Source organism: Beta vulgaris, chromosome 1 (assembly GCF_026745355.1).
Source record: "Beta vulgaris subsp. vulgaris cultivar EL10 chromosome 1, EL10.2, whole genome shotgun sequence".
NCBI classification, from domain to species: Eukaryota; Viridiplantae; Streptophyta; class Magnoliopsida; order Caryophyllales; family Amaranthaceae; genus Beta; species Beta vulgaris.
Window position 1 is genome coordinate 523,078 of NC_079202.1, and position 101,824 is coordinate 624,901.

Genomic DNA, 101,824 nt, shown 5'->3' on the forward strand with positions numbered 1-101,824 from the left:
AACGAATAAGTTAGTGAATAGACCGATTTCCACCAAGATACAAAGGCAGGGTAGTCCGAGCTTGGATGCTAGTACAACGACCAGGTATCAGGAAAGAGGAGTTGGTCCCAAGGAGAACACTCGTGCTGAATAGGCTAAATAAGCGATCCTGTCTGGGAAATCTTTGGATCTCCAGCTCGCCAGGCAAATCTTGGTAGAAACCAAATTGTCGACTAAACCTATGAGGGCTGTACTGCTGAATCACGAAGCAATTATCATGCCTCAAGGTTACAAAGCTAGATCTCATACTAAGGAATAGTCCAGCGGTCTGACGGGATTGCATGTTATCATCAATGAAATCTTCATCCCTGCTTCTGTTCACAAAAGTAGCAAGCCAAGAAATTGACTTGTTCGATCGGATAAGAGACCTTGCTTCTGAGCTATTGAAAGATAAGGCCGCTTCATGACCGTGAAAATTAATCATACGGGCACCAACTGAAACATGTGCGGTTGAGCGATGGCTTGGAAAGTAGCTGGCAATCCAAGCATATACAAAATGCGCAGGAAATGAACCCGGATGTTTGCCTGGTGAAGAGGAAATACAAAGCTCACCCATGCCTCTATAAATGCTCGCAAGGACAGGAATAGCTAAGGAAATTTCACGACCGCTTGCAAGGTATGATGCAGGTTTGAAAACGCCAGGACGAATATGACCCTGATTCTTTAAAGGAAGGGCAAAAGAGCAAATCCAGCATGAAAGGAAAGCGGCGAGATAGGTTTCACGACGATGAGCCTCCGGAATGTCTAGGTCAAGAAGCGCTCCATGAGTAGTGTCGCCCCATGGCTGAGGGTTCCCAAATGCTGAAAAATCTTTGGCATATACGGGGTAAATTGCCTTTTTTTTGTGTGCTTTTGGGTGGTGCTGAGTACTTGGGAGAGTCACGGAACCAAAAACGACACCATTCTTCAAAAGTGACACCTGACCTGTTAGATTTTGTTGTTAAGTGGCGAAAAGCTTTGAACAAGTATGTACAACTGTGGGGAAGACGTAGATCGTGCTCCGCTTTGGCTTCTTCAAACACTTTGGCAGGGATCACCTCGTCATAAAGAAGACCAGAGATGGGCAAACCACCAAGGACATGAATGTCCCACAAGCTGATAGACATCTCTCCCTCCGAAAGAAGTACAGTGTTCGTTAGAGGGCACCATGATTCGCAGAAGGTTTGCATAACTGAAATGTCACACTTATAAATGAACATGGATGCATAGACAGCATCGAGTAGATGGATACGGGAAAGGGCACTTCTGAAATGGCGCAAGATGTCTTCTAACCACTCCCAATAGCAGGGGATGTGCCTGAACTCGACTCCAATGTGCATATTCGGACTCCACCTAGCCTCTTTTTGTGAAATGCGTTCATGAAGTGTAGGCAGTGGTTTGATCTCAGTGCATGAATAATGATGGGAGGCGAGAAGAACTGGTTTTGAGGGTCTCTGGGCAGATGGTTTGCCTTCACAAATGTCTTTCCACCAATATTTCAGGCTGGGAGGGTAATGAAATACTACCCAATCCTTCGCAAAAGGTCCGATCATGGGGCTATATGGACGTAATTGGGCTTTAAGTTCATCGTTTGCATCGTCAATCGTCTCCATATGATCTCCAGTAGATGCCTTGACGGATTCAAATCGCACCATGTTGTTCCTGAAAAATTAAAAAGGAAGTAAAGTCAAAATTGTACATATATTTTATGTATGTATAATAAGACAAAAGTTCAAAAAAAAAAAAAAAAAAAAAAAAAATCAAAATCAAGACCTTATGGTGCGTTAATGCTAGTAGTGTGTTAACTATTTTTATTAAGAAAACAATTCAAAAAAAAAAAGAGAAAAAAAAAAGAGATGAACAAGGTTAGTGGTAAAAAAAAACATGACCCACGTTGCTTTGTGAAACAAACAAAAAAATGATAAAAAAAAAAGAAGTAAAAAAAAAAAAAAAAAAAAAAGAAAGAAAGAAAATGTGAGCTTGCATGCTTTGGTTTGGCGGGAAAAAAAGAAATAAACTCATGAAGTTTTGTTTTTATTCCTCTTTTATCTCGTCAATGGAGTTTTGATCCTTTCTCTCTCATCTGATCAATGGTGACAAGAATTCAGAAACAAAACACAAAACCCACATAAACATCAAAGGTTCTGCTTTAAATCCAAGAATGAAACCCATAAAAAATTCATAACTTTTTGAAGTCCACAACAGTGACGATTGAAGGAGAAGCACATTATGGTTTGGTCATCAACAAGCAAACAAACAGTAACGAAGCTCCGATAACCAAGAAGAAGAAAAATTTACCTTCTTGATCGTACACTAACTTCTCGGTGCAATGCTTATATGACGGGCGAGAAGGAGTTTTGTCGAGACCACGGCTCGGTAACGCAGGGCCTCGGGGCAGTGCAATGCGGGTGTGGTAGTGCTGGCGAGACCACGGCTCGGTAACACAGGGCCTCGGGGCAGTGCAATGCGGGTGTGGTAGTGCTGGCGAGACCACGGCTCGGTAACACAGGGCCTCGGGGAAGTGCAGTGGTGGCTGTGCTAGTATAGCTGCGTGCTCGGCTTTATGCTCGGCGTCGGTTTCGGGTCCTCCGCGTCGGAGAAGGTTGCTTCTTGCTTTGATGATGGAGTAAAATTGGTGGCGTCAAAGGTGTATATATATAGTGTGGAAGGAAGTTTTGAGTTGGATAAAACAAAAAATCTATAAATTTATCTATCCTAAAACGTAAAGGATTTAGATTGATTTTTAGGTTGAAAATTTTTATCTCCTTCGACTTATAGTTCAGTTAAAACTGGAAGATAAACAATTGTTCAGGGGATAAGTTTTTGAGTTGGATAAAACTCTGAAAATTTACTTATCCTAAACCACAAAAGATTTGGATTAAAATTTGAAGTAACAATTATCTCCTTCAAATTCCGAAAAATCCGGCCAAACATGGAAGACGAGCGTTTTGATGAAAGAGCAAATTATATCCTGATTTGGAAAGTCAACCGCAAAAATACTTGTGGGTTTCGGTTTTTTGTGTAAGACCAAATTCTATTATGATTTGATTACTAAAAGCAAAGTCAACCTGAAGAATATTTGATGGGCTTGACCATGACAAAAGTCATGTGGTTATATCAAGACAATATGGCCATGGGCTTGGATGTTCAAAAAAAAAAAAAAAAAAAAAAAAAAAAAAAAACTTTTCGAGACTTAATCACAATCAAAATACTCAAACTCGTGTATGTGATATAGTCTCGAGGGGGCAATTTGTAGGCATAAAATTTTTATTATATGCCACGTCACACATTAAAGTCAAATGTTGACTTTGATTAATAAATGATCTTCTAAATTAATTAATTTGGGCTCACCATTAAACGTGGTCTATATTAATTAAATCATTTATATATTATTGAGTTTTGGACTCATTAAATGAAAGTTGGACTTTTATGTTTGTGAGGCCCAAGAGGCAGGTCAAGTGGAAACCCTAGGGTTCTTCTAACTCTATAAATAGAGAGCTCCTCCTCATTTGTTAGAAAAAAACAAGAACAAAAAAAAAAAAACAAAAAAAGGAGAAGACTAAAAAAGGAGAGAGAAAGCTGCTCCAGAGTTCACAAACTCTCCTACTCCACGCATTCAAATCAAATCAAATCATCCAATTTAGAAGAAGAACAACAAGCATCAAAGCCGTTCTATTCTAAAAAACATACTTGAAGGAGATCAAGCCGGAGGCCCTCATTCAAGAAAAATCAAATCATTCGTGGAGATCGAATCAGTGGATATTTAATTTAGAGATTGTGCTCATAATTTTACATTAATAAAATTATCATTTGTTCACATATTTTGATTCCATTTTGCAGACATCTAAAATTTGTGTTTACAATGCCTAAATGAAAATTGTTCATCTGAAAAAATTGGCACAATAGCCTAGCGGTAAAAGCTAACCTTTTAAGACGTGGTAGGGGACAAGATGAAATTTTCCCTATGTGTGCCTTTCATATTGAATACCTCCATTACTGCTTCCGAGATTGCCCACGCACCAGTAACATGTGAATAAGTCATAGCATGATGACAGCATGAGTGATGATGATTTTTGAAACGATATGAAACAATTTGTATCATAATATTTTTTCTTAAATATCACTAATTTCATCTTAATAGCCTCTATTTCGTATCTCCTCGACATATTCTATATCCCCATTACTATGACCAAAAGAACAGATGTTATAATTGATAGATTCTTCTAGTCAAATAATCAAGGGAAAGGGATCGCCAAAAAGAAGTCCTTCACCTACCGCAAGGAGCAGGCGGCCTTGACGTCCGTAATTTGGGGTAATTTCAACTAGGTTATTTTCGTGAAGAAAGTGGTTAGGATATACAATCAACCCCACCTCTTCTTGGCCAGAGTTTTTCGATCAACATCTCAGGATTATAAGTTGCGCCAAAGGAAGGGGTACCAATCATGGGGATCCAGAGGATTGATTATGGTTGAAAAACTACTACACACAAATAGTGCTTGAAAAATGTGCAATGGACGTCACATTCTGGTTTCCAAGCATAAATCGGTTCAGGGTGCATCCCCGATTCTCCGAAATGAAACAACGTTAGCTCAAGCTGCTACCTTTCGGGTTTTCCACACCTAATCCAACCACACTCTCACCACTAGAATCCTTCCATTATTTATGGAAAGTGTAAGGAGCATCTTAGGGTCAGAGCTCCCAACAGAAGGGGGTAATTTAGACGCTCTCTACTAGCCTTACACTAGATCCGTCGACTTTACAACCAAATCAGCATACTATGTCCTCTTGCAGGAAAAAGAAATCAACATCATGAAAACTCCGCAGCAATGCATTCTTTGTAGTAATACCCTTGAATCTCTTTCTCACCTTTGTTTTGAATGTCCTTTCACTTTAGATGTGTCTGAATGTCTTCATGACACTGGTTTTTGGCCAAAACTTCCTCAAGAGGTCAATTTTTCTAGTCAGTTTTCTTTTCTTTATTGGATAGATAATTGTCATTCTAACCTTTCTTTAGAGGAGATCAAAAAGTTTTCTTTTGTGTGGTGGTATAGAAATAGAGTGATTTTCAATGATGAAGGTATTTCCCCTCTAGTTTCCAAATTAATAGTTTTTTTTTTTGCGCAGTGGTTTAAAGTAGACTGTGAGGTTGGTGGCTTATCCCTTGTTACATCTTCTTCTCCTTCTCTCAATAATAATCTCCCCCAACTTCTCGAGTGGGTACCAATCTCATTTACCCCCCCCCCCCTCTCAACTTTTGTAAGCTAATTTTGATGTTTCTAAACTTAGTAATGGCAATGTTTCCTTAGGCTTTGTGATTAGAAATAGTGATGGGGAAGTTCTTTTAGCTTGTGCTAAGTCTTTGGGTTCTCATATTTCTATTATTCAAGCCGAGGCTTGGGCTCTTCGTGGAGGTATTAAAGGAGCATCTTCCCTTAACATCTCTCATCTCATTATTGAAGGCAATTTAGGGGTCGTCAATTCTATGAAGAATTCTTAATTAGCGTATTCCGTGGGAGATTTCTAACATTATTAAAGATGCAGGTGTGGAGGCTCTTCGGTTCCAGGTACGCGAGTTTCGTCACTGCTTTTGCGAAGCTAAGAAGGTTGTTGATTTCATGGCTAGGAAGGCGCATGACTTCCCTGTTATATTGGTTTCCTCCGTATTGTATGGATTTCTCCCTTATCATCCCAAAGGATGTTTTAGGCTGGCCCCTCGGACTAGGGTGTTAGTCTAAGCTTGTTCTCCTTATTAAAAAAAAAAAGAAAAAGAAAATGTAATAATAAGTGCAACCAAGCGCAAGATAGAAAGTTTTTTTTTCTTTTTATTTACATAATTGTTATTACTTAATTCTCCCAACAACTCAATTGATTGATCATCCACCAACCTAAACAACAATAATTAATCAACCCACCTAACCTCCCTTTCTCAACCCACTCACCCCTCTTTCTCCTTAACTCAACCCATTCAAACCCCGTCTCTCTTCGGCGTTCGCTTCCACAACCAGCCAAACACCTCTCTCATCTCAACCAACAGACACCACCACCATCCCGACACCACCACACATACACCTCTCTAATGGGTGGTCCGAATTGTGGGTGGCTGGTGGGTTAATGGGTTGTTGGTGGATGAATTGTGTAAGCTATCTCTTTTATTTTAATTAAATTGTTGTTTTATCTCCATTATATAAGGGAAGGATGGAGGAAGATGGTGTCCTCATTTGGAAGATACCAAATTACCCCTAATGATCTAATGGAATGAAAAAAATTACAAAAGAAAACAATTTAAAAATCATTTCTCATTCGAACTTGTCATTCAAAACAAGTTAAAAATGGTAATGTCACATATTTTGATCAAAAAATTAAATGGATAAAATATCTTCACCTATTTTAATAAGAGAATATGGTATACATGACGTCCACATGAAAAGTCTGAAACACTCACTACCTTTGATACTCTTTAATTCAGTCACAAAAAATCAATATTAAAAATTACTCACAAACTTTATTAGTGTTTTATAGTGGCAAATTAATATATCTAAATTCATCTAACTAATAATCTTTGATATTTTAAGTATAATCATAGTTATAGTACGAATGGAATATATATAATAATTTTGTCAAATGCATCCCTTTAAAGTGGTCACTTTGTTAATTGTGGTCCTTTCATTTCAATATCTTCAATTGTAGCCTCAAATAAAGCAAACACTTTTAAGTTTAAGCCAAAAGTCATGAAGATAAGTTGAGTTTAGGCTGCAACTTAAAAGTGTTTGGTTGATTTGAGGCTGTAATTTGAAGAGAATGCAATCAAAGGGCAGTAATTAACAAATTAGCCACTTTAAAGAGTTGCATTTGACAAAAAAAATCTATAATAAAATAACAAGTTCTGAAATCAACGCACGCATTGCGTACATATAAAACTAGTCAAGAAGTGTGGTCTCCAACTTTCTCTTTCTACAAACATTGGTTTGTATGACACTTCTCTTGATTGCACTTATTTCATGTCTAGAAGTAATGTCACTCCTAATTTGAAGGCAAATTAATAAACTTTATGATGCTTTCGATTTCACTCAGACTATACATATATATTTGGAAATTTATTTTAAAGGTTTTTTTTGGCTATGCATGGTCAATTGGTGTAGATCTTTGCATTAGTAGTACTAGGACACTTTAATTATTCTTCATTGAAATTTTCCTTATATAACTATGTTATCATGTGTCTAAAAGAGGACGATAATCAAGTTAATGGATAAAAATAAATTGCACTTATCTCTTACTATAAGTCTAGCAAATCAAACGCAAGATTTTAGCACATAATTCTAATTAAATTAGTAGTTATCTTATCTCTATGGTTTAGTGGGTGCTAAAGTCAATATAACACTATACAAAACATGCACCAAAGAAAAGTGTGATTGTGGATTTACACTGTTTGGGAAATTGGGACTACAGTTCCCAAAGAAGAAGATGGATAGATAGATGTTAAAAAATGTTAAATAGATATTGCCTTTCAGGTGGATTTGGTTTGTTTTTTTCAACATTTTCTACCGCTAAAAGACGGCCTTCACAGAAATTATATTCTTATTTGAAAATTACAAATCCAAATTTTCATACTTCCTCTATTTCATAATACTCGCTACATTTTTAATTGTACGAAGAAGTTTCACATTACTTTTGGGATCCCTCCTTGCAAGGGGTGAGACTCGACCCCGTGACCTTTGGGATCGGATGTGATGCCAATACCATTAGGCTATCACCCGCTGCTCAGAAGTTTCACATTAATTGCTACACTTCCTCTTTGGACAATAAATTATCTCTATCTCTCTTCTTACATGGGTCCCTTTTCTTTTTACTTTCTACGTTTCTCTTGTTTAAAAATTACCTAAAAATTCGTGAATTGAAAAGTGTAGCAAGTAATATAAAACTGAGAAAATATATACTTCCTCCGTTCCATATATAATAAGTGAAACACTTCTTTCTTTTATGTGAGAACTATTTTAGATAAGTGTCTCGCTTATTATAAAACGGAAGAAGTATATATATATATATAATCAATTCGTATCTTAAAAAGCTAATAATGTCTCCTACCATATTGAAGTTTTGGGATTGGAGGAGGAATCTTTTAAAAATTTCTCCCCTCATTCCCTTCCAAAACTTTATTATATGTACATACCATAAAGTTAGCACCAAAACCCTACAAAATACTAATATGAGAGGCAAATAAAAGGGCACCGAAAAGCACACACACAATATCATGATGAAAGCAAGAAAATCACGTCCTTGTTGATTAGACTCCTCAACAACACACGCATACATTTTTAATTTTTACCCACACGCTCATTTCCCATCTAATATTATGATTCATTCATTCACCCTTTTTTTCCCATTCTTTTTTGGTATTACAAATCATAAGTCATAAGTCAACCTCACCTCATCATTTGGTCTTGCTTCTTCCGAGCACCACCTCATTTCCCACTTTCTTTTCCTCACCTTTATTATCATCAATCTTCTTTCATTCTCTTGTCCTTCTCTTTTCTAATTATTCTCTTTATTTAACTAGTACTCTAGTAGGGTGCATCTACTATTATTTACTATTAACTGGTCACTACTCATCATTAGTTTACCCGTATTTTTTTTTTTAGATGTCCCTTATTAGTTTATCACTTTCTTTTATTTCTATTTTTGAAATGAAACTACTAACTTTTCATCACACATACATTCAACTTTAATATAAAATAACAGTTTCTCTAAAACTCTGTACAAAAGAAAGAGATCGAATAATAAACTGATAAATAAAGACGGTAGGGAATATCATACATCATATATTATATATTATATATCATACATCACACATCATAGTAGTAGTATATCTCTATATAATTAGAGATTTAACCACGCACATCTGGCTTCTTAGGTAGCTAGCTTCATCATCCTCAAATCTGCAATAATCGTCGTCACTGTCATGGGTGGTAGCAGCATGAAGGTGCACCCCTTTGGACGTGGATTTTGGGATAATCATCAAACAACAGCTCATGACTCTCAAGCACTTACACTCGGTTGCAAGCGCTTTCGTCCGCTTGCTCCCAAGGTTGGTTCTAACAATAATGTGGTTAATAATACTACTACTTCTACAGGGCATCATAATAATAATGCTACGTTTGATCTCAAGAGCTTCATTAGACCTCACTGTGGTCCTCCGAAGATGGTTTCTCCTCCTGATCACAAGAAAGATTCAGCCTCTCATCAGGTGGGTGATGCATCATTTTTATATCTAGTCATACTGAATATATATTTCTGTCTGAATTTTAGTTTTAGTATAAAATTTTTAAAATCATATAGTATATATAGCTTAGTATAAAATTTATCGCCTTAAAAATGTATTGACTTTTTTTATAGCGAATTTCTTTTTCTGGTTTCCTTTGTTTTTATAAGACGAAAACGAGAAAACAACAAACTATCCAACAACAAAGATGTACTACTTAATTTATTTCAAATAATATAATGATCAAAGTTTGAAACCCTACGTACGTGACTTTCAACTTGGGTGATAAAAATGAATTACTTGCATACATTATATGATGTGTAGTTGGTATGTATATGGTAATAATGAGATGATGAACATGGCAGGCGGAAACCTTAAGCCATCCAGGAGGAACGAGATGGAACCCGACGCAAGAACAGATAGGGATCTTAGAGATGTTGTACAGAGGAGGAATGCGGACTCCAAATGCACAACAGATAGAACAAATAACGGAACAACTAAGCAAGTATGGCAAGATTGAAGGGAAGAATGTTTTCTACTGGTTTCAAAATCATAAAGCTCGTGAAAGACAAAAGCAAAAGCGCACTATCCTTGGCCTTAGTCATAATCCCAGGACTCCCACGGCTGCTACTGCTACTGCTACCGCTACTACTCAACTCAACGCCTCCACAACCTTAACTCTAGACACAAGGGTAGGTATCTTTATCTGTTTTGGGTGTTAATGAGCGACTACGTACAGTGATGTAGATGAGATTCGATCTCAAGTCTTGAATACGACTCTCATACTTTACCACCTAAGATAGATGACATCCACGCACTAATAGTCAGGTCTACTTGGATCATTCATCTTAATCAACGATAAAAAGTTGTGCTATATAATTTGTGTTTATTTGTTTAATATTGTCTACTTTTAGTGGTTGTTTGTAACAACTATGCATTACGGTCTTTATCCCAAGGTGGGGTTCACATCATTTTCTTCTAGATCACATTTATAATGTAGCTAGGAAAAATTACATTCTTGTTGTGAGAAATAGAGAGAGAAGTTATGCAAATATATCAGAGAGTATTGATTGCATTGATGTGAGAACTGATTCTTACATCGGTATATAGGCACAAAACTTACTGTTATTTGCATAAATCAACAAATACGGCGAGAAAAACCACCATGCATTGAATGCATGGCAGTGGAATTCATTGTGCTCAACAGTGGAATTGGTCATTCCACTGTTTTCACAACACTCCCCCTTGAATGTCCACTGATAACTCATAACAGATGTTGTCCATTTAGAATGCTGTTAGGAAAATTCCTGTGGGAAAAATCCATAACTAGGGAAAGGAGTAAACTATAATATACCTTATATGCTTAAAATTAACTGCCTCATTAAAAACCTTGTCAGGAAAAACCCAGTGGGATAAAAACCTGATCGAAGGAAAAAGAGTGCAGGCATATAATACCCCCTGAATCTAGCATATACATGAAGATGACGCATTCCAATTTTTCGGACTAATTCTTCAAATTTCTTCGCCGGAAGGGATTTGGTGAATAAATCTGCAAGATTCTCACATGATTGGATTTGTCGAATGTTGATCGTCCCTTCCTTTTGGAGGTCATGAGTGAAGAAGAGCTTTGGTGATAAATGTTTAGTTCTGTCTCCTTTGATGTACCCTTCGCTTACTTGGGTGATGCATGCAGTATTGTCTTCGTAGATGATAGTTGGATGTTGTTATTGTTTCCATCCCGCATTCTTCTTGGATATTCTTGATCATTGACCTTAGCCATACACATTCCCTTCCAGCTTCATAAAGAGCAATTAATTCATGATTTGATGATGTGGCCGTCAAAGTCTGCTTTGTGATTTCCAAGATATTGCAGTACCTCCATAAGTGAATACATATCCGGATTGAGACTTAGCCTTTTGTGGGTCTGAGAGGTAGCCAGCATCTGCATATCCAATGAGTGACGCATTGGGTCTTGACTGATAGAATAATCCGAGATCTTGTGTTCCTCGAAGATAACGTAATAAGTGTCTGACTCCATTCCAATGTCTCTTGGTTGGTGCATTGCTGTATCTAGCTAACAAGTTTACTGAAAAAGCTATGTCAGGTCGAGTATTGTTAGCCAAGTACATTAAAGCCCAATTGCACTTAGATATGGTACTTCAGGACCAAGAATCTCCTCGTTCTCTTCTCGTGGTCTGAATGGATCATCTTTCTCATTCAGGGAACGCACTACCATTGGAGAACTTATTGGGTGGGCTTTGTCCATGAAAAAACGTTTCAGGATTTTTTCTGTATAGTTTGATTGATGGACAAAAATCCCATTTCTTAGATGTTCCATTTGCAGGCCAAGGCAAAATTTTGTCTTCCCGAGATCTTTCATCTCAAATTCTTTCATCAAGTATTTTGCAGTCGCTTCAAGTTCTCTAGGAGTTCCGATAATGTTCAAATCATCGACATATACAGCAATGATCGCGAATCCTGATTTAGATCGCTTAATGAAAACACAGGGACTGATTTGATTATTTTTGAATCCTTCTTTCAATAGGTATTCACTAAGACGATTATACCACATTCTTCCAGATTGTTTTAACCCATAGAGTGATTTTCTCAATTTTATTGAGAACATCTCTTTGGGCATGCAATTTTCTGGTAGTTTTAGTCCTTCAGGAACTTTCATATAAATATCTGTGTCAAGTGAGCCATACAAATATGCGGTCACTACATCCATCAATCTCATTTGCAATCCTTTCGAAACTGATAAACTTACCAGAAATCTTAGTGTAGTTGCATCGACTACTGGAGAATATGTCTCATCATAATCAATCCCTGGCATTTGCGAGAAGCCTTGGGCTACTAATCTTGCCTTATATCTAGTAACCTCATTTTTCTCATTTCGTTTTCTCACGAATACCCATTTGTACCCAACTGGTTTTACACCTTTTGGTATTTGGGTTATTTGACCGAATACTTCACGTTTTTCAAGTGATCTCAATTCTGCTTGAATTGCCTCTTTCCATTTTGGCCAATCTTTTCTACGGCGACATTCATCAACTGTATTTGGCTCTACATCATTTTCATCGTATGTCATTTCAACCGCTATCGAGTAAGCAAAAATTTCATTCAAGACAACATCTTTTCGATTCCATTGTCTCTTTGTAGAAACATAATTAATTGAAGTTTCATTGTTGTCTATGCTTTCATGTTCCTTTTCTTCTGGAACACGTTTCTCTTCATTTTTGTTTTCATCATGCTCTGTTGGGAGATTTATATTAATTTCGTTCGTTGTCTCCCCTTGCCTTTTCATTTTTCTCGGTTTTAAATCTTTAGAACCGGGTGGTCTGCCACGTTTTCGACGTGCTATTGACTCATTTTCAATTGCCTTATTGCATTAGGAATTTCAATCCGTTCCGGAGCATTCGCAGCAGGTACATGTGACTTTGTCACTTTCTTAGAATCTGTGAATGCATCTGGCAATTGGTTTGCAATACTTTGCAGATGAACAATTTTCTTGACTTCTTGTTCACATGAATTTGTTCTCGGGTCCAGAAACGACATTTGCGATGCGTTCCATGTAATTTCCGATTTTATATTTTGTGGGTCCACTTTCTCTCCCCCTAAGGATGGGAATACCGACTCATTAAAATGACAGTCGGCAAATCGAGCCGTAAATAGATCACCAGTTGTTGGCTCTAAATATTTGATAATTGATGGAGATTCAAATCCAACATATATTCCCATCCTTCTTTGTGGACCCATTTTAGTACGTTGGGGCGGAGCAATAGGTACATGTACAGCGCACCCAAAAATTCTCAAATGTGAGATATTCGGTTCTCGACCAGATACTAATTGTAATGGTGAGAATTTGTGATAGGCTGTCGGCCTTAATCTTATCAATGTTGCCGCATGTAATATAGCATGACCCCAAGTAGTAGATGGCAATTTTGACCTCATTATTAATGGTCTTGCAATTAATTGTAGTCTTTTGATTAATGATTCAGCAAGACCATTTTGTGTATGTACATGAGGTACAGGGCTCAACAATAATCCCAATAGACATGCAATAGTCATTAAATGTTTGGGATGTAAATTCCCCAGCATTGTCTAATCTTATTTTCTTTATTGTATGATCTGGGAATTGAGTTCTTAATCGAATTATTTGAGCCAAAAGTTTTGCAAATGCAACATTTCTGCTTGACAGAAGGCTCACATGTGACCATCGAGTAGAGGCATCAATTAATACCATGAAATAACGAAATGGTCCACATGCAGGATGAATAGGCCCACAAATATCTCCTTGAATTCTTTCTAAAAACATTGGAGATTCAGTGGCAATCTTATTTATAGATGGCTGATTATCAATTTGCCAAGTGAGCATGCAGAGCATGTTAATTCATTTGACCGAGGAATTTTGACATTCTTTATAGAGTGTCCATTTGAGTTTTCAATGATTCTATGCATCATTCCTGTGCCAGGATGGCCTAATCGGTCATGCCATAGAGTAAATGATTCTATTATCTAACTTCTGGTTAGATATCATATTAATTTCAATCGGACGTATATCTATGCGATATAGTCCCGAGGAAATTGCTGGCAATTTTTCATAGATGTATTTCTTGCCGTTTTTCTCTGCCGTTAGGCATATGAATTCCTCTTTGTTCACCGTCATTGTTTCCAAATGGTAACCATTCTGACGTACATCTTTGAAACTTATGAGGTTCCTTCGAGATTTACTCGAATATAATGCGTCATTAATTATCAATTTTGTCCCATTTGGAAATATAATGCAAGCTTTTCCAGAGCCTTCAATTAGCTTGGCTGTCCCAGAAATTGTACTAACATTTGCTTGGAATATTGTAAGTTTTGAAAAATACTCTTTATTTTTCAATATGGTGTGTGTTGTCCCACTGTCCAGGAGACATTGTTCTTTAGTTCCAACTTCTGATGAATTCATATCTTCATAAATAATAAATACGATGATTAGTATAAGAAAAACGTATTTTTATTAATAATAAGGAACAAATACATGAAAGTGGATATTGAAGCAGTTGAAATAAACTAAGCACATTAATCGATTGTGATCTAAACAAACTTATTTTCAACTTCAGCATCATCCATAAAAAAATCTGAAACATCAAGGCTGGGCATGGATGTAGTGGCTTCATTAACAAAGTTTGCTTCAGCATTTTTTCCTTTGTTTTTTATTGAAGCTTGATATAGATCTACCAAATGTTTGGCAGTACGACATGTGCGGCCCCAGTGCCCAGTCATGCCACATCTATGGCAAGTATCATTTCCTTTATAGGACGTTTCTCTGATTTCCAGATGATTGTCCCCAATTTTTATCAGAATGTTTAAAATTATTATTTCTTGGGGAAAATCGGCCTCTTCCACGTCCACGCCCTCGGCCACGGTAATTACCACGTCCTCTCCCACGACCGTTGTAATTACCGCGTCCACCACTATGTATAGCATTTGCTTCTGGTGGATTAGAGCTTTCTATGCATTTATCTCATGAGTGGCTGAAGACCCCGTAGGTCTAAGATTATGATTTTTCAGCAAAAGATCATTATTTTGTTCAGCCACAAGTAGTACTGAGATTAGCTCAGAGTACTTTTTGAAAGCTCTGAACCTGTATTGTTCTGCCAATATGATATTAGAGGCGTGGAAAGTGGAGAGCGTTTTGTGAGAAATAGAGAGAGAAGTTATGCAAATATATCAGAGAGTATTGTATTGCATTGATGTGAAGAACTGATTTCTTACATCGGTATTTATAGGCACAAAACTTACTGTGTATTTGCATAAATCAACAAATACGGCGAGAAAAACCTACCATGCATTGAATGCATGGCAGTGGAATTCATTGTGCTCAACAGTGGAATTGGTCATTCCACTGTTTTCACAACAATTCTTAACTTTTCTAACATAAGTGCACAATGTTTAAACAGTATGTAATAGGCAAAATACAATTATTGAATCTCTTGCTGCGCACATGTCGTGGATTGGCTCCGATAGGAGTAGATGAGATAAATTTAGTAACTTAAGTTGGTCATTTTGTTTTCATGTAGTAACTACTTTTGGGCTTGTAAATGGTTTGAACTTTTATGGTCCTTCTTAAACTCCTAGATCAGCCTACTTTTCCACATTGTCTAAAAACTTAAGCCTTTTTTCCACAAATTGGTTAAAGTAGTCTCTATATAAAATTCGCACCCTATAATTAGGATTATTATTGTACATGTTTCAATCTAGTGTGCTATAATTCTAACGAGACTTAAATATGATAGTGAATTTCTCGAAACCCTTTTATTATGCCATAATGTCCATGCTAGTTACTATCTCACATTGGATAAAGTGGTATGGTTTTGAGATCGTTTATCTAATAGTCGCATGTTAATTACAGGTTGAATTCATTGATCAGGAGGAACAGATAAGTCCATACAAGAGGAAATTTAGAAACTGGACATTTAAAAGTTCAGAAGAGAAGCAGAAGAAGGATTACACTAATGAGGAAGACAAAACCTTGGAACTTTTTCCATTACACCCAGAAGGCAGATGAAATGATGGGGTTGGAGATTATGTAACTTACATATATCCATTTAATATTATAATATAATCCTCTCATCGATTAGTAGTACTAGCTAGATTTTATGAATTATGAATTATGAATTATCATGGAGACGAGCTTTCCTTTCTTCTTTTCCCATTTTCTCATAGGAAAAGAAGAAAGACAAGATGTCTTTGTTTGTAATAATACTTAGTTTTGCTTCTTAATTCCAGATTTTTCTGACTTTTAAGGCTCAAAGTGCCTTGCAACTGTCTTTTCTCTTTTTCTTACATCTTGCTCTTAGTGGTGGGGTGTCCTCCTGACTATTAACAAGTCTGAATATAAAGCTAATAGCTTTTGTTTAGGTCTTTTAGCTTCGAGCCAAAGGACACTCAAGTCCACGTCCCTATTAATGTTCATGTACAATGTACATAGCATTTTGTAGTATTTGAACCGCGCTTAATTAGCTCAAAGTCTAAATACAATTAACATCCACATATAGCAACTAATATTCAAAGAAAAATCTACAGTTCAGTTCATAAGATCGTGACTTGTGATGTGTTGTGCCACTTTTTATATAATAATTGTGACAATAATGATACGGTTTAACTTTAATGAAGGTGTCTTAACTGTCATGAGGATATGAGAGTAGGTAAGGTTGTGTTGTACCTTAAGGATGAGGGGCTGACTTGTGGTGGAGAGTAAATGGAGCTAGACTGAGTGTTGTGGAAGGTTTTACTTGGGATTCTTTTGTTAAGGGGGAAGTTTTACCCCGCATTTATGAGGAAACAGAAAGTCTAGGAGTTTATCAACCTTAGGATGGATAGTATGACCATCTCCAAGTACTATAGCAAGTTCATAGCACTGTCGGTGTTTGCACCTGAGTTAGTAGCTACTGAGGAGTTAAAGACTCAAAGGTTTGAGCAAGGTCTGACTGAGGAGATACAACTGGGGTTAGGAGGTTAGACTTTCTCATCACTAGATATTGTGTATGGAAGAGCCGCCATATTTATGGTCTTTAGTCAAGGCATGATAAGAAGAATTATGTAGTGGGAGAGAAAAGAAAGGATTTCAATACTACGGAAAATAAAGGAAACTTCAAGATTCAAGAGGAATAGAAATGGGATTAGAAATTTCCAAGGCAGAAATAATCAGGGCAACAATAAGGGTCAATATGAGAAAGTGTACCATTGTAAGAAGTGCAGTAATAACTACCCTGGTAGAGGTCGTAAAAGAGACCCAGTAACCTATAACTATTGCCAAAAGAAGGGCCATAGGGAGTATGAGTGCTTTGCCAAGCAAAAGAAGGAGCAGAATGGCAATGGGTGTGGTGACCAGGTTAGATTGGGGTTCAACCAGTCGGGAAACCAAGGTTCTAAGCCTGTAGGGTCACTAAACAACCGAGGGAATTTCAATAAGCTTGCTAGTGAGAACCTCAACCAGAATAAGGCTCCAGGTAAACTGCACGTGATGAATCGCAATGAAGCTGAAAGATCTGCCAATGTAGGATCTAGTACTTTTTCTATTAACTCCGTTGTTCTAGTTAAAACGTTGTTTGATTCAGGGGCGACTTATTCTTTCTGTCGTCCTCTCTCCTTAAGAGTATGGGGTTAGTAGATTTTGAAGTAATTGACTTGCCTATTAGTATAACTACTGGGGAGATCATAAGGTGTACCAAATTGTTTAAGAATTTGCCTATGAAGATAGGAGACTGTGTATTTCCTTCAGATTTAGAGTTCAATTTGGGAGACCTAAATGTTATTCTTGGGGATGAACTGCCTAAGTTTCTACAAGGCCAAGATAGACTGTGAAGTTCAGATTGTAGTTTTGAGAAACCCTTTGTAAAAATTGACCTCCGATGGACGTTTTGGAAGCTTAAGAATTTTGGAGTTATTTCTGCAATGCAAGTGAGGAAATGGATGAAGAAGGGGTGTGAGCCATATTTCTTTAGTGTGCAGGATGTCAGTAAAGAAATTGGGGTAAATATTAAGGATGTTCTAATTGTGAATGAGTTTATGGGTGTATTTTCGAGTGAGATTTCGGATATGCCACTTGCTAGAGTTGTTGAATTCACCATAGACTTAGTTCCTGGAACTGCACCTATATCAAAAGGACCTTATAGAATGGCACCACCTGAGATGAGTGAGTTGAAGATGCAATTGCAGGAGTTGCTGGATAACGGCTATATTAGTCATAGTGTATCACCTTGGGGAGCTCCTGTATTGTTTGTGAAGAAGAAGGATGGGAGTATGAGGTTATGTATTGACTATAGGAAACTGAATAATGTAACCATAAAAAACAAGTATCATCATTTGCCTAGAATAGATGACCTATTCGACCAATTAAATGGAGCGAGTGTGTTCTCGAAGATCGATTTACACCCCGGTAATTCTCTCTTTTCAGAAACATCTTTTCAATATAAAATATAGAGAATTATCAAAGCATTATCGCCCGTGTGATAACGTATCAGCTTATTCAGAATTTTACAGCGGAAAACATATAACTAAACTTCATACTTTAATATAATAAATAAATAAGTAAATAAGTATTTAAAACCAAACTCTATAAACGTCTACTCAAATCAAACTTATTATAATATATTCCTACTAATGCAATAAATATAATAATAGATTACACAAGCTCTCCATTTCTAGATTCTCAATGATGCAACATCTGCGAACTTGTAAATGTCAATGCTGTAAAGAATCTGCTCACCAAAATGGACATCACAGGATAAATAAGGCAAAGTCATGATCAACAATCACAAACAAAGCACTTAATCAGCAAAGCTTAGTACTACATAGTATTACATAAACATTCCTAACATGATACTAATAAATAATATGCAAGGATAAATAATAATATAACAATATAATATTCTGCAGATAACTTTTACTGAACTAAACTTTAAACATCTTTTTATTACTTTAATGGAATAGTTATTGGACTTGAGTTGTCTTATCTAAACTTGCCTTCACCTAGGAAGACGAAATACGGGCGCGAATCTGTATTCCATAATGACCTGCCATATCGAGGAACCTTTGAAAAATAGGAATGGAATCCATTTTCCAGAAAAAGCCATGGGCTACCACCATGTACTCCAACTCTTGATTGCCCAACGCTAGACGTGCACGAGTCTAAAGTTTGTTAATATCCAAGTTACACTTTACGTGATTTACAATTTATTACTTGTCATGACACACACAAGTAATACAGAAATATCAAATCAAACATTCACAATTGAACTTCTTTTTATCTTAGAATTTAATAAGTGATCACACAACTTACAATCCAAGATTACTTTATTTAATTTCAATCTTTCTTATTTTGTTGAACCTAGCCAACAATCAATCTTACCTTTCAAAAACTTATCAACTTACCAAATAAGGCCCACAGTCTTCATAAAGTAGTGAAAATAATATCATAAGGGAACACATGATTCAACATGATTCAATCTCAATAATATATTAATTCCTCCATGTGAATTAATAACTAAAGTTCCCATCCACATGCTTGCATCAACAATTTCATACAAACATGATAATCTTTAACTCATAATCAAATCTCTATATCAACATGTTCCTATATACATGATACTACAACTTTTCCTTCTTAAATCATGGTATTATATCACATAGCATATATGTATGTACGTACCTTGTGTAAACAAACTGATAGGCCACCTTTAATCACTTTAAAAGTCACTTATTGAATAATCTCCGCCTAAAACAACCAATATAAATCAAAGTCAATATTCTAAATAAAATCCAGCATCTTAAAATACTTTAAATCCTCTTTAAAAATATTTAAAAGTTGTTTTTACCATTAAAACTTCAATTACTTATCTTATCTAGTATAGTACTACTATACTAGTAATTAAAATCCATAAAACTCCATTATTAAAGCCCTTTCTAAAATTCCAGCAACTTATAAAATTATAAACTCTCTTTAAACATACTTAAACATGCTAAATTTATAATTTAAATCAATCTCATAGTTTATAACATGGTATTATGATTTTTCAATATTTAACACCCTAAAAATCCATGCTTTGATAATTAAAACTCAATCTAAAAATAATAATCAAATCTGAAATTTTATTCTTTTAATACATAATATATATAAATCAAGATTAATCATTAAAACAGTAATTTAAAGTTAATAATCATGATAAGTATTAAAATAAAGCATAAAGATGAGCTTTAATGGAAACTTGAAGAAGAAGAAAAGAAATTAACCAACAATTCAAAGAACCAAGAAGAGGAAGAGGCACCGAAAACAAGGAGGACACGCTGCAGCAGTGGCGCACAAAGGGAATGGAGGTGTGGTGACGTTTCTTGTCGAAGAAGAAACATTACTTGAAGAAGAAGAAAGAAAACTTGAGAGAGAACAGAAGAATCAGGTGAAAGAGGAGAAGTAATGGGGGCCGACTGGTATGCTGGAGGAGAGAGAAAATAAATCTTTGTGTTGTAAAATAATTGGGTCCAATGTATTTATAAAGAGGCTTTTCCTTTTGGACTTAGAAAAAGGAGATTGGGTTCAAATAGAGTTTGATGATGAATAGGATTAATGAATTAGATCTCCTAACATCAATATAAATCCTTTTCCTATACTTAGAATTTTGGATTTCTCAAGCTCATTAAAATTTCTTTTCCAAATCAAATTAGTATTTCAAATATTTTTCAAAGCATGTCTAAATAAAATATTTTTAACTTCCTTAAATCCGTAAAATAATTCTTTCGACTTTCAAAATAGTCAACCTTCTTTAAATAAATAAATTATGTCTAAATATAAATATATAAATACTAAAATATATTTATAAAATCCATAAATGTACGGGGGATTACATTCAGGGTATCACTAGTTGAGGGTAGCTGATAAGGATGTACCTAAGACTGCATTTAGGACGCGTTATGATCATCATGAGTTCACTAATGTCGTTTGGGTTAGCTAATGCTCCTGCCATATTTATGGATTTGATTAATAGGATTTTCCATGAGTTCTTAGACAAGTTCGTGGTGGCACTAATAGAAAAGGGACGATTTGCGTCGCCCCATTTGCGTTGCATGAAAGGCAAAACAACGCAAAAACATAATTTGCGTCGCATGCTATGAAGAGTGCGACGCAAAACATCATTGCATAATAAGCACCAGATACGAACTATATGCGTCGTACCCTATTGATGTGCGATGCATATAGCTCATGTGCGTCGGACCCTTAGGCCCATCTGACGCACATCGCTGCATCCAAGCGACAAAATTTGAAGCCTATATGCGTCGCACTTAAATATTGTGCGTTGCAAAAGGCTAATTTGCGTCAGACCCCTTGGCCCATCTGACGCAGATCAGCCTAAAAGCCTAACTCACTTTTTAAAACCCTAGCACCTTCTAACTCTTGTGTCTCTCTCTCACCCTCAAACCCTAAAAATATACGAGCAGCGTCTCTCTCTCACCCTCTCACTCTCAAATCCTCAAACCCTAAAAGCACCAAAGCTGCGTCTCTCTCTCACCCTCAAAACCCTCTCTCTCTCTCTCTCTCTCTCTCTCTCTCTCTCTCTCTCTCCCTCTCCCTCTTTCTCTCCTCCTCAGGCGAACATCGAATAACGAACAACATTCTAGAACAACGAACAACGAAATTATTTGTTTGATATGCCACCGCCATGGATGAATTCTCCGACTTTGATATGAACGAACACTCTTTCTCTCTCACTTTGACAAGTTTGGTTTTTTTTTTTTCAATTTTTCAATCTGATTTTATAGTTTCGTAGTCTACAATTTTCTGTTTTCAGATCTACAATTTCGTTTTTTCATTTTTTTATTTTTTATATCTAATTTACTGTTTTATTTTTGGCATTTTAATTTTCTGTCTTCGAGTTTTATGCATCTGAAAATTATGTCCTTCTATTTTTTTTACTTTTTATACCTGATTTTTTATTTACTTTTTTTTGGCATTTATCCTAGTCTAGGATTTTCTTTTTAATTCTCTGAAATTCTTACTTTCATTTGCAGATCTGTTTTTGGTTCTTCTCGAAGTCTTCTTCGTTGGAAATTGAAGGAAATTGAAGTTAGGTGCTTTTTGTGTCGACTTCGCACATGTCTCTCTCCTCTAGATCTTCCTGGTTTCGCTTCTTCCATAATCAATTTCGCTTTTTTGTGTTGATTTTTATTCCATGTTCATTGAGCTTTTTAATTTTGCGCTGTAAATTCCCCCTTTCGTTGTTGTTTTCAGTTTTAGGAATTTTGTTGGTTTTGTTTTGTGTTCGAGTTGTAAATTATGGAATTTTGTTGGTTTATTGTTTTGTGTTAGCTTCTTCACTAATTCGAGAATCGTTTTTTAATCGCTTCCTATGCTGATATGTAACCGCTTTTTGAGGGCGTTTTTGTTTTTCCTCGAATGCAGTACTAAAGCATTCATGCTTTAGTACTGTTTTTTTTTGTTTTCACAAATCATTATTTGCGTCGCATGCTTGGCCATGTGCGACGCAAATGCTCTTCATCTGCATCGCACCTTGCCAATAATCCGACGCAGATGGGTTCTGATGGGTGCTGCTTGCAGATCATGTGTGTCGGGCGTTGCTTAGTGTCTGACGCACATAGACTATAATATGCGTCGTATCCTAATCTGACGCAGATCGTGTCTTTATCATTTGCGTCGAGACCTGTGTCGTCGGACCGATGTCCGACGCAAATGGTACTCCAAGGTCCGACGCAAATCGTTATTTCTTTACTAGTGTGGTATTCATTGATGATATTCTGATATATTCGAGGAATGAAGTAGAGCATGATGAGCACTTGAGGATTATATTGGAGAAGCTTAGGAAGAATCAATTGTATGTCAAGTTCTCTAAGTGTGAGTTCCTGATATGTCATAATTATATACAGTTTTTAGATGCATTTTGATTGCATTTAAAACTCCTTTTAGAGCATTTAGGTGCATAATGGCATGAATTACGTAAGTTGTGCTCTACTACTCCCCGTTTGCGTGTTTCGATGATCTTCATATTATTTTGATGCAAATTGATTATGATTATCTAAGATCGAGCCTATTAATCATTGAAGATGAAGATAGCTTGCACAAGGATCACAATGCATCCGTTCGGGATGATTTCGAGTTAGAATGAAGCAAAGAGCTAGTGAAAGAAAAGCCAAAACTGACACTTGTTCACTATTTTGATCATTCTTTTGATATAAAATTGATAATCAAGAAATTCCAGTTGTGTTGGAAACTAGACTTCAAGGGTTTCCAATAATAGGTCACACACCCGAATCAAACTTCTGGTTTGAGAGATACTACCTTTGCAGTTTTCCCGCACGGTCTACCGGGCGAGATGAAATTTTCACCTTAATGCAAGGCATGTTAGCCCGGTCAACCGGGCGAGAAAGGAGCCAAAATCTCTTGCTCGCTCGATCGGGTGGGTTCGCCCGGTTGAACGGGCGGATTTTCCTTTTTGTCGTAGAGGTTGAAGCACCGTCGCTCAACCGGGCGGATTTCGCCCAGTCGACCGGGCCGTTTTCTGGAACGGTTATTTTTGCCTTTTTTAGTCGGTTTTGTAAAAAGTATAAATAGGTTTTTAGTATTTTCGATTAGACTATTTTACTTTCTACGTTTTTAGGGCTAAATACTTAGTTTTTCTCTCTCTAGATTGGTATGAACTTTTACCTTAGAAGATTATAGAGATCGTTGATTTCGTTTCCATTATTCCTTAATCATTCGGTATTCATCTTTACTCTACTTAATTTAATGAATTCTTTTACTTTTATCATGTTTATTGAGTTTATTATTATCATGAGCGAGTAGTCTATTTGTAGGGCTTAGAGAGGGAAGCCATGTTTATACCTTTTCTTTATTGTGGTTTGATGTTCTTCGATATTTGGATTGAATTAGAATAATTCATGTTGATTTTGTTATGCATGTTTAATTCATGTAATTTTTGCGCATATCATGAGTTATGTTTAGCTAATAAGAATTAGAATCGAAAGATCGTATTCATTAGAGGAGGCCTATTACACTAGGTAGGTTTGATTATGTTGAGCGACTGTCATATCATATGTTAATCTAAGAGTTGTTAATGCCTGACCAAGGATTAGTGAAATACTCTATTTATTCGAACTTCAATCCAAATATTGTTGAACTATATTGTAGTGATTAGATTGGTATAAGCATGGTGGACCGATCAATTACCCTAGGTTTTTAATTATTTGATAAACCTACATCATTTTGTGTTCTAGTTTATTCTAGTTTAGTTATTAATTCTTCAATTAATTTTCTCTCTTGAAGTAGTTAAATAATTGACCATAAATCTGTAGAACTCCTCTCTTTGTGGATCGACCCGTATTTGCCAATTTCTGCTAAACAGACACTGTGCACTTGCGGTATATTTTAAATCCCATCCGTTCCATTTGGAGAAGGTAGCATTTTTGGGTCACTATGTGTCAAAGGAAGGAGTCTCTATAGATCCTGCCAAGATTCAAGCTGTGAGTAAGTGGCCAACTCCAAAGAATGTGTCAGACATTAGAATTTTCCTAGATCTAGCTGGCTATTATAGGAGATAAGTGAGAGATTTCTTGAAGATAGTGAGGCCAAGGATCAATTTGATGAAGAAAGAGTCAAAGTGGAGTGAAAAATGTGAAGAAGCCTTTCAGACTTTAAAGGAACGTTTAACCTTCGCACCTGTTTTGACCCTGCCTGGAAAAAATGAGGAATTTGAGGTGAAGAATGGTTTGGGATGTGTGTTACAGCAGAATGGGAAGGTAATCATGTATGCGTCGCGTCAATTGAAACCTTATGAGGCTAATTACCTTACCCACAACCTAGAGTTAGCCACTATAGTGTTTGCATTGATGATTGGGAGACATTACCTTTACGGGATAACCTGTAAGATATTTACCGACATAAGAGTTTGAAGTACGTTTTCACCCCGAAAGACCTTAATATGAGATAGAGAAGATGGTTGGAGTTGATTAAGAACTATGACTTAGACATCCAATATAATGAGGGGAAAGCAAATGTAATTGTTGATGCCTTGAGTAAGAAGTCGAGCCATAGTGTGAGTGCCTCTTCTTTCTTCTTCTCTCTACCTTTTCAGTTGTTCAACTTTTAATTATAGTAGAATTAAAAGTAACTCAAAAGAAGTCAAGTATATTCATAAAAATTAACTCAATTTATAAATTCATCTCACTTAAAATAGCACACTCATTATTGGACACTCATTATTTTATCATCCTTATATATTGTGATTAACTAAAAAAGAATGAGTTTCCTATAAGTATGGTATTTATTACACAACACCATGGTTACAATTATACTTACCTCATTTATTTTATGAGGTATTGAAAATCCTCCCTTTTTAAGAGTCAAGAGTCCTCTCTCGCCAATCTTGTCGAGGCCATTTTTGGTGTAGACAACTTAACCTTGATGTTTGATTCTCACATCCTACTCGAAAACTTGCTTTGATAGTTAATATTTCTACACTGAAGCTATGTTTAGTTCACCTTAAATTTTCTAATCTGAATTTATTTGATCTGATCTGAACTTATTTTTTCTGATCTGATCTGAACTTATTTTTTCTGATCAGATCTCAAAAACCACACCGAAAAATGGGAATAGGTTTCATCTTGCAAAAAAATTTAAGTTTGTGGTTTTTTTCGCAAAAAATGCTTTTAAAAGGTATTTTCTCGCAAAATTGAACATTTAAAAGATTTTTTTTTGACAAATTTTTCTACTTCCTCCATTTCAATTTAGTTGTGACACTTTCTATTTTAGAAAATTTCGATTTAGTTGTGACACTTTCATTTTAGGTAATAACATCTCTCTATCTCTCCTATCACATGGGACATTTTCTTTTTCTTTTTCTTTTTCTATCTCTCTCCTCTCCAAAAATTGCCTAAAAGTCCGTAATTTTAAAAGTGTCACAATTAAATTGAAACGAATGAAGTATGTTGGAGTTCAGGCTTGGAAAAGCCTTGGCTCATTTTGTTGTTTGTCCCACATTGCTTGTGGGAGGGAATCTCTTCATGTTTATATATTTCCTCCCTCCTTCCATCTATTGAGTTGGTTTCTAGAGATACTTTTGTGGTTGGATGATATGTTTGGTTTGGGCCTTGGGCCTTGGGGAATAAACTTAACTTAACTAAAGTTTTGGACCTGGGAGCTACGCGTGTGTGGCTGTTGAAATTCTGTAACGTTTTACCGTTACAGTATTCATGGCAATCCCTAATTATCCGCCCATTGATTTCTGTCTTGATTTTTGTCCGTTTTTGGCTTGATTTTTCCCTATAAAATTAGTGCCTTCTGTTCAGTCAAATATACACAAATACAATCTCTCTCTTCTTCCTTCTCTTCTCTTCTCTCTTCCTGGGTTTTCGTGCTTATCTCCAAAGCTCAGTTTGCTAGTGGTGGCATTCTTAGCTACTGTGTTAACCTTGGGGAGCATTCCGACCACGTTCGATAACCATCAGTGGCGGGCCGTAATTGCTTTCAAGTCCGTGGTCTCCTATCACGACAGAGTTCTGAAAGCTCTTTTTCTGCCTTTGCGAATCTTTTATTCGAACAAAGTATATGATTACATATAACCCAATAGTATATGGATGAAGATAAGTACATTGTGCATCTTTGATTCTTTTCTAGTCAGTATTTAGTGTATTAATCTAGGTAACATATACAGTACAATAAAACAATGTTTTCTGATAGTCACAAAGTCAAACTACCCATAAATTTATCATAAACGCATGGCCGTCAGAAAGTTGTGATTCCACCACTACGTTAGTTCTCGTTTAAGCATAACCGAGTTGTCTTTTGCTTCATAATAGCCACATTAATGCCTTCCATAATTTTTTTTTAATATAACAGATTAGAATCAACAGCAAAGCGATACAAAGTCGTGGCTTATATAGAAGCAACTATAATGTGTATATATATATAAAATATTATCATCCAAGAATTCTGCCGGCGACCGTCTGCCTGAGAATCTACTTTATCAATTTGCCGGCAACCTCTGTTAGCTGTCTAGGATAGCATACCCAAAAGTTTTGCTTATCATAAAGATAGAATGTCTATTTGAAATTCAAGTTCACTACAGGGTAGAGATGTCAACGGGTATGATCTTAGACCAAATTCTCTAGAATTCAGATCCATACTTGTCTTCCATGCATGGATCCAGTCATCCAGATCCGACCCAAATCGCTGGGTAATAAATGAAGATCAATATTCCATATCCAATAGATTCAATGGATCTGGGTCCAAAACGGATCCAAATTTTTTTCTACAAACGACCATAATTTTCACAATAATTAAAGATTTTAAAGAACAAAACAATGCAATTTAGCATTTTATTTTTTGATGTTGAAGTAAACAAATATTCAACCTTAATATAACAAATCCAAACATAAATAACATTAAAAGTTTAACATTGAGTTTTATTGTTTTTGAGAGGGAATACTCCCTTGTTTATATATTCACTCCCTTCTTATTCTTTGAGTTGGTACTTGAGATGCTTTTATGGTTGAGTATCATGGACTCATGGTTAGACTTGGGCTTGCTAACACACGCGCGCACGTTGCCCGATCTTAGCCAGGGCCATGGGCGCCTTGGGGAATAAACTAACGGTTTAAACACACACAAAAAGTATAATGTCTTTCAAGGGTTAAGTGTCGATTGCCACCATTGTCTGGCCATAATTGCTTTCAAGTCACTGGTCTCCTACCACCGTACGGCCTTGAAATTAGTTTCTTCCTCGCTATTGCAATTGTCAGTTTCTAACAAGTTTTACCCTTTTGATTATATATTTTAAAATAACTATCCAAACAGATAACGGATCCGTATCTGGGTAATAATTTAGCACCCAGTCCATATCTGTTAATAAAAACTAGGATCCTATCCGTATTCGTCGGGTCCAAAAAAAATTCATATCGCTAAAAACGGATCAGCATCCAAGGATTCGGGTAGGGTCCATTATCCACTGACATCCCTACTTCGGGGTAGTTCAACTGCAAGTTTCGCTCAAGTGAGTGATCGAGTTCACCAGTTGATTCCACGAAATTTCCATAGTGCTCCTAGTACATCTAAAACTAATTGCTTCCACACACATTATTATGCAAATTTTATATTTAAATATATTTCTAAAAATGGTATAAATCTTGGAATAAATTCCAAAATCACGCATTCAATCGGTATAATTAATGTTTAGATGCATTTTAATATTTTTATTTTTTGTTACTTTATCTAACGTCCAGAAGCGCTTGTTAGTTTTTGCTTTTTATATTTTGCTTATTTAAAGTATGTAACAAATATATATATAATTACCTTAAAAACACATAATTTTACATGCTCTTATCATTAATCATCCAAGAAATTGCATTGCTAACATGATTATATGTTCATACTATCTGAATTATTAGAGCCGGACCTAGCTATATTTTAAAGTTGTTAGCCCAAACTTACAACATCGCCATTCCCATTTCCTGCAAACCCTCCAACGGCCCCAATAAGTCTCGACCCCACTCCTACCAAACAACGAGTTAAGCGAATAAGAAGGATCCCAAGTTTGCACTTTTTCACCATTTGGGACCTATCCTTTTTTTGTGCACCATTTGGGACCTGGGTTAAGGAATCCGGTAAGTTAACCAGACTTTAACCCACCGGAGGTATAATAATAATAATAAAAAAAATAAAAGCATTAAATATTCAGTAAAATCCAAAAAAGTAACCGTTGCTTCATTCAATGCATAAATACATGGGTTCCATGGAACATGGAACAAATGAACCAGTTTTCTTCATCCAAAAAAATCAAAAACACCATGTTAATTCTTCCCAAAAAAACTGTATAACCTATAACCAAAAAAAAACTCCATTGCAGCATCTTTGAATTAGTATTGGCAATCCTGCAGTGAAGAAGATGAATCACAGTCAAGTATTATGCCACTGTGCTAAGGTTGCCAAAAAAAAGGGTGTCAAAAACCCTCAGAAATCCATTCATGAGGTTTTATATTTGTGAGAATTTTAGAACAAAACCCTCTGTTGTAGTTAGTGCATTTCATAACTAAAATCAAACAAACCCTAAGTGTTCATCATAATTTTTAGCAGATAAACATGCAAAACAAAATAAAACCACCACACAAAGTATAATCCGAACAAAAAAACAACAAACATGAACAAAAACAAATTTCAGAATTTTGAATTTCCAAACCTACAAGAACCAAAACCCTCCAACTGACCCAAAAAAAAAATGAATTTTGCTAAAAAAGACAAAAATAATAGAGTTTAGATGATTACCACAAAGATATAAGCAAGAAAAATCAGAAAATTTTGGAGATGAAGCTTCTTCTACTAAGCCCTTGTTTTCGCCTTTGAGAGAAAGATGAAGGAGAGTTCTGAAAGAAACAGGGGAATGGAGTGTAGTGGAGTGGAAGATAGAATGGCGCCAAGTACAGGTAAAAGATTTCTTTAGCGTTTTTTTTCTCTCTCAACTGACATAATTTTTTTTGGGAAAAACAACAAATGATAGCTTTTTGGGGGTTTTAATTGTCAACTGGCCCCACAAGTTAACCAAGGTTAACTTTATGCTCATAATCCCGTTTTGGGTCCCAAACGGTGCAAAAAAAAAGAACAGGTCCCAAACGGTGAAAAATTGCAAACATTGGGTCCTTCTTATTCGCTTAACTCACCAAACAACATTGAAATTTTGTTTCCACCAAAATTTGAACATTGGTCTCTCATGTGAGATATAAGAAGTCATACCATTGAAAGGGTCTTTGGTTTGTTTTTTTTACTTAATAAAAATGAATCAAGGAGATAGAGAGAAGGAGCATAAATACATACAAAGACACGGAGAATTTCAAATTTGTGTATTATTAATATATTATTAATTTAATAGAAAATTAGTTAGAATGGTACGAACTATTACTTAAGTATATCGAGCAATACAATATTCGGCAGGGCTATACATTGCATACTCTTTTAACTAGAAGGGCAACGCGTTACATAAAATTCGTCGGAGGTAAGAGATTCCGCATAAACCTTATTCACAAACTTTTGTATGTGGCCAGCCACACCATTAGTTGATGGTGTGCCTACTTCACATATAAGATAGTTATTAGGGGTTACGACGATGGTCAAAATGGGGTTACCATTATATATGGGGGTTACTCTAATGAAAAATGGGGTTACTCTTATTAACAATCAAGTAGAATTACTCTTTAGATAGCCAAAATAAAATAATAGGGTTACTTGAAAAACAAATGAGGTTACTTTTTTTTAATTGGTTGATTTTAGGTATATATTGAATTGAGGCTATGTTTATAGACATAATAAAATTACCTTATAACCATATGAGATTATATATATGAATAAATAAATGCTACTTCAATAAATATATAAATGTAGCTATATCAATGTATCATATATTATTGTGTGGCTGGCCACATACAAAACTTGCTTAACCTTATAAGAGTTTTATGTTTTATTATGTCTTTTCCTTTTTCCTTTTCTCTTTTTCTTTTTTCTTTTTTTTTACCACCCTATCTAAAACCTGGCGTGCCTTCACTCTCCTTTATCTTTCTTTAGTGAACTAGAACTCCTTGTTGTCTCTGATTAGGAGGGAATTTCAATTCATACTTTCTTTGTCCCAAAATACAATTCGTCTTGTGTGGATCCGGTTCACATTAAAAATAGTGTGGATCAGGCATGGACATATGCCCCACTACAAACTAGTCACTCACGCTTTCCAAAATCCGCACGATGTTCTCTCTCTTCAATAAGATTCTCTCGCCCTAAAATTTTAACAATTACTGTTGTGAAACATACACTATATCATTTAAAATACACTATATCATGTCAAAATACACTATCATGTCAAACACTATAACGATCAATTATGATAATTTTGTGTAATATACAAATAAACTACACTATAACATTTCAAAATACACTATATTATGTCAAAACACACTATATCATGCAACACTATCATGTCAAAAAACACAGCAAAATACTATCATGTCAAAATACACTATATCATTTCAAAATACACTATATCATGTCAATGTACACTATAACATGCAACACTATCATGCCAAAAAAACTCAGCAAAACACTATGATTTTAAAATACACTATCATTTTAAAATACACTATATTATTTCAAAATACACTATATAAACTATCAGGAGAGAGAAGTTATCAGAGGAGAGAGAAAAGAGCGGAAGACTGAACGCGGCAAAAACGGAAAGTTGTAATCATTAAAACTCACGTGAGATGAATAAGGTGTACACCAAGCTAGTCTGTACCGAATTCATATTAGTTTTTTTTACCCAACATAATCTTCTCATTTCCTTTTTAGATATCCTAAAAAGATATTCCCATTTTCGATGATTATATATATATCTATGTAAATTTCTACGCCCATATTTAATTTTCATTCACGATAAAGATAAAGTAACATTTGTACCCATATTTAAGCCATGTTTGGTAAATGGGTTTTTTCATTAGCTTTTGACTTTTCAATTTGATCAAACATTAAAAAAAAGTGTTTGGTTATTGGCTTTTTGGTTGATTGAAAAGCTGGCTTTTAAGCCAAAATGAAAAAAAAGTGTTTGGATTGCTTTTTGGCTTATTGTTCCACAAACTCTATAATAAAAAGCCAACAACCATAATTAATTTTGCCAAACACTTTTGCAAACAATTGGCTTAAACAACTAATTTAAAAAAGCCAATACATACAACCAATGCTTCCAACCAGTCAAACAAGCCAACTAAACCAGCCAAAAGCCCACTACCAGCAGCCGATTGCCAAACAACCCCTTAATTCTCATTCAAGATAAACTGACATTTGTTCCCATATTTGATTTATTTTCCATTTTCTTTTTTGAATCAACAACTTCCAACAAATCCCTCATTTATTCATCATGTTATTCCAAGTATCAATTTTTTTATTTTGTTACAAAAAATCAAAATTTTCTAAATCTCTATTATATAAGCCAAGGGAGGAGGTGTGGTGTCCTCTTTTGAAGTGACTAAAATACCCTTAATTATCTAATTAATGGAATGAAAAAAATTACAAAAGCAAATCATTTAAAATTCTCATTCCAACTTGCCATTTAAAACAAGTTTAAAATGGTATATGCATCAAATACTTCAATCAAAAATTAAATGGACAAAATATTTATACCTTATAAAAAAAAGATGGCATACATAATGTGCACATGAAAAGTCTGAACATTCACTACCTTTGATACTCTTTAATTCAGTTAAACCAACTCATTATTTTTGTTCTTTCTGTTCAATATTCATTCACAATAAATTAATGTTAACAATCACTCACAACCTTTTTTTTATTTTTACATTAGCAAATTAATATATCTAAATTCATCTAACTGTTGAATTTTTCACATTTAAGTTTAATCATAAATAAAGTACAAATGGAGTATCTAATAGAATAACAAATTTTGAAATTAATGCATGCATCGCGTGCATATGAAGGCTAGTAGTTTCTTGTTCAATGCACATCTAAAATAACAAATCCACTTCCTTAATTGTCGTTAAAAATGAGACAAGGAACGTATTTTTGAGACTAAAGGAGTAATAAAATAATCAAGATTTTAAGGTTCAGGTAGAATCTTCTACCTTCAACACAGTTGATATTGTAAGATATCGCCTACTTTTAGTTCAAAATTAGGCACGGTCCAAGCCCAATATTAAGAAGAGAACATGCCACCTTTTTTAATATAGTGACTAGTTTAATCTATTTAGGGACCAGTTTAATTTTATTTCGTAATCAGTTTGATCTGATATATTCAGTAACGACATTCTCTAACTCATTCAGTAACTAGCTTAATCCATTTAGTAACTAATTTAATCCATTCGGTAAGATCGCCTAGTTATTTTTTAAATTGTTTATTTTAGTTCGAGAATCAAGAAAACAAGGAAGGAGAAAAGAAGGGATGATTAGGACAGTGTTGGGTTAGAGTAAAATGGAATGGGGATTTTAGAAAAATTCATTATGCTATGTTTGGATAGCAAGATTTCATTTCAAATTCCGGATTTGGATGAAATCTATTGTTTGGATGACATGGAATTGAAATTATGAAATTTGTCCAAATTCTTATCAAAAGCCTATATTAGTAGAATTTAAAATTCAAGCTATTACTTTGTCATTTGAAATTTTCTCCTCATACATATCCCAACTTCATGAGTATCTATATTCCAACTTCTCTCATTCTCTTTCTAATATCTATTTCTCTCTCCTTTAGTTAACCCACACTTTTTTTCTCTCCTCTATTAAACCTCTATTTCTCTCTCCTCGATCTATCAAACCCCCTTTACAAAACAATGATTAGGAATTGAAATACAAACTTTAAATTCCAGATTTCAAATCCATTATTTGAAATGAAATACAAGTTTCCAAACACTACCTTATTGGATTCGTCTAATTTTATGTTAAAATTAGATTGACTATTCTAATAATTTGTGCCTCCAACAAGCTTTATGTAGGCGTTGCACCTTAAAGGTCATGTTGTGAACTACCCCCGCCAAAAGTTGTGCTGCTCAGTGCACCTTTACTCCTTTAGCTAGTCGAATGGTGTAGACCTATAATTGAAAATGAATAATGCAAATTATGCAAGTTACAATGGTTAAAACTTTAGTATATAAATTTAAATTCACGAATCTCATATCATGTATTTTCTATATTTTTTATTGTATGTGGATTACTAATAAATCACCCTAAGATGGTATTAGTTAATACTATCAGCATATTTTTGTAAACTTATAAAACAAAAAATAAGGATACTTATTGGTTAATACTATGCTGTCAGCATACTTTTGTAAACCTAATAAGAAAAACAAAACAAAAACGGCTTCTAGTTGGTGAAGGGTGCCGGCTCCGTTCAATTAATGAACTTTGAATTTAACATAGCAATTACCAAATTCCTTGATTGATTTATAATATTCTTTGTCATAATACCCTCATTAGTCTTTATTAGTTTACTCATATTTTTGCACATATTATAGGAGAAACAATATTGTATGATATAAAAAGAAAGATAAACTATTATTTTATGTTAACGTTGAATGTACGTGTGATAGAAAGTTAATAATTCCATTCCAAAAAATAGAAATAAAATAAATGAATAAACTAATAAGCTAAGAGACATCCCAAAAAAAATACAAATAAACTAATAAAGATCGAAAGGAAAAAGCATATAATAAACTGATTAAAAAGTGTTACAAAAATGTCTACACATCAATCCGCATGTAAATTTCATGAATCATGACGTTTCAAGGTTCCTTTTCCTCTTTCCTACCTTTCTTGAACAATTCATTAGTCTACGTTTGTCTCCCTTTCTTCATTTCCTTCTTTGTCGTTTATTATTCTTCTTAACTTCCAATCTTCCATCTTTAAAACAAACAAATAAAACATTCTTAAAAACATAAGAAACAATAATGTTTGGGTGGGTTGAAGCAGTAATTGTGGGAGTATTTAGTTGTACAATCATAATAATCATTATTGTCCTACTAATCCGACGACACTTTGCTTCTAAACAAAGTATCATACTTACAGAACATGATCGACGTCAACAACAACAACCATCAAGAGAAGCCAATACGACTACGGTCGAATTCGAGACCAAAAGAAGGCCAAGTTATTATCATATCTTCGGCCGTGGCTCATCGACAAAAACTTCATTTAATTGGTCTGACCATCCGTCCTTGATTACAGAAGCAGTCGAGAACGGATGGTCAAGATTCGCCTTCACAAGCTTAACCATTAAGACATCATTGTTCAACAGTGTACGATCAACAGGGGAATATTTTAACAACCCCGTGGAAGAAAGTTGGGAAATCGGGTCCGGATCAGTTGATTTCATGCAAAAACTGCACTTCAGAAAAAAGGGCCGCAAATATGTAGGTTCACCAGACAGCATGAATTATTACTCCACGGTAAGAATGAGTTTACCGTTGCCTGGTCCACCAGTGGTGAAATCGTTTCCTGAAGAGGCGTATTTTGAGATAAATGTGTTGAGTTCAAGTGAAGATAATAATAATAATGGAGGTGAAGGCGAAAAAACGAAGTTGTTGATACAACAGAGTAATTCTTGTTCTGCTTCAAGTAAAGAAAGTTTGTTCCACGTAAGCAGTATAAGTGGGTCCCAATTGTTAGAGGAGTTGAAAATGGGTAAAAAAAATGGAGGTGTGAAGATGTCAATTGGATTGAGTGTTGGGGGAATTGTTACCACAAGGTTGCCGGGAACTTATCCAGGCTCTATTGCTTTTAATTCTGATGGTTCTGTTTTTCTTGGAGGTATAGTATTACTAACTCTCTCTAATTTTGTCTTTTCTATTATTCGCTTTTTATCTAATAGAATGGAAAAAGCAATAGTGTTTAAATTAAAAAGAAATAGATAAAAATAAAGTGTGTAGATTAAAAAAGTATTGAATATTAAATAGGCATGCTCCACTGAATTTTATAGTAAAAGAGAATGTTAAAATTAAAGCATAGATGATGCCATATGAAGTATAAACATGTCGTATTATCAAATATATATTACCTCCGTTTTTTTATGATGTGCAACGATTTGATATAAAGTAGAGGAAAAATGTCTAATTGTTGCAAATAATAGAAAACAGAGGTAGTATTATATATATAATTTATGTTGTTTATGATTTCATATCCCTATTGATAACTTTAGTCTGATATGAATTTTACTGCAAACACTAAATTTAACTATAATCCCTTTTCTGAAGTTCTTTTTAGTTGAAATCTTGACATTACGTAGAGATAATAATTAAAGAGAGTTTTATAAATATGTTTCAATAAGTAAGATAAATGTAGTTATGTGGAGTCTTGTTTGATTTATCTTGATGAACATATCTAGTTTTGATCAATAATTTGATAATATCAACATAATCTCAATCAATAAATATATAATATCCATATTTGTTAAAGAATTTTTTTGTAACGTATCGTTTTTTTCCTCTTGGAAGAATAAACTTGTATAAAATTGGTATATTTATCTCTCAAATAATGTTGAATGTTGAGAATGATATGAACAAATTAAATTTGTGGTAAGATATAATACTTGATGTAGGAAAATGGAGATAGGGGATCCATGTATTCTACAATCAGAAATAAAATTTTGACTCATTCATTTATTATGTACAATCCTAAGAATTAAAGTTTGATTTTTAGAAATCATTTTATACATTTGTAAAGAGGAAAGATGGTTTGACGATCAAACTGTTAATTATTTATTTAAACAAAAAGTAATACTTAGAAGATGAATTTTAAAGGTAGTTTGGTCAGACGGACAAAACTAGCTCTCAATTTCATATTATACTTGTTGAAAGTTGAATATACTCGTTTTCTGTGGCAAAGTCAACCATGGCAACTTTTTTTAAAAGCATGCATATTTGTCGATGAAGGGAGAATGTAAAGATAATAAAGACTTATTCAAGAATTCGTGATTATAAAAATTGTTAATTCTATAGAATTTTCAAAGAAATATTTTGAAAAGTAGACCTTCTGGAACATACATCACATTTTCTTTTGTCGATGTAGAATTCATATTTATTGTCACATCGCACAAATTGTAGTTGACAAATTTAACAAGATCTCACATCAATATTTTTTTTTTACAACTTAGCAAAACAATGTGGCTAAAGTTCAATTTAACACAAAAATTAAAAAAAAAATATTCATTACTAAATCGCCATATTTCAAGTAAAGAGAACATAGCCTAACTAGGTGGACCTCATGCGAGTAAACTTATAAAATAGGTCGATCATATTAGGTTGGATTTAGATACTTCTGGATTCAAGTAATATTTATGTCAACTGGTTTCAAGTTCGACTCCTACAATGTTTTTTCAAGACACAAAACATATGGGTTGAGTTTGACCCAACACTTAAGGGATGTGAAAAAGTTATTTATTTTCCACTTATGTTGTCTATATATTAAATAAAATATACAAAAAGCCACAAATAGCAAATTGTAACTAATAGTCTCTTGTAAATTATAACTTGTTGAACATGTAAATAAAAAAATTATATCTCCTCTTTTGACCACTATCACGCTCAAGTTATAACTTATGACTTGGTAAAAAGTAATGCAAGACTGGTTTTACAAGACACCCTTAGATTTTGGGAATCTTTAGTAATTAAGTAGGATTCATTAATAAAGGGGGGTGTAATTGTGAATGATGGTATCTAGTTATCCTTGGTATTAAGGTCCCTTTGGGCTCCAAGCATACTAAGGAATAGGATGTTTTATCTTCAATTGACTTTTTTTTACGTAAATATTTTGAAGTTTACCTAAAATTATCTATATTTTGAATTCACCAGAGCTTATATATGTCAGCAGCACCAAGCAAGGCTTGGCTTAATGATATAAGTTTGGTCTTACAACTTCTAGTCACCAAATTCCACTAAGGGCTCTTTGGAGTGAGGTTTCTCTTACCATCCCCCTCTCTAAAAGGAGCCTGACCTGCCGAAGAAATCATAAATAAATTCAATAATATTTCTATTTTGTTCATAGAATTTAACTTTGAAAAGTAAAAAAAAAAAAACAAAAAGAATGGTGAAAGACTTAAGTGGCAGAATTTTGACTCTTATGCCGAAGAAAATCGAGTTTCTGTTTCGAAAAAAATTTAAGCACGCATCGCGTGCAAAAAAGTCTAGTTATATCTGTGTGAGATGTCAGTTTAATAGGGTACTTCATCTTACGAACTTAAAAAATTTATCAATAGGACTTATTAGACCGTAACAGTTGAATTAGATGGCCGCATGAACTATTAGGATATACATTAACTTATTAGGAAATTTCTTGAGGTATCCTTGAGGTTTGGCTTAATTCTCAAAATACTTTTATTGAATTTTAAAGTTCAAAGTTTAAGTTTCAAGAGTACCTTAGAAAATTAATGCACTTGAATTTTCGATGTATGATAAGGGTATTTTGAGCCCGAGTACATAATTCAGGGGTATCTAAGGAATTTTTCCAGATGTGAGAAGTAATTTGAGAATTACGTCAAATCTCAAAAATACCTAAGCAAAGTTCCCTAACTTTTTTTTGAGGGGAAAAGAATTATATTAAGTCAAGTTCCACCAATGTTTGAAGACTTTGGAGAAACAAAGAAGTACAAATAATTTCAGAATTAACATCAACTTCCCACCTAGCTACAAAATGAGCAACCGTGTTAAGAGGGCAAAGTTCCCTAACTTATATCAAGCTATTGAGTCCTACACTTTATTAACTTAAACATATATTTTTCCAATTATTGAAGCTTAGGTGGGGAGAACATAGCTTTGATAAACATTTGACAATTGATTGATTCCAGTATGCTTGCTTTTGCAGGTATGAAACTCGTGTTTGAATCTGGAAAGGAAGATGAGGTGAAAACTGGAAAAGTAATTGGTTGTGGATTCGACCCAAGAAAAAAGAAGGTTTACTTTACAGTAGACTCTGAATTGGTACATGAAATAAATTGCAAGTCAGAGGAGTTTGGGATGCCATTATACCCAGTTCTTGCAACAAACATAGACATAACTGTGCTTGTGAATTTAGGCCAAAGCAAGTTTAGTTATCCTCCAGCAAATTCTTATAGGACTCCAAATCCATGCTTCATCTGTCCTGTTGCAAATTCATCTCCAACAGCATTGCGCTACGAAGACAGCAAGGAGTTATTCTCCATGGGAAGGATTGATGCTGAGTGGCTCAGCCATAGTGCAACAACTAAAAGTACAGTTAGTAATAGTAGTGATCATGGTTACAACGAGGAAGAGGAGGTTCTAGAGGCTGAATTATTTGAAATAGTTTTGGATTCTACAGGAAGGTGACTTAACATAGTATAAGAGTAATCAAGGCATCACATTTTTTGTTAGGATAACAATTTTATGACCCACATTTTTATTTAGAAGCAAAAAGCATCTTAATTTTCTATGCAAAATGATGGAAATTTATAGCAAATTCACCTTCCCACATACAATGGTATCCCAGGTGATAGATTCATCCCTTCTAGAGGTATTCGTCAAAGTGACCCTCTATCTCCCTATCTCTTTATTCTTTGTGCGGAGCTCCTTGCTAGGCAATTCTCTGCGGCTAATGCCCAAAGAGACAAGCCAATTGGAGTCTCTATAGGAAAATCTGGTGTTCGTATCCCGTTCCTTACTTTTGCAAACGATACTATGATCTTTGCTAGGGCCTCTGAAGGTAGTTGCTCTACTATTAAGCGGATTCTTGATAAATATTGTTCTATGTCTGGTCAACTTGTTCCCCTCTGAAGGCAATTTTCATAAGTCCGCCTTTCATGTTCCCCGAATGTTCTAGATTCTTCCAAAATTAATTTTGCTTCTATGTTGGGTATGACTGAGGTAGACAATTTAGGAGAGTACTTAGGCTGCCCAATTATAGGCTCTTGAGTCATAAAGGAAACTTTTGGGAAAGTTTGTTGGAAAGTGGTTAGCCAATTGCCTAAGTGGAAAGTGAATTCCCTATCGCAAGCAGGTAGAACGGTTCTAATTCAAGCTAATTTGGCGACTAAAGCTAATTATCAGATGCAAAGTTTCTATCTTCCTAAGCCAATTCTCTCTAGTTTGGATAAATTCTATAGGAATTTTTTTTGGAATAAAGATAATCTTAACAAGACTGCAAATTTGATTGGTTGGGACAAAATCTGTCTTCCTAAACAATATGGGGGTTTGGGCTTCAGAAAAGCTGATGTCAACAATGTAGCTTTGCAGATGAAACTTCTCTGGAAACTTATCAAGCTGAAAGATAATTTATGGGTTAATTTGGTTAAAAAGAAATATATTAAATCTCAAGATATTCTTACTCATAAAGTCTCCTTAGTTGCGTCTTGGCAATGGAAAAAACTCATGTCTATTAGGCCTTTGTTTAAAAAGGGTTTAAGATGGCAGGTAGGGAATGGTAGAGATATTAGTTTTTGGGATGATAATTGGGTGTTCTAGTATCCTATTAGGATGGTGGTTAGTCCTCTTCCTGGGTCAGAAAACTTTAGGGTTAGTGATCTTATGGACGAGTTTAGGGGGTGGGACCGAATCAATATTGGTTCGTTAGTCCCCTAACATCTTGTTTCCATGATATGTTCTTACTATCTCCCTTCGTCTTCTCAGAAAGACTCTCTAGTTTGGGGTTTGACTGCTGACGGTTAGTATTCAGTCAAGACAGGGTCATTTTTAGCTTAGGGTGTTTTTAATCCAAATTTTGAGAAAGTAGAATTTGCTTGGTTATGGAATCTTCAAGTCCCCCTTAAAATTAAAATGGTCTTATGGAAAGCTTGTCATGATGGGCTTCCCTCTAAGGATAGGCTTGAAAAATGCAAAGTTTTTGTTCCTCAACAATGTGTGTTGTTATGTTGTAATGCCTCAGAGTCTATCTCTCATCTCTGTTTTCAGTGCCCGTTTACGTTAGAGGCTTTTGCTTGTCTCCAAGTTTGTGATGCTTGGCCGAGTCTCCCGGGTAATATTAACTTGTCTAACTACTCTTTTCGATATTGGATTGAGGTGTGTCATTCTGTTCTTGATTCTGATGCTATTTCTAAGTTGGCCTTTGTGTGGTGGTTTATTTGGTTCATCAGAAATAAAGTTATTTTCAATGATGAAGGTTTCTCCTCTCATAGGGTTAGTTATATGATTAGCAGTTTTTTTGCTCAGTGGAGTAAGTCTGCTGCTGAAGGTGGGAATGGTATCATTGTTCCTTCCCCTACTATCATCAGGCCTTTTCCGAAGGTTGCCAGAGCAGGTCCCAATCTTGTTTGGTCCTCCCCCTCCCGCTAAATTCTGTAAGCTCAATTTTGATGGTTCTAAAGATAACACTAGCAATGCTGCTTTAGGTTTTGTTATTCGTAATAGTAGTGGTGAGGTTTTGCTAGCTGGGGCTAAGTCGTTGGGGCCTTACATTTCTATTGTTCAAGCCGAGGCTTGGGTCCTTAGAGAAGGTGTTAAAGGAGCTATTTCTCTTGATATCTCGCATATTATAATTGAAGGAGATAACCTTATTGTCATTAATTCTATGAAGAATTCTTGGCGTATTCCATGGGAGATTTCTAATATTGTGAAGGATGCAGGTGAGGATTCTCGTCGGTTCCAGGATTGTCAGTTTTGTCATTGCTTTCGGGAAACAAATAAGGCGGCTGACTTTATGGCCAAGAAGGCGCACGATTACCCCTCTTTACTGTACTGGTTCCCCCCCGTACTGTATGGATCTTTCCCTTATCATCCGAAAGGATGTTTTAGGCTGGTCCCCAAACTAGGGTGTCAGTCTAAGTCTATTTTCCTTATCAAAAAAAAAATACAATAACAACAGCAGCAGCAGCAAATTGGCTTGTTTTTGGCTATTTGTTTGTATCACCTCACCAATCATCAGTCCTTAGGGATGTCAATTAGACGGGGCCCGGGGAGGTGCAAAGATGGTCCTTCCAAATCCGCTTAAAAATGGGGCAGGTGTAACATAAAATCTACAACTGTTGCACCACCCATTGCTGGTACGAATGTCGCCCCCATTCCCACCCCACCCCCCACAAACTTAAAACCTACCCCCACTCCAGTTGGGTAGGGATGAGACAAGTCTCCTACTTGACCTGCCCCTCTAACATCCCTACCATCACTAGAGATGGCGTAACGGTTCGGGCCGATCTAGCCCATCGAGCCCAATGAACAACACGATTCAGAATCGTGAAAACCATGATATTGTTGGATAGGCCATGTGTTGATTTTTTTGAGCTCAAAACATGAAATCCCACTAACCAAACTGTCCAATCCAGCCCACTTACTAGACTCGCCTAGGACAGCCCCCGAAACCATTAATATGTCTATTCATTTTAATTTTAATTACTATGAAGGTATAAATGAGTAAGATGTAGTATAAGAAAAATAAAAAGAATAATGAATATGAATGATTACTAATCATTATTTATTGAAATTATTTCCAAGTGTAAAAATATTTAATATTATGATAATAAAATTCATTAAGGCCCAAATTATACAATAACTGTTATATATTTATATCTCATTAACATTACTCACCGACTCATGCTTAATTAATTTGATTAAAACAATTTTTATAAAAAAAGACCTCTAGCTCGATCCAGTCGATCAAATCAATAGCCCACTAAACCTGCTACTTGAATCGTAAAATTCCGACAAGACCAACCCACCCAACCCACAAAATTTTATGGTCCAGTATTAGCCACATCTACTTAGTCACCAGTCACCACTCCTGTTATAACGGACGTGAGAAAGAAACAAATAATCGAATGTAAAACAATGAAAAGCGCACAACAGATTTACGTGGTTCACCAATTTGGCTACATTCACGAGCAGAGAGAAAGAATATGTAATTATTTGAGGAAAACCAGATTACAGAGAGAATTAGACTAAATTCATAGTCTAAAACAACTACGTAAATAACCTATTTATACCCTCGCGTCGAAAACGCGTTTATCGCACAAATCAGGCCTTCATTGGATCGGGTCGGGCGACATCCACTCGATCAGGTAGAACTTTTCCCCAACCCAGGACAGACGCAGGCCCGATCGGGCGCCCTCGCCCGGTTGTTGTTCGCTGAGGCGCCCGACGCTATCGCCCTCCCTCCAAAATCAAACTATTGAAACTTCTGTCTCGAGCCCGATCGGGCAGTACTACAATTCAGTGATTTCAAGGCATTTCGTCGAACACATTCAAAGCACTATTCTTACAACTCCCAACGGTTAAAAACCCAAAAACTGAAAGGGCAGCCGGACACCGCAAACTCAGGAGTCGGAGCTTCGTCTGAAGTTAGTCGTTACGCATTACACATTTACACTAACAAAGGAACAAGCACGTCTACGACATAGTACCTGATAGTAGTATACTTACTGTATACAACAGTGGCGTCGATTTTCCAGGCGGCAAATATGCTCGGACTTCGACTTAGCGTCACTCCTGGCACTGCAATTCTGCAATCTTCTTCTCGCAATTCCATCTTCTTCAACAATTCAAAAACCCTTCATTTTCGACGCTTCAAATTCTCTTCACTACGCTGCTTTTCTTCTTCACCTATGGCTACTGCTCCCATCGAACGTATCAAAGTTCAAAACCCTATTGTCGAAATGGATGGTGATGAAATGACGAGAATTATATGGAAAATGATCAAAGATAGGGTATTCAATTTTATATTTTTTTGCTTGCAATTGCTTCATGTAATTTGATTTTTTATTTGTTTTCATCACTCATTGAAATTACTTTGGTATGGTCAGCTTATATTTCCATTCTTGGATTTGGATATCAAATACTATGATCTCGGAATTCTTAATCGCGATGCAACTGATGACAGGGTCACTGTGGAAAGTGCAGAAGCCACCCTTAAGTATGTACTCATTCTTGCATTTCTGCCTATTCATATTGTTTCTGTTTACATCATTATGTTGAAGCAATACTTTGCACATGCTTTTGTCTGGGAAAATTTGTGCTCCACTTGGGCTTTGTTCTTTTCGACTGAACTGAACTTAATTTGTCTCAACTGAACTGAAGTGAATGAAAACTGTGAGAGGAAAACTAAATTGAATTGAATTTGTCTGAACTCAACTGAACTTGTATTAATCCAGTCCAAAAGAAGAGAGCCTTACTTTAAATCCTATGATATAGGAAGAGGCAACACAAAATTTGGATTGATATAACCTTATTTGTTAGGGCAAATGTGACATTTGGACCAGATAGAAATACTCTTACACATTTCATTTTTCTAACCGTGACTGATGGTCACTTTTGGAATGATCATCTTGGATGCATAATTTTGTGTCCGTTAACAATCAATACATTCGTGCCCTTACAAGGATTTAGACTTCAAGGTGGATTTCATATGTAGTTGGCTGGATGTTCTCTTCAAGCTTTGTTGTAATTGCACGCACCTCAGGGAGTATGAGTCAGGTGTAGTTTTGTGCTGCAATATGTTCAACCAGTTCTAGAATTTTCCAGGTTTGGATAGACAGTTAAAACATAATGTTCCACCCTCTATTTATTCTTCTAGTTATCCTTGACTTTCAATTCAGGGTGTACTTAATTTGTGATGATGTCAAGTATGACAATTGTGTGCAAGTGAGATTAGACTACCGGAGAATTCTTGAGATTTTAGTGATGCATGACATATGCACCTTATTTCTTGCATGAATTAAGAGAAATAACAAAGTAAGGAGGGAGGATATGGGTGGATATGCGCCAAAAGATGTGTAATTATTAGACTTTTGGAGATGGTATAAATTACATTAGTCATGCTTCAATATTACTTGACCTAAAAATCATAATAATTTGATTAGTGTTCTGGTCAATAAAGAAAGACTCTCCCAGGCCTAAAATCAGAATATATGGAGCTTTTGTCTGTTAATAATCCTCGTTCAGAACCAAAATCTCTGGTGATTAAGGGTTAGATTTATGGCCTAGCTAACTTCTTTTGTTCATCTATCCTCTAATTGTTTTGAACATCTTGTGTAGTTTTAGATGGTTAGTTCGGGCTTCTATATTCTGCAAGGATTGTGTTGAAATAATGCTCACATATCTTATTGGCAATCTTTATGTGTGCAGGTACAATGTTGCTGTCAAATGTGCCACGATAACTCCTGGTTAGTTTTCCCATGCCTTTTGGGTTATCTTTCCTCGCAAATATGTACATGTGGACGTAGGCAAAGGAAAGAAAAGGTTAAGTCAGAAATTTTTTCTCTAATTTGATTGTTACTTTCAACCTCTTTCCCAGCTATGTTACCTGGACACAGGGTATGAGTATTAGTTATGTGTACAGTTCCAAGTGTCCAACAAAGTAATTCTAATAATTTTGACATAGGGACGCAGTCCTATATTTGGACATGGGTGGGGTTGTGGGGATAAAATCTTCTAAAGTAATCCCTCCATCCCAATGTAGCAAAACACAGTTACAAACTTTCAAGTTCAATGTTAGAAAACATTAGTCATTCATAGCTCACCAATTTATGGAAAGAAAATATACTCATGTGAGATCTTGTTTACTCTCGGTGTGTATTTGCAATGTGTGACCTTTCTTTTATTAATACATAGCAAAAGATACTAGTGGTCAAAGATTCAAAGTTGTGTCTTTGAGACTCTTTAAAAAACAATTGTGTCTACTAAATTGGGACAGAGGGAGTAATATAATGTGCAAGTTTCATGCATATAATCTTATTGTCAAACATTAATTTCTCTTAGCTATAAAATGATGTATTTACAAGATTCATTTCTTCCTGGTCTGAAAACCCAAAATATGGAGTTTGAGAAGCATCGAAAAAGTTATATAAAAGCAATAAATAGTAGCTATACAATTGTATTTGCGTTGGTCTTATAACTTTTACCTCCTCCCCTTCCCACCACACTTTATAATATAACCAAGGCAATAAAATTTCAGTTTCCATTCACCTCTTCTCTCTTTTATGAATCTTCTAAGCAAAAGACCCAAAAGCTAACTTAAGGAATTCTTATATTTCACCTTCAATTATGGGGTTTACTATTGAAACCCTCGATCTCACAATTCAGTGGTGCGTGGATGAAATTTAGTAATCAACCTCCTCTTTCATGGCTTCAAATTTCTCGCTTCCCAATTTAGAGAGCAACTTGCATAATCAAGTATTCAGCCCATATATTTTTATTTGGATCCATGTCGGGTTGTATCGTTACGGTTAAAATGCTATGTCCAAGTAACATAGACGCAAAGAATTTCTTACTTATGTGGAAGTATTACATTGATTTATGCTTGTAATGACATTGTTTAGATTTTAGTTGAACTATGGACATCATTATGCTGTTGGTCGATAGTTTCTTTGACCAAATGTATACTACAACAAAAATATTGGAATGGCCTTTTTTTGTCACAACTTCGAGGGATGCCAAAAAAAGGGAAAGTTTTAATCTCTGGTTATCATGCCTGGATGACTTCATCAATTACACTAGCTGACTTCCACTCCATTGGCTGTATTAAGATTATAATAATTTAGGAAGCATTTATTATAGGATCCTTTTTCAACTTCTTGACGACTCATGGGTTATTTGTTCAAATATGTTTTCTTGTTGCAAACAAATTTTCTTTCAAATTTTTAAATAATAGATCCAGAAGAAAATTTGAAATTCTAACATCTAGAGAAAGACATGATAAGAAGAGGAACCACAATGCAAGTCTTCTTTAGAATTTCACTACAACTTTACTTCAAGTTGATGAGGAGTAGTGCAAAGATTATGATCAAAGATGGTGAATGTGTAATTATAGATAAGTAAGCTACCAATCATGCTTCTGCCTCTTATAAATTCTTTCAATTTTTTTTTTTTTACATATATCATATTTGTACAACTTTTCATTGTCTCGGAGTTGAATTGTAGTGGAATTGCATATCTCCGTCTTTAATTTTTACAATAATCCTTCTGCTTTAGTTTGAAAAAGGGCACCCTTGGCCCAAGAATTCCATTAGATGCACATAGGCGCAGAAATTGCATAAGGTGTATGTAGGCGCAGAAATTGCATAAGGTGTATGTAGGCGCAATTATTGCATAAGGTGCATATAGGCGCAATTATTTCATACGGTGCACAAAGGTGTTTCTAGTGTTTCATAAAGTGCTATGATTCCCTTAGGTGCACCTCATGCTTCGTTTGGTCATCGGAAATAGAGGGGAAGTAGATTTGAGTTAAAAGTAAAATTTGGCAAACCCTAAATCAAAAGCCCTGATTTGATACTCCATAATTTGTGAGTCATATGTTAAGTGAATTTTGCGAGGCTTTCCGTCAGATTATATGTGTCACATATTGTATGTGAGTTTTTCCTTTGGTGATTTCTGATATACAGTCTGTATTGGTCATTATTTTAGGTTAGCAGATTTTTCCCATTTGTTCCCTCCCTCTATCTTCCTTCATTGGTTCAAAATATCTGTTATTTTTCTCTCCTGCTCTTGAGGTTTTTTTCCCTTGCTGATGACATTGTTGGAGTCTGGTCCTTTCGTTTTTTTCTCTTCGTCTGTCACTTTTGTATTCTTATTTTTTTTTGAAATCTTTTTAAGTACTACTGCTATGCAATTTTTTTTGCCTTCTCCAAATTTCACTTAAACTTGGGGATTTCAAAATAGAAGTTTTTATACTAGAAAGCGAAAAAAGATAGAAGCGTTCCCAGGAGAGAAAAATGCAGCCGTTACGTTAATGTCAATGCCTTTTGCCCCAAAAATAAAACAATCTGGCCATTGGGGCTCGTAATAAACGCTTCTTCCATTTTAAGAAAACCTTCTCCTCCCATTTTGTTCAATCGTGCTTCGAAGTTCTTCTGAAAAACAACATATATTATTTGACTTTTTCAACAAAAGATGATGGTATTTGATGAAAAATATTCATTGTAGGTAGTTGCTTCTTGTAAAAGTTGTGCTAGTTGTTGTTTCCAATAAGTGATACTTCCTTTGTTTCTTAATAGATGCATCATATTGACCTTTTATACTATTTAATTACTATTTTGTAAAGATAAATGTCATAATCTTAATTGTTATTAGGTTAATCTCAATGTATATTTTGAATTTTTGAATAATATATAATAGAAGATATTGATGGTCCAAGTTGTGCATCGGCAAGTTTGTCCAGTCAATATGATGCATCTATTAAGACTCAGAGGAAGTCTATTATCAAACAACTTTTCCGAAAGATACTATGTCACCCCTGTTACTTGTTTTTTCTAATTGTTTCATGCTTAATACTATGTTATGACTTAAAGCTTAGGTTATTGTAGATTGGATTTTTTATAGTGCATTTTTTTTTTTTTGCGGTTGATATAGCAGTATGTCCATATTTTTATGATGACTATGCAATTTCAATGTGGAAGCCTACTTGGCTACTTCCAACCAATTTTTAGGCTCTCCTATCACTTGATTGATTTTATCGTGTCAAAATTAAAGTGGGTGTTCTTTTGAGTTCCTTCTTGTAAATGTTGGTTATAGGTGTCTCTCTAACTAATACTATTATGTAGCAAGACTAGAAGCCTTTGTGGCATTAATATATTAGGGTTTTTTTTGGTAGGGTACCCCTGTGTTTTATTGTTTTCTATGTTGTACTAATGTTTTTCTTCTTCCATGTTGTACCTTTGAACTTTTTATTTGTGATGTATTGTGCCACTCAATTAAGGCTCCGTTTGGTAGGGTGTAAAATATTTTCCATGAAAATGAGTTTTCCTTTTCCTTTGCGTTGTTTGGTTTGATAAGGGGTGTAAAACAAGATTTGCATCAAGGGAGCTTTAGGTGAAAATCATTTTCCTTTCAAAAAGAAGGGAAAACACATTTTCCTCCCTCTTCCTTAGCAACCTTTTACTATCCTCTTATCCATCCTTTCCCTTCCCCTTCCATTTTTCTCTTTTCCATAACTTTTTTTACATTGAACCAAACAAAGGAAAATTAGCTTTGCATTTGAATTTTTCATTGTAAAATGTTTTACACGAAAAATCATTTTACATTGAAAATGTTTCCAACCAAACGGAGCCTAAGTTCGTTTATTTTCAGTTGTTTAGACTTACATTAGGAGGGAATTTTTTCAAAAAAAAAAAAAATAACCTTGCCATTCCATTGTGTCCAATTGTTTCAAAGACATAGAATTTTTCTCTCTTATGATGTAAGTCTATAGAACTGAAAATAAAAAAACTAACGTAAAATTTAACTTTGGCTTAACGGTGGGATACAACATAGACAAACAAAAATTTCAAATGTATAACTAGGAAGAAAAATACGTTGGAGGTACAACGTAGAAAACGTTAGAACACAAATTTAACGCTAAAACACATGGGTACACTATAGAAAACCCTATCAAATTATTTTTGTTCTTTTTGAGAGGAGATTTTTTATCTATCAAGAAAATCACTTTTTTTTTTCTTCTGGCAAAGGCCAAATTACTATGAGGGAATATTTTACCTTCATATCTACATTTTACCAACCATGATCTTATTAGCCCGAACATTATGTGTTTTGCAGATGAAACCAGAGTCAAAGAATTCGGGTTGAAGTCCATGTGGAGAAGTCCCAATGGTACTATCAGAAACATTTTGGATGGTCAGTAATCGTTTATTTCTTACTTTTTCGCTAGAAGATAAGAGACAGGCTTTGTTCTGTTAAGTTTCACTTTTGCTATTGTTTTCTACGTCTCATATATATTTTGTCTAACTTGGGTAAAGATTCTAAAATATCTTTGGTTTGTGCCATTTCTGAATGTTAAGTACTTAAGTCTCATAAATGCAGCAGTTGCTATTTCTGTGACACTTTTTTTTTATAATCCCTCTGTTATGGATAAATATTCTAAGTTTACTTTTTTCTGGTGAAGCTTGGTCATTTTTAGAATTTTTTTTGTCTACGTATTGATATATGATGTATTATTAGAATTATTAGATTGACCTAAAAACCTTCCTTTTCCTCGACTGCTTCTCCACCCCGTGCCTACCACCTCTTGCCAAATTTTCTGTTTTTGATACCTTATGTATAGCTTCCCCAGCAACCTAGGTGGCAAATCTAACATCACAGTGGTGGCTAGTCGCTTGGTGCTGGCAAGCCAGTGGTGAAACTCAGCTTATCTGTCCTACGTCATTTTTGCAGCCCCATTCCGTCCTTTCATTTATTTCCCTATTCCTCTTCTTTTTCTCCCCCCTTTCTCTATCCATTATTGCATGTTCATTTCTTTGGCATATGATTGGTTACTGAATGAGGCATTAGTGCTGTAATTTTGTAGGGACTGTTTTTCGCGAGCCAATAATGTGTAAGAACATTCCAAGGATTGTATCTGGTATATTCCCTGTCACTCACTTCTATAGTCTGAGGTTCTCATTCACATTTAAGTTAATATTGAATCGATACAAACTCTGTCATGGTCTTTTTTTTGGCTTCTTCTGCAGGCTGGAAAAAGCCCATTTGTGTCGGCAGACATGCTTTTGGTGATCAATATCGAGCCACTGATACACTCATCCAAGGCTCTGGAAAGCTTAAATTGGTATTTGGTGAGTATTCGGTCCATGTCTTGTCACCAAAGGTTCATTTGGTTTGTTGGAGAAATTTTTCTGGCGGAAAACGAAAATGAATACTTCCTCCGTAACATAGTAACTGCAAAAGATGGATATTATTTGTGAGGTATAAAATATTCATTTGTTGCAGTTATGTTGTTACGGAGGAAGTATTACTTTTCCTTTGTTTGGTAAAACTATGAAGCTAAAAAAGGGGAAAATGGTGATGTTGGGAATGAGAGAATGGAGGATAATGGTTTTCTTTCTAATTTTGGAGGAAACTTGTTTACAACGGGATGGAAAAATCTTTTCCAACTTTGTTTTCCTTTTTAAATCCTTTGTCTAACCAAAGTATGGGAAATGAGGAAAATGGTTTTCCTCCAAAACAAACAGAGCCTAGGTGTGTGAAGAGTCAGTTTTCTATAGGGGCTGGGAATGGGTGAGTGACTGTTTGAACTTTGAAGTATAGTCCTTGACAAGTGGCTAATAATCTCATGCAGTCCCAGAAGATGGAGAGAATCCCATGGAACTTGACGTCTATGACTTCAAAGGGCCTGGAGTTGCATTGGCGATGTATAATGTTGATTCTGTATGTCTTATCTCTCTAGGCTTAACACTTTAGAAAATAATATAGTTCTACAAGTTGCATCTACCTCTTTCTTCTTAGTTGTACTTACTTTCGGTTTTCCAGTCTATTCGAGCTTTTGCTGAGTCATCAATGTCGTTGGCTTTTGCAAAGAAGTGGCCACTTTATTTAAGTACCAAAAATACTATCCTCAAAAAGTATGATGGCAGGTAATAAACACCCTACATAGTCCATACTATCTTCTTCTTGTACTGGTTTATTTAAATCTCCTTGTGGCTGCGGATTGAAACGTTTTTTCAAAATTTTTGCAACAGGTTTAAAGACATATTCCAGGAGGTATATGAATCCAACTGGAAGCCGAAATTTGAAGAACACTCGATATGGTTAGTTTGATTATGTTGTGATGGTTGGTTTCTTTCTTTCAATCAACCATGTCTTGAAGTTTAATAATGTGTACTTCTAATCCAGGTATGAGCATCGATTGATTGATGATATGGTTGCTTATGCATTAAAAAGTGAAGGTGGATATGTTTGGGCTTGTAAGAATTATGATGGAGATGTTCAGAGCGATTTACTTGCACAGGGTGAGTTTCTGCAGGAATACATAAATTCTCTTGTAAGACATCTTATTATCAAAATCTCGTCAAGCATTACTCTGTTTCGGCCCAGGTATAGCTAAGGTGCTCCACTGAGCTCTCATATAGATGTTCTACAAGTGAATAGAAGTTTAGACCCTAACTCCTAGAAGCATAACTACATGAAGGTCAACCTCGTATAGCTGAGGTGCTCCACTGAGCTCTTATACAGATGTTCTACAAGTGAATAGAAGTTTAGACCCTAACTCCTGGAAGCATAGCTACATGAAGGTCAACCTCTTTGTAGTGTAGAACTGTTAATCCCATTGAGAGCACCCCCCCCCCCCCCCCCCCCCCAAAGAGTTCAGAGGGGCGTTTCATGGAAGCTAGAATAGTGATTTTCAAAAACTACTCACTCAGTCTTCAATTACTTTACCATTTTTAAAATTTGTTTTGGGCTATCTCAAAATAAATTATCATTTCGCCTTTTGAGAATGGGTCCACATACTAAATCGGAAAATTTGCCAAAATTATCCAAAATATGGTAGGTCTTCTCATAATAGCTCCAACTACGAGCTACTCCCTCCGTTTCCTTTCAACATACTCACTTCACTGTGGGGGAGAACCTAGGAGGGATTCCAAAAGTGAAAAAGAGAAACTGAAAAGACGGAGAGAGAAAGTAATGGATGGAGAGACAAATTTAAGGTGGATTAATATATTAAAAAGTAGACCATATGGATGAAAAAAGAGGAGAAAATAGAAAACTCAACGATGGGTAATGGAAAAAGAAACTTTTCGGAATGGAAAGGGGGTAAATTGAAAACAAACAGAGGGAGTATTGATAACAATCCTAACCTTCGTTGATGCCCTCTCAAAACGAATAAATGATTGTGTAACCCAAAACAGGTTCAGAATGTCAAATGATGATGTGACTCGAAGTAGGGGGTTGGGACAAGAGAAGGGAATGGAAAATGTTTGAGAAAACAAAATAGAAAATCTAGTCGAACAAGCTATTGATTGATATCATTTTGGAGATGCACCCCCATAGTTGGTGTTATTCTACTATAACAATAGCGAGGATTATTAGGAAAAAATCATCTATAATTTGGATTATTCTTGCGAGATATTCCTATAAAATATTACTATCTACTTATTGGCTAAACTCTTTTTCCTAAATTTAAGAAAAATGAATATAAAATCATATTCAATCTTACTTTTCAACCTCAATACCTACATAGTGGCTCACATTAGAGTCGATCCTATGCTAAACAAATTGGGTAAGGTGGAGGGAGTCGAGTAATATCTAGTAGCAAATGGTGTATTTAGGGAATCTACCTAATGACCTAAACTACCAGTATCATTGACTTATATCAGAAGTAGGGGAACTTAGATATTAGAACAGTTTATTAGTGGAGTCAGTTTACAGAGGGTATAAGTTGGACTTACAATATTGTTAGTTAGAAAAGGTGAAGATGTCAACCTGAAAAGTAGTGAGAAAACTGTAATGAAAAGGGGAGCTGTGACAGGAGGAATTCAGAAAATATTGAGTGAAGCCTTGGGAGGCAAACTCATTTCTCTTGGAAAATTGAGGGTTGTAATCAATTGATTTACACTGGTTTTATCATTGCGACTGTTATCATTAGCTTTAGTTCTATGTACTTCGAATTTGCTACATTTTCTTACTTGAGTTCCTAGCATGTATTGTCTTAACATTTGGACAAAAATAGGTGACTAAATCACTCATAACATGTCAAAACTAATACTTCTTTTATTATTGCTACATTGAACTCTTATGGAAGTTTCGTACCAAATAGTGGGACCATGTACTTCAAATACTCAATGCTACTCTTGGAAATCCATTTGTCTCTCTTCATAAGTACATAGCACACATTTTTGTGTAGCCCCCTTCCCCTCTTCTTCTGCTCGTTGATTCTAGTGTGGAGTGCCCGTCCTACATGTAGCAACAATAAAAGAACGGAAGAAGTAGGTTCCTCTAATTGTGTTTTTCGTGTTGGTATCTCATTCCTAAGTCTGGTTATGCCTGTTTGTGTCTGTTAATCATATTTATTGCTTACTATGGCAGACTGGGAGTGAACAAGGGGGGGGGGGGAGATAAAGCAAAAATTATCATTAATGAGGTAATCCATCCTCAAAATAACAATAATGGATAATGACAATGACGTTTTTATTTTATTTTTTTAATGGACGGGTACTAGGAACCAAGATGTAAGTACACATGGGGTGTAACATGGGAGGCAGGACACATGGGAAAAGCTTAAAGTGAGAAAGTTACATGATCTGGTAAAGCAATACATTAGGTAGTCTATTACAAGAGCCAGAGTATGATCAGGTGTCCTCTAAAAATATGTCTTTTGTGAGATCTGGTTAAGCAAAGTGAAGTTAGTTATCTTATGGTTAACATTTCTAAACCTTTTCTGGTACATTGCTCGCCATTTGGCTATAGAGCATCCTCATCTCAGCTACCTCTTTACTGTGTCTTCTGGACATGCAAATGCTTAATTAATATTTTGTTCACCATAGAATCAAAGTAGAACTTAGAAAGCTTCGACATGAATGTTACCATGCTTGAAATAAGTCCGCATTTAACTTTTGTTCTTAAATCTGTAAACTTGTTGTTGATGAGGATGGTGGTGCATGTGATTGAGATAATAGTATGTCATGAATTTTTGGTTTTATGAGGTGTTTTAATGTCTGCCATCTAGGTTTATGTTCTATCATGGTTGTAGAATAACAACAACAACAAGAACAAAGCCTTTGTCTCGAAATGAATTGGGGTTGGCGAACATGAGCCATTCGAAACAAGTGAATCAAGAAAAGTAAAGGAAAAAGTTCAAGAGAGTAACCAAAGAAAAGTGAGAAAGTGAAAGTGAGGGAAGCAAGACGAGAGAAAACACAAGGAACAAGAAAACAATGGCCGTGTAAAGTGGAAACCAGAATATATGGATATAAATATATAATTTGACAGTCTTATATAAGAGGGATAAGAGGAGATATAAAGAAAATAAAACAAATGTGAAGAAAAGACAAATGAAAAGGTTTGAGAAAACCTCAAAAAAGATGATTAATAAAATATGCTGAAGGGAGAAATGTTTGCAAAACTCAAGATAAAATAGAAGGTTAAAAGAATTAATATGAAGTCAAGTCATGTCATCTGCATAGACTCATTCCATCCACTCCACCCTATCCAACATTGTAGTTATCTCAACCCCAAATAGACTCATATCACTGTCAATCACGCTAATCCAAGAGGAATAGATTTGTCATTGAACGCTGGATGTTTGCTAAAAGCTGATAATCTTAAATGCTGTAATCAACTTGTGGCACTGGATTGATCCATGTAGGTTAATATTATTCTACAGAAGTATGAAGTTTATTAGGTTGTAGAAAGGCTATATGGGTGTTTGATTAATGATGGTAACTAGGATCATCTTTATAGATAATTCAAGTAGTTATTTGGAATCTTGTAATTATGAGTGAGTCGTTTTCACTTGTGGTGTTTCTCAGAACCATTTCCTGATGTTTGGTTGGCTTCATATTTGCCTGTGTGCAGGTTTCGGGTCTTTGGGTTTAATGACATCTGTGCTGGTTAGTCCAGAATCCACCCTTTCTCATGTTCTATATTGACCCTGTCCTTTATTTACCATATATTTACCATAACCACTATGTTTGTAGCTATCTTCTGATGGAAAAACGTTAGAAGCAGAGGCGGCTCATGGGACTGTAACACGACACTTCCGATTTCATCAAAAAGGGCAAGAAACAAGCACTAATAGTATAGCTTCTATATTTGCATGGACACGTGGACTGGAACATAGGTAAGCCCCCCCCCCCCCCCAAAGTGCATTTTCTCTTGAACAGCAACTTATTGGTCAATGGAGAATTTGGCTTTGCTCAACAACTACTTTTAATAGCAATTAGAGGTTTGATTTAGTCAAAACTGTAGTAAATGTGAAAAAGCAATGTTTGCTATAGTAGTGATTTAAGGTAGCTTTTAGTGGTTGAGGTAGTGTTTTGGAAAAGGTAAAGAAATTTGCTTTTTGAGGCAGCGAAGCATTTGAAGTAGCTCTTGAGGGAGAACGGCAGAACGCAATTCATGTTTGTTTGTTCCAACGGCTAGTTTCTCCAAAAACTAGTGGGCTCAAAACTATTTTAACTACTGACCTTTAATACCTAACATCCACCGCCAAGAGATAATTAGAAAAGCTAACAGCTACTAGCCTATTATGTAACAGCTACTAGCCTATTATGTAACAGCTACTAGCCTACTACAACCGCTAACGACTATAACTACTACATTTGCCAAACCGGGTCTCTGACATCTTGCCATATATATGTCCAAAAATCTATATATACTAATCTATTTTATATATTGCTTTATAACTTCTATTAATGTTGAAAGAATATAGTTATATAGAAGTATGATATACTAGGAATAATATCTTACAGAATATATTTACCAAAGTAAATGTTTGACATAATTAATATTAGGAACAATTCATAAGAATAATCTAAAATATGACCAATCTAATAATAATCTTAAATGATTTATTCTGGTATAATCCAAACTATAGGAAGTATTTTGTCAAAATGATCTTGTGTGACCAACAACTTGTTTAACTGGTCAATTTTTCCTTACTCTCTCTGCTCCCCTTCCTTGCACAACCAACCCCATCCCATCCATGCCCACCTGAAATTACAGACCCCCCATCCATGCCCAGTGTTCAACCACTATTGCTTCCTACCTAGCACAACCACCACACCCCTTTGCTTGACAGCCTAGCCACCTCCTTTTCCTTCCCAAACTAGCCATTGCATAAGTCTTGCTCATCTCAAACAATGCCGGAGCCCATCAAGCACTGCCTGTATGTCTCTTTCCACCTTGATGCTTCACTAAAACATCACCAGTTCACTATGTGTCTATGCATCACCAACATACTGTAATTCTTAGCTCTCTTGCCTTTTACACTCAACCCCCTTTCTGTTTCCTCTTCCCTGTTAACAACTCCCTAACCTAAATCGAATGATAAGCGGTTAAGGGGGCAAAGACACAGAGGCGAAAGCACATCCACAGCTAGAAGATATGGGCTTGCCGGAAAAATGATGGTATAGGAGAGGGGGTGGTTGCTGGAGACAATGAAGGGAAGAGGGAGAGGAGTCAGTAGGGAAATGGAGGAGACATGGGACTATGGGAGGTGAGAAATTGATTTTTTTTTTAATTAAAAGCAAAGAGGAACCGATTTCCATACCAGTCATGACCCAGAATTTACTACATCGAAAAGGGACCTTCTATAGTTTGGAATATAGAACAAAACATAGAATTATTATCTAAAGACCGGCCATAGTTCAGATCATTGTTGTCAATTTTCCTCACTATTATTCCATCAATTGTAATTTGTAAATTTCTTTTTCTTTTCATGTGCTCCCTGTTTACAGAGCAAAGCTTGACGAAAATCAGAGTTTGCTCGACTTTGTTCAAAAATTGGAAAGTGCCTGCATTGACACAGTTGAATCAGGGAAAATGACTAAAGATCTGGCTCTGCTAGTACATGGGCCAAAGTGAGTGCCTTAATTTTACCTGTTGCTTATCATCTCTGTGCTGAAGCTCATCTTGCTGCAACTTATACTTTCTTTTGCTACATTATGCGATGTCTGCTAAATCTTCCATAATCTGCAGCTACTACAGGCTCTTTACCATGTCTATTAAACTAGTCAGCTCACTAGCTGCTGCCATGCCTATTGCAGGGTTACTAGGGAACAGTACCTGAACACTGAAGACTTCATTGATGCTGTTGCTAAGAACCTTATTGCAAATATTAGAGTACCATCACACTAGATTCTAAGATTTTAGTTGGATCTGTGCGCGCGCCAACTTGCCAGTTTGATGGTTCTAAAAGATTTTCTTTTTGTGAAAATATTTGATTGCAACACATAGAGATAGAGAGACAGAGAGAATTAGGATGATACGAGACATTTTTGTTATATGAAAGGGTGGAGAAGAATAATCGACCCTCAGATAATCAGATTAATAAACCAATGCATGTGACTAATCCAAGTTTTAATTGACAATCTCTTTTGTTCTTCATCTTCTGCTTCTTCTTTTTTTTCTTTTGCTCATGACGTTGAAATGTTGGATTTGAATAATTTGAATATGTTGGAAATGACTACTGGTTGTTTTGGTTCAATAAACCCAAAGTGGTCCTGCTTCATAGATTGGGTTACAAATATACTTGTATCATAGGAATATTGTTCGGGCCGACTCCAACTATTGTCCATGTACGATCCATAGCCAAGGTCTAAAATGCCTCATTCTATTTTCTAATTTAGAAGGTGCTCAAATGGGCAGGATAGACGGTTGAGGGGGGTACTTCCTGGAGAAATGATAGAAATCTAAGAGTTTGATGCATCTAATATGATTTTTCTGTGTATAATGTTGTTGTATATAAAAAATAGTGTTTGCTCGCAAATAATAATGTTTTTGTTGTTTTTCTCTTATTTTGCTACTTTACAACGGAAACAATCTTTGCTAACACACAAACAATACTTTTATTTACAAGAATACTATTTTTGCAGACATACATATAGTTTTGGGGATATATCTGGGCTTGGAACTCGTATTTTAAATGGTATAATATCATAAATTTGTAAAATGACATTTTTTGGTACATGTGTAAGTTAAAATTTACAACTTTCATGATGATGTTAATACTTCTGTATTCATTCTCATTATAAAAATGCTTCTTGATTTTATATTTCGGGTAATCTTGGAGATAAATTTGTAACTTTTTATTATAACATGTCTAGAGTCTAAGAAAGCAAACAAGATGTTGCAATCCAAATTTGTTTTTTCCTCCGTGTTTGCTAAACATTCCGTCGTTAGAATTTTCTGACAGTTAACTTGATGTTGTAAACTACAAGCTAAGCAACCTGCCACAAAATTCTCTTGTTGATGTTGCCCTCTTTTTCTCTTTAGATCTGTTGATGGGAACGTTGCTTTGTAACTTGTAAGGTAGCTACTCAACTAAAAAAAGCCACGGCCCGTTTAGTAAGAAGCCATAAATAATAGAAATGGTAATCATTATAATGTAATTTTGTACTAGAAATTCAATGTCATTACATATATATGTTAATGCTACTTCATCCCAAGATATCCATTTTCTTCCTAAAATCTCATTACTATCCAATACCACTTGGAAATATAGTATTGGACGATAATGCAGATTTAAAAAAGGAAATCCATGTTTTGTGATAAAGTTTCATTCCCATGATTATTGACATGAGAATTTCTTTACAACTTTATATTAAATTTCATTACCACTAATCTATTACCACTATTTATAACATCTAACCAAGCAGGTCGTGATGGAGACAAATATTAACTATTTTGTCTCTGGCAAATATATGTTAAGAAATAAATAAACAAATTATGTGATCTTAGATTTTATGATGACCAACCTTAATTTGGTGTTATTGCAACATTATGTTCGTTGAATGGAATGATGTTCGTTTGAGTGAACTTTGGTTGCATGATAATGACTGATACATGCATTTAACCTCAAATTAATTAGCATATGTGGGACCCTTTATGCGATTTTAATCATCTTGATTCACTTATGGGATAAACATGCTTTTTCATTGGATTGTTCATGCCTAATCAGTACATAATTTCTGTTGCATTAGGTGGCATCTTCTTTTCAAGCCATGGATTAAAAAAGACAAAAAGGTTAGTCAATGTGTCATGAGGTTGATCACATTCACATAGAGGTAGCCTAATAATGACACTGGATTTAAGTTGTCTAATAACCTTTGAGACTTGGATATGATCTTATTGTAATCTTTTTATACTTGTGTTTTTTTTTTTCTGACTTTCGCTTGAATTGATATCATCACATGATATTTGTTCATGGAAGATAATCATGATTATTGCAGCAATAGAAATCAAGCAAGTGAGATAGCTAAATAGAAAAAATAAAGTACTATAATATAGTTTTTTTTTATACTTTTGGATACGAGAGAATGTCGATTAAATAGAAAGGAGTGCAATAATAAAGCATATATAGTAAGGGAGGATGAAAATTATGAACTTTTAACTATATACTTCGACCGTTTTTTTGTGTAGTCATCTAAACTTTATTGAATTAACGTTCCTTAATATTTTCTTAAAAACTATCACTCAGAAATTGCATCCTTGATTGTAGGATACGTTCACCAATAATTAGATTATAAATCCCCTCATTTCGTTTTTAACTACTAACAAAATTCATTATTCTTGATGCATGTTGGTTGTCACATGCTTTAATTGCTATTATTCATAAAATTGAGTTGTGAATTGTACTCATAATTCACCACCTTAAATGACCTCATCAATTTTTGTCAAGACTTTATGCAATTGTGCATCATCGTCCATTAAGCACCGTAATTAATAATAGACGATCATGTATCCTTAAATAATAGGAAAATTCGCCAAAAAGACCTTTTACGAGTTCATTTTTGCAGGAAAAAACCTTATAAAACATTTTTTGCGAAAACAAACCAAAATCAATTTTTTTTGCGAAAACAAACCTAATTTCATTTTTCAGTGCTAACCGTAGAATTTTCGGCGTTGACCACCTCTAGCCACCACTACCAACACCTGCGCCCAGCCCCCCACCCGCCCCTGCAACCTCCACTTCACCCTTAGCCCAACCCCCACCACCTGTAGCCCACCTCACCCCCATAACAACCCCCAAACCTTCCCTCCACCCCTTCAGGCAGCAGCCCCCGCCTCCTCAGGCGACAACCCCCCATCCCCTTTGCCCCTACCCTCTCAACCCCTCCCCTCCCCCTCCCCCTCCCCTCCTTCTCTCTCTCCGTCTATCCCCCCATCCCCCCGCAGCTCCCCCCTCCGCAACCTAAAAAATCTAAACACACCACCATCATATGACAACAACATCTTGAAACCCCCCACCACCACGAAACCCACTACCATCACAAATGAAACGAAAACTATCAAAAATCGAAGAACGAAAATGGGTGGTGCAATGGTGTGGGGTGTTCTGGGTGGCGCAGCGGTTGGGGGGTGGATGATGGGAGAGGAGAGGGGGGAGGGCTGAAGGAGGGAAGAATGGAGAGGAGAGAGGGTAGGGCGAGGGGGGGGGGGGGTGCCGCCTGAAGGGGTGGAGGGAGGGTTAGGGGTTGCTGGGAGTGGTGGCTAGGTTTTATCTTGTAAAAATAATTTTGATTTTGGTTTGTTTTCGGATTTTTTTTTTTTTGATTTTGGTTTATTTTTGCAAAAAATGCTTTATAAAGTTTTTCTTCGCAAAAATGAACTCGTAAATGTTTTTTTTTTTGACAAATTTTCCTAAATTATAATAATTTAGTATTATAATTTAGTATGGTAAATTGCACATCATATCCATTATCCATACATGAACTCCATCCTCCACCACCCGACATAAAAAAAATATGAAATTGAACTTTCAAATAAAGAGTGTGGCAAAAATTACAAAATAGAAAAAAGAATATTGTTTTTTTTAGTAATATGAAAAATCATGGTATAAGAAGAATGAGGTGACATGAGAGATGACAATTCAATCAAAAAAAAGGGACAAGAAAGTGGGTAGTTATGGAATCACAGCTTGGAAAAACAAAAACAAAAACAAATGTGTTGTTTTGTTCATCTTCCTTAACGAAGGTAGAAATAAGAATAAGAATCATCAAAATTTTCAAAGGTTAAAAGAAGTGAGCAGTGCACGAGCTTCTACGAGTACTACGACATACGATTCCTTAATCACGTGGACATGCGCTGTATTTTTATATACAAAAAAGAAAAATCAGTTTAATCATATTCAGATGGGGTCCACAAGGAAGGGCAAAACAGTAAATATCAAGTTAAAACAGAGCACTAAGCACATGGACATCAAAAGGAAAAGTGAGTGAGCTGTTAGAAAGCCGTTGGCATAAAGAAGGTGGAGGAGAGAGGAAAGGGTATTTTCGGAATTTCACTTTCTCCTTTTTTTTAATAATTAGGAAAGATAATTTGTACGAACACCAACTTCTACTATGCTATTAGCTTACCAGGTATATCCGTTCAGAGGCTAAATATAAGTCGAAACAACTCACCGTCACCTTAAGTAAATTCCTCAGCTGCATATATCACTGCACTTCCACTTGACACCTATCGTAATGATAAACGGCTCGTCTCGTCGAAATAGGAGCAACCTAAACCGTGAAAACGGGGTTGTGGGGTGGGGCTAATTCAAACCACTCAGGTAAAATAAGAACAACCTCCTCAATATTGCAGTAAAAGTAAAACATGTAGGCAGATCGACTCATCAAATTCCCATTAATATATCATTGGAACGAGAATATAACCCTGAACAATATCCTGAAATTCGATGTGATAGTACTGAGCTACCACCTCAGTGTCTGGGAACTTAATAAGAGTGAACCAAAAGTTTTGTTTGGTTTTCTCTTTTTTTTCTTGTCAGTAAAGTATCACTGAGTTGCATTACAACCAAACATAGCAGCAAAACAAAATACCCTTTTTTTTCTCCTAACTTTCTCTCTCCTCAGATGATATTAGCAGCAGCAGCAGCAACAACAGCAGAAGAAGTGCAGTGAAGACGAAGGAAAATGATAGTAATTTCTAATTAGTAGTGGTGGTTGTAGTTGCAGTTAGTCTTCTTAACAACAACAAACAACAAACAACAACAACAACAACAACTGAATTTCCTCATCTCTTTTCATTCAAACAGATTTTCTCTCTCCTAAGTCCTAACTGTGGCGTCTGATTATAGGTGCACCATCATTTTCTGGGTTCACAAAGTTGGTTTCTTTCTCATTACCCCATTACCCAATTCTCTTCATTCATTCATTCATTCATTGTTGCTTAGCTTCTCTTTCACCTTTAATCTTTAATCTTTAATCTGGGTTAGTTTAGTTAGTTGATAATTACTTGGAAAAAACAGCAATAAATGGAAGGAGGAGAAGAATGTTGTGTAAAAGTAGCAGTTCATATTAGGCCATTAATTGGAGATGAGAAGATTCAAGGTTGTAAAGATTGTGTTACTGTTGTTCGTGGGAAACCTCAGGTGCATTTTCTCTCTATTTATTTTTATCATCTTATGGGAATGTAAATCTTTTTTTGGATTATGATTGTTTAATTGGGTGTAATTAATGTTGTGTGCACTCTCAATTTTGTTGATGGATTAGTGTGATCTAGATCTTAATTATGGTGGCAGTAAGTTTTTTACTGTGCATTTTTTTTTCTTTTTTAAACAAGTGCTTGATGCAATGTTTGTAATATGTCCAGATTTTATGCATCTTGTTGAATGCTTTTTTTAGTTTTTGATGGTCTGACTAATTAAATGATTCTCTCTGCTAAAATCCCTTTTAGAGTTTTTGGGAGAAACTTTTGTTTGCTGAGTCTTCTTTTGGGGTCCAAAATCTAAGAAATAAATTATGCATTGAAGAACTCTAAGGCTAATTTGTAGAATTGATCAAGTTTTTGCTCTGTGATTTATAATTTCAATGATTAAGTGTAAGCATTAGAGAAATGTAAGTTCTTTTGCATGTGGCTAAGATCAAATGCAATGTTAATCATGAAGCTTTAATTAGTAATTAAGCAGAGCTGTAGAATTTTATAAGAGTTTCATATGTGGGTTGGGGAAGTTTCAATCTTTAGTATTGATCTTTGGATGAGATCCACTTTAATTGCAGAATTACATTTGGATGTATTGTTCAGTACTATGCACCATGTTCTTGTGTCTAAAGATGGCAATGAGATTGTTTCCTTTCTATATTATCTTTTCATTGTATGGCTTTTAAACTTGCTTGATTATAAGCTCGTTTTGGACATCTTTAACCATGGAACATCGGTGGACACCTCGGACATATTACAAGATGAGATATTCCCTTTCACATACTTCTTGAACATCCAGTCATAATAGGTAGCAGCACTCGTGCCATAAACCATCACGAAAGGCACCATAATAACCACATAGGGGAAATGCGACCCCTTGAGCCGAAGCCCCAAACAACTCAATAGAGTATTCACCAAATCTGGCTCGGACAAAGTTATCTTCTCAACATTGCACTAGCTGTATTATTAGAGGTCTCCATCCAAAAATCTAACATAATTTGTAGTTTTTGTAAAAATCCTATTCGTAACATGTTAGTCAATTCACACTTCCCTAATCCTAGTTGATTCTTATATCTCAATCAATGTATTTCATGCTAAATGTCCAAACATTCTCCATCGGTGTTCCTTTTTTTTGTAAAGTTTGGAGATCATTACATGGCTGGTACTTTTGTGCTGATTTTAACAAATAAGTCGTTTTTTTATCTCCTTACTTGTAACAAGCAAGATTATAAATGAAAAAGGAGTAATGTCATGATTATATCTATTTGAAGACGTAATATAAAACGTTGAGTTGAGCTATCTTTATCCTGTCAGTTTTTTAGTCAATTCGTTGCTTTCTGGAAGAGAAAAAGTTTGCACTCTCCTTTTAAAAATTTTTGGGGGAAAATGAATATGGAAAGTGTTTGACAAAGAAAAAGTAGAAGTGGAAGGTAAAATAAAGAAAAAATTAGAAACTAGAGTAGAAGAGAAAGAAACAAAATTAAGATAATTAGTTACTGCTCTAATGTGGAAAGTGTTTTCTTAACGTGACAAGCCAGTGTGCAGCTCTGATATAAGCAGTTTAACTAATCATCTTTTGAGAGAAGAGCTTCATCATTCAGGAAAGTAGATGTGCTTTAGAAAAAGAAAAAAAAATTCATATCAGTTACTGCTCTAAGCCTCTAACCAGTACTTGCTAGTTACAATCTTCCGAAAATGGAAGGAGAGGTAATATTATTTTCTTTCCTTTTAGAGCATTAAAGGAGTCAAGAATAACAATGAAATTGCTATATATGATACCTCATTTATCTTCATAGGATGTTGAAGCATATCATTTAGCATACAATACTTTGAGAGGAATAATAATTGTATCTAATGCTGAGTACTGAACCGCAAAAAGCAGTACCTTGTAGATTATCAACTCATTAAATGTATGAATAATTTTTACCTTATTTGCTTTTACCATGACTTTGAAGATTAGTACAGAGGATCTTTGGCACTAACATATTTACTAGTTAATAAGTTATTATGGAAATCATATATCATGATATACTATTTTTATCTCTTAGGAAGTCAAAGATATAATTCCATATACTCCTATAGTCCTATATTATGAAGAAAAAAAAGAGTGGACATGTTAAATTTGAAAGTTTTGAAGTGTCTGGCATCCTGGGTGTGCTTATAAAGGTGGAGGAGGAGATGTGTAATTCACCGACCTACTATGATCAACGAGTTACACGGTAATACCTATAAGACATGAAGAAGAAGAAAAAATAGGACTTGGTTGATTGGAAGTTCTATTTCTACAAGAGTTTGTATGTGGAGAAAAATTCTAGGAAGACCTCTCTAAGAAAATATGAGAATGATTTGATATAATTCTCTGCATGTTATACATCCCTTTTAATAGTATAGGGAAATACGGAGGAGAAATGCCTGAAACAACACTTTGTTTCGCCCCAAAGGACATCAGAAAAAACGCGAAAAAATCGTGTTTTTTGGCATAGGTGCAGGAGCACCGTTATAAGTGGTGCCGGAGCACCAAAGCATGTACAGATGCCAGACACACCGTCACAGGTGGTGCTGGAGAACTGAAGTTTCTGCCAACCTTTGGATTCTATAGAAAACTAGGTACGGGTGAACTGCTATATGTGGTGCAGGAGCACCTAATCAAAATCTTAAAAAATTCAATTAATCCTCTTGTTTCATGTTATACCCAAACTCCACAACTCCCTTGTGTAACAACATCACGTACATATCTAACAAATACATTTAACTAGGAGTATAACTGTTCCGACACCAATGGGTTCTGTGTAGGATACTCTGGTTCTAAGATGAGCCCTTAGTTCTTTTTAAAATTCTTATGAAAAAAAATGTTAGTGATTGTTGTTAGTAATATTCTACATTTTACACTACAGGTGCAAATCGGGACACATTCCTTTACATTTGATCATGTCTATGGGAGTTCTGCTTCTCCATCTTCTTCTATGTTTGAAGAATGTGTTGCTTCACTTGTTGATGGTTTATTCCAGGGGTACAATGCAACGGTCCTTGCTTATGGTCAGGTAAGCTTTGCTTTAGTATGTGGTATAAAAGTGCTATACATGACAATTATATCAATGTGGCCTATTACTACACAAGATAGTGATTTTTCCTTCGGGTTGCAGACAGGGTCAGGGAAAACCTACACTATGGGTACAGCATTCAAAGAAGGTGGACATACAGGAATAATTCCTCAAGTTATGAATGCGTTATTCAGTAAAATTGGAAAATTGAAGAATGAAACTGAATTCCAATTGCATGTTTCATTTATCGAGGTTGGTCCTTTGAATATCTCCTTTCTGACTTGGGCATCTAGTTAAATTTGTCCAACTACATAAACAATCATGATTTATATAGAACTCTTGTAATGGAAGTAATCAATGTTTCACAGAGGGATTTTCTACCATTCGTATGGATTCATCAATACTATATAATAGTATGATTTATTACCACTTTATCCAAATATAGAACAACTGATTAAATACTTAATCGGGCGTGTTAGCTTTTACTTATTTATACGCCCTTTTTTATAGGGGGTTGCTAAATGCAACTTTCATTTACCATGTACAACCCATCTAAATTCCAAAATTACCCTTATTCACTCACAACTCATTTCTCCCTCTTCCTCTCCTCTCTCATCACCCTCTTCCTCTTCGAAGATTTCTGGTTTCACGAAATTTCACAAATTCGTCCACCATTATACCCCAAATTCGTTTCCAAGCTCTTCAATCTTTTTCGAAAATGTTGGAAAATTGATAAATGACTAGATCTTATACACATTTCGGGTTCAATATCAAGCGAATAAGTTTTTTGAATTTCGTCCAACTTTCTTTCAGAATTTCGAAGGGAATACTGGTATTTCGTGCAAGGTGCACGAAACGGATCCAATTGTTTCGTGCAGATTGCACGAAACAGAATCATCTGTTTCGTGTAGTCCACACGAAACAGAATCAATTGTTTCGTGTAATCTACACGAAATGGAATCATCTGTTTCATGTAGTCTACACGAAACAGACATTACGAAAAAAAAATTACAACTTGAATCTGCGAAAAAAATTCACAACCTGCATCATAATTACGAAAAAAAATTCACAACTTACATCAGATTGAAATTCGATTGGGTCAAAATTATGGTCCATTGAATATCAAATTAAAATTTGTAGATCTTCGATGAAGTTTTTTATATCTAACAGTTAGAGAGGAGGAGAGAATATTTTTAGAGAGAAAAAGGATTTTTTAGAAAGAATATGATAATAAGGGTTTTTTGGGGTTTTTTTAAGGCTGCGTTAGTAAAGTGAGGCTGCGTTTAGCAACCATGTTTTTATATTAGTTGCAACAATTTGATTTTTGGCTCTATTCATATACTTACCAAAAGATTCATCTCAATGCAAATTTTTAATTTTTTTTTTTAATAATTTTACTACTAGATAATATAAGATATAATGGTGAGAATTGTGCGATGGCAATGTGAAAGTCAAAAAAGATTGGAACTAATAAACAGAGGGAGTGTAATATAGAGACTTAAGAGTAGCTTTAGTTTATTCCCTTCTCTTCCTGGGAAAGTAAACAAACCAAATAATCACTTGCATCTTCTCAGGGTAGTAAAGTTTTCAAAGAATTCCTGATTGAATTCCATTAGTGTCTACAATGGATTATCTTTTTGTGTAGTACTAATCGGAAGGGCCTCATTGATAAGTTCTACAAGATCTCTTACATTGGAATCCATGGTTAAGGACCTGAATCAGTCGTCGTTCTCTTTGCTTAGTTCCTTTTCTATCTGTCTTGTTTATGTCCTCTTGAAAACAGGGAAACTGTTTCTTGGTTTGGTGGTTCCTATCAGTGCAGCATTCATAAAGATGCTTTCTATAGGTATAAGGCTATAATACTAACAGCGCATGTTGTAAACCACCTTGCTGCTTGTTACCTGTAGTTTGGGTGGCCTTTTCTTTTAATATTCTTAATTTAAATTGACAAGAATAATCCAAACTATCACCGTTCAGCTCAAAATAACCCCAACTATGGGTTATTCTAGAATAATCCAAACTATTGGGAGTACTTTCTCAAAATAATCCAAACTTTAAATTATCCTATATGGAATAGACCCAAGAGAAATCATTGAAGGCAAGAAAAATAAAAGTTTGGATTATTTTGGGAAGGTACCCCAAATAGTTTGGATTATTCCATAATAACCCAAAGTTGGGATTATTTTGAGCGGACCGGTCATAGTTCTGATTATTTCTGTCAATTTTTCCTTGTGTTTATTGCAAATGCAACCTTACAAGATAACTTTTATGATTTTTGGTTTTGATCTATCTTCCTCAAAATCGATTTCTATTTCAATCTTTCTACTGATTCGAATACTTTAGCAAGTGTCTTCTTTCTTTTATTGAGTGTTTCCTCTACGAGCTCTGATTACCCTTACAAATCCTTTTGTGAGTGGTTTCCCATTGTATTGGAGCTATTGTGGTTCTAGCTTCTGCTCATAACCTCTGATTTAGTGGAGTTTCTCAACACTTTTCTTGCAAATGGTGACTGCTTGATGGTAACTGACTTGCATTTAAATTCGCATGTTTGCTCCTGTATGGATACCTAAAAGCTCCAGCTATTTAACCACTTTGGTTGGTTATCCTAGTCCACAATTGTTAATTTGTTTGACTAGACTTTTTATTCGGCAGATTCTTAAAGAAGAAGTGCGAGATTTACTGGATTCTTCACTATCGACGAAATCAGAAACTGCTAATACAGGAAAAGTAAATGTACCTGGAAAACCACCAATCCAGATACGTGAATCGTCTAATGGTGTTATTACTCTAGCGGGATCTACTGAAGTAGAGGTCAGATCTTTGAAAGAGATGGCATCGTGTCTTGAACAAGGATCTCTTTGCCGCGCTACTGGGAGTACGAACATGAACAACCAATCCAGGTGTATATCAAGACATTATCAGAATGAACTTTATATCTTCAGGAGTTTCTATATTGAGTCAATATACACCCCACCATGTACTGCAAATAAATATGTTCATTTTGGAGTATGCCATCAAACTTGATATTGGATTATTCTGAAAAATGTGGTACAAAGAAAATGAGAGAAACAAGATTCTACAATCTACATTGATATAAGAATACTCATTGGGAGATAACATTTTAATGCGTCTTGGGAATTGTTTCTCAGACACCATGCCGTATGTAGAAGCGTCATGAAAGTACGTTAATATTCTGGAATAATTGAAATAATCTTTAGGGAAGCTTAATCAATAACTGCTACGGCAATTTTTTCATATTTGTATTGCAAATTGCAATTGACTAATCATCGAAGCTGTCTTCTGCTTGTTGTATGTTGTGAAGCAGTTACGTCAAGGGCCCAAGTAACAGAAAGACTGACCATGCAATTCTCTCGATAGATTGTTATTTTTGACCGGTTGTCAGCAAGGCCGTCTTAAAAACTTTGAGACCCCTGTGCTAATTATAAAGTTGGGTCCTAAATATAAAAATGTTATGCATAGATTGTAAAATTATATTAATGTATTCTATAAAATATATCATTGTGAAAATATTTTTGACAAAATAAAACTCGTGTTTGAACTATATGACTAAAAAACATGTAATTTAAGACTTTTGGGCCCTCTAAAAGCAGGACCCTGTGGTGTTGGTCGCTTTGCACGCGTATCCACTGCTGAAGCAATGGCTGCATGTCTAATTTTGTTTTCCGTCTTTCTTTGCTATTTGGGGATGGTGGACTGTTAATATATGAACTATTTAATTGAAAGGGTTCTACCTATGTGTGAAATAGTTGACCATGTCAATCTTACATTAGTAACACATTCATTGTTTGTAGCCGTTCACATGCAATCTTCACCATAACGCTAGAGCAGATGCGCAAGCCTAGTCATGGTAATCCTGAAGATGGCAATGTCAATGAAAGCATGAACGAAGAATACCTGTCAGCTAAATTACATTTAGTAGATCTGGCTGGGTCTGAGCGTGCAAAAAGAACAGGTTCTGATGGCATGCGTTTTAAAGAAGGTTGGTCAGCATTTTATCCACTTATTGCGCATCTTTTATTTATTTTGTGACTTTATGTTATAGCATGAGGAAATTCACCAGTGCTTCACTTAAACAGGAGTTCATATAAACAAGGGTCTTCTTGCCCTGGGTAATGTCATCAGCGCTCTTGGTGATGAGAAAAAGAGGAAAGAAGGTTTACATGTTCCCTACCGAGACAGTAAATTGACTCGATTATTGCAGGTTTGACACAACTTCTATTCTCACTGCCAGATTTCATTAGCATGTATTCTCACTGCCAGACTTTATGTTATAGATTTGGATATAATATTGAATTATTGTCTCAATTGATTCATTTTGTTGTTGCATCTGTGTCTTGGATCTTAATGTTCGATGTATGTGCTAAAATTGCTTTATTCAAGGTACAATAAGATATAATGTTGTCGTAATGGACTCATCAGTGGTTTTCGTACAATTGGTAATTATTCAGGCCGTCTTTTATTGAATGATGTCTAAGGCTGGCATGATCGAGTTATCAATGCAGAAAACATTGGTTGATAAAATATCTGGATATGTCCGACCATGCGCTCTCATTTTTAGTGTTGGGATATAAAGTCTTCTTAATCAGTGAAGAGCCCAGATTGATTAAGATCACTTTTAAATGCCAATTGTTGTTGCTTGAACTTAAGAATCTTTTCCGGTGTTGCCATGCCATGGTTGGGAAATCATTCAACTTGTGTTAGCATATAGTATTGTCTTGTTTGCTTAGATCGATATTCTTAGAACATAAAATAGTATTGACATGTGACCTTGGAGACAAGTCACAAACTGTAAGAAAGTGCTAGTGAACAGCTTTCGTTTCTGCACAAATTGCAACTATATGTTGGAGCACTTTGTCTAATGTCATGTTTTCCTTCAGGATTCACTTGGTGGCAACAGCAGGACTGTTATGATTGGTAATTGTCTTATCTCGAAATCTGTCTTCATATTTGGAATGAAATATGTTATTCTTGTGATGGTAAATCAACTGCATTGCTCTATCGTCTATGCTGTGCTGATTCTGAACTGCTGGCTAGCATATACTTGGTCTTTGTCATATAATGTATCACTAATTCCATATTGTGTCAACTCTTCAACTAAAAAGATTCACAAGCTATTCTTTTCATGTGACCTTTCATACATTTGCTTTTTGTGCTTGCAAAATTCTGCTACCCCCAGTTACTTAGCCCAAGCATTGCAGGAAGACTTTGGCAGTTGTTTACAGGTTCTTGGTTGTATAAAATAATTAGTTAATATGAAGGATTATGTTTATCTTTTTGGTTGGAAACTCAGGGTATTGCTGCATCGTATTTCCCTTTTGACTTGTCTGCCATGATAAACTCTATATATTCTTCTTGCTACTTTTGTGCTGACTTTGCTTGTTGGCATTCATGTCTTGTAATTCCAGTACCACATTTTTGCAAACTCTTGGAGAGCTTTTGGTTTCTTTAAACTTCCTTCAGCCTGCATCATTAGTTAACATGTAGGATGTCTGATTTGGTACAATATTCCCTGATGCACAGTGTCAGCATAAAAACTATCAACAGTTACTTTTTCCTTCTTTACATTCTCTCGATCCAATGTATTCTGTTAAGCCCGATTCTAATGCCATTTATGTCGTATATATATTTTCCAGCTTGCATCAGTCCGGCTGATATTAACGCTGAAGAGACACTCAACACACTTAAGTATGCAAATCGTGCACGGAATATTCAGAATAAGCCAGTGGTAAGCATAACATGTCCTTTCTACAAGATATTAGTATATGAACTTTTTGGCTTTATAGCCAAATAGGAACATAGCTAATTTTAAAGTTATACTTTATTGTTTGTAATAGATCAATAGAGATCCAATATCCAATGAGATGATTAAGATGCGGCAGCAGCTTGAGTATTTACAAGCAGAACTTTGTGCAAGAGGTGGAGGGGCATCTTCGAATGAAGTACAGGTATAGAAATTGTGCAAGTCTTTATGTCATTTCTGCTTGGCTGCATAAATTTTTGTCATTTAAATGACATTAAATTGTAGGCCTTAAAGGAGAGGATTTCTTGGCTTGAATCAACTAATGAGGATCTTCGTCGGGAGCTTAGTAAGTACCGCAGTGGATATAATGCTAGTGATGAGGGTGATACATTGGGTCAGGTAGGTGATATACTCTTGATTTAATTGAGTCTTAACCTTGAATTCTCTCCATGACATTGGTCCTCCTGCATAGGATTCCTTTCTACATCGATTCTCTTGCATTATACATGTTCTATAGTAAAAAGTAGCAATATTTTGTCTTTTCATATCATTGTACTGATAAGTTGGAGTATAGGACCAGGGTGGAGAAATTTGCTCAGTGAAAAATGAGGGGCATAAGAGGCGCCAAAGTATGGATTCATCTGATTATACAATGGGTGAAATCGCTATGGGTATGGCTTTCTAGTCTTGAATTCTGAAACTTTGCTGTCTTTATCATGATTTGTAGCCTCTAGAGAGAACTGCCCTTCGATTTCCAAAGAGCATCAGAGCTGAAAATTGGGGATGTAATTGCCCTTAGTTTTAATATTAGTCCATCAAGATGTTTTTGTATAGATTACATGTTATTCTCTGAGCTGCTTCTGAATTATGTTTATTGAGGTAACACTAGAGAAATTTTAATAGGTGATTCCAAAGATATAGATGAGGAAGCTGCAAAGGAATGGGAGCACAAGGTTCTTCAGAACACTATGGACAAAGAATTAATCGAGTTGAATAAACGTCTGCAGCAGAAAGAGGTATGATAATTGTTATATACTTATATCATGATACAACCATTTTTTTTGTCCTATGTTATTAATCATCAATTTTTTCTAAATAAGACTTACTTAAATCAAAGATGTTGCCTCCAGAATGTAATATGCTCATGTGAATTCTGTGAAAGGTTGATATTCCATCTATAGTATAGATCATAAACACAAATAAAAAAAAAAATGAATTCTCTCTCTAACGAGATCACTCCAGAGGAAAGCGATCAGGTCTCCCGATCCACCAAAAAATCCAAAAGAAAAATTACTCATCTTATTTTTAACAAGGAGAATAATCTCAATCTTCACTTGGGTAATTCTTCATCTAAAGATTTTCCCCCAATTCGTTCACATCAACCCCAACATAAAAATCACCAAGAAATGCCATCCTTCCGTGATGTTGCTGCAACAGGTCAAATTTATAAACAACACCCAGTGCCAGAGGAAGATGATTACATTTCTGAAGATGAAGAGCCACCTGAACATATCCTTAATAATCCTCGATGTCCAGTGATTATCCTATCTAAACAGGAAAAGCAGCGAATTAGGCAACCTTGGAAACATACTCTGATCATTAAGCTTTTTGATGCCAAAATTGGTTATATGTCTTTGATGAAACGTCTGAAGAAGAAATGGGAATTGAAAGGGGGATTAGTTCTCACTGATATTGGGCATGAATATTTCATTGCTCGTTTCTCTGACCTGGGGGACTATAATCATGTGCTTACACAGGGACCCTGGATGCTTGACGACAATTACTTGACCATTCGCAAGTGGCTCCCTAACTTTATCCCTGACGATGCACCAATGAGATTCCTTACGGCTTGGGTCCGTATTCCTCACTTATCTGTTGAATATTTTGACAAGGAATTTCTTTGTAAAGTTGGAAATTTAATTGGCAAAGTGATGAGAATTGATAACAACACTATTCTAGCTCAACGCGGTCAATTCACTAGACTAAGTGTGGAGTTAGACCTCTCGAAACCGCTTCTATCGAAATTCTGGTTAAAAGGAAGGATTTGGAAAATCCAGTACGAGGGACTAAAACTTATCTGCTTTAATTGTGGAAAAATTGGACATCAACAAGAGAAGTGTCCTATGGAGGTTCCACAGGAACATGAGGATAATATGGAAATGGTATTCCCCACTCCAGGACCTGTCCAACCCACACCAGAAGAGCAGTCCTTTGGCTCGTGGATGATGGTCAAGAAACCTCCGAGAAGACGGTATACGAAACCTGATAAACCACCTCCTGCGATGGATCAACCTCATAACGCGCGGACCACCACCAAGGGTGTTGAGCAGGGCCAGCAACCACCCACTCAACAGGGGGGCTCCAGATTCCAAGTCCTAGAAGAGGAAAATCAGGAAAAAAATCAGGAAACCGCCAAGTCAAATTCAGAAGGGAACCCCAACGAAATTTTAGGGGCGGATAATCTCAATCAAGAAAATTGGGCTACTGTTAGTTTAGGAAAGAATTCCCATCAATTGGAAGGGTCAAGCGAAATCAATCCCTTCAATATAGGAAAATCCAAAACCGTTCCCATAAAAAAAGCCACGAAAATTGTCAATACCAAAATTAAAAATGATTTCAAAAAGATGGCCAAAAAATACCTCCAAAAAGATATCCTTCTAGATTCTACTAATATTCAAAATTTGAATGTAGGACACCCCACTGTGTCTCACCCTAATGCACAAGGAAAGGAAAACTACCCCATTCTTTTTCAAGCTAGTCAAGAAGTAACCATCACTCCATCTCCTATTCACCTAGAAGACATCTCACCCATTCAACTAGAAGCCTCACACTTGTGTAGTGATTTAGATGACTTCCATGATCCCCCATCCAATTTTATTGACAGTTCCCCCGGAGAAGATCCTTTGCGTGGGACATCCGATGTTGGAACCATACATGATAATAACAGACCCCCTGAGTCACAAGCTGGAGATGGAGATTCACTCATGGGAAGCCTCGAGCCCGGAATCTCCGGAACTCATAATCACTCTCAAGCTTCCCAATGATATCAACCAAGCTTTCAGATTTTTATCTGCTGCTTTTAATGCTATTTTTCCACACTCTGATTTAATGAATCATAGTACAATCCTTTCAAATAATTCATTCCCCATCACTTGTATGGTTTGGAATGTGCAAGGAGCGGGCAATCGTGAATTTATGTCTGTTTTGAGGGAAATTATCCGGATCAATAAACCAACTGTCTTGGCTTTAGTCGAAACACACATGGGGGGAGAGCATGCTAAGAAGGTGGCTGACATCCTTGGTTTTAAGGGGCATGTTCGAGTTGATGCCCAAGGCTTTAGTGGCGGAATCTGGGTCTATTGGCGTACAGAATTGGTTACTGTTGGACCAATTGAACAAAGCAATCAATACATTACTTTAGAAATTGCTAAATGTGGGGATATTCCGTGGTATTTCTCAGTTATCTACGCTAGCCCTCATCCCTCGCAAAGACATGATTTATGGAGGGATCTATCGAACTTTGCGCAGCGCAACAACAAACCATGGCTCCTAGCAGGGGACTTTAACGAAACTCGATTTGCGTGGGAAAGAAATTCAAGTTGTGGAGAGACTACTCGTAGAAGCGTAAAGTTTAATCACTGGATCGAAGAGCAGCAGCTAGTTGAGGTTGAATTCTCGGGCCCAGCTCATACCTGGGCTAGGGGAAACTCAGTTGATACTTACCGGAGCGCTAGGCTCGACCGAGCCCTCTGTAATTCTGAATGGAGTATGGTTTTTGATAGGGCAAGAGTCAAACATCTTCCAGCCCTTCAGTCGGATCACTGCCCGTTACTAATTTCTCCGAATGGCTTTGCCCCATTAACTGCTCTTGATCGACCCTTCCGTTTTCAAGCAGCATGGTTAACACATGAGAATTTTTCAGACTTCCTGCAAGAAAAATGGAGTGTGGACACTCCCTTAGTTCCACTCCTCTCTTCTTTTTCGGAGGATCTGCTGAACTGGAACAAAACAACCTTCCACAACATTTTCAGGGAAAAAAAAATTTTGATGGCTCGAATAAAAGGCATACAATCCTCTTTATCCTTAGAGAGAAATTCTAGCCTCATTAAGCTTGAGTCAAAGTTGCGAAGGGCATTAGATAATATACTTCAACAGGAAGAAATGCTGTGGTATCAAAAAGCGAGGGTGGAGTGGCTACAGGATGGTGATCGAAATACCACCTTCTTCCAACTTAGCACAATAATTAGAAGGTGGAAAAACAAAATCATGGCTCTCAAGGACACTGAGGGGCAGTGGACCCATGATACATCGAAGATTAAAGAACTCCTCGTAAACTACTTTACAAATTTGTTTACCGAAGACAACTCTGAGGAGGCAGTGGAGATACCCACAGGAATTTGCGCAGAATTCTCGACCGAGGACTGGGACAAACTCACCAGACCATTTTCGAAAAGTGATGTAGATCATGCTATTAACTCAATGGGGTCCTTGAAGGCTCCAGGGCCCGACGGTTTCCAAGCGCTTTTCTACCATAAGCATTGGGACCTGGTGGCTCCCAAAGTATATTCCATGGTTTTGGATGCTCTTGCAGGAAAAGGACTTCCTCCTTCTCTTAATGACACTTTTCTGGCTCTCATTCCCAAGGTGGACAAGCCGGAGCTCCCGTCTCAGTTTCGACCTATTGGCTTATGCAATGTTGCATATAAAATAATTACCAAAGCCATTGTCCACCGAATCAAACCTCTTATGCCTAAGATAACTTCGTCCAACAACTAGCTTTGTCCCGGGGAGGCAAATCACGGATAATATAGTTATTGTCCAAGAGGTCCTCCACACCATGAAGCGGAAACAAAGTGGGAAACAGTATATGGCCATAAAAATTGATTTTGAAAAGGCATATGACAGGCTTCGATGGTCGTTTATTCGAGATACTCTTGTTGAAATGAACTTCCCACTGAGGCTTATTGAGGTGATTATGGAGTGTGTAACCACCCCGGTTATGCGAGTGTTATGGAATGGGGAGAAATCAGAAGCGTTTACCCCTACTCGAGGCATCCGGCAGGGAGACCCGCTGTCTCCTTATTTATTTGTTCTATGCATGGAACGACTTAACCAAATCATTGAGGAAGCCATTATTGGAGGCGCGTGGAAACCCGTATATGCTAGTCGTGGAGGCCCGCTGCTGTCAAATTTATTTTTTGCGGACGACATAATTTTGTTTGCAGAAGCATCGATATCGCAGGCTCACATGATCTCACGGTGCCTGGATCGTTTTTGTAGGGCATCTGGCCAAAGGGTTAGTCTTGCAAAATCTACGATTTATTTCTCTCATAACACTCCGGAGATTCAAAAGGTAGAGATTAGTGAGGCTTTTGGTATGGCGGCTACAGATGACTTAGGAATGTATTTGGGCATGCCAACGTTAACAAGTCGAGTAACGAGGGAGACTTATGCTCATTTGTGTGAAAAAATTGATCGGAGACTCACGGGATGGAAGTCCAAGTACCTTTCACTAGCAGGGAGAGTTACGTTAGCCAAGTCTACACTTTCGACTATGGCTACATACTCAATGCAAACTGCAAAATTACCCAGGTCAATATGTGACTCTATTGATAAAAAAGTGCGTAGATTTATCTGGGGGGAGATGAAGATCACAAGAAAATGCATCTGTTGTCGTGGGAAACGCTACAACGGCCACGAAAAGAGGGTGGAATTGGAATCCGCTCAGCTCGACAAACCAACTCGGCTTTCTTAACCAAACTGGGATGGCGAGTGCTTGCTGAACCTAATTCCCTTTGGTCACGAGTACTTCGCCACAAATATTGCAAAGGGCGTTGTGATATCGATATGTTTCAACCCAAAGCCAATATGTCCAATGTATGGCGCGGTATAACAGACAACGCATCATGGCTACACAAAGGGTCTGCTGTAGCCATAGGTAATGGGGTCACGACCTTATTCTGGGATCACTGTTGGGCCACGGACATCCCCTTGCGTAGTTTAGCTACAGCGCCCATTCCCATGGCACTTGACGGGGCTACTGTTGAGGAGATGTGGATTCCAGGTCATGGTTGGCGGTGGGATGTCTTTGCTAATCTTTTAAATATGGATTCCATTAAACGAATTGAGTCTCATAAACTTGTTGAAAACCCGGAGATAGGCGACTTGAGATATTGGAAGGGTACAAAAACGGGGGGTTTCTCCATCAAACATGCAGTCAGTTTAATGAGAGAAAGCATACCTCTGGAGCACCCAAAGTGGATGAATATTTGGCGAGTCCCTGCGCAGCAGCGAATCAAAACCTTCGTATGGTTAACTCTACATGACCGCATTCTTTGTAACGCTAATCGTCTACGAAGGCACCTTACTGAGGATCCCAGATGCCATAGATGTGTCTTAAATGAGGATGAGACCATGCTTCACTTGCTCCGGGATTGCCCAGCTGCTCGAATTATATGGGAAGGAGTTGGAGGTCCGGCTAATATGCCTTCTTTTTTCTCAGGAAACCTTGAAGAGTGGATTATGCGAAATATTCTTGCTAAGGATGATTATTATCCTACTGATTGGGCTTCATGGTTTGTAACAACCATCTGGTGGAACTGGAGATGGAGAAATTGTTTTACCTTTGGGAAGAGTGAGGAAATACCTATTGATACGGGAAGCTTCCTGCGAGCTCGAATGGAGGAAAATTGGCGAGCTTTCTATTGCAATGATCAGTTCCTTCCACAAGCTAACAAAAGAAACCATGTGAAAACTGAAATCTTGGTAAGATGGATAGCTCCACCCATGTACTGGATGGCTTTAAATACTGATGGTGCTGCTCGGGGGTCGCCGGGATTAGCAGGAGGCAGGGGAGTGATACGGGACAGTCGTGGGATTTTTATTAGAGGTTTTGCGGCACATTTTGGCGTTTGTAATGCGTATAAAGCTGAGCTTCTAGCCGTTGAAGTTGGTCTGGGTATGGCTAGTGAGATGGGGGTGCAGAAGCTAATTATCCAAATGGATAACAAAGCTTGCTTGGAAGGGCTGCAAAATCCACATCTACAAGGAGGGGAATGTGTCCACATTCTCAATAACTGTCGTCTTTTGTTAGACTCTTTTGGTTGTAATGTTAGCTTAGTTCATTGTTATCGGGAAGGGAACAGAGTTGCTGATGCTCTTGCAAACATAGGGGTAGATTCGCATGAGGGATGTGTGTTTTTTGAAACGCCTCCTCTTTCAATCTCCCACCTCCTGCGTGAGGATATTGTGGGCGTAGCTTCAGCAAGATTTGTTACCTAAGTGTATGGTTTTTGTTTTTGAATAAATGGGTTTCTGCCCTCTTTGACACCGAAAAAAAAATATGCTCATGTGAATTATATACAAGCAAAATCGTCGGATGGAGAAAGTTTTCACATACTTATTTCTCGAAAAATTATATAGAGACTGCTCACTTCCTCCAACTAGAACCCTTTGACTGTATTACTGTATGATATGTAGTCGGACTGTTGTGCCAATTGACCTCATTTGAGTTGCTCGTCATGTTATAATACTAAAGTTATATCAAACAACTGATTCAATCATGTGGGTGGTTATAGATTTTATGATGCATCAGTTCATCAATTATCTCCCAATTGTCTTAGTATCTATGATGTTCTTGAGAATTTGTAACAATTGGTGCATTGCAGATTTGAGCAACTAGTCATCTTTAATAGGATAAAACAGACTGCAAATCGGCATCTCTATTTATCCGAAATTTGTCTCTTTACTACAATAAAAGCTGATGTAATGACTATCTAGAAGGGTAGAAAGAGAAAGGATGTGAAAACACATAAAAGTGGGTTTGGCATTTTGGGAGAGAACCTCAACCTCTCGAAAGTTGAGGGTGAATAACTGTATATTGATAAAATTACTTTCTTTTTTTATGAAAACATAACTATCTTAACCCTAATTGATCTTATTTGCCCTTGATTGTTGCTTAATTACTTGAATTCATAGCATATTCATATCTATCCTTGTTTTTCTTTTGGACCATTTAACTTCTAAAAAATGGTTTAATTTACACTTTAGTCTAAACACACATCCTGAAACTGGTTTAGTGACAGGGTTACTAATTCTGCAACTTATTTGAGACTATATATTCTTCTTTGCAGTCTGAGATGAAGCTTTTTGGAGAAGCAGATACTGAGACTCTTAAACAACATTTTGGGAAGAAACTAATGGAACTTGAGGATGAGAAAAAAGCTGTCCAGGTTCAATTTAAATTATAGAATTCGTATTTTTTCTAGATTTTTGAGAAAGCTGTTTTGTGGTTCTGCTCACTTGGGTTATTTGTAATGACTGCAGCTAGAACGAGACCGGCTTTCAGCTGAGATAGAAAATCTTGCTGCCTCTTCTGATGGTCAAACGCAAAAACTGCAGGATGTTCATTCTCAGAAATTGAAGGCACTTGAGGCACAGGTAAGGTTTTGACGGGCATTATTTTCCGATTTTCCCAATAACGTTGCAAACAGATTATTAATCATGTATGTCAAATGTTTTTAATCTTCTCTTCAATGTACATCTGTAGATTCTCGATCTAAAAAAGAAACAAGAAAACCAAGTTCAGCTGTTGAAACAAAAACAAAAAAGTGAAGAAGCAGCAAAACGCTTGCAAGAGGAGATACAATTCATAAAAGCTCAGAAGGTTGAATTCCTACTCACATTATGCATGTCCAAAAGTGAAGCACCAGTAATTACATTCTATTGACTTGTTCTCTAAATCTAGGTTCAATTGCAACATAAAATCAAGCAAGAGGCAGAACAATTTCGACAATGGAGAGCTTCTCGAGAAAAGGAACTTCTACAGGTGCTGTTCACTTTGCACTTTCTTGTTATGAGCGAGTTCCCTTCATATTATTTTTGCCGTCTTTTGGTCCTCTGCTTTTCTCCTACTTTTACACACTTTTCTTCTCCTCTCTTCTTTGTATTCTATCTTCCAGGTTGTTTGATGCTTACTATCATTTAACAATTCAAACTTCCTGTTGTTGTTTATTCATTAGTTGTACTTTTTTGAAGCAGTTACGTAAGGAGGGTAGGAGGAACGAATATGAGAGACATAAGCTTCAAGCTCTAAATCAACGTCAGAAACTGGTAAGCCTCCATGTGCTTGCCCATTTATTTATCTTTCATCCAAGATCATTTAGAATGAGATTTATTTCCCCAACATTCAAGCTTGGTCACTGACTTTAATCCGTGATTATACTGCCATATTCACAATCATTCATTCGTAACAATTCTGACAGATGTTGGTTGTTGCAATTTTTCATGTTAAAGTTTGTGTTCTCATTAGTGCTAAAGCCTAATGACATCATCAATATCAAACGAGTAGCCTAACTGTTGATTTCTTCTCTGGTTTCTAAAATGCCAATTTTACTATTACTTGCTCCCTTTACTGCTCTTGTATGTTGTTGCCATCAACTGCTATCTTACCGAGCTTTGGCATAAGGATTTCTTGTTCTGGACTGAATATAATTGGAGGTGTATCACATAGAAATATATCCCTTGGAGAGTTAAGAGCGAATAAATTTTAAGTGGAATAAGACTTTGTTTTGTTTATTGTTCGATGAAGTGCTGTGCTAATATATCCTCTCCAACACAGAAATTGTATGATTTTTTCCAGCCGTCTATTAGTTTCTACTGTCTATAGCATATTTCTGAGCCTGTAAGTTCTCCTCATGAGAATCATAAACCTGATTCCAGTTAGATGCTATAAGCAATTTCCTTAATTCTCTCAGGTTCTGCAAAGAAAAACAGAAGAAGCTGCAATGGCCACCAAAAGATTAAAGGAATTGCTTGAAGCTCGTAAATCTTCAGCACGTGATAATTCAGGTATCATTCTTGTAGACGTATATTATATCTGAGCCTAAAAACAGCAATAAAGGTACCTGTGGTTATTTTAAGTTTTATATTGAAGCACCCTCAGTGCTGAAAATAATAAAGTTCCTATTGTATTGTGATTTGTTTTCTTTAGTATCCTAGAGAGGCCACAAATAAGATGTCCCAGTGTACCGACCATCCTAAGAATGTATATAAATCTTTCACCCTAATTAAATTGAATGAAATATATAAATCAGGATACTTGTATACTATACGTCCTTGTCATTTCCTTGTGCATCAGAAGGTAATAGCTTTAGTATTAGGAATGCTGTATTCCAATTCCGTCTACGCTATTCCTAATGCTTGGTTTCTTATTTTGTTCTTTGCAATTTTCCAGTTGTCGCTAATGGCAATGGAACAAATGGGCAGGTAATAATTATGTGTACTTTCTATCGTCTTCCAATTTCAAGTATATTTGTCCAGTTATGTTTTGTTAATGGAGTCTTTTGCATCTCAGACCAACGAGAAAACATTGCAGCGCTGGCTTGATCACGAGCTAGAAGTCATGGTAAACGTCCATGAAGTGCGTTTTGAATATGAGAAACAAACTCAAGTGTATGTATTCTGTTTGAATTGGTATATGCACAAGTCAGCACCCATGAATTGGTTTACAGTACATTTGATGATGGTTCTGCCTTCTCCAGACGTACTGCACTTGCAGAGGAGTTGTCTGTGTTGAAACAACTGGAAGAGCTTGCTTCAAAGGGCTTAAGCACCCCTAAAGGAAAGAATGGGTTCTCAAGGTGCAATTCATGCAAATTCTTAGTTAGGAATCTGTTGCCCCAGTTACTAAAGAATAATATAGACTACCTTAGCAGTTAGAAAGGTACTTGATTTCTGTTGCAATTATGGTTAATGAAATATTTGATCGTGATCATATGCAGATTATCTTCCCTTTCGCCGCATGCAAGGATGGCTAGAATCACATCTCTGGAAAATATGCTGAGCATATCATCCAATTCCTTGGTGGCAATGGCTTCACAACTTTCGGAAGCAGAAGAGAGGGAACGTGCTTTTAGTAATCGTGGTCGCTGGAACCAGTTGCGATCAATGGGAGATGCCAAGAGTTTGCTGCAATATATGTTCAATTCTCTTGCAGATACGAGGTTCTTATTATTATTGATTGACTTTAAAATTGATTCATCTTTGAATATTTTTTTCATATCCAGTGTATCGTGACCTTTTTTTAAGATTTCCTTGACGCTTGACGCCATTTAAAATTTAGAAATCCTATCGATGTTCATTGCTGCTCATGTGGATCAGGCAGTCTCTTTGCTCTATTCTCTATTTATTCCTCTTTGGTGTTGTCCATTACCTTCTGATGAGTTTAATGCTGATCTAGCTTCAGAATGGTACTGCCTTGATTGGTTGGTATTCTGGATTTTAAGACAATTTACAAAGAGGAAAAAAACCACCATCAAGATCTAAAATTCCAATGGTTTTGCTCTTTTTCATTGATGGTATCCTGGAGCTTTGAAAATAATTCGTAATCATAGATATATGTATAACACATGTTTGGTATTGACTTGAATTGTTTTTAATGCATGTAATTTTTAACATTGATGATGTTATAAATCTTGGTTTGGAAGATGATATGCATAACATTCTGTTAGACTGTTAATGATTTGTTTCAGTAGTTTTTCTTGTGAAAACTTATGTGCCACGTTGGAGCTCATCTTAGTCTTGTTTCTTAACAGATGTCAGTTATATGACAAGGAAACTGAAATGAAGGAAATGAAGGAGCATCTAAAAGAACTAGTAGGTCTCTTGAGGCAGAGTGAAACACGAAGAAAGGAGGTGGAAAAGGACCTCAAATTGAGAGAGCAAGCAGTTGCTGTTGCTCTTGCCACATCTGCATCGGTGAGATGAAGTTTAGTTTGTGCAGAGTATTTTTAAGATGCATTTCAAGTCTGGCAAGTAATTTGTGTCCTGACTCTTGTTAATCTAATAAATTACAACCTGAAATACGTTCAAACTAGAAAGTTGTGCGACACAATAAAGTAAGGTAACTCAAGTGGTGAAACAAAAAAGTAGTGGTTCCCTCTTGCTTGTTAGTGGCATATTTGTAATAATATTGAACATCTTTTTACCATTTTGAGCTTGGTTGCACTTATTGTGACTATTCCAAATAAGGAAAGTGGTGCACTTATTGAGAACTGGAGGTGGTAATTTGCATGATTCACTGCCACAAGTCTAGTTAAGAAATGGCAATGCTAGTTTCAGATTCTTGAATAACTGCTACGTGTGCTCTATTATCTATCTTTATTTAAAATTCTTGACCACTTATATATTTCTTTTTTTTTTCATCTTTTTGTAGTCTGATCTAATTTACATTTGTCACTGAGCAGAATAATTCACAAGGATCAGTAAAACACTCAGTTGACGACACTCACAACATGAGTGGCCCATTTTCTCCAGTATCAAAACCTGCTCAGAAACAGTTGAAGTATACCCCGGGTATCGCTAATGGTCAAGTCAAAGAATCGGCAGCATATATTGATCCGAAAAAGGCTGGTTTTCTGTTTCTTGCTTCTTTCTGTTAGCTAGCCTCCTATCTGTTTCCTTCATGAAAAAGGACTTTTTCCTCTGTACGCAGATGGTACCAATTGGACAGTCATCAATTAAGAAATTAGCAGTTGCAGGACAAGCTGGTAAGCTATGGAGATGGAAGAGGAGTCATCACCAGTGGATATTACAGTTCAAATGGAAATGGCAAAAACCATGGAGATTGTCAGAATGGATTAAGCACTGTGATGAGACAATTGTGAAGGCAAAGCCTCGGCAGCAGGCATTGATAGATATGATGTAATACTTTGTCTTGGTGCTTTGTGTGGTTTGACCTCCACGTACATCCACACATACGTCAGAGTTAGACTAGCAATACCTATATAGGTGAGTGTTTTCCTATTATTGCATACTAATTATCTATTTGGCAAGCACAAACATGTCATTAAATTAAAGTGTTAATGCTTGTAATGCCATTTATAGCACTGTACCACCATCTGCATGTTAATTGATCATTTACACTTTGTTTGGAGGTAAAGGAAGGGAAGGGTAAAAAAGGGAAGGGGAATATGGAGCTCCATTTTCCCTCCAAATCTCTCCAATTTGGGAAGGATGATGTTTATTAAAGAGGGAGGGAAAATGGATCCTTCCCCCAATTCCTTATTCAAACAAGGGAACTTGCTCACCTCGCTTTCCCTTCCTTCCCTTTCTCTCCATTTCCTCCTATCCAAACAAAGTGTTAAGCCTTGACGGACTAATGGTTAAAGTGCATGCATTCCTTTCCATCTATAGCATCAGGGTGGGGGGTTGGGGGGGGGGGGGGGAAGCATCTAAAACTGCACTGAAATCGTCCCATTATGTTTAATGGTGTTTGTCCATGATGTTACTGTTACTACAGCCCTTCTTATGGTAGGGAGTTAATGTGTCGGAAACCTGATCAAGTAATAGGACTATTTACATAGGCTTATGTGTTGAACATTTAGTAATTGCGGCATTTGCTTCACGAGAATCAATCAAGGAAAGTAAATTAGTACCTTGGTTGAACTTGAGCCTTTCAAGCAATTCCCTTTCGCCTTTTTCTAGTTTAGACATTAAAGAGATGATGCCTCTCACTTTCTAGTGAATCAAGAAAATTAAAATAATATGAAGTTGAATTTTTTTTTCAACCTCCAAGATAATCGAGCACTATCCACCCACCCACCTCTCACCAACTTTTCGCTGTCGCTATTATCCACCTCACTGGTACCTGCACAGCTGCGCCACCAAACCAACCATTTTTTGTAGTCACAAACTCACAACAACCTGTCCAGTTACTGTCATTGCTTTTCCCGATGACCAGAGGCGATGCTGGGGTGGACTTGGTGTTTGTCAATGCTGCCATTTGAAGCAAAACCACCCGAAGGTAGCCAAGTTTTTTTTACTATTAGCAACTAACTGAAAAAAGGGATTGGGATTAACTTTCTTCAGAACCAAACAAAAAAATTGATGTATTTCTTTTCCTCTCAAGTCCTTTTGCTTCCATCCCTTTCGTGAATGGAACAGTCCCTTATATATGCTGTGGCCTCATTTCAAAAGAAAATTCATGGGGACAAAATTGGCTGTAAACTATACTTTGGATGGATTTTATTTAGTAGGAAATGAATCGAGTGGAAAATTTGTCAAATCATGAGTAAAGCTGAGATGATCTTAGTACTCTTGGCGAGAGCATGCGGGTACCCTTTCAATTCATGATATCAGACATAATCACAGTACTCTTTTACCTGAATATTCTAGCATACCAGCTCATTATGTCCTCTGACGACTGAAACATAGTGATATGTTGTTTTATGAACCAATCAGTTTGATTATATGAGTTGGTGTCTGAGAATAGACACATGACTTGAACTGGTTCAATACTTCACTGTTTCCTTTGCGTCGAAGTTAAATCGCAGCATTCTGTCTTTCATCTGTCCCAACTTGTAAAAAACGCAATCCTTTACCGTCATGCTGTTTCTTGTATGATTGATGAATTGATTTAGTCAAGTTGGAATTTAGAACTCTTTGTGTGTTGCAATTGTTACCAAAGAAATCTGACTTGTGTTCTCTAAGTTTCTCTCGTGACATTTCAACACTATTTTTAGACTTTTTGTCCATTCATTTGTTCCAGGTTAGAAGAATGCAGTTGTATACAGTGGCCCATTATGTATGTCTTGAAGAACTTGGTTTTTATAATGAATTGGACGCATTGGTGTTTAATTCTTTAGAGGTGATTTGTTGGGCAGAAGGGTGCATCTTGTAAAGCAGTGATGATGCTACCAGTTTTATGCCAAAGCAGTCAGCGGAAAACACAAGCTGGTTAACTCCGGCATTGACATGTCTGGTACTTAGTTGTCTCGTTCCATCTGACGGCTTCTAACGCTCGTTTTATAAGATTTTATTTTGTGAATAAGGATTTCTTTGATATGACATATGTAATGAAAATGTAAATGAAGGGTGGTTTTTATTTCCCTTTATGGTTGTGTTTTTGGTCTGTAGGCAGTCTCATATAGTCTGCAGTGTGTAAACACAGGATTAATTTTGTTAATATATTATAAAAGAAGAAGTAGGAAATTGTATTAGCTAAACTTATTGAATTGTACTAGGCTTTCATGCTTGATGTATGTAGCACATTGATTGAATTACACACTATAAGAAGTGATTGAATTACAGTAAAGGTTTCCAAATTTGTTGTGAGATTAAGAGGAGTTCTGTTTGTTGGTCTTGATCGTGTAAAAGTAACAGAATCTTTAGCAAACACCTGAGCAACTCTTTCTTTTTTTATTTTTCAAGGAAAAACTTACTATCAATAAAATCAAACCGGCACAAAAACCAGAGCAGCGCTCTTTCTTACCTATCATAAACCATAAGGAAAATGTTTGAGTAACTCTTAGGATTGTCAGTCCTCTTAGACACATTAGAATAAAATATTGATATGTATGTAATAAATGAGGAGAGAAAAGATATAAAAATAATGTTTTAATGTATTTCTAACCAATGAAAATTCAATAACAAGAGGGTTGGCAACCCTAAGGGTCCTTCAATTAATTATCAAATGCTAGGATTAATCAAGCATGGGGTCTCGCTGACCGATCAACAAGTCGGATTCCAAGGGTGAAATGCCCTGGTGGGAATTACGGGGCAACGTTCCCAAACTTTTTGGTATACATTGTTTAGTATATTAAGTCCCTTTTAATTTCGAATATAGGTCCATCTGTTTATGTTAATTAGTAACTAGTAAGGTACTATATAAACCGTATAATTAACTCCGCCTCTAGATTTTAACATCTATACTCTCTCCTAAACCTAATAAAATCGTTTCTCCTCTTATGAATATAGCTAATACATTGTTTGTGAACTATGTAAATTCTCGTGTCAATTATCATTAAGTATTTGTTTTGTTAATTGCATCTGTCACAACATTTATGATGGATATGATTGTAGAACGCAAACAAATATACAATGTTTAATATGACAACACGTTATGGACTTACATACTTTGACTTGTTATTTGGAATGACTATTGTGATACGGTATGATCGGTTAGGGAAAAGATATTGGAGTTGGCTCTTAGTAGTGAGGTAATATTACAAAGACGATATGAGAGGAATCATACATCTATCATGCTTCTTACATTAGGATAAACATAGTCACATTAGATCTTGTTAAATTAGTCTCCACATATACATTCCAAATATTAATTTTAGATAAATGAAGACATTAAGATTTTAGATCATCTGTTGGAAGCCGTAAATCTCTATGAGTTGCAAAGTGCAATTAGTATAGAGCAAATGAAGGCATTGAATGGATAATTATGAAGAGGAAGGCGGTGTGAGAAAATCTGAAGATATTCCAAAGCTGGCTTGAAACAAAACACAATTCTATAATATTGTAAACGATGTACTTAACACCTTCTACAGCCTCGCCTAAGCATATAGCAGCAATCCTTTTCTCTCATACAACCAAAGCATAGCATCTTCTACAAAAAAAAACCAAACAAATTTATGTTGACATTGTATATATCAGCTTTACAAAGCGCCTCGCGTTATGTTTATCTTTACGATGGTTATTAACAGGACCATTATCACAACAAATATTCTCAAGATGCACTTAGATCCGACACCATGTATAATGTTCACCTTTAAGATGGATGCGAACAAGATCACCACACCGCAAACAGATGAAACTAAAGCCATCCGAGAAGGCTTCGAGCACAATTTGCTTTCTTCCTGACTTTTCATAAGAATCAGATTCAGAGACAGACACACTTGGTGGTGCTGGTGATGATGAGCGTAATGGTAGGGGGGATGATGGTGGTTGGGTTCCTATGTGCTGAGCTTCAGCAATTACACAGTCAGCAAATAAAGAAGCAAGTTGATCAGCTTCAGCACTTGCACTCGCCTTTAGACTTGACCTATATAGGTGACGTGCACGTTGCAAGATATCGTAGACAGCCTCCTGTCCTCGTTCTCTTCTCACACCATAACAACCTAATTGGGACAAAAAATTGACCAAACTGATCATTAGTATGACCTACATTTTTAATCATTCTGCTTATACAGATCTAATGCACACCGGATGACGAATGCACGTCATATCATATATCTACAGCTTAAAAAAACAGGCGCATTAGTAACATTGATTCATGTCAATTGCACAGTAGAATATATTACAGATTAAGTCCTTGTCTTTTGTTGGGCACTCATAGCACAAATAACTCCTGTGTCAGTTAACTTCAGACAGGACGTAAAGCATGTGCACCTCAAGATTGCTTCCAATTTTGAAGACAGACATATATGTATAATGTATGTGTCCTAATGATTTAGAATAGGATCTGCGAGCAAATGAGAATAATCTCAAATTTGGGCATTCTAGAGGTATTACAAGTTACAACACACCACAATAGACAGCGAAGCTCCAAAGTCCAAAGAGGAGCAGCAGATGCTAAGCATCACAAACAAATTTAGCACTGCAGTCCGCAGTCCGCACCACATCTAGGAGATGGAAGGATTGCAGAGTGCACCCACAAATTCACCCACTTCTTTAAGAGCTCATCCTTGGGGAACACTAGACCTAAGAGGAGAAGTGAAAGCATGGAAATTAGTGACTCAAAGAAATCGAACACTTCCATCTAGCGCTAAAATGGCTGTGTTTAGATACTCCACTTCATCAATTTGATAGTATAATTTTGGATTACAGGGCGGGTCATGGCCCAGAAAGGCACCCCTAAATCCGCCACTAGGTCATTGATCTGATCTTCTACGATAAAGTATATCATGTTTGCTGTGCAAACAGTATAATAACTTTCATGCCTATCCAAACACCAGTCCAGTTAGTAGGTAAAGAATTATTATGTAATACACCCATAATCTTAGAAATTAGCTGATTCCAGTCCTCATTTAATTCATCCAGAAGGGAAGCATCTGGCTGAGCTAAAAATACACTTACCCTAGGTTACAGAAGTAAATCAAGTTAGATTGATCCCTTAAGAACTGACACTTATGAATCTAACACCATCTAAATGCTGAATGGAGCAAAGAACCATGCACAGAAACACTCCAAAACCCTGAAATCAAATGTCACCAAAATCCACTCTATGTTATTGTTACCAATCTGGTCGATTGGCCGTAAGATTACGGATCTTATTATCAGTATTGCTTAGACAAAGTGAACACTGAACAGTTCAAAAGCAGAACACAAAAACTAGCGGTTCTTACAATATTGATATTATATACCATATATTATAAATTGATATTAAACAAGATGTCACTAATTTTTTTTTCCACAATTCAAGTATTACTACAAACACACTGAATATGTTAGTGAGTCCTTCTCTTTGCAGTCATCCTGTACATGCCACAGGCACACAACGCGAATACTACATCTTGAACTCCGATAAATAATGAGAAGATATAAGAAAGAAAATTAGTTTACTAGCCTCAAGACAGAAGAGACACTGATCTAACCTCCAAGAAAATCAATGAACAAGAACACAAAGATTACACACACAACCAACTGCGAGTACGAAAATCCGCCTATAAATTCTCTCCAGAACCACAATGTCACTGCTGCTGCAGTGCTGCTTATCCTACTCACAATTTAAGTCCATAATACACAAAAACATAGACACACAAAAAATCAACTGCAAAATATTAACACAATTTAAGGCTATATATCTACATAAGATCATGAAACTATCAAGAATTCCAGAAAAAACTTAATTACAGCGCTCTAATACACCGTCGCCGAAATTCGCAAGAAATATCCCTTCATTTTGCTTAAATTTGAAATTGCTTTAACCTGGATTCTTACTACATCCTACTAAAGAACTAAACCTAATAATCCTTCATAAAAGATCCACATCAACTTAAAATTTGGACACAACAAGTTAATCTTGCAGCAGAATCAGATTAAAGAAAATGAACAAGTAGAAATTAACTTCTGTACATAATAGATTAGTGATAGTATTAGTTTAACAAGAAATAACAACATAGTTTCGCATTGATAATAGTAGAAGAAAAGTGAAGTATTACAAGAAAAAGAGGAGAGAGAAAAAGTACCGTTTGAAAAGCTTGAGTAGTCCTGTCCTGCTCCATGAGTTGACGAGCCAATGCAAGGAAATCACCTGCTGCTGCTGTTGTTGTTGTTGTTGTTGTTGTTGTTGTTGTTGTTTTTGTTGTTGCATTGGAAGGAGATGTCTCTGTTGTTGTTGTTGCTGCTGCTGCTGCTGCTGCATTGGAAGGAGATGTCTCTGTTATTTCCATTTCCATGTCTTCTGTTGTTGTCGTCGTCGTTGTTTCTTCATTCATCTTTTAAGTATTTCTATGAATTTCAATATACCAAAGAAATGAAGAATATGATGAAAGATGCAACTGAAGAAGCTGATGATTCTTATATATGCACACTGCAGTTGCCTACTAAACGCAAACTTGCTCTTCTTTTATTTCACCTGATGATGTCCTTTTTTTTTTTTTTTTGTTTAAAACAACCCAGTTGCCTACTAATCGATACTCTCTGTTAAAGTGAATAAAATTGTTTCTCTTCTGCATGTGGATGTGGCTTACGCATTGTTAGTGAGCCACATTGATTTTTGTGTCGATTTCATTACTATTTGTTTCGTTAATTGCAGCTGTCACAAGTCACGACATACTCCATTTGTTTCTTTTTACGGGTTTTTCACCAAATGCCCCCGAGTTTTCACAAAATTCACGGGGTACCCTCGCACTTTTGAAAATATACCGGATACCCCTCAGTTACTGTTTATTAACATTAAATTCCCTTACAGATAACGGACGTTAGTGTTCCATTAGTGGTTATTTACAAAAATGTCATTATTTTTGTGGCGCCATAATGATACCCCTTTTAGGCATCTTCAACTCAGTTTGAAAAAATTTCACCCCATCAACTTCTTTCCTTTGTTATGGGTCATCCATGGAACCCTAAAACTCGAGGCATTGAAGAAAAATCTTGATTTAGTACTTGCTCATTTGCGAGGTTTTTTGTTGCGATTGTTTTGGAGTGCAAAAATTTGAAGAAAAGAGTGAAGAAAAAGCAAGAGTTTCTGAAATCGTGAAGAATTGAAAAAAATTTAAACGACGGTTCAAATTCTTCAAAAGGTGAAATTTTACTTACTGTTCTTCATTCTAAAGTGTTTTGAAACTTGTTTAACATCTGATAGTTGCATGTACAATGTTTTGTGTTATTGTGTGATGTTAGGGTTAGATTTTTATTGTAATTGTTTTTTTTTCAAGATTTTTGAAATTTTAGTTTACTTTGTGTTTGATGTGGAGTTTATCTTGTTATTAGGATGGCTGCTGTGTGGTTATTGGTACATTACAGTACCCATGATTTTGATGTTAGGGTGGAGGACACTAATTTGTGTCATTTGATGGGTTTATTTGAGGATTTGCTTAAGGAATCAGTAAAGCAAAATGTGTATTTGCCTAAATTGTTTAAGTTGTTAGTTCAAAACCCTAGGACTTAGAAGAAAATAGAGTTGAGGACTGATCTGGTTTGATGAATGTTTGAGTGTGGGGCCTTGAGCAAGGATACCATTGAGGTATGAGTAGAGGAGACTATAGACCCTTGCCAAGTTTTTAGGTCTGTTCTTGCAAATAAGGATCAGGAAGATAGGGAAAAGCTTGAGAATATTAGGAGAGTGCAGGAGATTTAACAAAAAGAGAGGGAAGAGGAGATTAGGAGACAAGAGGAGATTAGAGACAAGAGGAAGAGGAGGAGCAGAGGAGATTGGAGGAAGAGAGGTTGTATGCTAAGGGTTTCTGTGTTGCTGTGGAGGTTCCTGTATTGTTAGTAGACAATGATGAGGTTGAGTACATGTGGGTGTATTCAACCCAAAAATTATGAAGTCTTCCCTAGCACTTCTCAACCAGAACCTGAGCCTCAAACCCAAGAACAGCCCACCACTAAACAACCCACCCAAGAAAAGGAGACCCCAAAAAGAACAACACCTAGGAAGAAGACAACAGCAACTAAGCCCCAAACTCCCAAGAAGAAAAAACTCACACCAAGGCCCAAGAAGAAGAATGCCCCTAAACAACAAACCAGCCCCTCACAGCCCATTTCCTCACTACCCACCCAAGAAGAGCCCACCCCCACAGAACACACTCCCTCACAGCCCACTCCCTCACAGCCCGCCCCCTCACAGCCAACCACGCACATCACAGCCAACCACATCACATCCCACCACATCATAGCCCACTCCCTCACAACCCACTCCCTCACAGCCTACCCCCTCTGAGCCATCTTCACCTCCACTTTTCCAGCCTACATCACCACCACCATTAGTGCAAGGGAAGGGTAAAAGGATTAGGCCCTCTTGTTACAAAGTCCCTAAAACCACAGCTAAAAAGCAGGGCAGCTATGTTCCAAAACCTCAGGGGACAGGGAGGAAAGGTAGTAGAAGAGGAGCAAGACTATCTGGGCTAGATTTTGGTGATGATGTTTGGAGATGCTGAGAGCAGTGATGATGATGAGTTTTTGTTGGGAGGAAGAAGAAATCATCTGAGGATGATGATGTGCTAGGTGATTTGTGTAGAAGAGGAGCATGACCTCCTAGATGATGATGTCAGTCAGCTTGATTTGAGGACTACCTAGATGGAAGATCAACCATGGACAAGTGTACAAGAATGGTAAAATATGGAATGAGCAGCCATATGGTAGTATAGTACTAGAGCCTTGGTTGATCTTCCAACCAGGGAGGTCTTTCTAGAATTTTGAGAGACTTTTGCATTCAAGATGGGGTTTGGCCTTTGTGTTATGAAGGCTGACAACAAGAGATTTACTGCTGCTTGTATCATGGAAGCATGTGAATGGAGGATACATGCTTCCAGGTTAACTAACAAGATAAGTTGGGCCATAAAGACTATCAGGGGGAACACACAACCGTGGAAGGTTGGAGGAGAAGCCCATGATATCTTCAAGTTGGTCGTGTAAGCACCTACTTGATGTGATTAAAAGCAGTCCTGAAATTCCAATGGAAGCTTTACAAAAGATCACCCAAGAGATTTTAGGGTGTAGTGAAGAAAAGACTATTTTATAAAGTGAAGGTGATGGCCAAGGAGCAGATCTATGGGGGTTTTGCTGAGGCTTATAGCTTGCTTGCCTAGGTATGCAGAGGTTATTAAAGCCACCAACCCAGGTCATATTCCTTGATAAGTTGGACAGGGAGCACAGGTCAGGTTGCACCTAGTTCAAGCTAAGGCTTGTTTTTTCTCCTTTGCTCCAAGTCAGAGGATTCTTAAGGGCTATAGGCCTTGATAGGCATTGATGGGGCACATTTGAGTGGATACTATAAGGGGATCTTGCTGTCGGCTCTTGGTGTGGATGGTAATAATGAGATTTTTTTTTATTGCCTATGGGATAGTTGACACTGAGAGTCTAAAATCTTGGGAATACTTCTTTAGGAATTTGAAGATTTGCTTTGAGAAGGAAAGGTGCACCAAGGATGACTGGTGCTTCATTAGTGATAGGATGAGAGGTGTTGAAGCTGTTGTTCATGGAGTGTTCCCCAAGGAAAGTAGGAGGGTGTGCTGCCAGCACCTTTACATGAATTGCAAAAACTTAGGCTGGAGTGGAACAACCTTCCATGAGCTGTTCTAGATTGCAGCAAATGCCTACAACAACTATGTCTTCAACAAGGCTATGGAGAAGATTATGGCTTTTGATGCTGATGCTGCAGCATACTTAGACACCACATCAGAGCAGTGATCTAGGTACATGTGTGACACAACAATCTCCTGTGATCACAATACCAAAAACTTTGTTGAAAGTTTTAATGCTTGCACCAAAGCTCACAGAGATTTACCTGCTGAATCTACTTGAAGGTATTCATTATGATTTTGTTAATTTTTTTTTTTACTATATTATTCATGTCTAATATTTATGTTCTATTTCACAGCCATTAGAGTTTGGTCCATGAAGATAATCAGTGCAAGGTTTGACAATGCCATTGACATGGAGTCAGGGCAGTTGACTGATTATGCTACTAAGGTCCTTGAAACCAGGAGTGGGGAATCAAGGTTCTGTCATGCTACACCATGTGGAGGAGGAGAGTTTGAAGTGACAGATGAGCATGTCAATTTTCCAACCAATTTGGCAAGGCTCAGTGTTGGCTGTGGCAAGTGGCAAGGTTGTGGGATCCCTTGCAAGCATGCCTTGAGGGTCATGTACAATCAGAGGATTGACCCTATTGAGTATGTTTCTGATTATTATAAGGGTGCTGCTTACAAGGCCACCTATGGTCACCACATTCATCCCATGGCTGATTCTTCTCAGTGGCCAGATTATAATCTACCTCACATTCACCCTCCAAACAGGAAGAGAGGTGCTGGCAGACCTCCAAAGCAGAGGAAAAGAGGAGTGAATGAAGCAAAGAATTCCAAGAGGCACAACTCTGTTAAATGCAGCAAGTGCAAGCATCTGGACCACAATGCAAGAACATGTGGCAGAGGTGATAAAGGTCAAAAGAGAGTTGCTGCCACTGGGACTAGTACTTCCAAGGCACAGAAGAGAGCTAGGAAGGCCACCTAAGCAAACTAACAACAACAACCTTGGTTTTAAACATATTTTTTGGGTTCTAATTGAATGTTCATATTTTTGGGTGATTAAGTGATTTTAGTTTTTGTAAAGAAACAATGATTAACCTCCGTTTCTTGATATTTTTAGTGAAGTCAGTTTTTGTAAATGAAGATAACATTACATTACTTTTTGGTTGTGGATACATATGTATGCTACAATGATTATTATGAATAACAACTTTTTTTTTTCCAAATCTTGTGGCTTGAATTACATAACTTACTTCCAAATTATAAAGAGGAGCAATACAAACATAAGTAAACCTAATTTAATTATAAGTCTAACTAACTTCTTTTGTTCTTTAATTTCTTCTTCAAATGCTTCAATTCTTCTGCATATTCTCATCCTCTGCGTTTCCCATACTATGTACCTCATGTTTAAAACCTCCACTTTGCTCCACCCAACCTTTGCACCACCTAAAAGTTTCACAAACATCACACTTAAAGTACAGTCGATGTGGGTTTAAACTTGAATCAGAACTTCTAATTGCAAATTTCTTGCCGCATTTACACATTCGATTTGAAACTCTAATGTATGTAGATTCTTGTGTTGAGGAAGATGTTTTTTTAGAGAGAACTCATTAGGATAATGTAGAGAGATGATAAGAAGAGAGTTCAGGTAGGATGTTAAGAGGGAGATCAACAATATATAGGTAAAAGACATAACGTCTAGTTTTTCAATCAAATTCTGACCGTTACAGCCCATGTTGTATTTGAAAACATACCTGGTGAAATAAGTTTTGTTTTAAGGGTACCTCGTGAATTACATTTTGCTCTAACAGAGGACTAATGGATGGTTGACAGTAGGGGCATTTGGGTGTATTATGCTAAAACTTAGGGGTATCCAGTGTATTTTCAAAAATGCGAGGGTACCCCATTCTTTTTTAATTTACTCACTTTACTCAAGGAGATGATCAAAGAGGGAGTACAAAAGTATGAAAGAGAGAAATTGAAGAGGTGGAGAAAGAAACTAAAAATGTGAAGAGAAAAATTGCAAAGTAAATTAAAATATTAAAAAGCAGATGACGTGGTGGAAAAAGAGGACAAAATAGATGAGACATGTTACCATGAATAGAAAAGACAACAGTGTGTAGATTAAATAGAAACACACCAAAAAGAAAAGTGCGTGGATTAAAAAGAAATACACCAAAAAGAAAAGTGTGTGGATAAAAAAGAAACAGAGATAGTAATTTTTAGATTCATCTCAATATGTACGTTTAATGTATCAACTCTTTATAATTACATTGATACTCATTGAGTCCTAATATAATTGCCAGAAATCAAAAGAAGAGTTGAGTACTCCAACGACTAAGGGTATCATCGGCATATTGTAGCTGCGTTATTTCCCCCCTTTACTCTGCTTCAATTCCATTCCAAAGCGCCATATATGTCGACTTTTTTATGAGAAGGTTGAGTACTCCAACGACTAACATGAACAAGAACGGTGAGAAGGGGTCCCCTTGACGGAGGCTCCTTTACAATTTAAACGGTTTGGTGGAGGAGCCGTTTATTAAGATTGATGCAGAAGCAGACATTAGGTAGGAGTTAATCCAATTTCGCCATTTGATATTATGCTCCTAAAAATATGGTATTATCTTTATTAACAAATATTTCATCTTATCTTTCGCCACACACGACCATATGGAAAAGGAGATCATCCTAGGGGTGTAACAAGGCTAGATGCAATAAGCTACAACGACTCCATCTCCAGTCAAATTACATGTTTTTTCCACTAATATATTATTCTGCAGATTGATTTATCTTGTGAAAATTCATAATAAAATATTATTAAATATATCTTATATTTCATAATATTAATTTCCTATAATGTTTTCTTGTAATAATATAAGCAATAGTCAAAGTTATAAATTCTCAAAAAAAAGAAGGAAGTAGGAATTAAGTAAACGGGTGACTACTTATTAGAAAATGATTACTCCCTTCCTCCTTTGCACCATCTCCTTTAAGTTACCCCCAAAAAGATTACCTATATTACAAATGGTCATGAGGAATTGAGGACCACCAACTTGCTATGATATACAGTATATTTTAGAGAACGTATTGTGTCGGACTCGTCCGACCATAATCTTTGGTCGGACGACTTTCAGTTGGTTTCAAAAAAAAAATTCAGTTGGTTTCAAAAAAAATTCAGTTGGTTTCAATTTTTTTCAGTTACTCTTAATTTTTTTTCAGTTAGTCTTAATTTTTTTTCAGTTAGTCTTAATTTTTTTTCAGTTAGTCTTAATTTTCTTTCAGTTAGTCTTAATCTTCTTTCAGTTAGTCTTAATTTGTTTTCAGTTAGTCTTCATTTTTTTCAGTTAGTCTAAATGAAAGTAAGTTACCTCTAAATGAAAGTAACTTAGGTCTAAATGAAAGTAAGTTAGGTCTAAATGAAAGTAACTTAGGTCTAAATGAAAGTAACTTAAGTCTAAATGAAAGTAAGTTAGGTCTAAATGAAAGTAACTTGGATTCTTAGTTTTATTATTCTTTCATTTAACAACTAACTAATATTAAAAAAAAAAATAAAAAAAAATCTGCTTTCCTCTCACTTTCTCCTTCTTCTTCATTCCTCTTAACTGATTTCTTTCTTCTTTGTTAGATCAATAAAAAAGTACAACAAAACTATATACATTCAATGGCTCGATCTCTTTCAAAGCTAAGGTTTTCTTCTCCTTTGTTGTTGACAACATCTCCATGTCCTCTCAAAGGTAGTTATACTCGTGTTCATTACTCTTTTTGCTTGAAAGCCATCGTTTTTACCTCTAGAATGTTTTCAAGTGTTGTCCAGCGGCGCGGCGGCGGCGGCAGCGGCGGAAGAAGATGAAGAAGGAGCAGCGGCGCCGTTCTCGCGCTTCGTCCGACGAAACATATTGGGTCAGACGGTCTGACCCAATACTTTTACTATTTTTTATATGGTCCCATTATTTTATAAACCCAATCTAACCAAAAATTAAAAACTAAAAAACTAATGTTCAACGACAACGAGGCAAGCTACGAGGGGTAGAGTAAATACGAGCTATAAAGATAGTTAACAAAATTCTAATAACAACAAAAGTTTAAACTTATAAAGTTGTAGGTTTGGTCTCAAAAGTTTTTAAATCAGTTTTAATTTCTTCCCTTCAGATTAATTACAACATTTTTGTTATTTCAAAGTTCCAAATTAGTTTCAAGGTTCGCAATAAATTATCTCATTATCATATGGTTTATTTTCTCTTCGTAAAATTTGTTCACTTTTTTCGTAAAATTGAACTGAATTAAACTAAGGAAAAACTGAATACTTCATCCGTTTCATAATATCCGCTACACTTTCTATTGTGGGAAGTTTCACATTACTTGCTACACTTCTTTTTTGGGCAATAAACTCTCTCCATCTCTCTCCTCTCACATGGGTCCATTTTCTTTTCTCTCTACCTCGCTCTTCTCCGGAAAATTGCCCAAAAGTCTATAAATTGAGAAGCGTAGCGAGTAATATATAACGAAAGAAGTATAAGAAAATGTTTGAAGCGAAGCGAACTGAATTTAACTGAACAGAAAAGAATATGGCCTCAATTACGTACCAGCAACCACAACTTAGCTCGCTTTTCCTCCTATGGACGTAGCTAATACATTGTTCGTATTAAGTCTATTATAATTTTGGATTTAGGTCCATCTGTTTATGTTAATTAGTAACTAGTAAGATACTATATAAACCATATAATTAACTCTACCTCCAAATTCTGACATCTACACTCTCTCCTAAACCTAATAAAATCGTTTCCTCCTATGGACGTAGCTAATACATTGTTCGTGAACTATGTAGATTCTCGTGTCAGTTACCATTAAGTATATGTTTTGTTAATTGCATCTGTCACAACATTTATGATGGAGATGATTGTAGAACACAAACAAATATACAATATTTAATATGACTACACGCTATGGACTTACATACTTTGACTTGTTATGTGGAATTACTATTGTAATACGATATGATCGGTTAGGGAAAGGATACTAGAGTTGGCTCTTAATAGTGAGGTAATATGACAAAGATGACATGAGAGGAACCGTACATCTATCATGCTTCTTACATTAGAATTAACATAGTCATATTGAATCTGATCAAATTAATCTCCACATATACATTCCAAATATTAATTTTAGATAAATGAAGACATTAAGATTTTAGATTATCTGTTGGAAGCCGTGAATCTCTCTGAGTTGCAAAGTGCAATTAGTATAGAGCAAATGAAGGCATTGAATGGATAATTATGAAGAGGAAGGCGGTGTGAGAAAATCTGAAGATATTCCAAAGCTGGCTTGAAACAAAACACAATTCTATAATATTGTAAACAATGTACTTAACACCTTCTACAGCCTCGCCTAAGCATATAGCAGCAATCCTTTTCTCTCATACAACCAAAGCATAGCATCTTCTACAAAAAAACCAAACAAATTTATGTTGACATTGTATATATCAGCTTTACAAAGCGCCTCGCGTTATGTTTATCTTTACGATGGTTATTAACAGGACCATTATCACAACAAATATTCTCAAGATGCACTTAGATCCGACACCAGTTAGTATAATGTTCATCTTTAAGATGGATGCGAACAAGACCACCACACCGCAAACAGATGAAACTAATGCCATCCGAGAAGGCTTCGAGCACAATTTGCTTTCTTCCTGTCTCTGCCAAAATTGACTTTTCATAAGAATCAGATTCAGAGACAGACACACTTGGTGGTGCTGGTGATGATGAGCGTAATGGTAGGGGGGATGATGGTGGTTGGGTTCCTATGTGCTGAGCTTCAGCAATTACACAGTCAGCAAATAAAGAAGCAAGTTGATCAGCTTCAGCACTTGCACTCGCCTTTAGACTTGACCTATATAGGTGACGTGCACGTTGCAAGATATCGTAGACAGCCTCCTGTCCTCCTTCTCTTCTCACACCCATAACAACCTAATTGGGACAAAAAATTGACCAAACTGATCATTAGTATGACCTACATTTTTAATCATTCTGCTTATACAGATCTAATGCACACCGGATGATGAATGCACGTCATATCATATATCTACAGCTTAAAAAAACAGGCGCATTAGTAACATTGATTCATGTCAATTGCACAGTAGAATATATTACAGATTAAGTCCTTGTCTTTTGTTGGGCACTCATAGCACAAAAAACTCCTGTGTCAGTTAACTTCAGACAGGACGTAAAGCATGTGCACCTCAAGATTGCTTCCAATTTTGAAGACAGACATATATGTATAATGTATGTGTCCTAATGATTTAGAATAGGATCTGCGAGCAAATGAGAATAATCTCAAATTTGGGCATTCTAGAGGTATTACAAGTTACAACACACCACAATAGACAGCGAAGCTCCAAAGTCCAAAGAGGAGCAGCAGATGCTAAGCATCACAAACAAATTTAGCACTGCAGTCCGCAGTCCGCACCACATCTAGGAGATGGAAGGATTGCAGAGTGCACCCCACAAATTCACCCACTTCTTTAAGAGCTCATCCTTGGGGAACACTAGACCTAAGAGGAGAAGTGAAAGCATGGAAATTAGTGACTCAAAGAAATCGAACACTTCCATCTAGCGCTAAAATGGCTGTGTTTAGATACTCCACTTCATCAATTTGATAGTATAATTTTGGATTATAGGGCGGGTCATGGCCCAGAAAGGCACCCCCTAAATCCGCCACTAGGTCATTGATCTGATCTTCTACGATAAAGTATATCATGTTTGCTGTGCAAACAGTATAATAACTTTCATGCCTATCCAAACACCAGTCCAGTTAGTAGGTAAAGAATTATTATGTAATACACCCATAATCTTAGAAATTAGCTGATTCCAGTCCTCATTTAATTCATCCAGAAGGGAAGCATCTGGCTGAGCTAAAAATACACTTACCCTAGGTTACACAAGTAAATCAAGTTAGATTGATCCCTTAAGAACTGACACTTATGAATCTAACACCATCTAAATGCTGAATGGAGCAAAGAACCATGCACAGAAACACTCCAAAACCCTGAAATCAAATGTCACCAAAATCCACTCTATGTTATTGTTACCAATCTGGTCGATTGGCCGTAAGATTACGGATCTTATTATCAGTATTGCTTAGACAAAGTGAACACTGAACAGTTCAAAAGCAGAACACAAAACTAGCGGTTCTTACAATATTGATATTATATACCATATATTATAAATTGATATTAAACAAGATGTCACTAATTTTTTTTTCCACAATTCAAGTATTACTACAAACACACTGAATATGTTAGTGAGTCCTTCTTTTGCAGTCATCCTGTACATGCCACAGGCACACAACGCGAATACTACATCTTGAACTCCGATAAATAATGAGAAGATATAAGAAAGAAATTAGTTTACTAGCCTCAAGACAGAAGAGACACTGATCTAACCTCCAAGAAAATCAATGAACAAGAACACAAAGATTACACACACAACCAACTGCGAGTACGAAAATCCGCCTATAAATTCTCTCCAGAACCACAATGTCACTGCTGCTGCAGTGCTGCTTATCCTACTCACAATTTAAGTCCATAATACACAAAAACATAGACACACAAAAAATCAACTGCAAAATATTAACACAATTTAAGGCTATATATCTACATAAGATCATGAAACTATCAAGAATTCCAGAAAAAATTAATTACAGCGCTCTAATACACCGTCGCCGAAATTCGCAAGAAATATCCCCTTCATTTGCTTAAATTTGAAATTGCTTTAACCTGGATTCTTACTACATCCTACTAAAGAACTAAACCTAATAATCCTTCATAAAAGATCCACATCAACTTAAAATTTGGACACAACAAGTTAATCTTGCAGCAGAATCAGATTAAAGAAAATGAATGTTATGTCCTAAAAATTTCCTAAGCTGAACCTGCAGGTTGTGCATCTGTCCCAGCTAGGGATTATCAGGTAGCAGCTACAGCAAGCAAAGACGAAGGGAGTTGAATAAATTCAGTTGAAAGAGCATTGGATACTGATCAAGACCAAGTCAAAACAAGTAGCGTTATGCCAAAGAAATAGGAGGAAGTGGTTAACCAGCTGAAGAAGAGATCTCCCTAGATTCTAGGAGTTGTGGCACTTTCGTAGGGAAGTTAGTTATGCAACGTTCAAATAAGGAGTAACGTTACACATTTGTATTAGTATAAATAGAAGGGAATAACACTCTGTACAACACAAGTCTTTACATTGCTTTTCACTTACATTCTTTCTCTCTACTACATTTACAATATTCTTAAGTGTATTTAGCACTAGTTCTAAGCTGCTAGCTGCTAGCTATAAGTTGTAATCTTCTCAAATAGTGGATTGGTGGACTCAATTCCACCCGCGGTTTTTACCCTTTTCCTGGGGTTTTCCGCGTCACCATTTCCTGGTGTCTTTGCCTTTTC

The 101,824-nt window shown here is 36.2% G+C and overlaps 7 protein-coding genes across 11 annotated transcripts in view; 5 read left to right on the forward strand and 2 right to left on the reverse strand.

Annotated features, from left to right (window-relative positions):
• Positions 1 to 8,782: 8,782 nt before the first annotated feature.
• Positions 8,783 to 16,105, forward strand: LOC104902590 (WUSCHEL-related homeobox 4). Of its 2 annotated transcripts, XM_010690422.3 has the most exons (4): positions 8,783 to 9,100; positions 9,182 to 9,259; positions 9,640 to 9,966; positions 15,672 to 16,105. In XM_010690422.3, the coding sequence occupies exons 1-4, from the start codon at positions 8,975 to 8,977 to the stop codon at positions 15,825 to 15,827; spliced, it is 687 nt and encodes a 228-aa protein (XP_010688724.1). In that variant the 5' UTR covers positions 8,783 to 8,974; the 3' UTR covers positions 15,828 to 16,105. The 2 variants fall into 2 exon arrangements, with proteins under 2 accessions (XP_010688724.1, XP_010688717.1); XM_010690415.4 differs by having other exon boundaries at positions 8,789 to 9,259.
• Positions 16,106 to 34,068: 17,963 nt separating this feature from the next.
• LOC104902580 (hypothetical protein) lies at positions 34,069 to 38,748 on the forward strand. The gene is made up of 2 exons (XM_010690403.4): positions 34,069 to 35,108; positions 38,157 to 38,748. The coding sequence occupies exons 1-2, from the start codon at positions 34,250 to 34,252 to the stop codon at positions 38,636 to 38,638; spliced, it is 1,341 nt and encodes a 446-aa protein (XP_010688705.2). The 5' UTR covers positions 34,069 to 34,249; the 3' UTR covers positions 38,639 to 38,748.
• A 3,609-nt stretch (positions 38,749 to 42,357) lies between these two features.
• Positions 42,358 to 57,045, forward strand: LOC104902573 (isocitrate dehydrogenase [NADP]). Its single transcript, XM_010690390.4, has 14 exons — positions 42,358 to 42,960; positions 43,057 to 43,166; positions 44,378 to 44,415; positions 48,782 to 48,859; positions 49,530 to 49,583; positions 49,693 to 49,794; positions 50,298 to 50,386; positions 50,489 to 50,592; positions 50,698 to 50,766; positions 50,852 to 50,967; positions 54,530 to 54,564; positions 54,652 to 54,794; positions 56,413 to 56,535; positions 56,722 to 57,045. The coding sequence occupies exons 1-14, from the start codon at positions 42,715 to 42,717 to the stop codon at positions 56,810 to 56,812; spliced, it is 1,398 nt and encodes a 465-aa protein (XP_010688692.2). The 5' UTR covers positions 42,358 to 42,714; the 3' UTR covers positions 56,813 to 57,045.
• Positions 57,046 to 61,446: 4,401 nt separating this feature from the next.
• LOC104902551 (kinesin-like protein KIN-4A) lies at positions 61,447 to 86,014 on the forward strand. 4 transcript variants are annotated; one of them, XM_010690360.4, is made up of 27 exons: positions 61,448 to 61,782; positions 61,926 to 62,048; positions 64,993 to 65,139; positions 65,242 to 65,391; positions 67,792 to 68,039; positions 68,952 to 69,139; positions 69,237 to 69,361; positions 70,038 to 70,074; positions 70,794 to 70,885; positions 70,995 to 71,105; positions 71,186 to 71,299; positions 71,475 to 71,571; positions 71,804 to 71,916; positions 79,033 to 79,131; positions 79,226 to 79,339; positions 79,449 to 79,565; positions 79,647 to 79,727; positions 79,940 to 80,011; positions 80,656 to 80,749; positions 81,135 to 81,166; positions 81,255 to 81,352; positions 81,442 to 81,540; positions 81,682 to 81,903; positions 82,495 to 82,657; positions 83,146 to 83,307; positions 83,394 to 83,689; positions 85,449 to 86,014. In XM_010690360.4, exons 2-26 carry the CDS (start codon positions 61,932 to 61,934, stop codon positions 83,604 to 83,606), a joined length of 3,105 nt encoding a protein of 1,034 aa, XP_010688662.2. In that variant the 5' UTR covers positions 61,448 to 61,782; positions 61,926 to 61,931; the 3' UTR covers positions 83,607 to 83,689; positions 85,449 to 86,014. The 4 variants fall into 4 exon arrangements, with proteins under 4 accessions (XP_010688678.2, XP_010688662.2, XP_010688670.2 ...); XM_010690368.4 differs by having other exon boundaries at positions 61,448 to 61,754; XM_010690376.4 differs by having other exon boundaries at positions 61,447 to 62,048; positions 71,481 to 71,571.
• Positions 86,015 to 87,427: 1,413 nt separating this feature from the next.
• LOC125494173 (uncharacterized) lies at positions 87,428 to 87,841 on the reverse strand. The gene has a single exon (XM_057396083.1). The coding sequence runs from the start codon at positions 87,839 to 87,841 to the stop codon at positions 87,428 to 87,430; it is 414 nt and encodes a 137-aa protein (XP_057252066.1).
• A 5,770-nt stretch (positions 87,842 to 93,611) lies between these two features.
• Positions 93,612 to 94,366, forward strand: LOC125494160 (uncharacterized). Its single transcript, XM_048637750.2, has 2 exons — positions 93,612 to 93,660; positions 93,735 to 94,366. The coding sequence occupies exons 1-2, from the start codon at positions 93,612 to 93,614 to the stop codon at positions 94,364 to 94,366; spliced, it is 681 nt and encodes a 226-aa protein (XP_048493707.2).
• A 4,304-nt stretch (positions 94,367 to 98,670) lies between these two features.
• LOC125494161 (A-agglutinin anchorage subunit-like) overlaps positions 98,671 to 101,824 on the reverse strand; it is a 29,896-nt gene continuing 26,742 nt past the window's right edge. The window contains exon 2 of the mRNA XM_048637751.2: positions 98,671 to 99,347. Coding sequence (XP_048493708.2) covers positions 98,949 to 99,347 — 399 coding nt within the window. The 3' untranslated portion in view covers positions 98,671 to 98,948. The remainder of the gene's footprint in view (positions 99,348 to 101,824) is intronic.

Bases quoted from the DNA above. Each gene is read 5' to 3' on its own strand.
- LOC104902590 (XM_010690415.4), top strand. From the start codon at position 8,975: ATGGGTGGTAGCAGCATGAAGGTGCACCCCTTTGGACGTGGATTTTGG. The intron at 9,260-9,639 runs GTGGGTGATGCA...TGAACATGGCAG, and splicing joins AAGATTCAGCCTCTCATCAG to GCGGAAACCTTAAGCCATCC. The intron at 9,967-15,671 runs GTAGGTATCTTT...TGTTAATTACAG, and splicing joins CCTTAACTCTAGACACAAGG to GTTGAATTCATTGATCAGGA.
- LOC104902580 (XM_010690403.4), top strand. From the start codon at position 34,250: ATGTTTGGGTGGGTTGAAGCAGTAATTGTGGGAGTATTTAGTTGTACA. The intron at 35,109-38,156 runs GTATAGTATTAC...TTGCTTTTGCAG, and splicing joins TGGTTCTGTTTTTCTTGGAG to GTATGAAACTCGTGTTTGAA.
- LOC104902573 (XM_010690390.4), top strand. From the start codon at position 42,715: ATGCTCGGACTTCGACTTAGCGTCACTCCTGGCACTGCAATTCTGCAA. The intron at 48,860-49,529 runs GTCAGTAATCGT...GTAATTTTGTAG, and splicing joins TATCAGAAACATTTTGGATG to GGACTGTTTTTCGCGAGCCA. The intron at 50,387-50,488 runs GTATGTCTTATC...TCGGTTTTCCAG, and splicing joins CGATGTATAATGTTGATTCT to TCTATTCGAGCTTTTGCTGA.
- LOC104902551 (XM_010690360.4), top strand. From the start codon at position 61,932: ATGGAAGGAGGAGAAGAATGTTGTGTAAAAGTAGCAGTTCATATTAGG. The intron at 81,167-81,254 runs GTAATAATTATG...TTTGCATCTCAG, and splicing joins GCAATGGAACAAATGGGCAG to ACCAACGAGAAAACATTGCA. The intron at 83,308-83,393 runs GCTGGTTTTCTG...CTCTGTACGCAG, and splicing joins CATATATTGATCCGAAAAAG to ATGGTACCAATTGGACAGTC.
- LOC125494173 (XM_057396083.1), bottom strand. From the start codon at position 87,841: ATGATCAGTTTGGTCAATTTTTTGTCCCAATTAGGTTGTTATGGTGTG.
- LOC125494160 (XM_048637750.2), top strand. From the start codon at position 93,612: ATGCTTGCACCAAAGCTCACAGAGATTTACCTGCTGAATCTACTTGAA. The intron at 93,661-93,734 runs GTATTCATTATG...TCTATTTCACAG, and splicing joins CCTGCTGAATCTACTTGAAG to CCATTAGAGTTTGGTCCATG.